The sequence below is a fragment of the Bradysia coprophila genome, chromosome X, assembly GCF_014529535.1.
Source record: "Bradysia coprophila strain Holo2 chromosome X, BU_Bcop_v1, whole genome shotgun sequence".
In the NCBI taxonomy this organism is placed as follows: Eukaryota; Metazoa; Arthropoda; class Insecta; order Diptera; family Sciaridae; genus Bradysia; species Bradysia coprophila.
Window position 1 is genome coordinate 3,511,836 of NC_050737.1, and position 124,633 is coordinate 3,636,468.

A 124,633-nucleotide genomic window follows, 5' to 3' on the forward strand; every position below is an offset into this window, starting at 1 on the left:
TCTGTTTTTCGCACTAGCAGAAAAATATATATATATATATACATTTATTCTCAAAAGAACAACACTGTCATTACATTAATGATTGCCAAATGACACAGTATACTCAACATGTATGAATAATTTAATTGTTTTGATTTCGTTTGATTTATGTCCGTCCCGGATCATAAGTGTGATTGTGTAATATTCGACAACTGCCTCTCACCACTTCCGTTACAATCTCTTGAATCACTGACTTATTAATTTTGAATTTTTGACAGAATTCCGCAAAAAATTTTGGTATTGTTCCTCTAGCACCCACCATGAGACCGATTACACTTAATTGTTTCAGTTTTAATTTGGTTTGAATATCGGCTATACATGGTTCGTATAATCGTTTCTTTTCTTCGTTCACTGACTCTGGTTGATTTTCGTCGCTTTCGAATCGAACTGTAGGATCCAATATATATCCATTTCGACTGTCTTCGTTGTATATGACTAAATCCACTCGTCTAATTGATCCGTCTGTACTGATACAGGTAAATTCTACCAACACTGTCCAATTTTTGCGTAATTCGTTTGCAAGCTGATTCACCACTTTGTTGTGTCTGTTATGCCGTAAAAGTTCACCCTGGGGACATGATCCTAGAACGTGTGAAAGTGTTTCGATCTCGTTGCACGAATCAATTCGACAACGGTTTGTTCCGGAGCTTCTACCAGGAATAACTCTTACTGCTGCAACATTTCCAACCATCTTTAAATACGTTATCCATTCCGATGTTGTTAGTCCGTGTTTTTCGTAGATTAATCGATTTAATTTTGGACTCTCTTGAAACAATACGACCCCTTTGCCTTTACTTTTTAACCTTTGCCAATCTTCATATTCTCTCGTTCTTAATTCAGATCTTACCAGTTCAGATGGCTTCCTTGTTCTCGTTTCTTCATTGTCTAAGAAGTCCGTTGGTATGCTTAATTTTCTCAGGCAAATCATCATTTCTTTTTCTAAATCACGCACCTCGTTCACAATTGGGTGATTTGACTTAATGAGAACCAAAATGGCATTAATGTTCTGTATGTAAGCTTCCCATTCTACTCGAATTAATGAGAGACCTTTCATGGAAGTGCAGGAGTACAACATGTTATTCGGAGTGTCATCGGGAATTTGCAGTATTTCTTTGATCGCATGACGAATGATTTTATCCACATTTTCCAAAAAGCTCTTTTTCAGTTTGTTCAATGGTGCTGTTTGGAACTGATAAGTTAAAGTTGGAAAGATGTACATGTTTATGATCTTCATTTTCTGATCGGGTCTCAAAGTCACTGTAGATACTATTTTGTCCAATTTACTATTTAAATTTTGAATCATTTTTTCCTCGTCAAAAGTTATTTCATCTGCAAATGTTACACCCAAATATCGAATGGTTTCATTCAACTTCAACGCCGGTATCGTGATTTCTTCATTAACGTATAGATTTTCTGTGTTTAACTTTCCATTCTGAATCACAATTGCTATCGATTTTTCATAATTGATTTCTAATCCTATTCGATTGAAGTTATTTACCGTTTCAGTTATTAAGAATGATGCAGATTCTCTCGAGTTTCCAAATATTCCAGTATCATCGGCAAAGGCCAAGTTAGTAATTGGCTCCAATTGATCAGCAATTTTGTAACCATATTTCTGTTTAATTTCAATTTCATTTAGCTCATCCAATACGATTTTTGTTGCATTAAAATTTGGCGGAAAAGTAATTTTCTTTGATCATCGCTCTATGCGCTTCTTCATTCGTCTAGATCCGCTTTACATGAGAAAAATAATAATGAATCACCATCATCTGATCGGATTGATTTATTAGTTCATTTAAAACTAGTAATAATAAGTGGAAAAGTCGAGTAGACGTGTAACACAAATGTGCAGTGACACGGGATATGAGTAATTGCAAGCTTCTGAGACCGAGATCTGCACCTAATTTCAAGCCTAAAAGCTTTGTGAATTCATCTTGAAGAATTGTACAGACGAAAATATCGTACGAAAATCTCTTAGAACTTACAACAAAGCAGAAAAAAGAAACATTACAAGTCATTGACTTTAATGTATTTAATTTATCGAATTATTCTGTCAACAGAAAACAATAAAAAAATGTACGCATCACCGGGTTCATTGATTTTAGTTTCCTTTTTCATCTAAAATTAATATGAAAAGTATTTATAAGAAATTACATATTTTATTCGTTCACTAATCCATGATACGATGATATTTTTTTTTTAAATATGGCATTGATGTGGATGAGATTTTGTTTGATGTATTGTTTTTGATGATGTATTGTTCCCACTCAATTTCGTTCTCTTCATTACTGGCAAATTTACGACAATCCGAATGTAATATGAGGATGACTAAAACCCATAAGGTGTATGCTGTCACGGCTTCTGTACTCTGTAGGTATGTTCAGGCCCGTGTTCAGGAGTTATTTACGATCTTAGCGAGATCAGTCAATGGAATGGGCATGTTTTTTGAAATGATTGAATATTTCTTAATTTTTGGCATTCTAACTGATCCTGAAAGGTATAATCTCGATATACTAATTGCGCCCTACTTAAATTTTCCTAATTATATCCCAAACTAAAATTTTACAAAATTCTGCCAAGCCCAAGTCAGATTCTCAAACTGTATAGTGTCATTAGTACCTCGGTTATGGGAATTTATACAAAGTGGTGGGCATTACATCTCTGGCAATTCGACGAATTAACTGTGGCACGTTGTCTTTCTAGATGAGCCCTACGAATTAAAATGCAAACTTACAATTATTAAAAGATTTGTATGTGCAGAATAAGCACCAGCTGGTTTATAAACAAAAACACTTTATATTGTAAACAATTCAAAGACAACCTACACACATTGCATCTCTACGTTAACGTCATCCATGCGCGCACATAACACGTATGATTGAAGTAAACACATTGTTAATAATGTGTTTTGATTGTTTATCATACAAGAGTGTGAGTTAGTAGATCAGCTGGTGCTGATTCTGCACATACAGATCTTTTAATAATTGTATCTATAAGTTCGATTCATTATTAGAAAACGAATCACAGAAGTGTGACTTCGAAACTGAATTATTACACATTTGCATCACTCCATCGTAACAATAAACCAAGGAGAAACGTTTCGATAAAATAGAATTTTCATGAACGTATGACCACAAGATGACCAAACCCGTTTCGGTGTTGAATAACATAAAGTTGAAAAAGTTTTTTTTTTCTCGTAAATTTTAATCCATATATTGCTTCATTTTCGTCACTGTCATTGTCATTTTGATTGTAGTTTCTTTTTTTTACCTTTTATGAGTCGATGTCACAGCTTGATATGACTCAACGTTTAACAAGAATTAATTACCATGAGACAGAAATTGATTATGGTTTTTAGACATTTAAATTTATTGCCTCGGATATTTTTGCTGATTCTGTCGACCGTTAAAATTTACAACACACATTTTAGACGAAAAGAAACTTCTTGATTCAAAATTAGTTTGGTTTTTATTCGGTGAAGGTGCACCTGAGTTTAACTCAACTAATTGGGGCGTGACTAGAAATTGTCAAATAGTCTTACCAGGATTCCACAGGGATTTTTACAAAATTTATTTATCGGTGTTGTCCAGGGCCTATTATTGGTGGTTTGATTTACTGAAAACAATTTTCCGTAAATTTCAGTAATTTTTGGGTAAACTTTCGACACTTTTCAGTAAGATCTGGAAATAAAACTACAAATAATAGGCCCTGGTTGTCCATTAATTTAAAGGGAAACAAGTTCGTAGGCTGGTGATAACAGGAGTTTTGAGTCACTACGACGAATAGTGATGTCATTGTTTTCAAACTGTAACGTTTAAAATGAGTATTCTGCAGCTATGGTAATTTTAGACGTGTGTGGATCGATTCAAAAATTTGGATTTTTATCCAGAAATCACGCAGAGTTCCATGTTTTGTAAACTTTTCAGCCCTTAAAGTATAAATTTGGTTTCCAACGAAAAGTGGTTTAACTTTGAGGTGAAAACTCGGAATTGTCAAGTTAACTGTTATTTTACTCACAATTTCATGAGGAATTTACAACAAAAGAGTTTTTGAAAATTGTGTGGAAAATATCAGGAACATTTGCATTTTATTGTTAATGCATATTCAAAAATCTTTTCATGTGTCGGGGCCGAAAATGTGGGAGTTTTGAGATTTTTCTCTGGTTTTCGACCCCTTATATGAATTTTTTTTTTAGTATCTGTTTTGGACGATTGATTTTAGGCACTTTCGCATGTACAACTCGCGAAATTGCCTAAAAACAATCGTCCAAAACAGATACACAAATAACTATTATGAACTTCGAAAAGTTATTTTTCGCGCTAAGTGAAAGTATTTGTTTCTGAAATTGTCCTGGAACTGGAAGAGGTTGAAGAAAGCTTTTAAACGATACTCACATGCAATTGCGGTGAGTGATACTAACAGGGTGTTTTGACTTTTTTAGTGATATCCAGCCTCATTCTACTCGCAATGAATAGATTGTGGAAATTGTTATCGTCACTACCGCAAAAATCAGCGATGGCACTGCCTTCGAGTGGGTCTTTTGAGACACGGAAATTTGAAAATCAAAATTATTTGTTTGGAAATTAAATTTTCGATCACATTGTCCATGAAAATATTGTTCGATGAAGTGATAGAAGTGACCGACATTCTGACAGCATCAATCATTGAGAGTCCTGTGAAAAAGTGCTCAAATCCACAATCTATATTCCAACGAAAATTTTGATGTTTTTGATGTTTGTTCCGGAGCAGACTTAGACATTAACGTATATATCAGTTTCCCAACTGGAGATGGGAGAAATAGAGTATGAGTAGTTTTATATGAGCGACTGAAGCTAATTTTTGCTGATTTGCACTTCTTCCCTCTTTAAACTTTGATAATCTTTAAAAATTGATTGTACCGCCGTCTATAGGATATTTTCTCTAGTTTTTCGAATAGGTTGAAAGATAATTGAAAATCTCATACACACACGGTATTTTGAAAACCGACACATTTTCTGTTTCTTTGTTTTACTTGAGTTTCTGATTTCTCCATATAAAAATACCTGCAAAATTCACAAAAAACCAGTAGATCACAAAACAGAAAATGTGTCTGTTTTCAAAATTCCGCGAGTGTATTAATCGAAGTCTTTAATTTAGTCACGGTTTTGGGAATATTTTTACAAAATTTCCTTACAGTGAACGACATCTCAAATGTCTCACTGTCAAATTTTTTTTGAGAATTTTATTGTGTCATTGCAAATTCACAATGACATTCTCTGAAAAAAATGACAGTGAGACATTTGAGATGTCGTTCACTGTAGTTTTCTCAAAAAATATTTTTGGGAAAATAAGGAAAAATGGGAAATATGGGAAAATACTTTTTTCTCAACTTTCGTTATAAAATTCAACTCACCTTTTACGACTAATTGATTGCTTAATCAATCCTTTTTCTTTGTTTCAGATGTATACTAAACGGAACAAAATCAACCTTCCGTAACTAAAAAGTTCGCAAACTTATAAACGTTATTCATCTCGGAATTTGTATAATTAAACTATCAAAACGATGACCTGGTACTGGTGGACCCATTGGTTTTGGATTACATCACTAAGTGGTAAGTGCATTTGATCGCGTAACGTTCTCACAGACCCGATTGTTCAAGGATATAACTGACTACTGACATATTCGTCACTATTTTTGAAGACAACAAAAGTTTTCGTAGAACTCAATGCTTAAATCAGGTCATAAGATTTGTGATTAACTCGGATAGTTTTCGGAACTAAAAAGTTTTCTTTTTTATTTACGTGATCAACAACACTTTTGTTTGTATTGCAATTTCTTATCACAAAATTGGTTTTCGTGAAGATAAAAAAATCTACTAAAACTACTAAAACGTTAGTGCTGCATCTACTGATCAACGTATACTTTTGTCTTATTTAACTTATATTTAGCTCAATCAAATGTATAAATTTCACATATCACACTGCAATCGACGTAAGTGAGGTAACCTTTTTCAGATTTAGTTTCTTTCTTCCGCATACTGACACCACACTCAGGTTACTCTTATTCTTGTTTATGAACTTGAGATTTTCACGCAATGTAATTCTATACATTGCACTTGCGGCATGTTATTTTGAACATTTTACGTTGATTTGCGTTTAATTACTGGATTTATTAATTCGATTCTACCTACAGACTATGCTCGAAAGTGCAAGCAATTATATGGCATAACATTTTAATGTCCATTACGATGCTTGTTTAGATAATCTGAATTACGCAACGTTCTACTCGGTGCTGAAATACGAGCTTCTAAGTTTGTGCATTCATTAGGCGATAATAAAAATGATCGATACAATACACACATAATGATCCGTTATGCAGCATCACCTGCAGTTCCATGAATCTTTTAATTGCACCAACGTGCACTCAAGCTTTTTGTAATAACTTCATCAAGCGGTTTCCCAACACCAACTTCTATGCACCAAGCCCATTAGCAGTGCATGCACAGCAAACACAACAACGAAAACATCATTAATAAAGAAAACGTGGCTGCTGTGTATGTTAAGTGAATACATCTCTTGTGCTCTACTGTTTTGTGACGGAAATACAAAAGATTAAAGAGATTAAAGAACGAGACTAACAGCAATGCTCTCACGTAAAACTTCTTTCATTCACTTTGAATGGCAAGCTGGAAAAAACTTCCTTATTTACAGGACAGATTTTCCTGAGGGGAAAGAACTGCAGAAAATTGTGTCCAATTAAAACATTGGAATCATATTTTCTCTGTGGGTTCATCTATAGATCGCGTCTCATACGATAGGATGAATTTTGACAGAGGGAGGCGGTGTTGGTAACTGTGGGTATGAGGAAAATGATTGAAAAGGGGGACGAGACAAATTTCATTTTCATCCACGTGACGTTATTTATCTCACTTTTTCATATTTTTTTTTTAAATATTTCAGCCACCATTAACTGCTATGCACTTGGTTCAGTTGACACGTCTCCTTCATCCAGCCCGTTCAATCATGGCAAAATCTATAACAAAGGTGAACCACTCAAATTTCCCATTGCCGTCCAAAGTGATTCCGATGATGTAATTGACGGAAAAGAATTGCTTGAAGCTAAATTTCACGAAGAGTGGATGACTTCTGAACGGAGGTCCGAGAATTTGGAGAAAAACGGCAAAGATCTCATGGAGTTTGATAAAAACGAAACTTTAATTGATATTCCGGAAGTATTTCCACTCGATCACATTGAAAATAGTTCTAGGATAATCGAACCGGTGAATCACACTTTTGGGTAAGTCAAACGACAGTGTTCAGGCGAGGTTGAGAGAGCAAATACATTAATTTCTTCTTTGCAGTTCCAAAAAATACAACTCTTCGTTCACAAAAAATGTCGACAGTCTTCAAAATTCCATTCAATCCAATATTCCAATTACAAAAGTGTCTCAAGTAAATGTGACCACAGCTGCACCGAAAGTGGAAAAAATTACAAAACTGAAAAGCATATCAATTAAATCTCAGTCTTCGAGACCTGACGTGTATGTAAATAAGCAAAATGAAAGTGAATTAACCACGGAACCGGAAGTGATACGAGAAGAGACGGAAAAGCAAGTGATAAGCGAAAGGGGGCGTCAATCAAAAATATTAGCAGAATATAGTCAAACGTTAAAAATTGTGAATCTCACATTGGGATCGAAAAATCTATTGGAACGGTCAGCAAATGAAGTGGACGGAGACGATGAACTTAATTCGGAAGCTTTAACAATCAAGGTAAGTGACATACTACACATACCTAGTAAACGTAAACGATAAGATTTCCTTCAAATCAAAATCAGGCAAACGAAACTTCCTAATCCTTAAATTTCCACTTTTATATTGATGTTGTGTGTTACACCACTCGAGGCACTAAGAATCTATATTTCCTGAAATACTGGGAAGTTTTGCGGTCGAAAAATAGGCAAAAGAGGGTAATCCTGGTAGTATCATTCCATTTTATGGGAGAAATTTCTGGACATCTGCATAAACAAATTGAAGAGAATAATGACCTAAAATGATTTGGATCCAGGAGGAGAACATGGTCCCATGTCAATTTAAATCAATTTCGTTGAATAAGTCGAAACGAAGTTGCAGCTTTTTCGAAATTGACTTAGCTTTTTTCCAAAGGCAACAGTCTCAAAGCTTCCTTAGTTAGAGCCAGCCTGATATATTCCGAATATTCTGCATAGAGTTTAGGATAAGCTGAATGGTGAAACTGGAAAGTGACAACAAAGGTTATCTTATCTTTTGCATGTTCACGTCTAGCGAATCATCCGCGGAATGGAGAAAGGTTTAAAAATTGCTTCATCATTAAAAAAAAGTGATGACACATGCGGGCTTACCATTCCTTTCTACCAGTTCACCTCTTCTGATCGTATGAGCTGTAATGCCAGAACTAATTTTGTTCCATTTACAATTTTAGCGTGCAACTATTCTCGACGCAGGTGCAATATCTGGAATATGCCTAGCTGTAGTCGGATTGTCTTTCATAGTCAGTGCAATGGGAGTTATGCTTTATCGACGACGGTACGTCAACAAACCGCAAACACTCAGCGAACCTGATTCCAGCGGCTACATTGATGACAGCACAATGAGGGTAAGAAGAGAGAAGACGAAGTGAGTGGTGGAAAATGTAATAAAGTTCTGGTTTCCTCTTTTTTAGGATAATTCAGACGAAATGTACAGCTTGGACAATGATTCGTTTTTAAATTCTTTGGAAGCAATGACCATTCAAAATTACTGGACTGATAATGTAAAACATACCAAGCTGTAGATGAAATATCAAACAAACAAAAAATCTGAATTGTTGTCGACATATACAAGCGTACAAGGAACATTTACGTCTACATTGGAAATGATTTATTTTTATACAAAGCAAACAGAATTGTAGCCAGACTTACATTAGACGGTAGGTTCCTTCCAGAAAATTTGGTCGGAAATTTGTGAAATTATTCTACGAAAATTTCATTCCATTTGTCCATTGAAACTTACAAAACGATATTTAGACGACGAGCAGTAGCTGTTCCAATAATCAAATTAGTTTAGTTTTCTATTTCCGTACCTATGATTCCAAACGTTAATTCAATTGCTAAAAGCAATGTTAATGCCTTCGAATGTGTACAATGAACGAAACGATTTTTTGAATTTGATGGAATTTCCTGGAACGTCTTTGGGCATTTGAGGAATGGGCAGTGAGGCAGTGACTATATGGGCTAAAAACGTTTGGCCCAGTGCCGCTTTTAGCTTTTGGGCGCCATCGGGCAATTGGAAAAATAGGCGCCAATTTAGTAAAGCTAAATTTTTTTTAAGGATCTCGGGCGCCATTTACTTCTGCTCCACTTCGGGCGCCACGGGCATTTGCCCATTTGGCCCATATGGAAAAGGCGGTACTGTTGGTCTAATGGGTTGAAAGAATTGAGCTGATGGATAAAGGTTGCCTGAAGGCGCAACTTCGTTTCGCAAGGAATCTTTTCAATGGAGTAATCCGTCGGAGGCATTAACATTGAGTCAACCTAGCTATTTAAACTTGGTAGATAAGTTTTTTATAAAAAGAAACTGGATGTGACGATTCGGCACTTAGGCTGGTTGCAGGACTGTTTGCATGCATTGATGTTAGGCCATTTTGGCACAGTCCCGAGTTTATATTTTCCTAAAATGTGATAGATGAAAACAGAAAGTTTTAAACAAAAAAGAAATCTCGCTATGTGTGATTGGTTAAATTTAAACAGAGTAGAACTTTAATTGACTAACCGTTAATCCAATCTCGACAAATTTTAATTTTTCGTTTCTAGTTTATGTTCTTGCTAAGTAAAATATACTTTGTTTAGGCATTAAAAGTTTTAGTTTTAGTTTAAAAAATTACAAAAAATTTCTAAAATTTTACTTAATTACAACCGGTAAATAAAATTATATTTTAACACAAAAATGAATCATTGTTTAAAAGTGCGCTCTGGTGACTATATCTAAAACTATTAGCTTTGGTGTCCCTAGCCGAAAAACATTTCGGCGCAACTTAGTCTTCACACCTGAAGTTAAACCCCTAATTTGTGAATACTATTCGAGTGTCCCTTCCGGACAGAGGGGTAAACGACTCGGTTTATTGACTACACACCTTCAAATTTCAATGGAATTGCCGGAGTATCCGGTAAATAATTGTAATTGATGGAAATACGAGAAATTGGTGGAATTACAAGTAATTGACCGGAATTGACGGGAGATTCGTGAAATTGTAAGGAATTGAAAATAAATGAGAGGAAATACGGGTAAGTATGATGATCGGAAAAAAGTATCAGCGAATGCAAAACGACATTATTTCCTTTTTGTATTAATTTAAAAATATCCCGCGCAAAAATTAACAGTTCCATTTTTGAACAAGTCCAACGGTCTTTTATATTCAAAAAATACACACTCAAGGTTGAATGTACTTTTGTGATATTATTGTCATTTCCCAAATAAAGAACTAATATCGAAGAATATGCGTAAAGATATTAGTAAAATGAGTCACAAATACCGGAAGCTGCAACATAGCTGGTCCAAATTTTAGTTTGGTATAATCTGACCATTCTTTTTCAAAACGCCTATAAAAAACCATTTCAAAATAATCTGTTTATTTCAAAACGCCTATGAAAAAACCGTTTTAAAATGATCTGTTCATCTCAAAACGTCTATAAAACACCGTTTCAAAACGCTTATGAAAAACCATTTCAGAATGATCTGTTCATTTCAAAACACCTATAAAAAACCGTTTCAAAATAATCTGTTTATTTCAAAACGCCTTTAACCTGTCGCATACGACTATTCATCTGTTTTCGATAACGATGACAAAATTAATGACAAGCTCTGGGAAATATGGTCCGTTATATAGTAAAATGAATGTTAAACAAATTGAAGTACAAGATTAAAACCGATTAAAAGTGCTTTCATCGTTGGAAGTAACAGACCCAATAATATTAGTAGACATTATGCTTGCCGTCCATAACAGGTTAAAAAACCGTAAATATGGCGTAACGGAATTGAATAATAACGGAAAATATCGTGGAATTATTTCGAAAATTCGTGGAGTTGTATAAATGATTGGAATTATGGAAATTGAAGGGCGAAAGTAAAGATGTTAATCCAGTAATATAAGGAATTGAAATAAATTAAAAGGGATTTGCCACCATTTTAGCCAGTCGGTTCCCCCTCGTTCCGGACATTATTTGTTTTAATGAAACGTCTTTGTATGGATCACATTCAATTGATTTTGTTTTTTGATTTCTAATTTCCCCCAGCGTTGGTCGTCGTCCAACTCCTCACTCTTTCCACAAAAAACACAATTTCGCCTGACTAGAATATACAAAACAAAGAATATCGTCGTGATATGTTTGTCTTTTCTAAAAGGTTAACCAAAGGCAGCATTCGTACCCTTCTAACATAAATTAATTCGCAAAGTACAAGCGGTTTTGGTGGTAGAATTATTATTTATTGAAATAAATCCAGCTTAATTGTGAGAACCGAATACAACCACATCGAATTGAATACAAATAGCTTCATCTCCAAAATCATTCCAAATCCGTGTGGTAATAACATTCGGAATCTGTAAAATATAACGCTGACAGTATTTAGAAATCCTAAACTCCTGAACCAAATAATGAATTCTCATACCCGAGGCAAGTAAAATGGCACTTCGAATAGTACACTGAAAGTAAATCTATTGCCAGCTAAAATAGGGCAGGATCCTTGCCGTAAATGGTTGCAAGCGTTTCCTTCAAGTACGGTAATCGGAACACCCAACAGCTGAGCAACCGTTACAAAATTCAAACTGTTTGTGTTGACACCTGTATTTTGATTTCAATTGTTAGCAGACGGAAAGTTCTCTTTTTTCTGAAACAATAAATTACGTGAAGATGCCTCAAATTCGATAAGATACGATTCGCCTTGAATGAAAAGACAAGGGGTTTGGGGGCAACCACCGACTCGAACAGCATGTATGTCAGCAAAAGGAGACCCTGATTGACATGTAAATATATAATTTGGTATAACCAATCTAGCTTTTGAATTTACCGCAGTTTCTCCATCCAGTGAGGTTTCCACTGATACATACTACAAGTAACGACACGACAATTATTTGCTTGAACATTTTACTGTTTAAAACTGAATGCTGACTGAAAATTCACTGCCTTATACTAATTTCTATTACAAAGAGATAATGCAGTGCTTCGTTTCTATTGATTAGATAAACAGAATTATCAATTTATCACTTGCTAATGATAGATACACAGTTGAGCACTTAAAGAAGATGCTGACGACCATAACCATTTAGCTTACAAGCAGAAGCACTCGCATCTCAGGTGTCACACATGTTTGAATGTTTGGAGGCTTTTTGGCTTAGAGTGTTCGTGCTATGAGCAGTGGTACGGTTCTGTGTTTTAACAAAATAGCACATAGAAAACTTTCTCCTCTTTCTAAGTAAGAAACGACGAGTATACACGATTTCATCAGACTCCAAATTGTATCTTTGGATTTCTTGTCTCCAGTTGATTTCTGCAACTTCGAACCAATATTGTCGATGAAATTTTTTGATTCTGCAAATGTTAGCAGAATATAATTATTAGAAGAAATCAAATTGGAATAATGTTTGTGTTTTTCAAGCGCCACAAAATTTGCGAGCTCATCGCCAGCTTTTTTAGACGTTTTCAACAAATACGAACCATCGAATGCGTCTACCCAGGCTGCGTCATAGACCAGAGGTTTTCCTTTAGACCATGGCGTCAAAGTTACTCCATCAGGTTTCTTTCCGTCATTTCTTGATAATAATTTTGGTTCCAGGTGGTTTGGAATATGAAGGGACGAAAGTGCTCGACTTATGATTAGGATTGGATTCTTTACATTGTAATGCTTTGAACCGTGCCGATATCAGCAATTTTATGCCTTAAGAGCACTCACCCTTTGGCAATATTCTAGCCTACATTTGTGCGCAAAAATATTCGTTTTTTGATGATTTCTCTGAACCAAAATCTTTTTTTTTGAAAAAGTAAAACTATTGAAGCATGCAAAAATGTGTTACTTTTAAGGGAAAAATTGGTTTGTGGTCGATAACATAACCCACTTGGAGAAACCTTTGCAAAACACATAAATTTACACATTTGCCAAGGGATGAGCGCTCTTAATGTACAAAAAATGTAATAGAATTATAGACAAACCTAATACATTTGAGCTTAGTTATAAGTGGCTTTTTTGTAAGTGGAAATCAAGCCTTAATTACAAAAATTTGGTTGAAGACCTAATAATCAAAAATTGATTTTCTAAAAGATTTTATGGAGGGTTTTCTTCGATTTTTTTGCTTCTTTAAGAATTTGTTGTCAATTTCCTATGATTTTCAAGCTCTTTCTTAAAAATGAGGAACCTACTAACGGATTTTCGTTTGAGTGCAAAAGGATTCTCTATGTTTTTCTGCCGTTAGGGTCTCGGGAAGGAGCTTTCCACAAGCGATTTCTAGCTTATATTCGGTACAGCAATCTGAAAACAGTATACCCCAACAGACGTATCAGTTCCGTTTAAATTACTGGCAACACAAAAATTAAGACTCCGATTCAAGCATTAACCGAAAATTTCAGTCTGGAAAAATATGAAGCGACAAAATGTCACACGTCTCTGAAATAAACCGAAACAATTTTCTTCGATCGAGTCTTTGATAGTTCTTGGCAACGATGCAAAGTGTATAAAAAAATCAATTTTTACACTCTCTTCACCACACTACCATGTCCCATTCATAAATACTTCCATGAGTGTGCTATTATCAGCATCCATAAAATCTCAAAGTGGAAACAAGCGCGCATGTTAATCTATTTCAATTTTTAGATTTTCTATTTCATAATTCGTGAATGTATGTTAAGTGTTTTGATCGAGAAACATCGTTCATTAATCAAAGAACAGTTTTCCATTTCTTTCAATATACTACGTTGGTTTTGTCGGTGATCTTAAAACGTGAGAAAAACGAGCCGGTTTCAGTTTTCTTTAAATTCAATCGAATATTGTATACACTGGTGTAAGAAAGAAAATGACAATAGATCCACAGTGTGAGACAATAAAGCATTGTCAGACATCAAAAGCGATTAAGTTGAAAAGCATTTTCGATTATGTTTATGTTTCACTTGCAATATTGTGCTTCGCATCTATTACCATTGTCGCAATCTTTGTGTGGAATGTGCATCAATTTAATGACTTGTCGGTTTTAAGAGAAAATTTAAGAAATGATTTAGTTGTGAGCGATATTAAACATATAATGCAGATAGTCTTGAAGGATATGGCAAAGGAACAAACACCGATGGACGATTTAAGGAAAAGGTGACTTAATGGGCGTTAGAAATCATGACGAATGAAATCAGAAACAATTTAGAACGACAGAAGTTATTCAATTCAATTTTCTCCCTTTTTACTACACGTTTCATATGCGAAAAATATTCTTTTCGCTCGTATTAAGCGGAATATTAACTCTCAGAAATACAGATTTTGAGATCTAAATTTTTTTTTATATCGAAAAAGTGGTTTAATTTTGTTTTTAGATCATTCTAAGCAAACCCACCAAATATCAGATTAAAAATCGAAAAAACAATTTTGGCTGAAAAAAATTGCCATGCAAAAGGGTTAAAATTTTCGTTGAAAATTCAACATGTGCGAAATTCGAAATATGGTTTGTATGGGGAAAAGTCTGGAATTTTGATAGTAAACAATAATATAAAGAAAAAAAAAACTTTCAGAACAAATTTTAAAAATCTTTTAACTTTAACCTTAAATTTAAAATTTCAATTTTTCGGAAAATTGGAAAAACTGTGAGAAAACCGGAAAATTTGTGAAATTTTTTTCCACTAAAAAAAACTTTGAACCTTCAGCTTTCATTTGAGCCCCATATGGCCTACGTGGCTTCAATAATCGCTCCACAGAAATTCATCAAAGTTACCTCCACATCGAAAACTTTGAAGGGGGGTCAGCGGGGCAGTTGGGGAGGAAATTTTGGGCACCCTATCCAAAAATGTTCAGAATTTCAATCTTTATCGATGGTGCAATTTTCACGCCTTTGTCATCAAATGCACAAAAAATTCAGTTTGGACCTCCACTATATACGTCTCGCAGTTCCACTCCGTTTAGTATTTCTTGATGGATTTGGATTGGTTGAAATTTGCCATGCGAATATTTTACCCAATAGAATTCTTAACAGAGTGGTACTGTTTATAAAAAGAAGCTTTTTGCGCCCTTCAAGCGTGAAGGTCGTTCATATGCGACCTCAAATCTATTTTGTTCCTGCAAAACATTAATTCTTTTCATTCCCAAAAAAGCAACTCCAAAGTACCCGTCAGTAGCCCGTTCGAATATGAATTAAGAATTGAAGAAGATGATTACCTGAGGCGTGAGAAACGTGCAGCAAGAAGCGCAGATAGCAAAACATATGGAAATGAAAGTAAGTTTTTATTTTGAAGACACATTTAACAGATGATCTTTAACAGATGACACTTTTCATATTTTTATTACAGACCATGGCAAATACGTAGAGTTTTTCAATCCAAAGATCAGGCGTGAATTAGAAAAAAAAGACGATGAATTCAAAAAAACTCATGGTTACAAAGGTGCTGCACCTGGAGGCGATGAATGGGTTTGGCTGACTAGTTACTGCAGAATTCCGGTATATATTAAAGACTTAAATTTTAAGTCTAGTTCTTTATGAATACAAATAATGCAAAACTATAGTCACATTGCTTTCAAAGCTTCCAAATCTCTTTAAACAAATATTATCAGAGATGTGCTTTAACGGCTGCAACTATCATACAACTAATAGCGTCTTTAAATTACAATTCTCGATTTTAAACAATTTGACTTTCATTTTTCAAAGTATGAATCTATAACTGGATTCTGCAGTGCCACCAAAGAATATTGTCCAGCTGGACCTGCCGGCATACCAGGACTGCCTGGACCAAAAGGCTATCGTGGAGACATTGGCATGCCTGGTCCGCCGGGAAGGGTTGCAAGAGGTCCCAAAGGAATGACAGGAAGTCCTGGATTAGGTACAATGTTTCAACGTTATCAGTGAGTAAAATGTGTCATTTAAGTTGTGTTTAGATGGTCGCGATGGCACACCCGGAGAGCCTGGCCTAGACGGAATTCCAGGACGAGCTGGAAAGGATGGAAAAGATGGCCTTCCTGGATTACCAGGCACAAATGGCATAAACGGTTTGGACGGAAAAGATGGTAGGTAGTAAAAGTGTGTAAATGGTGCAAGGTTTGATGGTGTTTAATCCAGTGACAAACAAGGCATTAGCCTATACACAGTACTACTTAAACTTAGAGATACAGCAATAGTATATTACGTCGTCGCTTGTAAGTTTGTTTTTGGAAGTGTGAGCTTCGCGGAACGAGCAGAAGGCGAGTGGAATAATCACACAAGCCAAAACAATAACTTACAACGTAAGATATTTTACATACTTGAGCAAAGTCAACGCCCTGTCTAGTAAAATTAAAAAAAAAACAATTGGGTTTTTGACCTTCTAATTGAGTGATGTCAAAGTCAGCTTCGGTGCTTGACAGTGCGTTGGCACAGTAAGTGCGTTTTCACTGACACAAAAAGTGACATAAAGTGACTTGTAATAGTACATTTCGTACCTAGGACTAATACTCTTTTTTAGCGTGTGAGAGGTTTCCAGACAGAGTCGAAGGCGAGGTCTGGAATCGAATTCGCTAAAAAAGACTTTTAGTCCTTGGTACGAATAGTATTTTTCATACTGATTTTTAGAAGAAGACAATAGATAATAAGTTAACTTCAGATATGGATTTTAGAATACAACCAAGAAAAATATAGTTTTATCTCGAATTTATCATCTAACATACATAAATGTCTTAGGTAGATCTACTTACTCTGATAAATAAATTCCCATCTAAATTTTTTTTTTATTAAATTTTGAATTAACAGGAAAGACTGGACCAGTCGGACCTCCAGGGCGACCAGGACCACCTGGAGAGATGGGTGAGTAAAGAAACTTATGAAGTTTTTTAGACATCGTTCTTTCCTTTGGTAACAGGCAGGGCTACAAACGTGTACATACGATGAAGTAGTTTACGGTTCATTTTATTTTGGCTATTTAAAAATAGGTATTGCGGGACCGCGCGGGCCATCCGGAGATCCTGGAACAAATGGTACTCCTGGACAGCCTGGTATTAAGGCGTACAGTGTTAGAGTGAATGGATCTTTATCAAATGAGCTATTAATTCCACCATCCATAATAGGTAAGACGTGCATGAATGCAAGAAAAACTATACTCTCCGTTTTAACACTAACACATTGTGATAACAAAACTCATCACTTGGTAGGTGCTCATAACGAGGAATTGAAACATCCAATTGTTGTGAATGAAGGAGATAATCTACGGCTACGATGTGCGGTGACAGGAACTCCTTTACCTAAGGTTGAATGGCGCATAAAATCCGAATCAATAAAAACAATCAATTCTGGGGCATGGCAAGGTTTTTGTTTTTTTTTTTTAAAATTTTAATGAGTACAATTAAGTGGAAACTTCGTACGTGCTAAATGTAAAAATTTCACAGCATCATCAATCGGTGGCCATACACTAAATATTACGAAAATAAATCGCGTTCATATGGGTAAATATCATTGTATAGCTGACAACGGAATACCTCCGTCTGCCAGTACTACATTCGAGGTTGAAGTACATTGTAAGATTTCATTTACTAATTGAAATGCATTGAAAAAATGGAAAATTTATTTTCTAGTCGCACCACTGGTGTTCGTTCGAAACCAATATCTCTATGTTGCTGAAGGTGGTTCAGTATCGCTAGAATGTGAGGTGAGTGGCTGTTGAAAAGGTTTCGAGGAGTATTAAAGCACATTTCTTACATTTCCTTTAATAATCAAAGGACAATTTACAAGATATGTTATTTGTGTCAACAACAGCAACTCCACAGATTCTTGTTGACTTTACCTTATATATAAATAGATTGCAACGAATTTTCACTTCTTTTCTTTTTCTAAATTTTCCCGTTTTCTTGACTGTTTCTGGGAGACACATTCCATAAAATCTAGAAATCACATGAGATATTCAGTAAATCTCCATCAAATGATCTTAAACGAGCCGTCAGAACAGTCGGAGCGTTTGCTGCGACTGAGCCCCGTACAAACCCGTACATCTATTGCGCACGTGACCCTACTTCGTCCGTCGCCCTACTCTTACCGTAAGCCTATTGCGCCCGTAAACGTCGTAAAATTCTTATGCAATGTGTACGTCTTAAAAATTGCGCATAGCGCAATTACGAAGCCCCGTACGACGTTCCTTTCAAAAGTAACACAAACTACACTTCCCACTGATCAGTGATTTTGGAATTATCATTTTCACCTATTTATATTGATTTTACAAAAATCCAAAATGGCGGCCGACGGCCATTTTGTTAGGAGGTGGAAAGTACAACGGCTGCTTTACATTCGTTAGTACCTTTCAAACAAAAAAAAAATCATGAAATTCGGTTAAATTTTACTCGAGATATTAACAAAAAACACCACCTTCACTGTACGGCCGAGTAGCCACATATAAGCTCACTCCAAGAGACCTAGCTCACGCTCCGGTAAACCGAATTTCATAAACTTTTTTTTCCCTGATTGGTACGGTCAATACCTATCTAATAAATCAAAATCCATCTAAATCCGTTCAAATTTGACTAACCTACAAGCAAAAACGGATTGCTGCCCTGTACCTAGTTCACACCAAGGGGTCTAACTCACGAGTCGGTCATCCAATTTCCATAAACTTTTTTTTTGTGGATAGGTATTGTAAATACCTTTCATTTGATGTATCACTTACAAGTGTAGCCTTTAAATGGCCAGAGAAATCTTTGGAAAACGTTAAAGCACTTATGGGGCCCCAGCTCTGGAGGGGTCGACCCAAAATCGCCCATCTTCGAACTTAGCCTCACTATTTCAACTACCTTTCAGGGAAAAAAAAAATTTTGAAATCGGATTTGATTTACTCAAGATATCGACGTGACAGACGGACAGACGGACAGACAAAATTTTTATTGCGGATTCGGTATCTATGAACATAGGCAAACACTTTGCCCTTACCGTCTGCTTCGAATTCCATCAATTACACACGGCATCGTAATCCTATAAGCCCCTTCGTACTTCGTACGGGGCTAAAAACTGATCAGCGTAATCTTGCTCAGTGCACGATCTGTATCAAAAACATTCCCATCGGTTGACCCCAGGGCCTATTTTAAGTAATTTTATCTACCAAAAATTACCAAAATTACTTAAAAATACTAAAAGTGTTTTGGTAATTTTATTTAGTAATTTTGGTAATTTTCGGTAAATAAAATTACTTAAAATAGGTCAACTTGACCCTATCATAATATCATTTTTCTTAATGTAGACTGAAGCATTTCCTGAACCAGTTCAATACTGGAAAAGAAAAGCAGAAAATGTTGTTTTGGACTATAGCAGCAAGTACAAAATGGCATCGTACCACAGTGGGTGAGTTACCCCTATTCATGGGATATAAGAACCGCAAATAAATATTAACGTAATGCGCCTTAGTCCCATCCACTTGCGCAATCAAATTTTGTTTTACCGATTGTCCTTTCTTCACATTAATTCTCTCTTACAGTTACAAATCCAGAATGCAACTGAACATCACCAATGTACAGAAGGACGATTACGGTGAATATTTATGCGTCAGCAAAAATGAAGTTAACACTACAACGGCAATAGTCTATGTAAATGGTATGTTTATGCAGCTTTATGTCGTCACGCTTTAAAAGATTCAACTTCGAAGCAATAAAAGCGGCATGTCCACTCATGAAACAATTCAGGTGACGGGTGACCTGACCCGAGCCTGAATATAATTTGTCGACTGTGCCTGTCAGGTTCCTGAAATTTTTCATCTAGAAGACTGAACTGATAAATTTCAGAATGAAATCAGGTGTCTTAAGCTCTGCTTCAGACCAAACCTAACCTGTTCAGATGCTTTGTATTATTCCTTACGATTTCAAAATTCTGTTTTACCAAAGAATTATATTCACAGACAAAATGAAGCCGCCTAACAGAGGAGTGGACACAAATGCAATTGCCATTTTCGGAACGCTACCACCAAATCGTGAATCGTATGAAGACATATGCGGGCCACCGGTGAAATGCACCGATTGTCAAATATCCACCGCAGCTAACTGCAAAGATACAATTGCTACGTTGTACGATCTGGTCGGAACGTTAGAAATAAAGCACGCGGAGAATCGTTCGTTTTCCTTATTTCACTCTCGTAAAATTGGAAAGTTTAATTTTTGGTTCATTTGTTTGAGATTTTGTCGTAATATTCGTTCTTTACAAAAAAAAAAACAGATTGTGCTCTCAGCGCCGTTGGAAAGCCTGTCTATCACCACGAAAATAACATAACATTCGGCTCGTGGTTAAGGGATCCACTGCCTAAGACCAGTGAAATTGGCGAAAAAATTTGGATGACAAATGATTCGGACATTTTGCATATCTACGAATATAAAAACAAACAGGCCCATCAAAATAACACCGTGTTAAAAATGCATACACTCGATCCGCCAGGATTTCGTGTAAGTATTTCGAGCAAGCGGAAGGAGCTTAAACGGAAATATTTTGCTTCCCTAAATATTACTGTAACGGCTAGCACCGCTGAGTGTAGAGAAATTGTTAGCGTAAAAGTGATAAAAATGTCATCAATTACGTATACTGTCACTGGCAGTGAAATGAATTTGCTCCAGCTGTTTCTTCAGCTGATCCACACAATCAAAAGTATTTAGACTTTATCTGCTAGTGCTGCTGCTAATACTTCGGCTCGGGCTATAAAGTTCCCACTGACCAAAATAAGAATTTGGAAGCACGTAGGTACTATTAATACAGTTTTACCACTACCACGCGCGGCTTCAACCTTAAAAACAGTTTTGATTTTATGTGTGGATCCGCTGAAAGACAGCTGAAGCAAATTCATGCTGAAATTTCACTGCCTCTGACTGTATGAAAATTACCAAGGCTTTTATAGTGAGCCATGCCGACTACTGGGTTCATATTTGCCAAAATAACACCTTTTGCACAAGTTAGGAGCAAATACTTTACCCAATTTGAGTCGAACATATTGCAGCACTAGTTAGTAAAACATTTTTTTTCTTTAGGGAAACGCTCACGTCATTTACAATGGATCGTTCTACTACCAAGAAAATAAAAGCGACAAAATCGTTCGATACGATTTGGAATTTTCTAAGCAAATTGGTATGTAGATCGAATTGTACAATATGTGGAATTGACGCTGATTCTCAATTATATTTACAGAAACTAGAAGTTTATATAAGGCTGCAGGTATGCCAGTAACGCTGACGATCCAGTTAATATAAAATAATTAATTCTGACATTTCGCTTACAAAATTTCAGCATCAGGACGGAATTTTCTCTATACAACCAAGTATAACTACATGGATTTCAATGTTGATGAAAACGGTTTATGGGTGATTTATGCGACAGCTGATTCCAATTACACACACGTAGCCAAGGTAACAAATTAAAAGCTCTTCTAAACAATTCGGTTCACTTAAGCTACTGTGCCCTAAAAGAATTTTCATCATAAGGGGTTATTCACAAAGTCGCAAGCGAAAATTTACCAATTTCCGGACCCTTACCCCCTAAAACGTATTTTGAAAATGAACTCAGCCTTCCCTCCAAAGAGCGACCGTAATTTGTGAATGGCCCCTAAGAGCTCTTTTCATCTATGATCAGTTTTTGATGGGATCGACAATCTTGCTATGTTTTCCATAGTTTAGCCTGTGGTCAATATCTGATTATAATGAAAAACGCAGCATAGTTTTCGATCCCATCAACGCATAATGCTCATGTGTTTTCACTCGATTATGTAGACCAAGAAGTCACGATCTAGAGGTGAAATTATCGCTGATGCCGTTTCCAAAGTACCTATATAAACAATGAAGGTAATGCAATAGCGCAGTTTCGCACGGATTCCTATTTTCAGGTGAAGTCGCAGCTTGTGGTGTGGTGAAAACAAGAAAATAGGACGACGGCAACATTACACAAATGAATTCAACTGAAAGTCGGACGCGTATTTTCTCTGATCCACAGAGGATTTGCATTACCTTCAGTGTTTACATACTTTGGCCGTTTCAATATCGTTTAAGCGCACGTGCATCGAAAACCGTACTTTTCATGTTTCAAGCACAACTTTCAACGGCCTCAGCATGTAATAGTATTTTACATGACTAGAGATAAAAAGATGAAAAGTAGGGTTTTCGTGTGAATTTTGTTGATTCGAGGCGAAGCCGAGGTCAATAAACATACGAAAACGAGACGTTTCAATTTTTATCCAGAGTTATGTAAAATACTATTTCATGTTTGTTCATAATTATAACTTGAAAAGCGACGTCTAGAGTATAACTCTTTGGTCGTATAAGTCCCTTTGACATTCCACCAAATTAACCGTATGCATTTCCATTCCCACAGTTGGATCCATTCACGTTGGAAGCCGAATACAATTGGAACATAAGCATAGATCATCATAAGGTTATCAATGAACGTTGAATTTATCATAAAACTGTGAAATTGATTTTTAAACTAACAAAAAAAAAGGTCGGTGAAATGTTCATAGTGTGCGGAGTTCTCTACGCAATCGATTCCGTTGTTGCAAGAAACACAAATATTCGTTTGGCACTGGATCTGTACGAAAACAAGATACTCACAGACGTAAAGAATTTAAAGTTTACAAATCCATTCCGAAACACAACCACTGTCGGATATAATCATCGGAGCAAGGTATTTTTACCTGTAAAATTGTATTGTCATTCGATGATAAATTATGCTGAATGAAATGAATCTCCCTCAAGGAATTGTACACATGGGATAGCGGAAATCAGCTAACGTATCCGATTCTTTCCAACGACATTGGCTACAATAATTTATCCAGCAAATGGAGAGGCGGAACCGACTCTCAAATAAAAACTGGTTATACACGTTACCCTGCCAAGGCCGTTGAAAAAAAATAATATTTCCTATCTTAGAATGTCGCATTTTAGTTACGTAAATGGATGCAATGGAAGAAAATACTTGATTAGATTATTCTAGTTTGTAATAATTCTTGTTACTCTGCTGTGGATGTGCAATGCAAAATATCACGCCGACGCCATTTGTAAAGGACAGCATTTTGAGAGGATTTTCTATACTGATGCCAACTTTAGGTTTTTGAAACTTTTACCTTTTCATCCCTATTGGTGAGGAAAACATTAGGAATTTTTTGTGTCTTGTCGATTCGAGAAGAGGGCACTGAGATTTTTTTTTAAAAACTGATTCCTAGACTCTATTTTGGGCCCCTTCGAATGAATATCATGGCCGGCTGGCTGCAATCAGAACGACTTGACAGTTGACTGTAGCTTTCGGTAGCTCTTTTACAAAAGTTAGTTTCGAAATAATGGGCTCAAGATGTTTTTAGGTCTTTTTTCTTCTAGAAAAAAATACCCTATTATGGCCGCTTTGTCTGTCTGTTACACAAATTTGGTAGTTTTGGTAGCTCTCAGTCGGTAGTTGGTATTTTTGGTAGTCGGTAGTTTCGGAAGTCAGTAGTTTTGGTAGCTGGATTGATGTTGCAATATGCAAAGCCACTATGAGCAAATCAACACCAGGCAAATAATAATTATCTGTTATCTGATAACCGATAGCTCACAGTTAACATTGCAATTCGAAAATTTGGTAGTTGGAAGCTGACTACCAAGATTATTATTGACTACCAAACGTAATATTCGACATCAGGGCCTATTTTAAGGAATTTAATTTCCAAAAATGTCACAAATTTCACAAAAATTCTTAAAATTTCCAAATTTTGTTTTCTGTTAGATCTCATTCCGAAGTAATCAGTTAAGCTCAAAGACATGAAAAACAACTAAAAATGCAGTAAAAACAACATTTAAGATGCAATCTGTTGTGTTTTAGATGAAATGACGAAAAGTGATGGAAAAATTTGTGAATTTTTGGAAATTTAATTTCCTTAAAATAGGCCTTGTTCGACATAGATGTTTACTGTAGAAGAGCTAAGCACCGACTGACAAAATGATTCTACTTGCTCGCCTATTTTTAGACAGAAAATTTGGTAGTTTTGGAAGTCAGTAGTTTTGGTAGCTGGATTGATGTTCCAAATTGCAAAGCCACTATGACCAAATCAACACCAGGCAAACAATAATTATCTGTTATCTGATAACCGATAACAGAGTTAACATTGCAATTCGAAAGTTTGGTAGTTGGTAGATAACCACCACGGCTATAATTGACTACCAAGCGTAATTTTTGGAGAAGAGATGTTTGCTATTCGAGAACTACATGACGACTGACAAAATTATTCTATTTAAAGCTTAATTTTTGGTAGTTGACTACCAAACTGGTAGTTGACGACAATGCTGATATAGATGTGGAAGAGATGTTTACTGTTTGAGAGCTGCACACCGACTGATGAAATTATTTAGGCTGCTTGCCTATTTATAATTCGATAATGTGGTAGTTGACTACTAAATTGGTGAAAGTTGGTGGTGATGTTTATTGTTCAACACCTGGATATCGACTAATGAAACTATTCTGCCTGCTTGCCTCCAGAAAAAATCGAGAAAAAGAAAAAAGACCTCACCAGGCTTTAGCCGGTCTATTCTTGTCTCTTACTATGGCTCTACTTTTACTCCGCAAAAAAGTAGTCGATCAACTTTTGTAACTAGAAACTATCGCAAGCTAAGCAAAGATATGAGCTAAAATAACGGTAGTGACAGCATTGAACTCACTAAAAACGTTGATATTTTTCTGCTGTTTACAAAACAAACCGTTATCGCTATACAAAATGAGTAAACGATATACCGAATGGACACTGTCTCACTATTAATGTGTCCAAGTCCATTCCGTTTGCATTTATGTGAATCACATTCTATCGCGCTATTTAATCATCTCTATAGCACAACGATTATAATAGTGTGGTACACAATGTGTGTCCTATACATACATTATGTTCCGCTTTAGTCAAAATATTCTTTTCCTGATGTGCTGGCTTCCGCCGTTGCTAGATTAGAATGTATTGTTCATGGATTAGAACGACATGACGTGCAAAAAAGCAACTTATACAAAGGTCGAATGTTTCTTTTGCGTCGACTCTTGTTTGTTGTTTCGTTGCACGTTGTAGTTTGTTATCTTTGGTGAATAATCGTGGTTATTACATTCGAGACGACCTTATATGAGGCTGAGACATTATTTTTATGTTATCTCGATGCATATACGCATATGGTATAATCAAATTCCAGTTAGTACGAGCCGATGCTCGATAATCGATCAGAAACAGGCAGGTGACATATATCTATCATTCATTGGGTACGAAATTAGCTTTAGACATTCGATTAGGCTAAATCAATTTTTCATTAGCGATGTGGTAGTCGTACAGGCATGACCTCTATCAATTGATCAGTCCTTATTATGTATCACTCACGGACACTCACTCTAACGCAAGATGATAAATATCCATAGCTGTATGAAACATTTATCGCATTACTCAGAGAGATGATAAGTTGTCCAAAATAACTTGAGACTTACATCGGCATCTAATGTTGTAGTAATAAGGAAAGAGCTGAGAGTATCTTCACCTCGCTCTTGCAGCGCAAAGATCTGTTTGATTTCTACAGAACTCAAAGCAACTTATAACACGAGTTATAATGTTCTCATTTTTGATATAAAAGGAAGATTATCGTGATGAATATACGCTTTGCACTTGCCCTATACCTAATCGGTTTTCCGTCATTGTTCAGTTAAATATTAAATTTTAATCAGTTAAGCTCCAACAAACTTATAAAAGCCTATTGCCGTACACTGCGTGCAGCGGTTAGTCGCTCGCGAATATTCAGTGAACATGAAGGCGATCGCGGGTATTTTATTCGTGTTTGTTACGGTTGGTGTTTCGTTTCCAACAACCACTGCTCAAGGAAATATCGAAGCCGTGCAAATCGTAGAGCCAACAAAAACCCATTCGTTGCAATATGTGAAAGACAATAAACTGGAGGAAATTTTAAACAGTGATGAAATTAAAGATCGTTACGTTGCTGTTGTGTCCATCGTTGGGCTCGTACAATCTGGCAAAAGTTTTATGCTGAACCTTTTCTTGAACTATCTACGTGAAACGGTAATGAACGTGAACGTTTAATTCACGAGTTGAAAGTAAACTTAGAAATTGTTAATTCATCACAAGGATCGCTCACAAGAAAATGAAAATATTGACAGCGTCTTGAAAATATAGTGATAGTGAAGTATAAGCGGTACAAATATGTTCTCAGCTTTAGCAACACATGTGATACATAGAATATCTAAATTTTCTACCATTGTAACGTGGGATAGCTAATTGAAAAGGTTTTGATGAATTCTAGGAATTCTAGAGCAGGTCCTATTTTCGATAATTTAAATTCTCGAAATTATCGAAAAATTCTCGAAATTATCGAAAAATTCTCCAAAAGTAAATTTAAGAATTTCGATAATTTTTGGAGAATTTAGAGAATTTTTCGATAATTTAAATTATCGAAAATAGGCCCTGTCATAGAGCGCAAAGCTATCGTTTCCCACATCTCCCGCTGGTAAATTTTGAAACGATTATTTCGGAGCTTTATGTTGAATATAGACAGGTAGATTTTTAAGAGGTCAAATGTATCAACAAATCCGGGAATTTATCAACGTTTTTACTGTGTTTAACACTGTAAACAGGTTGATTAGCATGAGTGCTTCTTATTTTAAGTGCAAACTCACAATAAATCAGAGTCGTAACTAAGAGGTGGAAGAGTGACATTGTCTCTCATTCTTCTAAATTGATATTTTTTGCGATTTGCCTATTCTGAAGTGGTTACGTCTCTGCAATAAATGTATCTAAATTTACTATGGAACTGCGGGAAACGATTGGTTTTGAAATAATTTCAGCCATGTTACTAAAGCCCATTAAAGGTCAATCTGCTTGACAAAGTGGTAGAAACTATGGACTGTACAAAAACTGTTTGCTACAACCACTCACGATATTTTGAATGTCTCAATCTAAAAATTTAGAAAATTTGTGGAAATGGGTCAGGAGAATTTTGTTCTTACTCAAACATTTTCTCAGTAAAGAATTCATTCAGGTTTATGGAATTTTTTGGTTTGTAGTAGCTGTCCATAGTAGAGCTGAATTAATGCAAGAAGTATTTAGAGCTTAAAGTATTTGCTATTCACACACACATCAAATAGATTTTTAATTGGTTCACTTTTGTACTTTTGAAAAACTTACGCTTTATTTGGGACAGTACCAAATCTTTAGTCGATTCACAAATGGAACATACGACACCGATTGGATGAACATGAACGTCACAAATGGATTCAAAACAGCACAGAATCGAAATGGCACAACTAAAGGTATCTGGGCCTGGCCAGAAATATTCATACACGACAATATAACCTATGGTTCAGAAAGTGGCAACAAAGTCGCCATTATCCTACTCGACACGGAGGGATTATTTCACATCGACACCAACCTGCGACACAATACCGTCATATTTGCTCTGAGCACGATGTTTTCATCGATGCAAGGTTACAATGTGTTCAAGGATGTTAATAGCGACACTATGCAATTTCTTGATATATTCAGTATGTACACGGTGTACGGATCAAGTTTAATGGCGACGCAATCGATTCAATCGACAGAAAATCCATTCCAAGATTTCTATTTCATTGTACGCGACTCTGACCACCTCGATGAAAGTGAAAGCGTTATTTTGAAACGCATTTTCCCTGACGATGGTAACGATCAGAATCGAGAGATGAAGGAGCGAATTAAATCAGTCTTCAAGAAAATTAGGGCATTTCAAATACCTCATCTGGGTGGAAATGTTAGTAGGGTCACATTCAACGGTGACGCTGCCCTAATCGATCAAAGGTTTAAAGACAAAGTTGCAACTGTGGTAACAGATGTTCTTGCACCGGAGAGTATTGTCATCAAGGAAATAAACGGTGAACGCGTCAAAGCGAAAGACTTGGCGCATTTTTTGAAATCATTCACAGACATTGTTGAAAACAATGTTACAATAGCGACGACCCTTGTGGAGGTAAGTGATATTTGTACTATACAAGACAGTTTTCATTTGTATCATTTCATTATACGAAAAAATTGTCCACGTATTGCTCCTAAAGTCGGTCGACAACAATTTTTTTTTGTTTTTTAAATTTTATTATCAATTGCATTTTTTAACCGAATAGGTATTGGCTAACGCAAGTAACTGGATGGTATATGCAAACTATGTAGAGCATTACGATGATTTAATGCGTTCGAATTTTAACACAGTCAGAAACACTTCAAGGCCATATTTTAAGCCTGATGAACTCCATCAAATCCACTTAGAAAATAAGAACGCATCAATGTGCCAGGTTTGATACGACGTTGATAATGACTATAATAATGATAAGTAAGGATATAGGCTATTTGCATTTGCGAATGCTATAAGATAATGCTAATGCTTATTCATTACATGAACTAACAATTTTGTGATAAAAGCAAACTCACAAGTTTGAGTAGGGTGCCGATTGTTTTCGTGTATGATTGAAAAGTTTTCCACAATATAGGTCAATTTTCCTGTTCCACTGACCTGCTCTAATTTCCCAGTCATAAATAATTTTCCTATTTCCAACTCATTTGCCGTTTTCAATTCATTTCCCGTTCAAAATTAATTTCCCGTTTCCAACTCATTTCCCGTTCTGAACCACTCATTTCCCGTTTCCAACTATTTATCTTCATCTAAAACTTGGGAAACATTAAAATATGAGTTTCGTCAAAGATTACGTGTACCAAACTACCCGTCATTTTATGGAAAATTTATCGGAACAGAAATATCGCTACAAATTGTAATTTTTTATTTAACACAGTTCAAGAATCGAATCAAACTTGGTGGTGAGAAATTCGCCTCTCCATTTGAAAAAATGCTCAATGACACCATTGACGAACATTTCATTAATTTCTGTGACACCAACGATAAGATGCGATTGGAATTTCTCAGAGAACGGAATGTCAGTCTGAGCAAATTGGATGGTAAACAGCTATGGATTTTGGTCGGTTTAGTTGTTGCTGTCGCATTTTTTGCTGGTGTTCAGACTTTACGTAAGAAACCAGAATGTTTATCACGTTGTCGGAATGCTCAGACACCGAATCAAATGAAAGCTGTGACAGAAATCACAACAAAAGCTTGAGAATGAAATGTCAATTTATGAAAAGTTTGTTTTTAAAGAAAAAGTTAATTGTTTTAAAATTCTTTATATGTCGCTGAAATTTCCCTTTAGCCATCGTCTCAACGTTCCCTGAAGCAAGACCAATAGTACTTAGTTACATATTTTAGGCCGAGACTATCTATTTTGATCATGAAGACATTATGAATCATTGTTATGTAATGATTAATAGTATGTCCGCATCCCGTCCTAAAAAAGTGTCATTATGGGTCTTTCCAAAGGCCCAACGGAGAATTTAGTGTACTTCCGAATCTTTACAAGTTTTAACTAAGCGAACTGAAGCTAGAGTGGGCTGAGATGGTAAATATTTCACAGAACCTAACAGATTGGGTTTTGTCTTAATAACTTGCAATTTTATTCCCATTCGAGGTCTTACGAACTATTAAAGTTAGTACGTCGTTTGAACCACTTCAAATTTCGAGGCAAAGAGCATCTGCCTAAATGCTTAGTCTAGTAGAGATACAGCAATTTTGATGACCGATCACAAAGTGGCTAAATCGCTAAATGGAATGCCATTCGCTCATATTAGCATGCCATTCGTTCGTATTAAAGTATAGTTTCCACTTAAAAAGAGCACTCCGTTTAGCCTCCGTCTACATGACAGTTGTAAAATAGAACAAAAGAACTGTCACGCAAACGGAGTGGAAATTGAATTTATTTCAATTTTTTATTGCCTCTCTAAACTAACGCAACACGCTTGAAGTCCAAAATGGCGATCAAATCATTGGAAATTCATTTAGAAACTTCGCTTAATAGTTTCATATTATTTGTTAATAACTTCTGTTCCTAAGACCTAACAATATACACAATATGTCCTAGCGAGAGAAACCTTACAACAAACAAGAAAAGTTCCTACGCAGATACCTAACAAGAAATGACCCTACACAGAGACGTAACTACAGAAATCAACAATAATGTGAACGTGATAAGTAGAATTTGTTGCCCCGACAATTGCTCATCACAGACTGATCGTTACATTAATTAGTACACAAACGTATTTGATTTGGTCACAGGCTGTGACAGTATAAAGCCTTATATATTTAAATACTGACACCAGTATATAAACGAGTCATTTTTTTCGCTCCAAAAAGTTTTTGATTTTCAACCGTGCTTGCACCATGTCTCTCTAGAGTGCTCTGTAGGTGCGATAGAACTGATTGGGATCGCAATCAATAGGGTATGGAATTCTAATAGCCATAGTATCAACAAATTGGTATCGTGGGGTTTAGATAGGCTGTAGCAACTCATTGAAGTTGAAAATTGACGATTTTTGGAAAGTTCTACAGGTATCCACGCCTGAGTGACAGAAGTGGTAATTAGATGTACTTTTTTATATATTTATTTTATTCACTCAAGTTTATCAATTTCCATAAATAATTCAGCTTATAATAAATTTAGGGCTTTTTCAAATTTATACATGGGATTTCAATATAATTTGCTTATGGGCTTGAAAGTTCGGAAAAGTGAGTTTAATTTTTTTAATAAATGGAATTTCAATTGGGTAAACCCTTTCAGATTGAAAAAAAGACGTGAAAACAATCAATATTCTAGTTTTTTTTTTATTAGTTGTACTAGTGTAGGGACATAACCTCTACCAATATCCAAAAAATTATTTTTTGAAAACTTTCTACATAGGAAGTTTACAGTGGTCCAAAGTTGTGAAACTCAGCGACGACAACTAGGTCACATTCATGATAATGTTTCTGCTTAATTGGTTTGCTGCTAGTCTCAGCTTTCCAACAATACCGCATTTGCTATATCTCGCGTCAACAGTGCCGTTCTATTGGGTGCCTGAATGAGGTTAGATAATGTTATGAAATTGATTTTGTCCAATGACGTCTTTCAGTTCTGTCCATCCAAAGCATATCCGGAAAATGCTTATCGTTTCTGATTGGAAGTTGACTTATTTCTAGATGTGATGGTAAGTTTAAATATAATTTAAAAAATCCATTGTGTAAGAAATAGTTGATGTGACTCTATTTATTTGTTAAACAAACACGAGAAAATTATACAAAAATGCTATACGCTAAAAATGTAAGGAAACTCGTTTCATGTTCATCGCACTCGGTTTTATATTTTTTTGCTATCTTTTCGATGACATTTTTTTTAATAGTGTACACGATAATACACTGTCAAATTTTGTTCTTTTATTTGTGTAACTGTCTGGCTTAGTTTATTGCTAGGAAATGTTTTCCTTTATATCGGTTCTTGTTGAAATTGATGTATATTATATCTGCATTAGATTCTTATGATGAATTTGGATTTATGTTCAGTGTTTTTCGTGTTGGAAATTTACGAACACTATTCTTCTCATTATTCAAAAAATACACTTCCCTCTGTCCCAAACTGGCTCGATGAACTAACCGAAAGCCAACGTGATTTTCTCCCATTTCGGATTCGATTTTGGGCATATTTATTCGTTTATGCCGGCCAGACAACAGACTCAATCCAATCAACATATGACGAAACTCTTGTATAAACAGCAGCTGTATTTACGGCTGCACAAGCCTTACCAAAAGAAGTGATACCAATAATATGGAAAACACATTGATTCTTCGGTGTAATGATTTGAACGGGTCCACCAGAATCGCCATGGCATGTATCCTTTCCTCCTTGAAGATGACCCGCGCACAATTGAGACTTAACGATTCCTCTTCTTAATTTTTTCGACGTTTCGTAGAGTTGGCGACAATCGGTATAGTCTATAATGTTTAGCGATACTTTTCGAAGGTCATCCGAACGATCGCCGGCGAATTCTACTTGTCCCCAACCAGTTGCAACTGCTTTCGTTGAATTAATGGAATAACTTTGCCAAATACATGCTGGCCGAACGAATCGAGTAAATGTCACCTGTCGGTTGAGTCGAAGCAATGCAATGTCATAATAATTTGATGAATGTCTGTAATTGGGATGTGCAATAACACTTTCAATTTGATATTCCTGTGGATCAGCACCATCATCTTGTCTCACTAAATTCTGATCACCAAGTCTTACAATGTCTGGTAAAATCCCATAGGCAGACGAACAATGGCCTGCTGTTAAAATGAAATGTTCGCTTATCAATGAACCGCCGCATTTCCAATCTATTTTACTATCGGTTGTCCAACCAACAGCAGCCATATGCGGAAATTCGCCCGGTTTTGAAACCTCTCCACCGACGATTAGTCCCGTTGAATATAAACATGTTGGAATGTTAACTCTTTGAGTTGATGCCAAAATCGATAGCGATGTGAATAAGCCAGGACGTGCAGCCAATCGAGAATATTCTTCACACTTTTGTTCACTACGACGTTGGGCTGGTTCTCGGTGATTTTTCAGATTTGATTTGATTTGACTATTCTGGTTATGTTGTACAGTTGTATGACTCTCTTGTTGATATGTTGGGTTGTTGCTATTGTTTGGTATTGGACAGCAGACAATCGCCTCAGATATTTGATATGAACATACAGTGGGATTTTTTCCATTTCGAATATCTTGTAAAACACCTGGACATTTACTTGTTAATGTGCAAACACCGACCAAACTGTTGGTGTAGCAAGAATCACCGATCGACTTCTGATCACCGGAATAAGAAAAGTGGACTGGTGTCGGTTGTGATGCAATAAAAATGCGATTGTTATAACGATCACCGACCAGTCTCCAGCTTGGAACAATACGAGGTGACGGATAAAAGAAGCTTCTGATTTCGTACTCAGCTAACACACCCTGATTCGCGACATTCAACACGACTATACAATACAAATGAATCAGGCCGCTCGTCCACATCCTCGTTCTATTATCTTGCAATCACTTTGAGATTGAGCACAGTATATCGTTGAACCAGTTCATTAATTGGATTTTAGAACCGCGATTTCTCGTCACTAATTAAGTCGCAGAAGCCATCTTTTATTAGGGTATTGAGTCACAATTTTGATTTATTGACAATTCGTCTAATTTATGGAGTAATTTATACACGATAGATTGATAGATTAGCCTGTATTTAAATTAAACTGTTACTGTAGATACGTGTAACTGGTTATTACTATTAAAAACACGACATAAACTCTAACTTGCAACTAATAAACAACCTATGAGACAGAAACGTCACATTGACAGTTTTACAATTTTTGACATTTACTGGTGTATCAACGCGTTACAAAAGATAAATTTTCACTAATGACATACACCTTGCGCACTCAGTCATTTAATCAAAAATTAGTCTTCTATCACTTCATAACAACTAATATTTTTATGGACTGAAAAGATCAATATTTAGTAAAATGGTTATTTGCTTTAAAATTGTATGCTCATAAGACCGACTCGCCTGCAGTGGCATCTCTGATATTTGCGATAAACACGAGAACAAGTGTTCACTGATAGCGATTTCTGACCAGTTAGTTTTAACTAAACTGGACTAACTCTCAATAATTCATACTCATTCGTGAATTTTTGATCAGTAAAATTTAACTGGTCTAGGGATCAGCTGTAAATAGTATACAAAAATAGAGTAAGGGTAGTGTACCAGTATTAGTCACAAATACACGTAGTGACTGATGCAAGTACACCGACTGATGCTAGTACAATCACTAGGTGCAGTTTAAATTTATATATAATTGCTCTCATTTTGTTGTATGACACCGAGATCAGTTACATTCAATAATAAGGACTCTCCTTTAAAGCTAAGTATACCCTCACTTTTCTCGCTAGCAGTGAAACAATGACAGATAGCCAATATATTTTCCGTCAAAACATTTCATGGCTGCCTGCATCCTTAGCTTAACACTCTATGAAAAATTAAAGTTTTAATTTTTGCGCATGCCGATGCCGATACTACAATTTGATTTACTAGAATAGAAGCCTTAAGAGTTCAGGGCCTATTTTTGGGAAATGGATTTCCTAAATTTGCTAAGATTTTCCGAAATTTCCCAAAATTTGCTCAAATTTACTAGAATATGCCATTAGCAAATTTGACAAATTAAGACAAATTGTGGAAAATCGGTTTCCCAAAAATGGGCCGCGTAAGAGTTGGTATCGAACCTTTTTTATTCGTAAAACTTATGTACATGCTACCCGAAAATGCGCGCTATACGACACCCTTTGACAATGCAAACGGACTATAAAATAAATATTATGTGAAATGACAATGATATTCACTGTTTACATCGATGTCAATATAGGAAAAATATGTCGATGACACAATGCTGTGTACCATTAGCAATTTATCACAGCAATAAAACGGAAAAACAATTTATGGGTTGCAATTTGTAATCCAATATCAAAGTAATTTTTTATAGAATCACGTAGAGTGTCAGAAGCGCACTTCACCACAAGCTAAGAATTTATACAAACTGATAATCTATTGTTTCCACGAACGCCACACACGAACGGTTAATAAATAGACTGTGTCCCGCCACAACATGGTAATTACAACCCCCTTAAACAAATGTGATTTTGATTTTTGTTTTTCATATACGTCGATATGTGTTTTAAACTTTTAATTTGCCACTTTGATGCGTATCTAATGTAAACAACAACTAAAACTCTTTGACTGCATGCAATTTGAGTGAAAGTTATTCATACCGAGACACTTACTGAGTAAAGTCAAAACGGTGTTCTAATCCACTGAAATTGTGCTTGAAAATATATTTTGTGTACGACAAGTTAAGTGTCAACTATTTTGCGATAATGGAGATACAAGAGTCGATCTTGAGTATATTTTACGTCAGCAGAGCGTTTGCGTTGGCTCCGTATAAAATTAAGAGGAATGCAAAAGGAATCATAAACGAATACAAATTCAGCATAATATTCTGTCTATACAGTGTAGCTGTTACAATCACACTCGGTAAGACGACGATTTACTTCTAGTTTCTAGTCTGGGTCACTACTTTCAATTATGGAGATGAATCTCCCTGGAAAATGACGTCGCTTTTGTATGAAAAATGACCAGAGAGGCTCATTTCCCAAGATTGAAAATTACAAAGTCAAAGCTAGGTGCTTTAATTGATTCTTACAACTTGAAACTAACAATGTTTTTGTAAGATGTGACTGTTAAAAAAATCCTCCTCTACAGCAGGAGTATCTATTGAAATGTAATGGAAAGTATAAAATGAGCTTAGTCATCTGTTATCAACAACAATGTCGAAAATAAACGATGAGCACGAGCTAATTGCCGTTATAGCAAAATGTTTGTTTAAACTGATGAAGTGCAAGATTTTATATCAATCAAAAGGAAATAGCAGATCAAAATATGAATTTGCGAAAACGTCGAACATTTAGCAATATCGGCCAAAAAATCGCGTCGTGGTAGGAATTGAATTCTTTTTTCTGGTTGGGATTGTTCTTTGGTGTAAATCATCTATTTTAATCGTTATTTATGTTTCCGAGTGATAAATTCTTTTTTAGGCACTGTCGTTCGAGGCCGTAGGCAACATTTGTTTCCCAACTCAGTGGGCATTTAAGCATTTATCACCTCGTTTATCACACGATTGCAGAAATGACTATTATTACTTTTGCGTGACCTGTTGTTAGTTTTGGTAGCTTTGACTTTATTCTACGCGTCTGATGTAGATCTTAGTGTTGTTATCTATCCAACGTAAATGGTCGACAAAATCTAAGTTAAATTTGTAATTTCTTCGTCTTTTAGAAGTCAGGAAGCCGATATAATAATGTATAGATATTTCACAATTTTCCAGTTGTAAGAACCATTTTTAACTCTGAGGAACAAAATATTCCACATGTTGAAATCTTTTGTCTTTTTTTTAAATCTTACAGTTCTTCTGACGATTAGAGGAATTGTGAATGACGCTAGGTCGAAGTATCCTGTTAGGTAAGTTCTTTTTATTTTAACCTTCGGTGATATATTCAGTGAATACACGGCAGAGTAAAATAAACTTTACTCTGTCGTGGTGAATATAATCCTTGTAAACCCATTGAAATTGGAATAGATTCTCAATTAAAAATAGATAATAAGTAAAGCTAGGTTTGAGTCCAAGAGAAGTTGTGGTGGAATTGTTTTTGTAGTTATTGTATTGAATAATGTTGTCTTTTTGATTTTGAGGTAGTGTGCTAGTAAGCGTGTAATTTAAAAGAAAAATTGGTGCTCAGCTGTGACACAAACCCAGGATTTTCCCTGACTAATTGAGGTAACAAGCACACTGAACGAAGTAAGTTTATTTTATCCGCGAGATTGTATTTTAGGCAATCCGTCCACAACAGATACGTAAATTACTATTACTTGCAGCATGAAATTTTCGCAAGTGGCACCTGCGATAATTTTCATTTGCGCAGGGCTTCGCAAGTAAAATACGTAATTTTTTTGGAGATTGTTATTTTGCCACGAGCTACAAATTTCCATCTCGGCAAAATAAAAATCATCAAACAAGGACATAATGTACTATTTTTTATGCCAACATCAGAAGTTAATACATTTTGAGTGGCGAAAGTTATAACTTTCACCCCTTATTTACAACTTTTGCCAAATCTGCTGAAAGTATCTACTTTCGATGTTGGTTCGGGTCAAAAGTAATACAAGAATAGACCGGTTGAAGCCTGATGAGGTCTTTTTTCTTTTTTCAATTTATGTTTACTACCAGCTTGGTATTCATTCAAGTACCACTTTGTTTGGTATTCAAATACTAAATTTTCGAATTATTAATAGGCAAGCGAACCGACTAATTTCAACAGTCGGTGTGCAGCTCTCAAACAGTAAACATCTCTACAACCTCTGTACAACTTTCGTACCTTGTCATTCAATGTACTATTTGTTCGACTTGCCATCCAGCGTTTTTTACAACAAGATTTTTACGGTTCCAGGAGACGGCAACTTAGTGAAAGTTGTCAAAAAGAAAGATTACAATACACCAAAACTTTTCTGCTCAGTCTATGTTGACTTTGCATTTTAGTAACAAATCATTTATTTCAATAGGATGACAACTGCCACATCCAAATTTGTAACATCACTCGACGTCTGTATTGTTGTTGGAGCATGCTTAAGTGGTATAAATATGTTAAATTCACAATGCTTTGAAACGAAAAAATGCTGTAACTTTGGCCGTTTTACGTATTTACACGCTTCATGATACGAAAACAGACGAAATCACGCGCCGAAAGTTATCGGAAACCATAGTTTTTTAGTTCTCTCTGAGCAGACCTTGTAAATAGGTCTAGGGATATAGATGATGTTTTACTCGCATGCGACCTGTTTTGAAGTGATGTATACGAAGGCGGAGCTAACTCTCTGACTTTCTTTTGCTCTTATTGTTTTTTCTGTTTTTCGTATAATAAAGCGTATAAAATTGTGGTCATCATATGGAGAGATATGGACAATATGTGTGTGAATTCATATCCCACGAGAATTATTTTTGTATACGTATGTATGTTGCATATGTATGTAACATAATTCTCTCGGCATACGAATGCACACGTATACTGTAATTTCGTGGTTTTTCTCCTTATGATGAAATAGTATGTTGTGTTACAAGTATTGTAATGTTGATTTTTTCAGCACTAGACCCAAGTTTTCCTTACGAGCGGAGCGAGTAAGGAAAATTGGGTCGTGTGCTGAAAAAATCTCATTACAATACGTGTAACACATCATGCTTTGTGCCAACCGAGAATCGAAATAGACAAATGCACAAAAATTCAGAATTTTCATTGTAAACAATCACTCTTCGAATTTGATCGATCACGTTGCTTTGCATTTTTTTAAAACGAATGCTGTAATAACTCATACGAATTTCATTTCAACACTGGTTTGAGTGTTGTAATAAGCCATGAAAACGGGTGTTGTAATTTTGGACATTTCAATCTAGTTATCGATATTGAAATCCGTCGTATTTCAATTCTCGGTGGCACAAATAACTATTTTCTCCGTCAATGTCGTAAAGAAAAATTTCAAAATTGGTTTGATTGGAGGTTTGACTCCAGATTTTTGTACAATGACAAAATTTGCTTGATATTCTGTCCAGTTTCAGTACTCTGAGGAACAAAATTTTTGCTCTTATTATATGTCAGGATTTGACCTATTCTATAGGCAGCGTCTTAATAAAAGAAAAAGCTGTGCGTCTTGTCCATACAAAAGAAAGTCTGTGCCAGAGATTATAGTCAAACATGTTCCTTTAGTACAACGTTTTCTTTTGATTGCTAAATTAATCAGGATTCAGGTCAAAGTCAGCATATTTTTCACTACAAAAATTAAAATAATGGAGGTCACAAATAATTTCCATGTAACTATCCGTGTTAGGTGTGGGTTGCGGTCTGTTTGGCCTGCGAAATACACAGGAAATGAACGCAAAGTTAAGAGAGGTAAATTTTGTTTACTTCTGACCGATCCATTTCATCCACTTCCTTGTATTTCCGTCTACTTTACCATTCACTATCATTTTCTTAAATTTCAGGTGGATGACGTTTTAGGAAATGACAAGGAAAAAGAGAAACGACGAGGACTAATTATGATGGTGTCTGTGTTCATTGTGATCTCGTTTATGTTAGGTTTGATTTAATTTTTATTCATTTTAATGCATGAGTGGTAACAAGTTTTGAATGTATGCGAAATGGATAGTATCCTGATCGTTCGAGCGTTGAGCAGGTTCCATTTCCCATTGCTTAAATAAACTAAAAATGTGGCTCAATGCCACGAAAATCATCTTATAAAGTGGTTCAATGGTTTTTGAAAAATTTATGTTTATTTCAGCCATGGATCTGGGTTCCCGATACACTATTACGAAAAAGAAGGTGTCCGCCGACGAAGAGCTCATTCGAGGTATTTTTAGGCTTTTCACTAAAATGTTTTTTCTGATCAAACAAATATGAATAAATTGGTCAAGGCAATATCACGTACGGATACATACCATTTTACGTTCTTTATTACATACTGATGGCACTACACATTCAATTTGCTAATACCGCTCTCAGGCTGGGTAGACGTTATCGTCGATTGAATAATGTTTTAGCGAAAGCGTTTCCTATTGGTAAGTAAACAAAAGACAAAGGACGTGCCGACTCTGCATGGTAGAGCACGCCTGGATTGTGCGGGGAAGACAAGTCCAATTCGCCCGGATTTTTTTAAACGAAATCTTCCTATGGAGCCATAGAGACATGCGTGTTGTATCTTCCTAGTAGAGTCAGTGCGAAGCTGCCGTTATCGTTTCTCAATATAGTGCATGTACAACAACGGAACAAAACCATATTAGGCATTCTAAGTGCATTCTAAGACTCATAATTGTCAAGGAAGATTGTATTTAGTTAATTAAACTGATGAAACGGTATGAAAGTTTACTTTCATTTTGTTTATGATTCAGTAGTTGTGTACACGTACATATGACTAACTTCCTAGGGTGGAGTAATTGCTTTATGAGACGCGGTTATTTATGAAGTGCATTGAAACTTGTGGTGGCTACAACGTTAAATATCTGCGTTTTGGAGCGTTGAGCGCCACCTTTTCTGATATCAATACTTTTGTAAGTAGATGGCTCCTGTTTCAAGATGTTCTTGTGTGATACAATCCACACGTCCACTATAGTAATATTTTATGTTTTGCCTTCGATTTTTGAATGGATTATAAGTTCATTGTACGTGTACAACAAAAGACGAAGCTGTATTTTTCTGTGAATAACATTATTAATTCAAACTTTGTTCCATAAAGAACCACTCAAAAAAGAATTAGTTCACATAATCCGGGTTCCATCAATCAAGCAAAGAGAGTCATCACATAAACAAAAGAATAATGTTGGAATAGTAACTCACCGTAAGTTGGCCTTTTTATAAATGTGAAAAAAAAAAATGAAATTTAGAAATTGTTTCTTAATCATTTGCATTATATTTTATAGAATCTGTGCTATCGCAGGACACATTTTTCGTTGATCGATTAGCAAGCGCTCATTCATATTTGGGAGAGGCAGTTGGAAATATATCCTCGTAAGTATTCAAATTAAAAAGTTGACACGTGACGAATTACATACAGAGCTTTTCGAGTTTTTTTTTCTGTCAAACATTTGTAATAAACATACCGAAAAAAGCAAAAAGGAAAAAAAAAACGTTGAACTCGCTCTTTATATGAAAGCTGATTTTTAAATACTTACAGAGCGTTTGGTGTTGCTTTACTTGTTATGTTGGTGTCATGTTTACTTCATTTGGTAGCCACACTGTATTTCCTATTTGTGGAAATTCTGGGTGGAAATGTAAGGCGAATTATTCTGTTGAAATAACAAAAATAAAATTAATCGTATGCACCACGCAACAGGATGCATTCTACACGGTGCTACAATTTTTATGGGTCTTTCTGCACGTGGGTCGATTGTTATTAATTGTAGAACCTTGTCATCTTACGTCGGTTGAGGTAATTAAGAAAACGTCAGGTCCCTTTTTGACGCCGATAAACTTATATCTCATTAGGCTGTTGATCACTACTGAGACTTTAGCTAGTTTCCTGAAAGTAATATTTTATCATTTTCAGGCTCGTCGCACAATAACTCTTGTCTGTGAAATCATTCGATCGTGCGATCCAGCTGTTACACAGAATGTAAATATTTAAAAAAAAAAATAATTTTTTGTAACGAGAGTCGAAACTAAACATGATTCACGTTCACAATTATTCATTCGATCAAATTGATATGCAAAAATTAGTGCCACAAAATGTCGTCCATAATTTTTTTGCACGTGCTGTACACGCACTGAATTTTGAAAGCCGACACATTTTCTGTTTCTGTGTTTTACTTGAGTTTCTGATTTCTCCATATAAAAATACATGATACATGCAAAATTCACAAAAAAACTAGTGAACCACAAAACAGAAAATGTGTCGGTTTTCAAAATTCCGTGAGTGTACTGCTGCTAGTTGTAAATATTTATAATAATCTGTTTTGTATTTCGTAGTTGAAAAAGTTCTGGAGACAATTACTTGCTGATCGAACGTATTTTTTCTCAGCCTGTGGAATGTGCTGTATTGATCGTCAAATTTTAACTTCAGTAAATAACTTCATTTTTACATTTTTAGTCTTAAAAACATTTTTGTGGAAGATTACAGTCAGAGGGAGTGAAGTTTCAGCATGAATTTACTGTTTTCTAGATGATCCACACAAACAATCAAAACGGCGTGTGTGTTATAAAATTATAAACCGTTTTGATTGTATGTGTAGATCAGCTGAAAAACAGCTGAAGCAAATTCATGCTGAGATTTCACCACCTCTGACTGTAACTGTACTTTTGAGAAAACATTTTAAAAAATTTGCAGAGAGAAAATGATAAAAATAAAATTTTCTTTCAGCTTAGCGGAGCAATTGCCACATATTTGGTGATTTTGATTCAGTTCCAAAATTCTGGTAGCAGCTAAATTCGACAAAATTCGTCCCACACACGAAACGCAATCATTTTAATTAATTGAATTTTATTGATTTGTCCAATAACTTTGTCAAATGTAGTGTTAAGAGTAAAATGAAGACTTAAACTGGAGAAATGGTTTTGCCTCTTTGTTATCGGTGACAGTGACATGATTCCTTGAGTTACTAGCAGAGTATCTTACTTCAGTACAATCCTCAACAGATACTGTGGAGCAAATGACTCAACCACCAACTGCTACATTTATCGAAATTTGTCTTCATAACAAGTTGTTGCATATATATGCCAATTACAAATACGGTCTTGTCTACCATGTGATAAGATTGTTATTTTGTTCGTTGGAAAGTCACGATTCACGATGACTGTGATATTTCATAAGCGAACCAAATGCGAAATTCTTAATTGGCTTAGTATCACGTTCTGCTCACGAGAGTAGATATTTGATTCAACATTATAAAATCACTATCACTGCCATTCACAGCAGAACCATTGTGATTATATTTAATTGCACACATAACCATAAGAAGGGAACGTGACTATTTTAAGTGTGATATCGCGAGTTCTTTTGGGTGTTTTCGAGAAATGTTTTAGACAATCTACGAAGCTGATTAGAAATTGGATTGCGAAACGGGGTGGTTCCATGGTAACATGAGAAACTCGAAAAAGAACTCATCACAGAACCCTTGGGCATCAATTTCAGAATTTTTCTCGTAATTTAGGCCCTCAGCATGAAAAGTTGTGTACGGTTTATTTAGGCACTTTTGCTTGTCGCCCTCGCTTCATTCGGACTACAAATCGTAAAATTGCCTAAAATATACAATTGTTAAAAATTTCCTATGTGCAGAATAAGCACCAGCTGATCTACTAACACATACTTACCGTATGATAAACAATCAAAACATCTTCTGAACAATTTGTTTACTTCAATCATACGTGTTATGCGCGTGAATAGATGACGTTAACGTAGGTTGTCTTTGAATTGTTTACAATACAAAGTGTTTTTGTTTGTACACCAGCTGATGATATTCTGCACATAGGAAACTTTTAACAATTGAACAACAGATACGTAATTCATTATTATCAATCATTATGCCTTCGGCTCGCCCTAGAACCACGTCAAAATAAACATTATGGACTAGGGTGTGTCGATTTTACCAGCTTTGAAATCCACACCCAGTGGCATGTGTAGCTTGAAGAAACTAAACTTGCGGCATCATTAGTTTTTCGTTTCCACTCACTTTTCAGTACCGCACGGATGACTAAAGTTTGTATGAAAAATCGATTTTCAATATAGAAAATCAGATTCTCGAATTCACGTGCGGTATACTCAAAAGTGTTCGAAAACGAAAAACTAATGATGCCGCAAGTTTAGTTTCTTCAAGCTACGCATGCCACTGGGTGTGGATTTCAAAGCTGGTAAAATCACATTATTATGGACAGTGGTGCATAATGTGCTATTATATAACTAGGGATAACTAGTGACCTTTACTATATAGGTTTGTTCCAAGTCCATATGAATTGTCAAATTTCATCCACAGAATTAAAACACAACATTCTCTAAAACAAATGAAAATTGAATTTAACTATTTCACTTCACTCTTTATCAGAACGTATTTCCATCACATAAACAAAAAACAAGCTGATCCACAGAACCATAACCTCAATAATATTTCTTTGTAAATCGCGCAGGCGACGTTACTCCATTTGTATGAAATATCCAAGGCTGTATACTTGGGGAGGTCACGCAGATACAGATACGCGGGTTACACACCACAGTTGATGATAAAATGGCCGATTTCATACAAAAATTCACCTACTTTGTTGATTCTCGTCGTCTTGATAATGTGGTGAATTTTTTGTATATGTAAAGTCATCAGAAGTGGTGTGTTCCCGCGTATCTAATAAAATGGCGGTCTGGAAGTATACAGCCCTGGAAATATCACGTAATCGACGTTGCTGTGGATGAAATTGTCGTTGTTCGGGTTGTCAAAGCTCGTGTTTACTTGGAACAAACGTATGTAGCCTCTTAGTTACATATATGTGCTAGGATTATTTCAAAAATGTTCCAAACTCACCAATCAGACCTACTAACGCACTGACAGTGCGTTGGACCTACGTAGGACCGCTTTAAAAAATTAAGGAAAAATAACCGATTGAACTGGATAAGACAATATAAAGTTTATTAGGTAGATCTAGGTGTAGTAATGATTATTGAGAGCAGTATATATCCACCTACTGACAACCACAGCGATGACAATCACATATATTATCGTCACAAATTGCATAACGCTTTTCTCGAGTTGTTCGTTGAAGGTAAGACAACCATTTCGCTGTCATTTTCTTTGTAGAGATTAACTGTTAAACATTTAACAGAAAAAATGACCCGAGAATATCCACAGTATAATAAACATTTATTGAGCATCTCATCCCTCAACCAAAATTAATTTACATTTTCCCAATTTATATTGACTCCGGCCGTATACAGTCGTCCCAACGTATTGAAAAGTGTCAGCCTATCGCTCTCTTTTCGTGTCAGTGACGAATAAAACTCAAAGTTAGTGCCCATTTCCGGAAAATTATTGGAAAGAATATCTTTCACCATCTGTATGTTGATTGGATGTGGCCCAATTTCCAAGAAGTGAGTCACATTCTTTTCCTTCAATACAGTTGTGATAGCATCGGCGAATAGAGCAGCCCCTTGTAAATGCTCTAAGTAATAATCTTTATCCAAGCTTTCCATTATTCTCCCATTCCTCACTGTGGAAATGAATGTTCCATTGGTGGCTTTCTTATATTCGACCTGATTGGTAACTTCTTTAAATTGCGGAATGACCGGCGCAGTCAATCTGGAATGGTATGGATGATACGGATCCATGACCATGCCTCTAGCTCCTCTTTCTTTACAGATATCTGAATAAGAAAGTGAAAATAAGCACCATCCAACGGGCATATATCATCAATCTTAGCTCAACTTACCCACAAATCTATGTACATATCTTCGAAGTCCCACAACACAAGTTTGCATTGGCGAGTTTACACAGGCTATATCCAACCAGGCATCATCCATGCCTTCCTCTTTTCTCAGCTCTCTCATAATATTATCAAACTCTCTGTAATCCATTTCGACAGTTCCGAACGCCTCCTCTTGAATATTTTCAGTTACCAACTGTGTCCTGGTCATAATTAATTTTACTGCATCCCTCAACGAAATTATACCACTGATAACGGCAGCGCCATATTCCCCGAAGCTCATTCCCAGAACGATATCCGGTTTAACGCCCCACGACTCCCATAGTTTGGCCAGAGCATACTGCAATGATAAAAGGTACGGCAGGGCTTCTAAAGGATTAGTGACCCAAGCATTGTCATCAGACTCCATTAACGATTTAACGCTTAGACCGAAATCTTCTTCGATTACAGCATTACAAGCATCGAAATGACGACGAAATACTGGGCTCCAACCGTAGACTTCTTTTCCCATGCCTGAATACTGTGTAGCTTGACATGTTATAAGAAAACAAAGTTTTGGAGCTGCTGTGCATGGTGAATTGAGTTTCGGTGCGCTCTTAGATAAAGCGTTTGTGAGATTGGAAACGGACGAATAAAGGAGTGCATGCCTGAACTTATTGCAGTGCTCATGCGTGCCAATTGTTTTCGGTGGCGTGAATGGATTTTTGGAATAATTCTCAATTTTTAATGAAAGCAATGATCGCGATGGTGCTGACAACCGTAGAAGTTTTACATCACTTTCATTTTTCACGTTTTCGTAGCCAACGGTATCGATGTCAATGAATTTGGTAGCTGGAAAAAATGCATCGATACTCTCGTATGCTGGTCCTGCAATAAAGAAATGAATTTTGAAAATTTTCGTCACTAACTTCTAAAACACACTTTTAGCTATAAATTAGACTTGATAGCTGTATCAGTCTTTTATGGTGAAGGCTGAAATCAATTTGATGGGCTTGCCATCAATCGCCTCAAACAAAAGAATTTGAGTTTGTTCAACAAGCACTGCAAGTTATTTTAAATCTTTGAGCCACAAGAGTCAATAGACAAAGCACCATGAAAATTTTATTCTGGCATGGCTAATATCCAGTCTAGCCTATCGCCGAGATGGCGTTACCGCCTCACTGTTGTAGTGTACAATGGGAACTGTAGCGACACACTATATTCTCTAAATTGATTTCAATTTAACAAACGTTTCGCATCCAATAACTTTTTAACAAAAAGTCACAACTATTTCACTCGTGATTTTTTATGTGATCTTACCTGCTGTTTCACCTGGCATGTTGGATGTGTGTTTAAAAAATATTTTATAAAATTACAACAACGATTGGTATACGCTCAGAAAGCCAGAACTCACTAACTCGCATTGGTAACTGACCGATATTTATACTAGGACCTGATATTACCGCGCTTTACCTTCTTTAGCAAAGATACCTGATAAATGACCAACAATTTCCAGTAACAAATTTTTGTTTTGTCATGATCATCATTTGTGCACGAGAGTTTTGAAATTCATGCGATAATCTAGAGGCTTGTCATCACATGTTATCAGGCACGTTGGTAGTGTACATTTATTATCTACTATGACGTATGGTACCAAATAGGCTCAATACCTCCATAATAAATGGACAGATTGAAAATTACATTTTAACCATTCAATAACAAAATTGTATTTTCTGAACTCATTGACGAAAAATAAAATATTCTTAAAATAAAAATGTAAAATGTTTCACAGTTTTTAGCCATCAAACATTGCGAGCAAATAAATTGGCAGTGTTACCTCAGGGTCAGTCAAATTGTTCGCCGCACCGTTGCAGAAAATATCTTTGCGTAGTCTCTACAGTCATTAGTTATTGATGTCTCGATGGTCTGGATTATCTGGTACATTATTACAATAGGAGATTTTCAACAATAGTATACTTTCTGCACGTATGACACAAGTAATGTAGACCTGAACAATCTAGTAGCCCTGTATTTTTTGCGAAATGTTCATTTTAGTTCATTTTCATCCAGTGTATTAGGTCCCTTATTTGACATTTCGAAAATGAACCGCTCCTGCCTGGTTTATTTTACTCTGTCGTGATAGTTATCAGTTATCTGTACATATACCAACTGACGATAAGACGTTTTTATTGTCAGACGAAGAATCGTAATGACTGGCATTTCATAATCGGATTACATTTAGAATACCTAATTTACCTCAGTTCCACGTTTTTCTCACGAGAGTAGAAATTGGATTAACACTCACTATCACTATCAATGTCATTCGTAACTTATAACTGGAAACATGGCACTTCTCCTAGCATGAACAATAGATTGATGTAAATAGAGGAACAGGATACAGAGCAAATGCAGGAAAAATGTAGCAGACATTGATCCTGACCTAAAAGACGTATTCTCTAAACCAAATTTGAATGTACCAAAATGTTCTTAAATTCTAAAAATAGTCGAACAAATATTCTTCTTTCATTCATAAACCTGTTTTATAAATGAGATAGCAATAGGTTCTAGTACTCTTGTAGGAATGAGCCGAGATCACTAGTTCGATTCGATATTGTACTGAAGATTTCCGAATCTGACCTCAGAAATGTTATTCCCCGTCGATTTCAACCAAATCAACCTTTTCCTCAGTATTGGCTGTATTTTTCCCTTTGGCATTGGTTTTTTGGCTAAGATAAGCACAAGATCAGAATTTTCAAGAAGGGACTCCTCGACGTCGTAGTCAAAATTTCTCATACATTTTGTTTGTAAGTATGGTTAGTATGGTTCCGTTAAAAAAATCTATTCTAGTGCTTGGTCCTTATTCCCTTGACTGAAAGTCAGGGTCATACACAGAAAATACCGAAAAATGTGGGTAAGAAAAAGGTTCACTGTGATTGAAAATGTATGAAATGCTATGAAAAACATTAAATGTGGGTAACATAAAATCGTTGAATGCACGATAACTTGAGTAATTTTTAGCCAATTTGGATAATTCTTTTTTTTAAATAGGTGGAATTAAAATCCCGAGGCTAAGTTCGAAGATGGGCTAAAATTGAAAGTTTATAAGAAAATTGAGAGCTCCAAAAATTGGTCAAAAATCATTCATTTCACCTTACGCTCGATGGTTTCCAAGAAATTTTTTTTTGTCAAATTTTACTGTCATTTGCGTGGAGTCATTAATATAGTAAATATATTATGTATTAAATGTGACAAGTTTTTATGAATACGTCAAAAATACATTTAGAAAAGTGACAGTCAAGGGAACTGATCAGCCCAAAAGGTGGGACCTAGTTCTTAATATCTCCATCTGACATCATTTTTGTTCATCATAATAGTCAGTGGTGCAATCAAATGAACTTTCTTGATATCCTTATTTCGTGTTAACGACAAATCTTTTATATTAACAATTTTCCTTAATGTAATTGCCATTTCAAGATCTTTACGCTGTACGCAATTTGTGTCATCACTTGTATTCAATTTTCTTTACTACTACGATCCAATGTTCTAGCCTCTAACCGATGAATTGGCTATCGTTGCACGTTCGTATTCTTTCGTATTATTTCGTATTGATATATGCACAAGGGTTGCAGAGTGAACATTTCTTTTTCAGTACTACTTCGTCGTTTCGCTTGGAGTCATATTTGAAGCTAAATTACTCCAAAAATTGAGTTTCAAAGTTTTAATATTTTTAGGCTCACTTTGAGTGTTAGATAGAGTGCCACATTCATTAGAAAAACAATGGACTGGCATTGGATTTATTTACTGTGCGTCATATTTTGTGTTTGCGCGGATCAATATCGAATATATTTCAATCCTTGTCCTCATCTGTTTCAATATCGCCGTGAGGGTTTTGAATGGATTGGTGTAGCGCAAGTTGATAGTGTACCATTAGGAATAGCAATGCAATTTGACGTTATTCTATCACTTCCAGCAAAATTACCACTAGTCCGTCATCCATCGAATCCGTCCATCCAGCTGGTAAGATTATCACGTCCTAAACAATTAGTATTTTCCAAAGCTGCAAATCAGCTGCGATATTGCACTGTAAAAGCTTAAACGCTATTAAACAGGATATTGTAGACTGTTACGAAGAGATCAACTTGAAGTGCGGGTGTCATTTAGTAGACTTAAGTTGAATATAATGTAGCAGCTACTCAACTACTCAACTTCTTCCAACTAAGACTACTATTCTCAGGAGTCTGTTAATTTTCTTTCAGCACTATTTGGGAGCTGTAGAACTTTACGCATCAAGAGAGGATACGATTCAACAAATTCGATTCAATCAAAGCGTCCGATATAAAATTCGTTTTCCATCGCAAATTCCATTACCAGGACTAGTGCGACTATCAGTCAATGGAGCTGTGCTTTGTGCAAGACCACCCGGTATTATTTGATTAACTCAAATTATAAATTTTCACCTATGAATAGATCAAGACATGATTTTACAGTTTTAGTAAGTGGACCATATGTAACGCTGATCAAACTTGAACACACCTTGTACACTGACGCGGCGGCCGGGAATGACTTAAGTGGCTTTGTGGATGACATAAACTCGCAGGGCTCTGTACTTACACACAGTAAAGATGACAATTACAGGACTGAATTTTACACATCACAGCCTAAACCATTGCAAGAGTCGAAAACACACACTCTTCCACATACATTATCGTATCAACATTCAACTGACCCTACACCATCACACGAGTCCCAAACTCATCTTCCACAAACATTAACGTTTCAACATTCAACAGTTACTGGGTAAGTTAGTAATTCAATTCAGTACAGTAATAACTGAGAATGATGATTGAGCGAGGTGTAAGGGTAACGTCAAACGTTTAGCAAACGAAATTTCATTTTCACCCGAACGAAAGAAATACCTTTTCAACTGCCTTCAGTTTACACCTTACTAGCAATCCAATCAAACAACGCCATTTGCCTGACAGGGGAGAGTTTGAACCAATCAGATGATAGTTTTTGTCTTAAAAATTGTTTACTGTGTGAGATTTGAAATAAGACAAGTGCATGGACAAAGCACCTAGCAGGGTAATAGAGATTTTTACACGTCAAATAGAGTAGTTTTTTGATACCAATAATACCATTAGCAGCCTTAATGGTAATTTTGCAATGACATTATGAAAAAAAAAGGTATGGAAATATTCGCATACTTCGATTAAAGTACTACTTTATTTTTTTCTATTACCCTGCTAGGTGCTTTGGCATGGAGCAAACGAGAATAAAGTATAGTTTCCACTTAAAAAGAGCACTCCGTTTAGCCTCCGTTTACATGACAGTTGTAAAATAGAACAAAAGAACTGTCACGCAAACGGAATGGAAATTGAATTTATTTCAATTTTTTACTCCGTTTACGTGACAGTTCCTTTGTTCTATTTTACAACTGCCATGTAAACGGAGGCTAAACGGAGTGCTCTTTTTAAGTGGAAACTATACTTAAAGAAGCCAATCAAACAATATGACAGATTACGTTCGAGGCCCTGTGAACGAAATTTATTGTTCTTTTTTGCATGTGCGTGCCCTGCAGGAGTCAGGTACAAGTTTGACAACGATCTACAGACGTTCGTAACTAATTTGAAAATTTCCAATTTTTCTTCAATGTCCATTATATACAGATATCAGGTGTTAGTCAAAGCTATTCATTAACTGGGAAATTTCCGACGATAGTTCTCAAACAGAACTGTACCATATATTCAAAAAGGTTTTCGTTTTGTTTAGCAAATTAAAATGTTTCGAAGTATATCCCGTCGTTAGGTCAGATGTAATTAAATTACTTGAAATAAGTACAAGTACCTGGTTCCACCCCGTCATTCTGTTTTCGATTCTTCATCGAATCATTGCAAGAATAGTATGAATAGCAAGAATAGACATGGAGGCATGACGAGGGGACTGTAAAAATTCCATAATTATTATTGGCAAGTTTATCTACCTGCTACGCAGAATATCCATCATGAATTTTACCAGAACACTTACATTTGGTCGGTTAATTTGTTCGTCTGCCCGTTCACTGTAGGAATCGCACATTTTTAAAAGAACTCACACTTACTTCAGGTTACAACATGAATGTGGAACAACGCACGCCAAAAGCAACTTTAGACACTTGGTCGTTGGTGGCGAGGCAGTGAAACGTGGTGCATGGCCGTGGCTGGTAGCTGTTTATTTAAATGGAGCGAGAGGCTCATCATTCAATTGTGGCGGTATTTTGATCTCAGCAGGAATTGTTGTAACAGCTGCTCATTGCCTGCGAATGTCCGAACGAACATACCAACCGCATGAGGTAGTGCTGTACTTGGGACGACACAGCATTGTCGATCCCATTGATGCAGCGGTCAAGACGGTACACGTGAAAAAAATAATTATTCATGCTGACTACATGACGAATGGAACATCTTATGATGCGGACATTGCTGTTGTTGTAATGCAAGAACGAATACATTTTACCGAATTGATAAGACCGATCTGTTTGTGGGATGGTGATGATAGTATAGGCAGCGTCGAAGGGCAATTGGGTACAGTAGTGGGATGGGGAAGAGATGAAGTTGGAAATATTTTGACTGCTGAGCCCAAAAAAATTACTATTCCGATAGTGTCTGAAGCAGAATGCTTACGATCTAGTGACACTTACAGATACATTACATCGCAGAGAACATTTTGTGCAGGTGATCGTGATGGAACAGGCCCGTGTAATGGTGATTCTGGCAGCGGATTGGCTTTCAAAATAAACGGCAAATGGATGTTGCGTGGTATTGTTTCGGCTGCCTTGGCTGATCCCATTTCAAGCACCTGTAACTTGGGCGAATACGTCGTTTTTACCGATGTTGCAAAATTTGTCGGGTGGATCAAGTCGTACATGTATTAGATTTTACGGAATGCCCCCTATCAAAATACTTCAAAATTGAGATTGTACGGACTCGAAATACAGATGAAGGAAATAAAATGACAAAAATAAAATAAACCAAAAATTCGTTTTAATATTTCTTGGAACATATTTCCATGAAGACGTACGCTGTAACCTATTACGGTTATCATGTGTTCTCGAAAACAATTTCAAGAATACACGTCAATCTCTCTGCCTTATATGATCTTATATAGCACAAAGCAAATGAAATCAATCTACTGACAATACTTAGATCAAATGAAGTAATAGATCCGATAGTAAAACTGCCGATACGCGTGCTGTCTGTGAATGGTTCAGATTCTCTGTCATCTTCCAACGATTGACCATACTTCTACTATTTCTCACTATATACAACGCAACAGTAGTAGCTCCTTCGAATTGATTAGATCAAATTGGAGTTACGCGGATTTTTTTCTACGAAATTTTCTTTTTCTGAAAATATTTAAATACAGTGAGACAATGCGTAGAATTTCAAATTGTCTGTTATTTCAGTGGTTCTCTTGTCTTTGTGGCCTTGTGCTGATGATCTTGGTAACAAGGAATTCCTTTTTTTTCGCAAGAATTAAGAGAAGCCATGACCTTATACGGTGCTTACTACACGGCTAAATCTACCTTCACTGACAAATGCTTATGAGTTGCCAGTATGCAAATCGTATGCTGGTACTTTATCGCACACTATGTCTTGTCAACATCGTCTTCGCCTCGGATATAAAATACGTTCATACGATTCTTCTAGTTACATAAATAACTATTCAAGAATTGACCTAAAAAGTGCTATAACATCAAACTAGTTTATTGTTTATTAAAGCATAATAAAACTCACGATTCCAAGTAGCTTTCGGTTAAAAAAAAGTTTTTAAACGTTGCATTATTCGAGCGAAATCATTGATGATTTTTCGATTGGATAAGTTACGGGGATGTTTTTATTGTTGATCAGTGAATTGTAATGAAACCGTGGTACAGTTAATGATATATAATTTTACCACTGTGTGTTGAATTATTTATCGATGAGTCAAAGTGCTTCCGACTCGTATGAGAACCGGTCAGTGTATAACGAACTATTTAAATATAGATTTAATTTAAGGTGAGACACTACTAGCGAAATCGGATATGGGTTATGACAAACGAGTCAGTTGAATTGAACTACACTACACATCAATGGTTACAAAATTTCCCAGCAAGACAGTACGGTACTTTGTTGTCTTGCGGCTAAAAAATACGAGAAACTGATTTTGAACGGGACGGCAATGAATCGTTTCTCCAACTGGACCGGATCATTCTGCTCCTATGATTGTTAATATTATCTTGTTTAAAAATTTGAATTTTGTATGAAAATTCAAATTTTTTTTCGTTGTTATGTTGGATTCCCATACAAGCCTGTCTGTCAAAATTATTTTTATAGAAAGATTCAGCTGTAAAATTGAATTTTTCGGGACTTCTCAAAGATATATTTGGCTCTATTTCATTTCATTTAATTTCATTTATTTCAGTTTCAAGGTGATTGCAAATACAAAAACATCTGCGTAGCTCTATACTCTGATATAATGTTATAAAAGCAAATGCTGCAATTTTACTAGCATATCGACAAAGCGTGATACTAACCTTTATTTCACACGGTGAACCGATACATAAGCAAGTACTTCGGGGTTTCATTTCGTCATTAACTTTAATAAATCAAAAACTTTTGAGACTAATGCACATGTAATAAGCACTTTGTCTTTGTCACAACACCTCATATACATAATCTTGTAAGGAATGATAATGGCGAACAGTATGTCTCGTATATTGACTGTTGTAGTAGATGAAATTCTCTCTAAGGAGTTGTGTGTGTCAGTCTAGAACGGTAAATAAAAAGTAATATTTAAACAGCGCTGTAATGTTTATTTAATGCAAGGCATATCATTAGTTACACGGTGAGTATAAATATATAATGCACTGGCGGAATCATCGGCTTGGTTCATGAGAATTATCTGAAAAAATGATTGAAACTTCAAAATTGTTCCATAAGTTTAAGAGTTTTGAAGGAGGCTAAATGTTCCGTATCACCACCAAAGTTCTAGGTCGGAAAGTTGGCGGACGTTGTTAGAAACATTTTTCTAGATCCAGCCGCTAAAGCAGAGTCTTTACGAGAATTCAAATTATTACGAGATTTTGTAATCTTCCCATTTATCGGGTAACATTTCCGCGGCATTTCTTGATATTGTTTGATTGATTTCATATCAATATCAGCATACTACCGTTAAGGTACATTGTAAAATGGAGGATTACAAAAAATCTTCATAAGCGCGATGAATATTACCACAGTAAATTAGGACGCCATCTGCATACACATTTTTGGACAGAGATGTCACGGAACGATTTTTTACTCAGAATGAAATTGTTTATCTTTTTGTCAAAATTATGCTAATGTAATTTCAAATAACAGGTCTAACAGGAAAGCGAAGCCATGATTCAACCAATAGCATCGCATCGTCTGCTCCAAAATGGAAAATATTTTACATTTTTAAAGTTGATCATTTTGCAACAAAACATCGCTTCCGTATGGATATTTGGCGATCAATTTTCCTGGAATCAACAAGGAAAGGAAATGAATGTAATTGTACAGCATTTGGTGGGGACGCTGCCCAGATACATTTATGATTTAAATACCACGAAAACAGTGTGCACGGACCATGACCACTTTAAAGTTCTGAACATAATTTTTGTGTCAAAATCGTTCACCTCGGAAGATCTCAGTTGCACCTGCCCGACGGACTATACAATCGTGCTGGTTCCAGACAGTACAACGAAAATCCTTTTGCCTCGGAAACGTTCGAACAATGTCTTGCAGAGAATCGTTTTTGGGACAATCCATAGCTCAGACATCGGCAACATCAAGAGTTTTCAAGGTCACGCATCGCTGCTTGTCATTACGAAAGCATTACACACCTTATTCTCTCCACCACCACTCAAGTTAAACACGTCTGCAGTATTTCGACTAGCTTTACAACTGCGACCACCGAGTACTATGATGTATTTCCTCAACAACACTTACGGATTATACGGTGCGGACGCACTGCTGGCTGAAGAAATATCGAAAATGCTGAACATTACGCTGATTGTTCAGAGCAATGTAGGGATTGAGTATCCGAAATTTGCGTCGTGGTTCGATAACAGTGATAAGAGGTTTTTATATTCTGCGAAATTACTGACAATTCGTAAGAGAATAATACCTTCGAAGCCTATCTACGACTTTTATCGAAAGTAAGTTTTATTTCTAGAATGAAGTGTGGATTTCACTACCACTTTAAGATAATATCATTGCTCACCCTCGGCACGAGGGTCTACACTTGCTCTACATTGCACGAACACTCATTTTTCCAACGACAAAAATTCTTCAAATTTAAGCTTTCTATATTCTGTTCATATGTTTACGAAACGTGTTGCTGGTGTTGCTTCAATTCGCACCCGTCAGTTCGACTGATATCACACAAAAAACGCATTCAATGTTAACTGTGAGAAGCCCCAATGCTCTGTGTAGCACTCATGACTTTGTCGTGAGTCTAACATCAGAATGCTGAAAAGTGACAGAACATTGGAAGCCCTTTTTAACGCAGCGTTGAATCGTCCAATTCTTATTATTTCCATATAATAGTATATTACTATACAAGGGAAGGAATTTGATATTTCGTATCCAGATGAGTAAAAGTGTCCAAGGGCTTTAGCCCGAGGTAGTTTTACTCATCGTGATACGAAATATCGAATTCCTTTCTGAGTATAGTATGACGTTTTCCTTTACGAAGGAGGTAAAGACTTTTCCCTAAGGACGGAAAGTCCATTTTCCCTACCTAGCAAAAGAAAATTTATTTTCATGTTTTGAGCATAAATTTCGGAATTTTTCTCGTAATTTAGGCCCTCAGTTGTATACGTATCTCTTATGGACGGTTTATTTTAAGCACTGTCGCTTTTGTCCCTCGCTTCGTTCGGGATACAAATCCCGCAGTTGCCTAAAATATATTGTCCATCGCTTTTTTTCAGCCACTCGTTCACTTCAATTTCTGAAGCGTAACTTTATTGTGAATCTCTTTACGAAAGTCAAAATTTGTTTTCTAGATGACTCACGTCGTATGATTTATGATTCTAGTTGCTCTCACGATGTTGACATGTGCATATCAGGCCAACCTTTGAGGACGACCGACGGCAACATGTCGACCTTTTTATATCCACACTATAAGGAATGTCTACGGATTGTGGTTCCTCATATAAAAAATGAAAAACAATTTGCGGAAAAATTAGGCAGGCACAGCATTGTTCAATGCATATGTCTGGCAATCGTTTTAATGTTTTTGTGGAAAATAATGCTAAATGGTCCTTGTCTAGTCCGTAATTGGTCACATACATTAAATGTGATATTAGCTGAACTATTCGGTCAGAAGCGACCGAAAGGATCGACAAAATTCTGGGAAAAAATATGGAATTTTCAACTTCTTCTGATTGTGATTTTTTGTACAGCCCTCCTATCTGCACTCACCTATGAGATTCTAGTTTCGGTGGAATATGTAAAACAGATTAATACGCTGGACGATTTGATCGAATCGGATTTGCAAATATTTGTGGAAAAGTTCAGGTCAAGAGACTTTGATACTTGGGGACGAAATTCCCAAGTAGCATTTCAGAAAAAATAACTTATTCGTTAAAATAACGTTGTAGCAACGTTGGCACAGCGGTTGTGCAACCGTTGTTGCCCGGTTATAGTTTAACCTAGGTCAATTAACCGTTGGATAACAGTTAAACAACGAAAAAGTTAAAAATTGAAGGTAGAGCAACTATAATTTTTAACTTTTTCGTTGTTTAACGGTTATCCAACGGTTAATTGACCTAGGTTAAACTATAACCGGGCAACAACGGTTGCACAACCGTTGTGGCAACGTTGCAACAACGTTAATTTAACGAATAAGTTATTTTTTCTGAAATGCTACTTGGGTTTAGAGTGAGATTTTTCAACCTTTCAAATACACTCAGTAAATATAATTCATGTGCAGAAAGAGCAACAGCTGGTGCTTATCCACATGAGTACTTTGTTTACGTACAAGCATATTTTTCTTCAAAATATTTCATTCTTTTATTTGCACCTTGGATGAACTTAATTGCTTAAACGAAATTCGTTCGTTTTGTAAATCGCCACAGATGAAAAATTTGTTTTGCGAAGACATTTCATTTGATGTGAGCGTTTTGTATGACAAAATTCAAATGTAAACAGGTAAGATGGGCTTCACTTAATGTTCAAATCTCTTTTAATTCTTTGCGTAAAGAAAAACTACTCAAATGGTTGATAACCAGCTGTTGTCAATTCTGCATTATGACTTACATTTACTGAGTGTAAATTGACAATCAAAAATTTAACAACAAAAAATATTTAAAGTCCAAGATTACGGTCAAAATTTGTTTATAAAAACGAATTGATAAATTTAATTCGGCAAACGAATGATGCGGCTTTCGTCTGGGATGAAGGAATGGCCCGGTTACACGTAATGGTGTCGAAGTTCTATAATTCAGTCAATGGTGTATCAGCTGAAATGCGCTTGGCAAAGGAACCACTCTGTAAAGCCTTTTCAATTTACCCAATTGAGTAAACATGAGTAAATGATCCACGAATTTCAGATTGTGGATTTTCGTCGTCCCGCGTATTAAGCGATTCTGCCTTTAAACATTCCATCAACACGCTTAATGAACGATTGTTTACTAGTGGAATTCGTATGGAACATATGGAATGGTCTCTTCAATATTTAAGAGTCTATAATCGTAAGAACGTCGACGGAAAGTCCGAAAGTAAACTTCAGCCATTGACTATTTATCGAATTTATGGCATTTTGGTGTTACTCATTGGCGGCTTAGGACTAAGTTGTATTATTTTTATGTTGGAAATCTTCTGGAAAAGGTTCACACCGTTACATAGGGGAGCGATGAGCCTATGCGACAGAATAAAACGTCATATAAAACAGGGAGAAGTTCGATGCTCGAATAAAAATATTTCCCAAAAAGGAAGCAGCGACAAATACTGCATTCCCTCTAAATAGCTCAACTTTCTGTTGCTTTACACATATTCTCTATGCAATGATTTCAATCTTCTTTATTGTGTGGATGAATAAAATAAGTTTGGATACACAATTTACCAATTACAATCAAAGTCAGGCAATGGCAACGTCTGACTGGAGGCAGCATCAATCAACTTATCGTCGTGGTCGGTAGCGATATCCACTTTTCTTCGCTAGGTGTACGACAATACAAGTTTTTCGTTCGCTGATATTGTGTGGTATGGTATATAGTCATCGAGGTCCTGCGCATGCCAAACATAACGCTTTATACTAGAAGAATGGTGGTCTGCGCAATCTGTAGTGATGCAGTACGTTGATTTGAATGACTCAGAACGGTATTGTTTGGATAAACAACTGAAGGCACATAAATTCGAGTATGTAGTAAACTCGCAACACAAATTAAATAATTGCTCTCATGCTTTCTTTCAATTGTGCTAACGATTCTCTAGCAATCCGCCCTATCGTATACTCCACTGTTGTCGAATCTTCCCATTCCAAAATTGGCGTACATTCTTCGAGTAAATCGACAGCTTCTTGAAGCTTTGATTTGAGAGCATCACCTTGTAAAACACCAGCTGCATACGCTGACCTGGCTATTAGTACTAGCGGTGCGTGTAGTTCATACATTAACATAGCACGGCATCTAGTTTTTCCGGGATGAATAACGTTCAATACGTTCAGCACCTGGCGGCATAGATCAATTTTATGCTCAAGCATAACATCGGGCAGATCTTGTAGCTCATAGCCCTCAACACGTCCGTACATTTCAATTAAATTTTGGCGTAGACCAGTCTGTATGTAGTGTTGTGGATGGAAAACGCTACGATATTTTCGAAATAATTGTTCACATTTTTCCAAACGTTCTGCACTGAAATCCATCGATTGTATAGCATCGACTTCTGTTTGGATGATCGATAGAGCTCGTTGAACCGCTGTTGCATTGGTATTGAAATCGCAACGACTGCATTTCCACATGCTCTCGATGTCTGTTGGTAGAATAGATATAAATTTATGAAATATGTTGTTGGTAACAATGTGGGTAATAATGTACAAAAGGATTTACATAAGAGATCACACAAAATGTCGACAAAATTTGTCGTGATTTTCATACATTTATTCGGTCCACATCTAACTTCGTAGCAAAGTGCAGTACCGAAATTTTTGTGTCTGATACAGTGAAAGAAAGTGATCTGAGTAACCTGCTGATAGAACACCTTGGGTCACTAACTTACCGTTGGGATCGGATATGCAGACTAAGCCCAAATCACATTTGCTGCATTTCAATGAACTGAAGTGGGTTTTAAGCTCAGTTGGGTCATTGCAACGTTCGCATCGACAAACAAAAAATTTGCTGCTTTTCAAATGGGTCTGCCTTGCCGATGTTCCATCCAGAAGGTTAGTATACGTTGTGTGCAGAATGTCGTCTTGGTTTATATTTATTGATGCTCGGACCACTATTCTAAGATTGAAAAAACCGCTCTGCTTAGACACACAGAACTTGGTGAGTAATGTAGACACTAACTTGAATTCGTTGCTCGGATGAATCGAGTGTGAAGTATTTGGTACACAACTATGCGCCATAATGGCTGTTTTCGGAAAAATACACCGGACATTGTAACCGGATGTTGTACGTGCTTCAAAAGCATTCACTTCCAATATTCCACAAACTTGTTGAATTAGTTCTTCGGAAAATCGGTCCTGCAGTTTGCATGGACCACACAAATATTGTACAACGTTTTGCTGATCAGCGTTCCATTGTTCCGTTAATCTCCGCCTCTCTACGTGGTGCTCCATTAGTGCAATTTCTGCATCCCACCGTTTCGGGTTCACTTCTTTTTGCAGTAAGAATCTACAGAAAATCCAAATATTTTACATGAAAGTGCAAATGAATTTATCACCTCGCTCTACCGAAGTGGAGTTATGCAGTCCAGTTGCATGCAAGGTTCCTCTAAGCTGGGAAAATCCTGAAAATATACTTTACATTCAACGAACACCCTACACTCGTCCCGATGAAGGTCGTTTCCGTTGCAATTTTCACACAATGGCCAACGACATGGTGGACATCGGGGACCGTCAGCACTTCCATCTAAGGGACAACAACAACCCAAACACACCGGCGGAGTATTCGGTTTGGGTCCGACAACAAATGGATATTCTTCGAATATTACTTCACCAGCGGAAATATTTTTCGTGGCACAAGAATATCGGCCGAATTCAGCGTTTTCGAGTACTTTAAAGTGATCCGACATTTTTCTTAAACCTCCGTGTACTGACTTTCGATTTGTATCGAAATTATTTTTGTAGACGGCCACATTCTATTTATAACTGTTGCTATAGTCAAGCGGCGCACATAACGGGTAACAACGTGAACGTCATTTGTTGATAATTCACAGCTAAAAATACTTATTCATTTGATGCATTTTATTCGCTATGACTTGTTTACATACATTCTTATCATTTAACGACAGATAAGGTTCAATATAATAAAGTCTTTGTTACGTGCTTATGTTTATATCAATTCATCATCGAAATACATCGAATGGGTCAAATATGTTTCAATTTCAATAACGTAGGGTATCACATTCTCGTCGTCAGTGGAAATTTTCACATGCGTAACGACAGATTCTAGACAGTAATGCACTTGACTGGGCATGGAATTTGTCTTCCTTAGAGTAATCCCTCGTGGCAAAATAACAATGTCCAAACAATTACGTAAGGTATTTTACGTTCCCCTTCGGGTCGGGCTGTAACACCCCACTTATCAAATACACAACTTGGAACCTCGGAAGTAATATACTATTACTTGCGAAGCCCTGTAAGAAGGAAAATTATCGCAAGTGACAGAGGTGTGGATATTTCATTTTCTCAGGGTGCTGCGAGTATGGTAGTAACCTAAAGTGTCGATCATGCTACATATGTACTAATCCCTACATATGTACAAAATGACTTGTGCCACTTTCACATATTTAGCACAATTTTAACAGATCATAGTAGGTCAGAAACGGTTGTTTGTCAAAATATATCGATCAACCCCCTCAGTGTGCATAAATTTTGTGTGCAAATGGAGGCTTCCACAGATTTATTCATAAATTTGATTCAAAGTAACCGAATCCTTTATGATAAATCATTAAAGGAATTTAAGAATATACGGAAGAAGGAAGAGGTATGGAAACGTTTGGCTGACGAAAGCAGAATGACCGGTAATTTTAACGAATCGAAACAACTCACATAAATTTATAAATCTTGAAATTGCTAGTGGATGGTGCAAAGAAAAAGTACGCTTCGTTACGCCAGAAATATTGCCGCGAGAAACGGAACATTGAAGTGAAAAGACGTATGAAATGTGGAACTCAAAGATACTGGGTATATTTCGAGCGGCTCCGTTTCCTTGATTCATTCATACAGCCGAGATCGTATGTAAACATTGTCGATTGAATTTATTGGATGATGAGCTCAACTTATTTTTAGGACGTTTACAAACGATACATCGTTTGACGAGGACAAAGGTACATCGAATAACAGTGACCTGGAAACTGATCTTGTCGACGAGAGCGAATCTAATATTGAGATCCAGTTGGAGGACGGAATCGAAATCGATGAATTAGAGTTGCAAGATGGGGGTTACGAGAAAAATGGCAATGATGAGCATTTGGATGAAAATATGGACAAAAGTGGTCAACACACGTCAGTTAAACGGGTTATATCGAAATATACCGGTGAAGTGTCAACCTTTACTTATGTGTCTACACCTAGTATTGACGTACGCGTTGACCAACAACACGATTCCGCCGTCGAAGCTGTAGACAACGAGATCCCACAAGAACAAATCGATGAACCCGTTGACGGTTATATGTCACCTTATTCGAATGCAACATCAACAAAGGTCAATGTACCATCGCGTCAGTCCATTCCAACAACAGCAAAGGGAACCTCGGCCCGTATTAACCCAATGCGAAGTGAAATAAATGAACTATCACCCACAATCGAAGATTCATTTGATATGGACGACTATGTTTCACCACATCCTGGCACAAGCGCCTCACAAAAAATAATACCACCGTCATGTCGAAAACTTACTCCAGCAGCCAATCAACTGGTTCCAAATGCTTCAAAACCAAAAAACATACTTTCCACGTTACCTCCGTCAAAAAAATACAAATCCAATGCAAATCGATCTGCTGTCAATCAATCCAACGAAACATCTTCTAACGCTAATACAGTACCAATTGTAGCTCCGACAAATCCAGCCACAACAGCCTCAAAAGATCAGCGCATCGAAGCAATTAGACAGCAAATGGAGTCCTGTTTGACCGCTATAACGAATAAAGTCACTGAAAAATCGGAGCGATCTCCATACGCTCCGTTCCTAGCGTACCTGGGAACGAAATTGTCATTGGTCTCCCAGGACATTCTTCCAAATTTGGAGCGGGAGATCTTGGAGTTAGTAAATCAGCATTCGATTTGAAAATTACATTAAGATTTTGTATCTGTGTTATTTTTTTAAACTAGCCGCGAGTGTTTGAGTGACGCGTCCTAACATTTTCTGACATTGATCAGTCGTATTTTTCTCCATGTATGATTTTGCATTTTAACTTACTATTTAACTGTTATCTTTTGAAATAAACCGATGACAAAGCCGATAAAAATGAGTTCTACTACTTCGTTTTGACTCTCATCATTATTCCATCCTTTTATTCGAGGTATGTTCAACTCAACCAGAGTCAAGTATTCTACAACAAAGAGGCTGAGAGCTTTAATGTTTTTTACTCTTCGCAACCCTAATGCGTACAACTTTATTGCGTCCGTAATTGTAGTGCGTGCCCGCGCGAAAGGTAAAATTTTTATAGAAATTGTTCAACTTGTAAGTTGCGCACACGAAGTACCTTTGAAATTAAAAAAAAAATAGCAAAAACGAGCTACTACCATTAAGTCTAAGTAATGATTATAAACTACCCAGGTATGGTCTTATGTCACCTCGGAGGACTTCACGATTTTAAAAACGGATTCCTCAAAAGACCATAAAACACGTAGGCGGCCCTAGCTCGGGGAGGACCGAAATAAAATATGTCCATCTTCGAAGTTAAATCCACAATTATGATAACATGGGAAAAAATTCAAAATTGTTCGAGATTTACTAAAATTTTGCTCTTCATGGACAGATGTACATTTTTTTTCGTCATCTATGGCCTTATCGTCTGCTCTGAATTCCACGTATTACGAACGACCTAACAGTATTAAAAGCCCCAGTACTTCGTACGATGCTAAAAATCATTTTAAATCTCTAAATTGATACCTAAAGTATGCACTCCACGTTATAAAACTGCAAATTATAACAAATGCGAACAATTGCATTTAGTGCAAACAAATCTGTATAGTCAAAACGAAAGACATTGTCTCATTATTTTAATAGAACAGGTTTATCCATTCAGATCTTGTCTCTGTGTTATTTTTCTAAACTGTAGATGCTACAGAAATAACATGTATAGAGTCGGTTCTTCTCTATATACCAAAATCAAAATGAGGAATTCTAGTACTTCAGTAACAGAAAATCAAGAAATTCTATAACTTTAAAATGACATTAAAATCAAGAAATTCAATAACTTTAAAATTACATTAAAACAGACAAATTCATACAATCAGTCTCTTTATTGTAAAACAAACAGTTCGATCCATTAAGACCTTGTATCTGTGTTAGTTTTTTAAGCTGTATTATGCATGATTTTGGATTTTAACTTACTATTTAACTATTATCGTTTGAAATAAAATATATAGATTCGGTTCACCTGTATTTATATCAAACACGATTTCACACTACATCTAGTACTTGATTTGACTCACAACAAACCATCAGTAAATTCTACAACGTCAAATGTAATTTGTACATTGCGTTTAGTTTTATGTATATTATATTATACTGCACAATCAAAACAAACAAACGGAACAGCTCCGATCGATTAAGATTTTGTGTCTGTGTTATTTTTTTAAACTTCATGCTCAGAGTCTCGCGCTTTTATATTTTTTTGTAAGAGGTTTATGCTGCGAACTTAAAAAAATTTCACAATACATTCATTAAGTAGCTCGCATACGTATCCCTGACAACACCAGCATATTCACTCTCATTAGCTGCATGTAATTTCAATCCTGCTTCGTAGAAGCTTCGCAATGATTCCGTAGCTGGATGTGTGAATCTATCCTCACGCATGTACCGAATCGCAGAAGGGTCGTCAAATGATTTGATGTAATTGTGTAAAACAACGGCAGCTTTTATTATTTTATCAACGTTTGTTGGGTGCATTTCAATCGGTCCACTAAATACCTGCCATCGTCTAACCAAAATACCAAATGTGTTTTCGATTATTTTTCGGACACTACTATGCTCATTGTTGAAATTGATTTCAGCGTCTGACAAGTTAAGTTGGTTCCCAGCGTACGGTGTCAATAAGTGTTCCTTCAAAGGGAATGCACTGTCTGCGATGATAAAAAATGGAAAAGGAACTGTAGTATGAGGTAGTGGTGTTGGTGGTGGAAAATCTAATTTGTGTAAATCCAATCGCTTGCCAAACGTTGAATTAAATAGTACACCTCCATCTGTCTGTTGTCCATAGCTACCTATATCGACATATATGAAATTTTTCAGTGCATCACAAACCGCCAGCAAATTTTCACTGAAAAATTTGTTGTAGTTGAAATATAGTGATCCTGAACGATTCGGTGCAAATATTTCAATCAGCTTTCCATCCATGGCGCCAGCACAGTTGGGAAGATTTAATTTTTCGCGAAACTGGGATTCAATTCTTATCCAATCGTTTTTTTCAGGAAACTTCAAATAGATAGGCTGTAAGACATCCCACAATGCATCACAAGTTTCACCTATTATGTAATATGCTGTAGATATCCCAACTCGAAAATTATAATGGAGACTTTTCAATGAATCGCCAGTTGCCAGAAAACTGAAAGTAACGAACTTATCGTTGAACAGAACACCAAATTAAAATTTAAATTTAAAATACCGTAGCGTTAGAAGAAGTCTACACTTAGCCGGAATAGCATTCGGAGCAAATTTTGTAATTCTTGATTCGATTAGTTCAAAAAGGTGTTGGAACCTTTCAGGTGTCATCCTGGTGTAGTTAAAAAACTTGTCGTGATCATGAGCCAACATTTCCTCAAAGAGATTATTGAAATGACCTTGCTCCTGTCTCATTTGATTTATCGGATGCACTCCCCATCTTCGTTCACCTTTGCGTCTCTTTTTTGGACAGTCGTCTTGCAGCATATAGTCCAGTTCGATCAAGTTAATGATGCATTGCAAAATTTCGTTATCGGCATCAGCATCTACTTCTCCATCATTGATCATGTCTTCGACGTTTTGGTCACACGAAACATATTCACTTAATTTGACCACACTTTCAGTGACTACTGATTCGCTTATTAATTTCATGAATTCAGAATATAAAGAAAATTCTTCCAGTTCATCGATCTCATCCACGTTATCCATATTTCACTAGTATGCAAGTACGTAGATACGTTTCAAACTTTAGAAACACAAACTTAAGTGAATGACGTTCGGAACAATAAAAGGTTGCTCTGTTTACTCGTTTTAGTTAAAATTTAGGGTACACAATACGGTGCATAATATGCACTGCATATGCAAGTACCTACATGTGTGAAAATTCCTGGTACAGTACATGTGTTGCATGATCAGACTTTAATACCTAATAATATGATATTAGTGTAGTATTTTGACATACCCAATATTATATCGCTATGATAGGTGCTTTGATTGATGTCTCTGTATATGTATAGTCACCCTGCATTTCCACATTAAAGAAATGATACGCTTCTCTCCCGTTATTTTGATACGAAAATGATGTCAAAAATAAAAGAAACGAATTCATGCCATGCGTCGAATTTCGAAAGGAAGTGGTAGTGAGCAGTACTTTTTTTGCATTTTATAATAAATAGTAGATTACTGTACCAGGGAAGTAATTTGATATCTCGATCCAGATGAGTAAAAGGATCCTAGCGCTGGAGCTCGTGATACAAAATATCAAGTTATTTCCCGTGTGCAGTATGCTATTTTACTTTACGAGCGAGGTGAAGGGTTTTCCCTAATGAGGAAAGGGCCACATTACCTCCCTTCCTAGTAAAGGAATAAGAAGAATATTTGAATAAAAAATATAGGACAGTAGTTTTTAGGTTTATCAACAGTTATAATGGTACGTTAGAGAGCAACAAAAAAATCTGGATAAACAACACGATATTGCAAATACGTCTCAATAAACAGCACGATATTACAAGTGGTATAGCGACTACATATTATAATACATTATACGAACTCAATAAATCTGTTTATTTAAAACGATGTACTCTCAATATAAGAGATTCAACAAGTTTAGTTGTCGTTGTCGAATTCGTGTACACATTATATCGAGTGATGACACACTCACACAAATTGTATATCAACCAACATCAAACTCGCATCTCGATTATAAATTCAATTTACCCAGATCCGAACTAGCCATATTATGAATTAATTGGACAGATTTCGATGAGTTTTTACTTTGCATTTGTTATATTAACGCCGTAAGTGAACGAGTCGATGAACAAGTGAACTGAAAAATACGGTTCAACACGCTTCTTTTGTATGAAAATGAAGCTGCGTTAGAAAGAATTTCGGTTCTTTCCATTTTGAGTTTCGACCGCACTTATGGCGTGAATTGGCACCTCTGTGCATAGCTAGAGAATTTTACATAAAGTTCATAAATTTTAAGAGACTTGTAAGAGAGTAAAATGTCAGAAGGCATCGTTAGCCAGTTCAGGCCTGTATTCACTACATATTATCCATATTACTCATATGAATATACACCACGGTGGGGCTGAACAACTTTAATTTGCGAGTTTCGTGAACATGGGATTTCTCAACGGAACATCGCATCGTTCTCAAGGCAAAAACAAAACTTTTTCGTTCAGACAGAAAATCTTTTTCATCGATCCGTTCGAGAAAAGTGATAAGAACGACGTCTTTCCATAGTGTGCCTGAAAGTTACGAAAAAAAGTGTTTTATTGTTAAGTCCCATCATTCTAAGCTAAAAACTGTTCTACGGCGTCACGACAGAGTAAAGTTTATTTTGATGCATGTTTGATACTTCAAATTAGCGATAAAAAAAACTAAGACACTTAGAGGTATACCGTAGAACAATTTTTTGCTTTGTTCAGCCCATCCGTGACACGACGTGATACGATAAAAATTTTTAAATGAAAAACAGTTTACGATTTTATTTATTCAGACAATGTCGTCAGGGAAAGGTGGTCTTGATATTCGTTTCGAACAACTAACTTACAAAGTGAAAACTGGAATATTTAAACGAAGTAAAAAAAAATGTTTTATTATTGATAATGAAAGTGCATTGTATTAATTAAGGGCCACTGTTTCGTAGCTAATAAAACGATACTCGATGGCATTTCTGGGACATTCCGTGCGGGCGAATTATCGGTTATTATCGGACCGAGTGGTTCCGGAAAAACAACAATGTTGAAAATATTGAGTGGAATGTTCGAAGACAACTTTAGTGGAACGTTAACAGTCGACACACCGAACTACAAACTTATCCGAAATCAATCCTCGTACATCATGCATGATCGAATGCTTCATCCGCTGCTGACCGTAAGAGAAGCAATATATTTTGCATTTAAATTTAAAACGAGTCCAACAACCAGTATAGTGCAGCAAAAGCGTAAATGCGATGCTATTTTAAATCAATTGGATCTTATCAATGCTGGTGATACGTTGACGAAACATCTGAGTGGCGGAGAAAGAAAGCGTTTGTCGATTGCCGTTGAGCTTGTCAGCGATCCGTCGATATTATTCCTTGATGAGCCTACAACTGGTTTGGATTCTTCTGCGGCATATAAAATTGTTACGTTCCTCAGTGAGCTAGCAAAGTCTGGTAAATCGGTGATATGCTCCATTCACGCTCCTTCAGCTCTGATGTTACGAAGATTTGATCATATCTATGCCATAGCCGAAGGCAGGTGTATTTATCAAGGGGCAAACGGAAATGTAGTTCCGTTTCTGGCTGAACTAGATATGAATTGTCCAGAATCTTTTAATCCTGCCGATTATTTAATAGAAATAGCAACGAACCAGTATGGTGAACTGAATCACACCTTAACCGGAAAGATCGGCAATGGTCTAAGCGAAGATTACAGAAATGAATTGGACTTGGAGACTCGTGACGATTGCATAATGAAAACAAAAACAAGAAAATACAATTCCACATTCTCCCACCAATTACTCCTATTAATTCAACGAAATTTCCTTTTAATGAAACGAGACACGAATTACCTGTTCATAAGGGTCATAGTTGCAATAGTAATGGGACTTGTGACCGGTGCTTCATTTTATGATGTCGGACCATTTGCGAATCACATCATGGATACATACAAATTTGTATTGGGCTCCACACAATATTTGCTCTTCGCTTCATTCTACTCACTGGCACTCCGGTGTAAGACCTCTTATTGAAATTACGATCATTTGAACTAATTTTCGTTCTTGCAGTTCCAATGGATCTTCCAATTCTAGGGAGTGAACACTTCAATCGATGGTATTCATCGATGAGCTATTATTTAGCGTTAATTATCGTCGATCTGCCAATGCTAGTTGGAATAACCCTTGTCTTCGTTTTGATATCGTGTTACTTATCGGGTTAGATATAAATAATTTATCACAAAGCAACAACCTTAACAAAATAGTTCAATGGTTAACAGGTCAGCCCATGGAAGTGCATCGTCTACTACTGATATTTCTCATCGGGATTTTGTTATCGCTCGACGCACAAGCGTTCGGTTTGTTAGCCGGTTCGATATTTTCTAATCTAACGGTAAATATTAAGTGCAAATTTCTCTAGTTGTTCAATCGAATAATGCTCATCTGCTGCTTCACAGATTTCATTGGTAATTGGTTCATCAATAGTGGCCTTCCATACGGTATTTTCTGGAGTTTTGCTATTAAAGAAGGACGTTCAGCCATGGCTGAAATGGATTTTCGACATTGTTTTTCTAAATCACGCTAACCATGGGATAACCGTTGCTCTATTCGGCTATGATCGGGAAAAGCTGCCCTGTGACTACATTTACTGTCAATATAGAGATCCAAAAGATTTCTTAAAGTTTCTCGATGCTCCAGCTACCATTTCATTTCATCCGTTTTTTATCATTTTTTTAATTGTTCACATTTGCACCTACATTAACATGAAGTTGAAATTGAAGAGATTACATTGATGAAATGTTACAGTTAAAACGCCTATATAGGCTGATTGTTAATAATTGCAGCTGACAACAATGTGAAGTTTATAAAGCCGTATAATAAGTAGCACACAATGCACTCGGGTCACGTATTAAGATTGATTAATCATTGGAACTGATTAGGCTATCTACTCTCAGTATAATTCATATGACCGCATTTGCAAGACATCCTTAAATATTAATAGTGTTGCATTACTCTGAACGTATTTTTACGTTTGAATTACCTACGCTGAATTTCGAAATTTCAATTTGGTTTAAATTGTCTGGATGAAGAGCCCGATACATGCGAGAATGCTTTAGCTACGAAGTCTAGATATTTCAACACGATGTCTTCTCAATTTTTCCACACGCACAATAGTTTTTTCCTAACGCATGCTGAAAAAATACAGATGATTGTTGCCTGACTGGAGAATAATCGTTACCAATATCACACCAATTGTTTACAAAATTAGGAGGCCAAAAATCGAACAGTGTCTGCTTGTAAATTTTATTACGCTGTATTCATACACTTCTAAAATGCCTTGTCGTTACGTAAAAAATAATTGATTTTGATATAGACACTGTTAGAACAGAATGACTCTTTATTCGTAAACGAATTCCTATGAATTTACGCAATGCAACAACAATTGATGGCTACAACCTCGGCTCTGTTTTTAATAAATCAATTTCTTGTTTGTTCTGTATTTGCTACACGTGTGGAATACAAAGTCGTCTAATCAAACGTCTTAGTGAAAGCTCAGACAAGAACAATAACAATGTAAAATTGACTCACAGCAACGCACTGTTAGCGATAGTGATCGTAGTGACAGCTGCCAAATACAGTACTATAAAAATGACAGAACTTGTTTGATCACTGTCTATTTTCAGTACTCTATTTTGAAAGACGAAACGATACCGAGCATCATGAACGTTAGCGGAACATCAATGCTGCAGGCTACTATATTTTTAGTCAGAATTCTCGTGGATATACTCCCGTCAGTCAGTGAGTATACTTTACCTATAGGTCTTTCCAATTACAATTAACATTACAATAATTTAAAATTTCTTGAGTTATTATCGGCACCCTCTGACATGCCTGTACTTAATTTTTTTTTCGAAAAAATAAAAGTTTATTCCCTAGAATTGAAAGACGAATCTAACGAGCTATCACTCATTAACATAGGAGAACCATTGTTCTTAAAGTTAATAAAATCACCACCTGAACCGCTAGTTTCTGAACCTAGCAGGAATTCTACGTTCCATTAACTAAATGAGGATTCAAGTCAAGTGCAAGAGAATTGTTGTAACTTTATTAATTGAAAAATGTAAAAATATGGTAATATAAAATCTACCATACGCGTCTAGGCGCCCTTTAAAACTATTGTACTTTCGACATAGCTTAATAAATTATTCTACTTAATAGGTATAATGCAATGGAGCTGGGGCATGGATCTTGTTGACGTTTTCACCATCACTTGTCAGTACATTTTCTATAGCTGAATATGGCACGGTTGAGGCTGTCAGGATAAAACTTCAAGAAACGATATTCAGCTATGAAAACAGGGATGTCTCTTTTGTCGTTTTCAACGTCGTCCCATGCCCTATTGCTAAATTACTTTTTCCATTCGTATCGTTTATTACATACTTGATCAAATTGCAGTTGACGTTTGGAAGGAATATAGCGAACCGTCCATTGTGTTGATTCCAATTTTTTATGAAGTTGGACCACGTCTTCTAAAATGTTCAGTCGCGTGTTATCTCGTAGAATAAATTTGACCAACTGTTGGCAACCATGAACGAATAGCACAATGTCTGTGTGATTGAGATCACTCCAAAAACCGAAAATCTCTATCTGAGTCAACTTTGGCAGATGCTTCTTAAGTTGTGCCAAATATTTGGAAACAAACAGATTGTCTGTATAGATGTAGATAGTTAATTTGGTTAGTTCTTTGTGCTGGCAGATAAAGTCAATCGAATTCTTATCACATAGACTTAGTGCCAATTCCATTTCTACTAATCTTTCGGTGGATATTGACAAACGTTGTAAATTCGCTGTGGTCCCGTGATTCTGAATCATTAAACACTTCAGGGCTTTCAAAAAACGTGGTTGATATTCACTGTCATCCGTTTGACCATGTATCCACAAACCAAGTACTTCCAGTTGTGGTACTTGTTGGTCGATCACTTCGATCATATCTGCAGCATCGAGTATGTTGTTGTAGTGAAATGAAGACAAATTTTTGATCTGAGGATTGTAACTGACGAATTGAAAAATGTTTTGATTTTCGAATGGAGAGCCATTCAGGTTTAACTCCTCCAATGCTGGAAAGTGTTGCTCAATGCATTCCGGTTGAGTGATGTGTTCTATGTTATCCCCAAATCGCATCATCTTCAAGTTAACGAATTTTTCATTGCAGCGTCGGATATTTTCCTTGTTTAAAATTTTCTCCAAATTCACGTTTAAGCATGAACAGGAGAAATTGAGTTTCGTTAATTGCGAACCGCACTTGTCAACGAACATTTTGAAGAATTTATCGTTTCCGTGCTTGTCAAAGGCAATCTCAACTTTCTCCAACCGATTGCCAAAATTCCGTAAAACTGCCGTCGCTTCCAATTTCATGTCCTGGCTGATGTTGCTGACTCGAATCAATTGGTTTTTCCATTCATATTTGAAAGCTTCGGCTGCCAAATCTTGGAATCGATGGGACACGGATGAGGCTCTCGTTAAATCTGGTAGGTCTAGCTTACAGAAAATGGTGAGGAGGCAATGTACATTCAAATCCAGCAGCGACGTTGGAGGAACCGTGTTTTGGTGAACAGTGGGGGCGTTTTCCTGTGGGTGCATTTTGCTGTAAACAAACAATAAGAATGGAACGTTAAGAGGACACGAATAACATTGATATTTCTTTCCATTGTGCACTCCTTGTAGAGTACGACTATGGATATGGAGACGAAAATCATCACATCCGGAGTTTGAATTAGTATGGGTCCTAGGTGGAATTTTTTCCCCTCTACTGTTTATTGATGTCGATTCGTCACTAAAGCAAACTAAAAGCACTAGACAGCAAACCGTCAGTTAAACAGCGTCAGCAGCTGTATAAAGAAAAAGGGTTCCCTTTCCCACTTTGCCTAAGCTTCTGTCCATACTTCGTTGTTAAAAACACTCCCTAGTTCTAAAACAAACAAAAACTTCGGCGGTGTTCAGTTGGGTGTGTATAATTAATACTTCGGAGACATCGGAATATATTCTACATATTGATGTTCTAAAAAATTGAGTTCACAGTTCACATGAAAGTATATGATGTAAGTTCTCTTTGATCACTTTTTACGAACATTTTTCGATTTTTCCATCTCAAAAGTGTGTAGAATTGATTTGAAATTTTTCTTTTGTTTGATAATATTCGAACCAGTACCACAAAAGAAACTAACTGACACACAAATATTGTTAACACTAAATCGTCTTATCTTTTACAATTTTACTCTACCAGCAATCCACAAATAAATTCACGACGTAGGTAGAAACACTAAAGTAAAAAGAGGTATGCCATGGAAACGTTAATTCAACTGTACCTTGAGTTTGAATATCTGTCTACCTCGTTGTCTACACATCTGGTTCACATTGAGTGTGTATCGTTAGTGCATTCATATTGTTTAGTTTCCTTATATTGCAATATGTTTAGACATATGGATGATAAAATTTTCGCATTAAGGCAGAGGCGGCGAGTTTTGTCGAAGGTCTGATAGCCAGACACGATCTTCTTAATAAAACGGACGAGCAGTTAATACACAGCTATTTTATTAAAATGTTCATAAAATATCATATTTCTATCAGCGATGTCAGTGTTCAATTTGTTGACGGCGCCTCTGAATCGACGCAGTTTTCCAACGACTACATTTACCTTTTTTCATTAACACGCTTGATAAATAAACTTTGTCTGGGTAAGTAACTGGAACAGTAGAATCAACGCACTTCAAGTATGAGTGATACTCTAAATATGGTACTGAAACTTGACGGTGTATCACACAACTGTGAAACACTGTAAAAAAAACAATTTCATACAAAATTGTACTCTATTTGGCAGCTGTCGACTATGATCACTTTTGCTTGAAGTGCGTTGGTAGAATGATTATTCGTTTGGAATACCGAAATATCAGTCTGCTCAGTTTGGTACGTTTTTTTTATATAATAAGATTTTTCATACCTAGGATCCTTCCAATATGAAAAATACTATTCGCCTTCGGCTCTGTCTGGAAACCTCTCACAAGCCAAACAAGACTTTTAGTCCTAGGTACGAAATGTACTATTCCATTGCTACGAGTCAGTTAAAAATGATATTTGGCTTAAAGTAGCCCGTAGGATATAAGGTTTTAATTATAGAGAGCAAAGGTACCAGAAAATTTTTTCGCCATCAGGTTAATATTAGACGCACATTTGATCAAAAAATTTTGGTTACTGCCAATAACAAGGTAATTGCGGCCAAAAAGTTTATCGGCCGCTGAAAAATTCCCCTTTTCAACACTTAGTACAAAATATACTAGTTGGATGCGTCCAATGTACGTTCCTGAGTCATAGTAACAATGACAAAGAAATATTTCTTTCGTTTCTTCACAACACAAAGTGAATAAAATGTTTTAATAAACTGAATCGATCACAAACACTACAATAAAAAAAAACAGAATCTGAGTCTGGAGTTAGAGGTCAACCTTTTCAACTTAAAAAAAAGTTTTTTTTTTATAACAGAGTTGCTCAGGGTCAGGAATATTTAAAAAATAGAAGTAAAAAAAGAACACCCTTGGCTGGGAACAGAGCAAAAAATAAATAAATAAATAATTGAAAAATTGAAATTGAACATACCATCTTTCCTTCAACATTGAACTTATTTCGATATCATTCATTTCAAATTTATAGTTAATTTAACGTTTTACTTTCCTACTTTACTTCACTCGTTGAGATCAACTATTAGACTGTGTCTCAGTTTCCTTTGATCCATCAAATTCAATCAGGTAATTGTTGTGAGACAAGAACTCGAACAAAAAAGAGACGTACATAAATGCTAATTACAGGTCCTAATGACCTTACTTGTAGAATATTTTATGTTTATATTTACACAAAACAAAAAAAATTTTGAAGCTGAATGTTGTTAAGCCGGAAAAAGGTAATAAAAATTTGGGTTATTCGGGTGTTTCGTTTTCGATTCTAATGATTCGGGTAAATTAACACCATTTTCAAAAATATATTCCTCTCATCGGTGTCTCCAGGTACTTCAGGGATAATGCGACATGAACAGACTTTGTTAGGTATATTATCGTATTTAGAGAGCAATTTTTAATTCCGCGAATGACGATATTTTAGCGTTCTTTAAGCAATGGACTTAGAATTGATTGAAATTACAACTCGCTAATGTCATATATAGGGGGCATTTGTCCGAAAATATCCGTTAGCTTGCAGGATAATATCCCAACAAAAATCTCTTCGAGAAAGTGTGACGCAGTCTTTGAAGTACAATTTCTAAAATGAATGATATCGCTAGAGTTGACGCTTTCAGCTTCGTTACGCAAAAATTAAATTTTACACCCAATTTTAGTTCAAACAAGCTGGCTTAGTTTTTCTCATCATCTGACAAATAATTTTTACCAAAAAAAAATTTGACTGGAAACAACCAAAATTTTACCAAAAAAATCTGCGTCGCATGTGGCAGATAAATTTTCTTGCTGGTCTGTTCCTGAACATTTGCCACTTTGCGACGCAGATTTTTTTGGTAAAATTTTGGTTGTTTCCAGTCAAATTTTTTTTTGGTAAAAATTATTTGTCAGATGATGAGAAAAACTAAGCCAGCTTGTTTGAACTAAAATTGGGTGTAAAATTTAATTTTTGCGTAACGAAGCTGAAAGCGTCAACTCTAACGATATCATTCATTTTAGAAATTGTACTTCAAAGACTGCGTCACACTTTCTCGAATAGAATTTTGTTGGGATATCAGTCGTTTTAGAAGTTTTAGAACACTGCTTTTTATAACAGTTTATAATAGAAATTCGGAAATTTGGCAAAATTTGAAAATTTGGCAAAAATCGAAAATTTGACGAAAATCGAAAATTTGACGAAATTCGAAAATTTGACAAAATTTAACGAAATTCGAAAATGTGACGAAATTCGAAAATTTGACAAAATTCGAAAATTTGACGAAATTCGAAAATTTGACAAAATTTGACGAAATTTGAAAATTTGACGAAAATCGAAAATTTGACGAAATTTGAAAATTTGACGAAAATCGAAAATTTGACGAAATTCGAAAATTTGACGAAATTCGAAAATTTGATGAAATTCGAAAATTTGACGAAATTCGAAAATCTGACGAAATTTGACGAAATTCGAAAATTTGACGAAATTTGACGAAATTCGAAAATTTGACGAAATTTGACGAATTTTCAAAATCTGACGAAATTCAGAAAATTTGAAGAAAATCGAAAATTTGACGAAAGTAATTCTCTATCTGCCACCATTCAAGAAATATCTCCAAAACCCCAATTAACCCACCCATTTCCAACTTTCGACATTTTTCACATATGCCCCTCTGTTCTACTCGTAAAACTCTGAGACTTTGCCGAAGAAAGTAATTCTCTATCTCTCATAAACCAAAAAAATATTAGTCCTTTCATCCTACGCTCGAGTAGCTCAAAATTTGGTCACTCTAATCACTCTAGCTCAAACGAATCTGCCCCGATTTTTTAAATTATTTTTTTGTTCGAATCGTGTTACGAATACCTTTCATTTGATGGGTCGCACGCCTCTGTAGGTTTCAATACAGCTAAGCTACAGCCGAAAACGCGTTCCCGACCCTCGAAAACCACACTCAGAAACCACTTCGAGGCCAATAAAACAAAATTCTGGTTTTTCCTGGGGTAATGGCGTATCACATTTTCATTTTTATGCCCACCCTGAGGTTACTGCAAAATTTCATGGAGATTGGCTGACTAGTTTCCGAGATCGACCGTCGATAGATAGACAGATAGATAGAAACATACAGAGTAAGTTGAAAGATTTTGATTGTTTGGAAAACGTTAATTTGGTGCATTTTCTATCAAAATGACCAACTTCAAAAGGATGTATCTCCGGCAATTTTAAAGTTACATAGTCGAGTGATAGCTCGTTTTGCTCGTATTTGAAGCGCGAATAAGATAGAATAGGATTTGTGGTGATACAGGCCAAAGGAAAGAAACTTAAATTTTCGCCTATATATAGTTGCCGCGTCTCAAAAAAATTTCTTCGTTCTTTTTTTGGAAGTTAGACTGCGTCAAGTCCTCCGCTATCGCTCCGGACATGATTTTGGCCAAACTATTGATGTGGATAGTTTAGTCATCGAATAAGATGAAGAAAAAAAGCAAACTCTCCAGTTGCCCTGGCACATCCGCCAGTTGTCATTAGTGTTTTTTTCACCTTCAATGAAACCTTAACCATAACCTTGTAAGACACCACAGTTCTGCTCCTAGCATGAACATAAGAACATCAAAATAGACCTTACATTTCTTTCGTAAAGACAGGAGTCATGATGATATCTTAGTATCTCTAAGAAATCATGACCCCGTCTTTATCGTTTATCGTTTATCTGTAAGGCCACTTGTTTTAGTTGAAAAATGTATCACTTCTGTGCTTGTCAAATAAAATCTGCACATTTTGCAACTGATTCCCAAAGTTCCGTAAAATGGCCGTTGACTCCAATTTGCTGTTACTATCTTTGTTACTCAGGCGGATCGTTTTGGTTTTCCATTCATATTTGAAGGCTTCGGCGGCTATATCTCGAAAATTTCGACAAACTACTGTCACACTTAAAAGATCTGGTAGGCTCAGCATACGGAAAATATTCAACAGGCAATCCACGTATAAATCGTCCAGATGCAACGTTGTAGCAACCATAGTTTAATGAGTAATTGGAACGATTTCCTGAGTATCAATTTTCACAGAAATAAAGGAAAGATAAAAAGTCGACACAAAATTAGTTTGTTGATAAAAATCCGCAAAATCCATCAATTTCAAATTCGTTAATTTGGGATACTGCAACCACATTTATGTCTTAGAAGAAATCATTTAATGAAAAACTTTTCGTCCTTGATATGACAAAAATTTTTTAATTTTATTAAAAATGAAATTTTTTGATTTCAATAATTTTTATCAATTTTGATAATTTTGATTTATTCCAGATAAACTAGACCTTGAACACTTTCACTCACCAAATAAACTTCCTTTAAAATTCACTTAATTTCACTGTTCAATGCATACAATTTCGAGTGATGCTATAAATAATTTTCTGTCTTACTTTCACCAACGCATAGCGCAACAGTTTTTCACGTTTCTACTAAAGCCTCCAAATCACGAAACATTGTAAAATTCATGTACTTCATGTATTTTCAATATAGTGAAACATTATAGAGAATTACCGGGGATCTGACAGTCCACATCCATCATACATACCCCTCCATGCATCGCAAAACATCGCGAAAGTAGACCTCCAGCACTAATCTACTCTAATATATGTGAAACGTCTAAGACTCGTTTCGTAAAAGGAAAATCTACTCCGATCTGCGTGAAACACCTAGTTTTAAAATTTAGTTTGTAAAGGGAAATTTTCTCTAATTTGTCCGAAACGCCTTGGTTTATTATTTAATTTATAAAATTTATAAAAATTGACAACTTAGCTATATTATAAAATTATTGTATCTGGATGTAAAACAAGCAAATACCATCGAGTTGTATTACACACAACGAGCTTTAGCGACATTTTTTCAATGTATCGCATTCATTTTTGCGAACAAAAAAGAAGAAAAACCAATTTATTCTTTTCGACAGTGGAAATTATCAATCTAGACTTACCTATGTGTTAACTATCGTGCCTGTTATTTGCATGAAAAAGTTAGACGATACGGGTATTTAGGGCTGCTAGGAATCTCGCGCCACGTCATTCACAATAATGGACAAAATGACACATTTCGTATAAGGAAAATGTCACTTTGTGGGTTATTGTGAATGACGTGGCGCGAAATTCCTCAACACCGTATTTAGATGATATTTTACGAAATATATTTCCCAAAAATATAGCTTGAAACAAACAAGGCATCAGAACAGTCGGAGCGTTTGCTGCGACCTAGCCCCGTACAACCCGTAATCCTATTTCGTCCGCAACCATAATACGTCCGTAGCCCCAATAAGACCGGAACCCTAATACGTCTACAACCCTCTAATGTGTCTGTTACCAAAATGCAAGTCAAGTTGGGCATTGTCAAATTTACTGAAACTGTTCATTTTTAAAATTGCGCATAGCGCAATTACGAAAGCCCGTACGAAGTACCTTTCAAATAAAACCAACAATTTACGACATTATTTTAGAAACCCAAAATTTTTTGCCAACTTTCCATTGGGTATTCAATTACCTCTCAAATGAAACAAAAACTAGCAAAATCGGTTGAGATTTACTCGATTTATGTGCAAAAAGCACTTAGGGCCGAGTAGCGGCCTTAGTGCAAGGGCCCAAATTTGAAACTTTTTTCGTCACGTTCTTTTCGGTATTCAATTACCTTCCATAAAAAACTAAATCTAGCAAAATCGGATGAGATTTACTCGATTTATGTGCAAAAAACACTTAGGGCCGAGTAACGACCTTTGAGCCCTCCCAACAAGCCCACGTTGCATCTTACCCAAAAACAATGTTCAGCAACTTTGTTCTACTCGTCAATACCTTTCATTTGATATATCACAAGCAGCTATTGCGTGCGTATTTCGGTAGATATCGTCGAAAGACTGAAAAACACCTATAGGGCCCTAGCTCTGGAGGGGCCGACTCTACCATGCCCATTTTCGAACTTGACCTTACTTTTGTCGATACCAATCGGGAAAAAAAAGAATTTTGAAAAAAGGTTGTGATTTACTCAAGCTAGAGGGGTCACGGACGGACGGACGGACGGACGGACGGACATTTTTTTTATTGCGGATTCGTCATCTATGAACATAACCGAATGCTTTGCCCTTACTGTCTGCTTCCAATTCGACGTGTTACAAACGGCATATTAATCTTATAAGCCCCCAGTACTTCGTACGTGGCTAAAAATTTTCAAATGATTTCACGATAGAAGCGGTCAAATAGTCTACAAAGGAAGAACTGGCTATTCGACCGCGCGGTCAAATAGTCTACTAAAGAAGAACTTGCTATTTAGCCGCGCGGTCGAATAGTCACTCCGTACAATTTCAGGCTGTGAAAATTTGATATTTTTCGCTCGAGGTGAGAAATTCGAATGTGATAAAATTGCCTACCACTTAGCATAACTCTCCAAAATTAACCAACTTTTTGTGGTAATGGTGGGAATTGGATTCATACAGTACGTATTGTACGAAAGAAAGACCTAGATGGCACTATTTTTAATAAACCCAAACTCCCTCTCCGAGCTGATGCATAATGTTAGTCTTACCAAAAAGAGACATATAAAAATAATTGTTTTCTGCATCTTTCGAGATTATTATCTGATAGTCTCAGGTACCCATATTCATTCGTATTGCACTTGTTATGCTTTATACGCTTTATATGAGACTCCGAACCCATATTTTGTATAAAAAAGTTGGTATTGTTAGTGGAAAAGAAACAATTTGTTATTCAATGTTTTGGTGAATTTGCGAACCTCTAAAAATATCCAAAATTCATACAAAAATTCTAAGAAAGAATTCAATACATGCCAATATAAAAGTTTTAGAGATATTTGTAAAACAAAAAAATTGCCAAAGAAAAAATTATATCAAAGTTGCCATCGTCGTATTGAAAACTAACGACCACCTGCAGAAAGTACCAAGGTAATTAGGATAGGAAAATTCCATAAATCGTCACAACATCAAAAATAGTGCCATTTCGGTCTTTCTTTCGAACAATACGTCCTGTATTGTCCCACTACGACAAAAAGTTCGGTTAAGTGGTAGGCAATTTTATCACATTCAAATTTCTCACCTCGAGTAGTGAAGTCAAGCGAAAAATATCAAATTTTCACAGCCTGAAATTGTATAAATTGAACAGTGAAGTTAAGTGAATTTTAAAGCAAGTTTATTTGGTGAGTTAAAGTGTTAGAAATCGGTGGAAGTTACGGATTTTTATCAACAAATTAATTTTGTGTCGATTTTTTTTCTGACTATTTCCTTTATTTCCAGGAAAATGGATACTCAGGAAATCGTTCCAATTACTCAACAAACTATGGTCGCTACTATGTTGCATCTGGACAATTTAAACGTGGATTGCCTGTTGAATATTTTCCGTATGCTGAGCCTACCAGATCTTGCAAGTGTAACAGTAGTCTGTCGAAATTTTCGAGATATAGCCGCCGAAGCCTTCAAATATGAATGGAAAAACAAAACAATCCGCCTGAGTAACAAAGATAGTAACAACAAATTGGAGTCAACAGCCATTTTACGGAACTTTGGAAATCAGTTGCAAAATGTGCAGATTGTATTTGACAAGCACAGAAATGATACATTTTTCAAATTGATCATCGACAAGTGTAGCTCACAATTAAAACAAGTGGACTTATCCAGCACGTGTTTCAACGTCCATTTGGAGAGAGTTCTAAGCAAAGAGAATATCCAACGCTTTAACGATAAATTCGTAAACTTGAAGGCACTGAGATTCGAGAATAACATCGACGACATCATTGAACCGGAATGCATTGAGCAGCAGTTTCCAGCATTGGAGGAGTTGAGCTTATCTGGCTATCCATTCGTAAATCAGAACGTTCTCCAATTCATCATAGTTAATCCTCAGATCAAAAGTTTGTCATCATTTCACTGCAACACATTACACGATGGTGTAGATATGATTAGAATGATCGATCAACACCTGCCAGGATTGGAACGGCTCGGTTTGTGGGTACATGGTCGAGCGGACATGATTGAATACCAGCCACGTTTTCTGAAGGCTTTGAAACATCTGAAAATTCACAGCTATGGAAGTACAGCGAATTTCCACCATTTGTCGATTTCCAACGAACGCGTGGAAGAAATGGAATTGGAGTTAGGTTCGTGTGACGAGAATGTAATTGATTTCATCTGCCAGTACAAAGAACTCACTAAATTGGCTATCCGCCTGTACAGTGATAGTCCATTCGACTGTAAATTTTTGTCAGAACTGAAAAAGCATCTGCCCAAATTGACTGAGATTGAGATTTGTGGTTTCTGGAGAGATCTCAACCACACAGACATCGTGCATTTCGTGCATGAATCGAAACGCTTGATCAACTTCATTCTTCGTGATGGTAAACGGAAAGACATTTTGGATGACATGAATCAAATACGAACGAAATTGGATTCCACACATTGGTCCGTTAATTATAATGCATCAGCGCCCCGTCAACTACACTTTGTTCGTGCGAAACGACCCGGAAATTAGTGAAAAATTGCTAAGAAGAAACGTTTTGAGCGATCGATCCAAGAGCAGTATCGTTAGCTTAAATTGCACAAATTATTAGATTTTGTACCAAAAATAATTGAAAATCTTAGATTGTAGGCGAATTAAAGTTACATTGAAAATTGTAAGTGTAAAGAATGTAATTTTAACAAATAAATTTGATTTTGGACAAAAAAAAATTATTTAATTGTGAAAGATATATAATCGCGTTCTGCACTAATTCCAAGTGGAACGCGTTGAGCTGTAACATGATAAAAAGCCGTAAAAAGCCTTTTTCCATTACTGGTTACTCTAAAACACTTTCGTTCTAGAGTTTGAAACGATAATTTGTAAATTGACCTCATTGTTTACCCCAGACAAATTGAACTGTTTCCCTGTAATAGGGCTTGCGTATATTCTAATAAAAGCTCATGAAACTTAGAGTGATGTATAATATAAACAGGATCATAATAATTACTTTACTCATCGAATGGTTGAAAAGAGTGCAATTTTCGTCGATTTCTTTCGAAACATTCCCATTGAATATATTTTAGCTCAGCTTAACCTGTTACACGACTCCCTCGTAACAAAAAACTTGCAAGGAAGAAGGTTCGTAATCGACTCACTTTGTATTACATGTACGACGCACATTGTACGTACATTGTCCGGGACTACCATTTTGATCTGGACTAAATATTTGTGAATTAATTTCTGTAATTGTGAGTTCTAATTTTTAATACACAAATGTGATATGGTGCATGTAGCTGATCAGCCATAGAACAATGATTTATGAAAGTTTCTCAGAATCACAGTTTTTAAGCCTGTTTTATTAATATTTGTAAGCTCTATACCCGAACTAATTTTTTCACTCGATGTTTTGAGTTTGTCATACAGGAGTTATAATGGAAGTAAACAATTCAACTCAAATGCATTTAAGCGTGGTCAATAATTAATACCGCCAACAGATGTCTAATAATTAATAGGATATTATTGCACATGTCGTCTAACACACTCATTAAACAAATATTTCCGAGACGAAGCCCTGGGTCAATAAACGAGAACGAAAACATAACTTTCAACTTTTATTAGTTATGGATTTTGAATGATAGCAACGAAAGAAGTGAAAGAAGTATTTCTAGAGATGACGGTAAAATTTCTAAGATAAGACCAAAATTCCGTGGAGCCACGGAAAATCTCTTTTAACGGATCTGACAGTGTCAAAAGAGCATGTCACGCAGTAGTAGTTTTTGTCAAAATGTAATAGATCACGCTCTGCTTTCCATCGTACCGTTCAGTAAAAAAAGCGAATTTTGAATGGAGAATAATGGTATTTTGCTTATAAAAAATTCCAAACCACATATTACGCGTATCATGTGTCAATTTTTATTAGAACATTCAATTTCATTCTAAAATAAATTATTCGGGAGTAAACGGGTTCCATCATGAGTTTTAATTTTTTGTGGGTTTCGTTTGTTTATTTCGTTTTATTTATTTCACACGTATTCCACCACACAGAAATAGCGCTTGTTTAGAACAACATTCCAAGTAAAAACTTATTATGAGACCTGTTTATATGGAATATGGTTTATATGGCAAAAAAACCACTTTTCTCCGAATAAAAGTTGTATTTTTTACTGTTATCACCCTCAAATTTGAAGTTTAGTGTTCTAATAAACACAACCTTATGCAGAAAAAGCGGAAAGATATAAATATAATCGTTATAGACGTCTGAAAGAAAATTATTTCTTCACACCTGTTGTTTTTGAATCGTTAGGCTGTATGGGTCCTGAAACAAAGATGAATGGATAAGGTACGTTCGTTTTGTTTTTTGTCTTTATTTTAGTTTTCCATCCAATAATTTTATAATCATTGAAACTAGCGGGCCGAAACGGTGGTCTTTAGGCAAGTTTCGAATAGGGATAGGTGGTTGGGAACGATGGTGAGGTTCAAAAAATACATGTGGTGAACTGCGTTGTGGACTTTTTATTGGTTGTGTTGAGCTCTTGCAAACATTCTAACTGGTGCAATCATGACTCACTTACTTCACGTAGGTTATAATATACCATTGTTTATGATTGACGCATGATACCATTACAATTTTGAAGTTTCTATTCGACAATTCCAATCCAAAGGTAGTATTGAACTTTAACTTACACAGGTAATAAACAAACAAAAAAAATCTAAGAAATCGGTAATTAATTCAGAAAATAAAAAAAAACGTGCCACTCGGACGATCAATCCGTTGATTTTAGTAACTGAATGCTCCGTCATTACAATCATCGTCGGAGTGAATGACTTGTAAATATTAATTTATTGTGTGGTGTCTATTTGTGCAAATAAATAATTATATGTTATGACGTGAGGTGTATTTGAACGCGTCACTGTATGGCGTTAGTAAATTGTAAAAAAAATTGTTTGTCGTCATTATGTCGCTATAAACCAGAATTGCTTAAATTCGTTTGTCAGTGGTAGGAGTGTGTAGATTTTAATTTTAATTGGCACATTTGCGAACATCTCGACAATTTAATGATGTGAGACCAGCGACCAGTTCAAATTTTAGTGATACCCGAATTATATGGTAGGCTCAACCAATTTTATAATTTTTAACTTGAGCCAGTGATATGCGTAAGAGTTTTTTTTTCTTCAGTGTCGTCATTTCGTTTAAAGGCGAAGCTGAAGTGGAAATGGCACTGATATATAAGAAAATTGTTTAATCAATTTCTCAACATTTAATTCCGTCAGTTTAACGAGTCCAGTCTTTTGCTTCGTTTATTCAACTCTATAATTCGAAAATGTTTACCGTTCTTGTTTTCGCGTTTGGCTTTGTTATAAACATCATAGTTGCACGGTCTACCAGCGGTCTTCCCAACGGAACATCAAATGCTGCAAACGAGAAAAGTGTCATACCACATACCGATAACAAAATCGTTCCCGGTTCGAGTTTGTATATGACGTCGTCGGATAATACTCCACTTCTTGAGCCTGCTGCGACCTTCCTATCGGAAACATCAATCGCAAATGCAAAACTGAGGGCAAATAGTGAAAATCACGTCCGAGATAAACGTTTTCTCAATAATGTTATCGGCTCTGCACTGGGATCTCTGCGAGGTGGCACTGGTAATTGGCAAGAGTGTGGACGAACGCATCGCGGTGCCACGATTTACACGAATGGTATTGGAATCGCATGCTTCGGTTCGTGCCCCGAACATGTTCGTTGTGGATATGGACGTGACAATGGATATTTTGGAGCTGATAGAATCGGGTATCAAGGTCGTGTTGACTTCGGTAGAATAAGTCTGGGTTAGCTGAATGTTAATTACATTTTTTATCTGTTCAAAGTCAACAATTCAATGAAATATATGTAATTATTAAAATAAGCTTTGCGTTGTTATGTCAAGAGTTATGTCTATGTCGGTTCGATGCTTCTTCTTTCGTCCTCGTGAAACAAAATTGGTAAATGACAAGAATTTCTTAAAAATTGACGCAACAATATTGCTAACAATGTCTAAAACATAATGCTCCAGAGATCCAACTCCACTTCTATATCGAATTTTTAACCCAATCCCCCTACGACTCTCTTAGGCTTTGCAAGCTTGCTTTCTGGGTTTAAGAGGCATCGATGCTTTGCTGAAAATACTGGATTTCAGTTTACTTTTAATGAAATATTTCCACTAGAATCCTTTTTCAAAAATAGCTTTCAAAAGAAACTAGATCTGATTTTAGAATTCTGACCAGCTCTGAGAAAACTGAGCAGTTTATGTCAAACGACTACAACCAAACCTAATTTTTATTTAAAGCGTACGTGGTCCTTTGCCGTCATAATATGAAATACGAGGCACGCAATTTTAGCCAAACATCGATTCCTCTTAAGTGGGTGTGTAACTCACTTAATAAGTAGTCTAGTGTTTGAAAAAAAAAATACATTTGATTTTGCAACAATTCTCGTCATTGGTGAACTAGTCTTAATCGTTTTGTTTTTTCCAATCTTGAAGAATCTCTTTGGGACGAATTCCATACAAAAATATTAAATTTATTCTTTGCTAATTGTTTCACTACAACAAACTTATAACGTTGTAAGAAAATATGCAAAAATCTATTATGTCAGTGTTTTTTCCAAGAAGGAGTGGTAGTAGGGAACAGGATTATATTTTTTTAATTAAACATTTTGAAATATCATAAAATCAAATTTATTTGTTAAAATTACATTCTTTACACTTACAATTTTCGATGTCACTTTAATTCGCCTACAATCTAAGATTTTGAATTATTTTTGGTACAAAATCTACTAATTTAAGCTCACGATATTGTTCTTGGATCGATCGTTCAAAACTCTTCGTCTCAGCAATTTTTCATTAATTTCCGGGTCGCTTCGCACGAACAAAGTGTAGTTGACGGGGCGCTGATGCATTATAATTAACGGACCAATGTGTAGAATCCAATTTCGTTCGTATTTGATTCATGTCATCCAAAATGTCTTTCCGTTTACCATCACGAAGAATGAAGTTGATCAAGCGTTTCGATTCATGCACGAAATGCATGATGTCTGTGTGGTTGAGATCTCTCCAGAAACCACAAATCTCAATCTCAGTCAATTTGGGCAGATGCTTTTTCAGTTCTGACAAAAATTTACAGTCGAATGGACTATCACTGTACAGGCGGATAGCCAATTTAGTGAGTTCTTTGTACTGGCAGATGAAATCAATTACATTCTCGTCACACGAACCTAACTCCAATTCCATTTCTTCCACGCGTTCATTGGAAATCGACAAATGGTGCAAATTCGCTGTACTTCCATAGCTGTGAATTTTCAGATGTTTCAAAGCCTTTAGAAAACGTGGCTGGTATTCAATCATGTCCGCTCGACCATGTACCCACAAACCGAGCCGTTCCAATCCTGGCAGGTGTTGATCGATCATTCTAATCATATCTGCACCATCCTGTAATGTGTTGCAGTGAAATGATGACAAACTTTTGATCTGAGGATTAACTATGATGAATTGGAGAACGTTCTGATTTACGAATGGATAGCCAGATAAGCTCAACTCCTCCAGTGCTGGAAACTGCTGCTCAATGCATTCCGGTTCAATGATGTCGTCGATGTTATTCTCGAATCTCAGTGCCTTCAAGTTTACGAATTTATCGTTAAAGCGTTGGATATTCTCTTTGCTTAGAACTCTCTCCAAATGGACGTTGAAACACGTGCTGGATAAGTCCACTTGTTTTAATTGTGAGCTACACTTGTCGATGATCAATTTGAAAAATGTATCATTTCTGTGCTTGTCGAAAACAATCTGCACATTTTGCAACTGATTTCCAAAGTTCCGTAAAATAGCTGTTGACTCCAATTTGCTGTTACTATCTTTGTTACTCAGGCGGATCGTTTTGTTTTTCCATTCATATTTGAAGGCTTCGGCGGCTATATCTCGAAAATCTCGACAAACTCCTGTTACACTTGCAAGATCTGGTAGGCTCAGCATACGGAAAATATTCAACAGGCAATCCACGTTTAAATTGTCCAGATGCAACATAGTAGCGACCATAGTTTGTTGAGTAATTGGAACGATTTCCTGAGTATCCATTTTCCTGGAAATAAAGGAAATAGTCAGAAAAAAAATCGACACAAAATTAATTTGTTGATAAAAATCCGTAACGTCCACCGATTTCTATTCTACGGCTTAGATGAAATCATTTAATTTAACTTTCCATCCCTAATATGGAGAAAAATCTTTAATTTCATCATGAAATTTTTTTAATTCCAAGAGTTTTCATATCAATTGTTTCAGTTATCATTCGGTAAAACGTCCTGATAAATGTTGGCGAAATTTTAAGATAACAGAAATAACCTTTACTCACCAAATTTAAAATTTAAAATTCACTTAATTTCACTGTTCAATTTATACAATTTCAGGCTGTGAAAATTTGATATTTTTCGCTTGACTTCACTACTCGAGGTGAGAAATTTGAATGTGATAAAATTGCCTACCACTTAACATAACTCACCAAAATTAACCAATTTTTTGTCGTAGTGGGGGTTCATACAGGACGTATTGTTCGAAAGAAAGACCGAGATGGCACTATTTTTGATGTTGTGACGATTTATGGAATTTTCCTATCCTAATTACCTTGGTACTTTCTGCAGGTGGTCGTTAGTTTTCATACGACGATAGCAACTTTGAGATTATTTTTTCTTTGGCAATTTTTTTGTTTTACAAATATCTCTGAAACTTTTATAGTGGCATGTATTGAATTCTTTCTTAGAATTTTTGTATGAATTTTGGATATTTTTAGAGGTTCGCAAATTCACCAAAACATTGAATAACAAATTGTTTCTTTTTCAAAAGATGCAGCCGGAGTCTCATGTAAAGCATTCTATATTGAACTGTGGAATAGATCCTGCAAGTATTAACTGCTTGTTGTACCAAATGCTATTAAGAAACTTCGAACATTAACATTAATGAATATGGGTACGTCAGACTCTTTTTCGAAGGATGCAGAAGATATTGATTTTAAAAAGCACCTTTCAAATATCATACAAACGACAAGATCTAGCCGACCACTATCTGTCTATTCATTTCTTAAAGATATGCCGACTGCTTACTTTCGTGGTTTGAAGAAATTATTTGTACGGTCGGAGAAATATAGATTTTGGGTTTTTTTTAGAGATATCATCATTTCTCTAATTCTCTCAAACATGCGAAATGAGAGAATAGAGCAAAACGATGAAAACGATGATGTCTCTTGAAATCCCGAAATCTATTTTTCTCCGAATGTATCTGCTCATATATGTCGGAGTCTGAAAAATATATTTTAATATTTTGTAAAGTCTTCTATACAAGACTTTACATAACTTTAAATCAACCCATGCCAGCAAGTGTATCTTAATAAATCTTAATATTTATTATACATTACCCTAACTTTTAGATGGCATATTGGAGATGCGCTATTCTTCCATATAAATCAATTTTTAAAAATATTAAAGTTTTAAAGATATTTGCAAAACAAACAAAAAAAAAACAGAAAAAATTCTCAAAACTACCACCTGCCGAAAGTAAAAAGGCAATAAGGATGGGAAATTCCATAAATCATCAAAAATCATAAAGTATCAAAAATATAGTGTCAACTCGGTCTTTCTTTCGTACAATACGTCCTGTTTGAATCTAATTCCCACCACTACCACAAAAAGTTAGTTAATTTTGGTGAGTTATGCTAAGTGGTAGGCGATTTTATCCCATTCGAATTTTTCACATCGAGTTGTGAAGTCAAGCGAAAAATATCAAATTTTCACAGTCTGAAATTACATGCATTGAACAGTGAAATTAAGTGATTTTTAAAGCAAGTTTATTTGGTGAGTGAAAGTTTTCAAGTTCTGCTTTATCTAAAAATTTCGTCAACATATATCAGGAACAAACCGAATCAATTTTGATCAAAATTATTGGAATAAGAAAATTGCATTTTTGATAAAATTAAAGATTTTTCTCCATATCAAAAAAAGAACGGAAAATTTTTCATCAAATGATTTCATCTAAGCCATAAATGTGGTTGCAGTATCCCAAATTAACGAATTTGAAATTGATGGATTTTGCGAAACAAACTAATTTTGTGTCGACTTTTTTTCTGATTATTTCGTTTATTTCTAGGAAAATGGATACTCAGGTTCCAATTACTCTACAAACTATGGTCGCTACAACGTTGCGTCTGGACAATTTAAACTTCGATTGCCTGTTGAATATTTTCAGTATGCTCGACACACCAGATCTTGCAAGAGTAACAGGAGTGTGTCGAAAATTTAGAGAAATAGCTGCTGAAGCCTTCAAATATGAATGGAAAAACGAAACGATTCGACTGAGCAACAACAACAGTAAGAGCAGACTGGAAACAACGGCCATTTTACGGAACTTTGGGAACCAGTTGCAAAATGTGCAGATTATATTCGACAAGCACAGAAATGATACATTTTTCAGATTAATCATCGACAATTGTGGCTCACAATTAAAACAAGTGAACTTCTCCAGCACACGTGTTAACCTCCATGTAGAGAGAGTTCTAAGCAAAGAAAATATGCGACGCTTCAACCAAAAATTCGCAAACTTGAAGACATTAAGGTTCGAGAATAACATCATCGACATCACTGAACCGGATTGCATTGAGCAGCAGTTTCCAGCACTGGAGGAGTTGAGCCTATCTAGCTATCCATTTGCAAATCAAAACGTTCTCCAATTCATGAAAGTTAATCCTCAGATCAAAAGTTTGTCTTCATTTCACTACAACAACGTACACTATGCTGTAGATATGATTGGAATGATCGATCAACACCTGCCACGATTGGAACGGCTCGGTTTGTGGGTACATGGTCGAGCGGACATGATTGAATATCAGCCACGTTTTCTGAAGGCCTTGAAGCATCTGAAGATTCACAGCTATGGAAATACAGCGAATTTGCACCATTTGTCGATTTCCAACGAACGGGTAGAAGAAATGGAATTAGAGCTGGGTTCTTTCGACGAAAATGTAATTGAGTACATCTGCCAGTATAAAGAACTCACTAAATTGGCTGTCCGCCTGTACTGTGATAGTTCGTTCGATTGTAAATTTTTGCCAAAACTGAAAGAGCGTCTGCCCAAATTGACTGAGGTTATGATAAGTGGTTTCTAGAGCGTATCTCAACCGCGCAGAAAATGTACGTTTCGTTCATGAATCGAAACGGTTAATCAACTTCATTGTTTGTGATGGTAAACGGAAAGACATTTTCGATGACATGAATAAAATTCAAAAGAACTTGGATTCGGCTCTATGGTTTCTTAACTATAATGTATCACCGCCTCGTCAACTGCACTTTGTTCGTGCAAACCGGCCAGGAAATAAGTGAAAAATTGCTAAGAATATGAATTTTGTTCAATCAATCAAAGAACTATAGGTTTAAGACACTGCACAAATTAGTAGACTTTGCACCTTTTTTAAAATCTAAGATTGTAAGCGATTTGGAGTGATATCAAAAAATTGTAATTGTAATCATTTTAACAAATAGACGTAATTTTGTATGAAAACATATTATCTCTCTCTCTCTCTTTCTACAATAAAATCCACTTTACGGTAGAGCAAGCGAACTGTCAGACGCTAAAGTATTTATATAGCTGAAAATGTGAAGAGATATTTTCGTTCGCCGTCGTGAACTATTTACGCCGAGATTTACGCCACCTCGAACTTATATAATACCACTTCACAGTTCTAGCTTTATAAAATTGTGGACGATACATAATCGCATTCTACATTGGTTCCAAAGCGTTCAACTGTGACGTGTAACGAAACGATCAAGGCGACGAAAAAGGTGTAGTTTTTTTTATTACAGACGACGAAAAAGGTGTAGTTAATATAACATTATGTACCTCTTGTCAAAATTGTTATCGAGACGTGTGGGCATTGCTGGTCGAGCCGAAGACGATTCAGTATGAATTTTATCTGGACTTACCTTATCTATTTGCGATTTAATGAAGTCAATGAAAGAATGTTATTCCGTGCACGAGTAATTTTTTTATTCCACACAAACTTACATTGATATTTAATTTTTCGACAGCTGTACTCTACATACAATTGGAATGCTTAATTAAATTTTGGCTTGGTTTTCGTTTGCATCAATAGTAAAGAAAGAATTCCAAAATAAAGTCGGAGCATTATAATTTGATCGATTCTACTCATTTAATTCATTTTTAAATAATTGTAGTTTTCGAAGAAATCATTTCGAAAACATTACAGTATAAAAGCTTAGACACGTGCATTTGAACGGATTACCCGCAGGTATACCGCGAGTAAACAGCTCTAATGCGCATGTGTAAGCTTTTATACTGTAATGTTTTCGAAATCATTTCTTGAAAAACTACAATTATTTAAAAATTAATAGAATCGATCAAATTATAATGCTTCGACTTTATTTGGAGCTTTTTTTTTATTTTTGTTATACATTGTTTTAGGTAATTTTTTGTAGCACTCTTACTCATATAGATGATGAGGGCCCAGATCCATTGTTGCACTACTCTCATTTTTCTCATCATAACTTTGCAAGGTACGGTTAAGACTTTAAATCTTTTACATGCAAATGCACACTTGAAGTCTTAAAATGCGATACACGCATAGAATTTTTAAACCCGACACATTTTCTGCTTTGTTGTGAATTTTGCATGTGCATGTAAAACACAGAAACAGAAAAAGTGTCGGTAATCTTAAATGAAAGTGGTTATTATGGCTATATTTTCTTCATATTTCATCAAATAAATGGCAATATCTTTCGAAAATCTGTACAATGAAATTTTAAGAAGCTATTTATGCTTTTCAACTCGAAATTAAAATTATATCTAGGCAAAAAATAATATTTCTTTTTTCTACACTAAACCCCTAACGCATCTATTTACGAAAGATAAAAAGTCGGTCATTTAAACAAATTTTAACCAATCCAAACTGTAGTGAAATCATCACTACCTACATCAAAATAATCGATCAACGAAATACGCTCCCATCCTAATCTAAAATTAGGAGTCCATTCTCAAATACGGTCGCACACGCAGCATTAAAATCATGCCACCGCAGATTTCCATTTTCATAATTATTTGTGTCCCCAAAACTTTCAAATAAAAAGGCGGCAAACGCTTTGTAACAAACTATTTATGTTCCAAATTTCTAAAAATCATAATGGGACAAGCGATCGTTAAATTCAATATTTATGGTCCCAAACTCTTTTAAAATGCTCGCCGCTAATGCTCGCAAAAAGCAATTAAAAAATTGTCGCAGAACAATAACAGCTAAATATTTTTCTAATTTTACCAAAATATGACCTCCACTTTCACATACACATATTAGACCCCATAAGAATAATTGAACTCTCACAATTATGTAACCTCCAAATCTTTTCGCGTCGTCGTGAAAACTTGAAACTCGTTGTGTGTTCACAAATTGTGTTTTTAACTAATTTTTATTAATTAAATAAGAGAAAACTGTTAGAAAAAAAACAAAAAAAATTGTCTTAAAAATTATTTCAAAGTGAAATTATTTGGCGAATAAAGTTCTTTTTCATTCAAAAGAAAGAGTTGTTTTTTCCCTTCGGCAAACAGAAGTGTAATTGATTCTTCTAAGTTATCATTGACTGTACGCCTATAAGCCAAAATTCCATCCGCTCGGGAAATCCTGGCAAATAGGTTACGTGTATCGGTGTGTAATATTAACCAAAGTCGATAAGTGAAAGAAAAGAGAGTTGTGTAACTCTACGTCTACACACGGAACGATCAATATTAACATTAGTGAAGTCGTACAAGAATGGTATTGGAATCGCATGCTTCGGTTCGCGTCCCGAACACGTTCGTTGTGGATATGGACGTGACAATGGATATTTTGGAGCTGATAGAATCGGGTGTCAAGGTCGTGTTGACTTCGGTAGAATAAGTCTGGGTTAGCTGAATGTTAATTACATTTTTTATCTGTTCAAAGTCAACAATTCAATGAAATATATGTAATTATTAAAATAAGCTTTGCGTAGTTATGTCAAGAGTTATGTCTATGTCGGTTCGATGCTTCTTCTTTCGTCCTCGTGAAACAAAATTGGTAAATGAAAAGAATTTCTCAAAAATTGACGCAACAATATTGCTAACAATGTCTAAAACAAAATGCTCCAGAGATCCAACTCCACTTCTATATCGAATTTTTAACCCAATCCCCCTACGACATTCTTAGGCTTTGCATATCCGTCAAGCTTGCTTTCTGACTTTCTGTTGGTCCACTCGGATGGACAGGGTTTAAGAGGCATCGATGCTTTGCTGAAAATACTGGATTTCAGTTTACTTTTAATGAAATCTTTCCACTAGAATCCTTTTTCAAAAATAGCTTTCAAAAGAAACTAGATCTGATTTTAGAATTTTGACCAGCTCTGAGAAAACTGAGCAGTTTATGTCAAACGACTACAACCAAACCTAATTTTTATTTAAAGCGTACGTGGTCCTTTGCGGTCGTAATATGAAATACGAGGCACGCAAAAGTGTATACTACAATTTTAGCCAAACATCGATTCCTCTTAAGTGGGTGTGTAACTCACTTAATAGTAGTCTAGTGTTTGATAAAAAAAAAAATTGATTTTGCAACAATTTGCGTCACGGGTGAACTAGTCTTAATCGTTTTGTTTTTTCCAATCTTGAAGAATCTCTTCGGGACGAATTCCATACAAAAATATTAAATTTATTCTTTGCTAATTGTTTCACTACAACAAACTTATAACGTTGTAAGAAAATATGCAAAAATCTATTATGTCAGTGTTTTTTCCTAGAAGGAGTGGTAGTAGGGAACAGGATTATATTTTTTTAATTAAACATTTTGAAATATCATAAAATCAAATTTATTTGTTCAAATTACATTCTTTACACTTTACACTTTTCGATGTCACTTTAATTCGCCTACAATCTAAGATTTTGAATTATTTTTGGTACAAAATCTACTATTTTAAGCTCACGATATTGTTCTTGGATCGATCGTTCAAAACTCTTCGTCTCAGCAATTTTTCACTAATTTCCGGGTCGTTTCGCACGAACAAAGTGTAGTTGACGGGGCGCTGATGCATTATAATTAACGGACCAATGTGTAGAATCCAATTTCGTTCGTATTTGATTCATGTCATCCAAAATGTCTTTCCGTTTACCATCACGAAGAATGAAGTTGATCAAGCGTTTCGATTCATGCACGAAATGCACGATGTCTGTGTGGTTGAGATCTCTCCAGAAACCACAAATCTCAATCTCAGTCAATTTGGGCAGATGCTTTTTCAGTTCTGACAAAAATTTACAGTCGAATGGACTATCACTGTACAGACGGATAGCCAATTTAGTGAGTTCTTTGTACTGGCAGATGAAATCAATTACATTCTCGTCACACGAACCTAACTCCAATTCCATTTCTTCCACGCGTTCATTGGAAATCGACAAATGGTGCAAATTCGCTGTACTTCCATAGCTGTGAATTTTCAGATGTTTCAAAGCCTTCAGAAAACGTGGCTGGTATTCAATCATGTCCGCTCGACCATGTACCCACAAACCGAGCCGTTCCAATCGTGGCAGGTGTTGATCGATCATTCTAATCATATCTACACCATCCTGTAATGTGTTGCAGTGAAATGATGACAAACTTTTGATCTGAGGATTAACTATGATGAATTGGAGAACGTTCTGATTTACGAATGGATAGCCAGATAAGCTCAACTCCTCCAGTGCTGGAAACTGCTGCTCAATGCATTCCGGTTCAATGATGTCGTCGATGTTATTCTCGAATCTCAGTGCCTTCAAGTTTACGAATTTATCGTTAAAGCGTTGGATATTCTCTTTGCTTAGAACTCTCTCCAAATGGACGTTGAAACACGTGCTGGATAAGTCTACTTGTTTTAATTGTGAGCTACACTTGTCGATGATCAATTTGAAGAATGTATCATTTCTTTGCTTGTCGAATACAATCTGCACATTTTGCAACTGATTTCCAAAGTTCCGTAAAATGGCTGTTGACTCCAATTTGCTGTTACTATCTTTGTTACTCAGGCGGATCGTTTTGTTTTTCCATTCATATTTGAAGGCTTCGGCGGCTATATCTCGAAAATTTCGACAAACTCCTGTTACACTTGCAAGATCTGGAAGGCTCAGCATACGGAAAATATTCAACAGGCAATCCACGTTTAAATTGTCCAGATGCAACATTGTAGCGACCATAGTTTGTTGAGTAATTGGAACGATTTCCTGAGTATCCATTTTCCTGGAAATAAAGGAAATAGTCAGAAAAAAAAATCGACACAAAATTAATTTGTTGATAAAAATCCGTAACGTCCACCGATTTCTAACACTTTAACTCACCAAATAAACTTGCTTTAAAATTCACTTAACTTCACTGTTCAATTTATACAATTTGAGGCTGTGAAAATTTGATATTTTTCGCTTGACTTCACTACTCGAGGTGAGAAATTCGAATGTGATAGAATTGCCTACCACTTAACATAACTCACCAAAATTAACCAATTTTTCGTCGTAGTGGGGGTTCATACAGGACGTATTGTTCGAAAGAAAGACCGAGATGGCACTATTTTTGATGTTGTGACGATTTATGGAATTTTCCTACCCTAATTACCTTGGTACTTTCTGCAGGTGGTCGTTAGTTTTCATACGACGATGGCAACTTTGAGATTATTTTTTCTTTGGCAATTTTTTTGTTTTACAAATATCTCTGAAACTTTTATATTGGCATGTATTGAATTCTTTCTTAGAATTTTTGTATGAATTTTGGATATTTTTAGAGGTTCGCAAATTCACCAAAACATTGAATAACAAATTGTTTCTTTTTCAAAAGATGCAGCGGAGTCTCATGTAAAGCATTCTATATTGAACTGTGGAATAGATCCTGCAAGTATTAACTGCTTGTTGTACCAAACGCTATTAAGAAACTTCGAACATTAACATTAATGAATATGGGTACGTCAGACTCTTTTTCGAAGGATAATGATTTTTATCTCCTGCAAGCTGATATTTCATACATTACGCGTTTCTGCATATAAACACAAACACATACATAACCACAGCCTATACGATTGGATAATTCACACATAACCCACCTAGGGTAAATTTACTTTCCATCTACTTATTTGAAAAAAAATAATCGCCGAACGGCGGAAGCGAACACGGGACCAGCAGCATATCAACCAAACATGCTGACCACTACGCCAACAAATCACATAATGCGATGCAATTGGTGTCGGTAGTGGTTCGTTAGTCACTTCTACATCGATCAAACAATCAGAGTAGTCGGAATGATGTGATTTGAACGAAATGTTGAGGGGGATAGTATATGTGTGTGAGTAAGTAAATAAAGGATTAACTAGAGTTACGCAGGTCATGTAAACAGAATTTTTTTTTAAGATGAAATAAATGAAATGAAAAGGATTCTCTGTATGATGTTTTTTTTTGTTGTGAATGCGTTTTAAAACAACATGCTTAATTAATTAATTTTAAATCGAAATTTTTGTGGTTATTTCGCTAATGTATGAAATATCAACTTGCAGGAGATAAAACATTGTTCTACCTTGGTGTATATTTCTCGAATCACTTCTTATGTACAATTGTATATACACTCGCTGGCGCTCGTTATATACAATTGTACATACGAAGTTATTCTCGAAATATACACCAAGGTATAAAATGTACTATAAAAAGGACCTTTCAAATATCATACAAACGACAATATCTAGCCGGCCACTATCTGTCTATTCATTTCTTAAAGATATGCCGACTGCTTACTTTCGTGGTTGGAAGAAATTATTTGTACGGTCGGAGAAATATAGATTTCGGGTTTTTTTTTAGAGATATCATCATTTCTCTAATTCTCTCAATTGCCATTTGAAAACGATGATTGATGGCATATTGGAGATGCGCCACCACTACCACAAAAAGTTAGTTAATTTTGGTGAGTTATGGTAAGTGGTAGGCGATTTTATCCCATTCGAATTTTTCACATCGAGTAGTGAAGTCAAGCGAAAAATATCAAATTTTTACAGTCTGAAATTGCATGCATTGAACAGTGAAATTAAGTGATTTTTAAAGCAAGTTTATTTGGTGAGTGAAAGTTTTCAAAGTTTTCAACATATATCAGGAACAAACCGAATCAATTTTGATCAAAATTATTGGAATAAAAAATTGCATTTTTGATAAAATTAAAGGTTTTTCTCCATATCAAAAAAAGAACGGAAAATTTTTCATTAAATGATTGCATCTAAGCCATAAATGTGGTTGCAGTATCCCAAATTAACGAATTTGAAATAGATGGATTTTGCGAAACAAACTAATTTTGTGTCGACTTTTTTTCTGATTATTTCGTTTATTTCTAGGAAAATGGATACTCAGGTTCCAATTACTCTACAAACTATGGTCGCTACAACGTTGCGTCTGGACAATTTAAACTTCGATTGCCTGTTGAATATTTTCAGTATGCTCAACATACCAGATCTTGCAAGAGTAACAGGAGTGTGTCGAAAATTTAGAGAAATAGCTGCTGAAGCCTTCAAATATGAATGGAAAAACGAAACGATTCGACTGAGCAACAACAACAGTAAGAGCAGACTGGAAACAACAGCCATTTTACGGAACTTTGGGAACCAGTTGCAAAATGTGCAGATTATATTCGACAAGCACAGAAATGATACATTTTTCAGATTAATCATCGACAATTGTGGCTCACAATTAAAACAAGTGAACTTCTCCAGCACACGTGTTAACCTCCATGTAGAGAGAGTTCTAAGCAAAGAAAATATGCGACGCTTCAACCAAAAATTCGCAAACTTGAAGACATTAAGGTTCGAGAATAACATTATCGACATCACTGAACCGGATTGCATTGAGCAGCAGTTTCCAGCACTGGAGGAGTTGAGCCTATCTAGCTATCCATTCGCAAATCAAAACGTTCTCCAATTCATGAAAGTTAATCCTCAGATCAAAAGTTTGTCTTCATTTCACTACAACAACGTACACTATGCTGTAGATATGATTGGAATGATCGATCAACACCTGCCACGATTGGAACGGCTCGGTTTGTGGGTACATGGTCGAGCGGACATGATTGAATACCAGCCACGTTTTCTGAAGGCCTTGAAGCATCTGAAGATTCACAGCTATGGAAATACAGCGAATTTGCACCATTTGTCGATTTCCAACGAACGGGTAGAAGAAATGGAATTAGAGCTGGGTTCTTTCGACGAAAATGTAATTGAGTACATCTGCCAGTATAAAGAACTCACTAAATTGGCTGTCCGCCTGTACTGTGATAGTTCGTTCGATTGTAAATTTTTGCCAAAACTGAAAGAGCGTCTGCCCAAATTGACTGAGGTTATGATAAGTGGTTTCTAGAGCGTATCTCAACCGCGCATCAGAAAGTGTACGTTTCGTTCATGAATCGAAACGGTTGATCAACTTCATTGTTTGTGATGGTAAACGGAAAGACATTTTCGATGACATGATATAAAATTCAAAAGAACTTGGATTCGGCTCTATGGTCCCTTAACTATAATGTATCAACGCCTCGTCAACTGCACTTTGTTCGTGCAAACCGACCAGGAAATAAGTGAAAAATTGCTAAGAATATGAATTTTGTTCAATCAATCAAAGAACTATAGGTTTAAGACACTGCACAAATTAGTAGACTTTGCACCTTTTTTAAAATCTAAGATTGTAAGCGATTTGGAGTGATATCAAAAAATTGTAATTGTAATCATTTTAACAAATAGACGTAATTTTGTATGAAAACATATTATCTCTCTCTCTTTCTACAATAAAATCCACTTTACGGTAGAGCAAGCGAACTGTCAGACGCTAAAGTATTTATATAGCTGAAAATGTGAAGAGATATTTTCGTTCGCCGTCGTGAACTATTTACGCCGAGATTTACGCCACCTCGAACTTATATAATACCACTTCACAGTTCTAGCTTTATAAAATTATGGACGATACATAATCGCATTCTACATTGGTTCCAAAGCGTTCAACTGTGACGTGTAACGAAACGATCAAGGCGACGAAAAAGGTGTAGTTTTTTTTATAACAGACGACGAAAAAGGTGTAGTTAATATAACATTATGTACCTCTTGTCAAAATTGTTATCGAGACGTGTGGGCATTGCTGGTCGAGCCGAAGACGATTCAGTATGAATTTTATCTGGACTTACCTTATCTATTTCCGATTTAATGAAGTCAATGAAAGAATGTTATTCCGTGCACGAGTAATTTTTTTATTCCACACAAACTTACATTGATATTTAATTTTTCGACAGCTGTACTCTACATACAATTGGAATGCTTAATTAAATTTTGGCTTGGTTTTCGTTTGCATCAATAGTAAAGAAAGAATTCCAAAATAAAGTCGGAGCATTATAATTTGATCGATTCTACTCATTTAATTCATTTTTAAATAATTGTAGTTTTCGAAGAAATCATTTCGAAAACATTACAGTATAAAAGCTTAGACACGTGCATTTGAACGGATTACCCGCAGGTATACCGCGAGTAAACAGCTCTAATGCGCATGTGTAAGCTTTTATACTGTAATGTTTTCGAAATCATTTCTTGAAAAACTACAATTATTTAAAAATTAATAGAATCGATCAAATTATAATGCTTCGACTTTATTTGGAGCTTTTTTTTTGTTTTTGTTATACATTGTTTTAGGTAATTTTTTGTAGCACTCTTACTCATATAGATGATGAGGGCCCAGATCCATTGTTGCACTACTCTCATTTTTCTCATCATAACTTTTCAAGGTCCGGTTAAGACTTTAAATCTTTTACATGCAAATGCACACTTGAAGTCTTAAAATGCGATACACGCATAGAATTTTTAAACCCGACACATTTTCTGCTTTGTTGTGAATTTTGCATGTGCATGTAAAACACAGAAACAGAAAAAGTGTCGGTAATCTTAAATGAAAGTGGTTATTATGGCTATATTTTCTTCATATTTCATCAAATAAATGGCAATATCTTTCGAAAATCTGTACAATGAAATTTTAAGAAGCTATTTATGCTTTTCAACTCTAAATTAAAATTATATCTAGGCAAAAAATAATATTTCTTTTTTCTACACTAAACCCCTAACGCATCTATTTACGAAAGATAAAAAGTCGGTCATTTAAACAAATTTTAACCAATCCAAACTGTAGTGAAATCATCACTACCTACATCAAAATAATCGATCAACGAAATACGCTCCCATCCTAATCTAAAATTAGGAGTCCATTCTCAAATACGGTCGCACACGCAGCATTAAAATCATGCCACCGCAGATTTCCATTTTCATAATTATTTGTGTCCCCAAAACTTTCAAATAAAAAGGCGGCAAACGCTTTGTAACAAACTATTTATGTTCCAAATTTCTAAAAATCATAATGGGACAAGCGATCGTTAAATTCAATATTTATGGTCCCAAACTCTTTTAAAATGCTCGCCGCTAATGCTCGCAAAAAGCAATTAAAAAATTGTCGCAGAACAATAACAGCTAAATATTTTTCTAATTTTACCAAAATATGACCTCCACTTTCACATACACATATTAGACCCCATAAGAATAATTGAACTCTCACAATTATGTAACCTCCAAATCTTTTCGCGTCGTCGTGAAAACTTGAAACTCGTTGTGTGTTCACAAATTGTGTTTTTAACTAATTTTTATTAATTAAATAAGAGAAAACTGTTAGAAAAAAAACAAAAAAAATTGTCTTAAAAATTATTTCAAAGTGAAATTATTTGGCGAATAAAGTTCTTTTTCATTCAAAAGAAAGAGTTGTTTTTTCCCTTCGGCAAACAGAAGTGTAATTGATTCTTCTAAGTTATCATTGACTGTACGCCTATAAGCCAAAATTCCATCCGCTCGGGAAATCCTGGCAAATAGGTTACGTGTATCGGTGTGTAATATTAACCAAAGTCGATAAGTGAAAGAAAAGAGAGTTGTGTAACTCTACGTCTACACACGGAACGATCAATATTAACATTAGTGAAGTCGTACAAGAATGGTATTGGAATCGCATGCTTCGGTTCGCGTCCCGAACACGTTCGTTGTGGATATGGACGTGACAATGGATATTTTGGAGCTGATAGAATCGGGTGTCAAGGTCGTGTTGACTTCGGTAGAATAAGTCTGGGTTATCTGAATGTTAATTACATTTTTTATCTGTTCAAAGTCAACAATTCAATGAAATATATGTAATTATTAAAATAAGCTTTGCGTAGTTATGTCAAGAGTTATGTCTATGTCGGTTCGATGCTTCTTCTTTCGTCCTCGTGAAACAAAATTGGTAAATGAAAAGAATTTCTCAAAAATTGACGCAACAATATTGCTAACAATGTCTAAAACAAAATGCTCCAGAGATCCAACTCCACTTCTATATCGAATTTTTAACCCAATCCCCCTACGACATTCTTAGGCTTTGCATATCCGTCAAGCTTGCTTTCTGACTTTCTGTTGGTCCACTCGGATGGACAGGGTTTAAGAGGCATCGATGCTTTGCTGAAAATACTGGATTTCAGTTTACTTTTAATGAAATCTTTCCACTAGAATCCTTTTTCAAAAATAGCTTTCAAAAGAAACTAGATCTGATTTTAGAATTTTGACCAGCTCTGAGAAAACTGAGCAGTTTATGTCAAACGACTACAACCAAACCTAATTTTTATTTAAAGCGTACGTGGTCCTTTGCGGTCGTAATATGAAATACGAGGCACGCAAAAGTGTATACTACAATTTTAGCCAAACATCGATTCCTCTTAAGTGGGTGTGTAACTCACTTAATAGTAGTCTAGTGTTTGATAAAAAAAAAAATTGATTTTGCAACAATTTGCGTCACGGGTGAACTAGTCTTAATCGTTTTGTTTTTTCCAATCTTGAAGAATCTCTTCGGGACGAATTCCATACAAAAATATTAAATTTATTCTTTGCTAATTGTTTCACTACAACAAACTTATAACGTTGTAAGAAAATATGCAAAAATCTATTATGTCAGTGTTTTTTCCTAGAAGGAGTGGTAGTAGGGAACAGGATTATATTTTTTTAATTAAACATTTTGAAATATCATAAAATCAAATTTATTTGTTCAAATTACATTCTTTACACTTTACACTTTTCGATGTCACTTTAATTCGCCTACAATCTAAGATTTTGAATTATTTTTGGTACAAAATCTACTATTTTAAGCTCACGATATTGTTCTTGGATCGATCGTTCAAAACTCTTCGTCTCAGCAATTTTTCACTAATTTCCGGGTCGTTTCGCACGAACAAAGTGTAGTTGACGGGGCGCTGATGCATTATAATTAACGGACCAATGTGTAGAATCCAATTTCGTTCGTATTTGATTCATGTCATCCAAAATGTCTTTCCGTTTACCATCACGAAGAATGAAGTTGATCAAGCGTTTCGATTCATGCACGAAATGCACGATGTCTGTGTGGTTGAGATCTCTCCAGAAACCACAAATCTCAATCTCAGTCAATTTGGGCAGATGCTTTTTCAGTTCTGACAAAAATTTACAGTCGAATGGACTATCACTGTACAGGCGGATAGCCAATTTAGTGAGTTCTTTGTACTGGCAGATGAAATCAATTACATTCTCGTCACACGAACCTAACTCCAATTCCATTTCTTCCACGCGTTCATTGGAAATCGACAAATGGTGCAAATTCGCTGTACTTCCATAGCTGTGAATTTTCAGATGTTTCAAAGCCTTCAGAAAACGTGGCTGGTATTCAATCATGTCCGCTCGACCATGTACCCACAAACCGAGCCGTTCCAATCGTGGCAGGTGTTGATCGATCATTCTAATCATATCTACACCATCCTGTAATGTGTTGCAGTGAAATGATGACAAACTTTTGATCTGAGGATTAACTATGATGAATTGGAGAACGTTCTGATTTACGAATGGATAGCCAGATAAGCTCAACTCCTCCAGTGCTGGAAACTGCTGCTCAATGCATTCCGGTTCAATGATGTCGTCGATGTTATTCTCGAATCTCAGTGCCTTCAAGTTTACGAATTTATCGTTAAAGCGTTGGATATTCTCTTTGCTTAGAACTCTCTCCAAATGGACGTTGAAACACGTGCTGGATAAGTCTACTTGTTTTAATTGTGAGCTACACTTGTCGATGATCAATTTGAAGAATGTATCATTTCTTTGCTTGTCGAATACAATCTGCACATTTTGCAACTGATTTCCAAAGTTCCGTAAAATGGCTGTTGACTCCAATTTGCTGTTACTATCTTTGTTACTCAGGCGGATCGTTTTGTTTTTCCATTCATATTTGAAGGCTTCGGCGGCTATATCTCGAAAATTTCGACAAACTCCTGTTACACTTGCAAGATCTGGAAGGCTCAGCATACGGAAAATATTCAACAGGCAATCCACGTTTAAATTGTCCAGATGCAACATTGTAGCGACCATAGTTTGTTGAGTAATTGGAACGATTTCCTGAGTATCCATTTTCCTGGAAATAAAGGAAATAGTCAGAAAAAAAAATCGACACAAAATTAATTTGTTGATAAAAATCCGTAACGTCCACCGATTTCTAACACTTTAACTCACCAAATAAACTTGCTTTAAAATTCACTTAACTTCACTGTTCAATTTATACAATTTGAGGCTGTGAAAATTTGATATTTTTCGCTTGACTTCACTACTCGAGGTGAGAAATTCGAATGTGATAGAATTGCCTACCACTTAACATAACTCACCAAAATTAACCAATTTTTCGTCGTAGTGGGGGTTCATACAGGACGTATTGTTCGAAAGAAAGACCGAGATGGCACTATTTTTGATGTTGTGACGATTTATGGAATTTTCCTACCCTAATTACCTTGGTACTTTCTGCAGGTGGTCGTTAGTTTTCATACGACGATGGCAACTTTGAGATTATTTTTTCTTTGGCAATTTTTTTGTTTTACAAATATCTCTGAAACTTTTATATTGGCATGTATTGAATTCTTTCTTAGAATTTTTGTATGAATTTTGGATATTTTTAGAGGTTCGCAAATTCACCAAAACATTGAATAACAAATTGTTTCTTTTTCAAAAGATGCAGCCGGAGTCTCATGTAAAGCATTCTATATTGAACTGTGGAATAGATCCTGCAAGTATTAACTGCTTGTTGTACCAAACGCTATTAAGAAACTTCGAACATTAACATTAATGAATATGGGTACGTCAGACTCTTTTTCGAAGGATAATGATTTTTATCTCCTGCAAGCTGATATTTCATACATTACGCGTTTCTGCATATAAACACAAACACATACATAACCACAGCCTATACGATTGGATAATTCACACATAACCCACCTAGGGTAAATTTACTTTCCATCTACTTATTTGAAAAAAAATAATCGCCGAACGGCGGAAGCGAACACGGGACCAGCAGCATATCAACCAAACATGCTGACCACTACGCCAACAAATCACATAATGCGATGCAATTGGTGTCGGTAGTGGTTCGTTAGTCACTTCTACATCGATCAAACAATCAGAGTAGTCGGAATGATGTGATTTGAACGAAATGTTGAGGGGATAGTATATGTGTGTGAGTAAGTAAATAAAGGATTAACTAGAGTTACGCAGGTCATGTAAACAGAATTTTTTTTTAAGATGAAATAAATGAAATGAAAAGGATTCTCTGTATGATGTTTTTTTTTTGTTGTGAATGCGTTTTAAAACAACATGCTTAATTAATTAATTTTAAATCCAAATTTTTGTGGTTATTTCGCTAATGTATGAAATATCAACTTGCAGGAGATAAAACATTGTTCTACCTTGGTGTATATTTCTCGAATCACTTCTTATGTACAATTGTATATACACTCGCTGGCGCTCATTATATACAATTGTACATACGAAGTTATTCTCGAAATATACACCAAGGTATAAAATGTACTATAAAAAGGACCTTTCAAATATCATACAAACGACAATATCTAGCCGGCCACTATCTGTCTATTCATTTCTTAAAGATATGCCGACTGCTTACTTTCGTGGTTGGAAGAAATTATTTGTACGGTCGGAGAAATATAGATTTCGGGTTTTTTTTTAGAGATATCATCATTTCTCTAATTCTCTCAATTGCCATTTGAAAACGATGATTGATGGCATATTGGAGATGCGCCACCACTACCACAAAAAGTTAGTTAATTTTGGTGAGTTATGCTAAGTGGTAGGCGATTTTATCCCATTCGAATTTTTCACATCGAGTAGTGAAGTCAAGCGAAAAATATCAAATTTTTACAGTCTGAAATTGCATGCATTGAACAGTGAAATTAAGTGATTTTTAAAGCAAGTTTATTTGGTGAGTGAAAGTTTTCAAAGTTTTCAACATATATCAGGAACAAACCGAATCAATTTTGATCAAAATTATTGGAATAAAAAAATTGCATTTTTGATAAAATTAAAGGTTTTTCTTCATATCAAAAAAAGAACGGAAAATTTTTCATTAAATGATTTCATCTAAGCCATAAATGTGGTTGCAGTATCCCGAATTAACGAATTTGAAATTGATGGATTTTGCGAAACAAACTAATTTTGTGTCGACTTTTTTTCTGATTATTTCGTTTATTTCTAGGAAAATGGATACTCAGGTTCCAATTACTCTACAAACTATGGTCGCTACAACGTTGCGTCTGGACAATTTAAACTTCGATTGCCTGTTGAATATTTTCAGTATGCTCAACATACCAGATCTTGCAAGAGTAACAGGAGTGTGTCGAAAATTTAGAGATATAGCTGCTGAAGCCTTCAAATATGAATGGAAAAACGAAACGATTCGACTGAGCAACAACAACAGTAAGAGCAGACTGGAAACAACAGCCATTTTACGGAACTTTGGGAACCAGTTGCAAAATGTGCAGATTATATTCGACAAGCACAGAAATGATACATTTTTCAGATTAATCATCGACAATTGTGGCTCACAATTAAAACAAGTGAACTTCTCCAGCACACGTGTTAACCTCCATGTAGAGAGAGTTCTAAGCAAAGAAAATATGCGACGCTTCAACCAAAAATTCGCAAACTTGAAGACATTAAGGTTCGAGAATAACATCATCGACATCACTGAACCGGATTGCATTGAGCAGCAGTTTCCAGCACTGGAGGAGTTGAGCCTATCTAGCTATCCATTCGCAAATCAAAACGTTCTCCAATTCATGAAAGTTAATCCTCAGATCAAAAGTTTGTCTTCATTTCACTACAACAACGTACACTATGCTGTAGATATGATTGGAATGATCGATCAACACCTGCCACGATTGGAACGGCTCGGTTTGTGGGTACATGGTCGAGCGGACATGATTGAATACCAGCCACGTTTTCTGAAGGCCTTGAAGCATCTGAAGATTCACAGCTATGGAAATACAGCGAATTTGCACCATTTGTCGATTTCCAACGAACGGGTAGAAGAAATGGAATTAGAGCTGGGTTCTTTCGACGAAAATGTAATTGAGTACATCTGCCAGTATAAAGAACTCACTAAATTGGCTGTCCGCCTGTACTGTGATAGTTCGTTCGATTGTAAATTTTTGCCAAAACTGAAAGAGCGTCTGCCCAAATTGACTGAGGTTATGATAAGTGGTTTCTAGAGCGTATCTCAACCGCGCAGAAAATGTACGTTTCGTTCATGAATCGAAACGGTTAATCAACTTCATTGTTTGTGATGGTAAACGGAAAGACATTTTCGATGACATGAATAAAATTCAAAAGAACTTGGATTCGGCTCTATGGTCCCTTAACTATAATGTATCAACGCCTCGTCAACTGCACTTTGTTCGTGCAAACCGACCAGGAAATAAGTGAAAAATTGCTAAGAATATGAATTTTGTTCAATCAATCAAAGAACTATAGGTTTAAGACACTGCACAAATTAGTAGACTTTGCACCTTTTTTAAAATCTAAGATTGTAAGCGATTTGGAGTGATATCAAAAAATTGTAATTATAATCATTTTAACAAATAGACGTAATTTTGTATGAAAACATATTATCTCTCTCTCTCTTTCTACAATAAAATCCACTTTACGGTAGAGCAAGCGAACTGTCAGACGCTAAAGTATTTATATAGCTGAAAATGTGAAGAGATATTTTCGTTCGCCGTCGTGAACTATTTACGCCGAGATTTACGCCACCTCGAACTTATATAATACCACTTCACAGTTCTAGCTTTATAAAATTGTGGACGACACATAATCGCATTCTACATTGGTTCCAAAGCGTTCAACTGTGACGTGTAACGAAACGATCAAGGCGACGAAAAAGGTGTAGTTTTTTTTATAACAGACGACGAAAAAGGTGTAGTTAATATAACATTATGTACCTCTTGTCAAAATTGTTATCGAGACGTGTGGGCATTGCTGGTCGAGCCGAAGACGATTCAGTATGAATTTTATCTGGACTTACCTTATCTATTTCCGATTTAATGAAGTCAATGAAAGAATGTTATTCCGTGCACGAGTAATTTTTTTATTCCACACAAACTTACATTGATATTTAATTTTTCGACAGCTGTACTCTACATACAATTGGAATGCTTAATTAAATTTTGGCTTGGTTTTCGTTTGCATCAATAGTAAAGAAAGAATTCCAAAATAAAGTCGGAGCATTATAATTTGATCGATTCTACTCATTTAATTCATTTTTAAATAATTGTAGTTTTCGAAGAAATCATTTCGAAAACATTACAGTATAAAAGCTTAGACACGTGCATTTGAACGGATTACCCGCAGGTATACCGCGAGTAAACAGCTCTAATGCGCATGTGTAAGCTTTTATACTGTAATGTTTTCGAAATCATTTTTTGAAAAACTACAATTATTTAAAAATTAATAGAATCGATCAAATTATAATGCTTCGACTTTATTTGGAGCTTTTTTTTTGTTTTTGTTATACATTGTTTTAGGTAATTTTTTGTAGCACTCTTACTCATATAGATGATGAGGGCCCAGATCCATTGTTGCACTACTCTCATTTTTTCTCATCATAACTTTTCAAGGTCCGGTTAAGACTTTAAATCTTTTACATGCAAATGCACACTTGAAGTCTTAAAATGCGATACACGCATAGAATTTTAAACCCGACACATTTTCTGCTTTGTTGTGAATTTTGCATGTGCATGTAAAACACAGAAACAGAAAAAGTGTCGGTAATCTTAAATGAAAGTGGTTATTATGGCTATATTTTCTTCATATTTCATCAAATAAATGGCAATATCTTTCGAAAATCTGTACAATGAAATTTTAAGAAGCTATTTATGCTTTTCAACTCTAAATTAAAATTATATCTAGGCAAAAAATAATATTTCTTTTTTCTACACTAAACCCCTAACGCATCTATTTACGAAAGATAAAAAGTCGGTCATTTAAACAAATTTTAACCAATCCAAACTGTAGTGAAATCATCACTACCTACATCAAAATAATCGATCAACGAAATACGCTCCCATCCTAATCTAAAATTAGGAGTCCATTCTCAAATACGGTCGCACACGCAGCATTAAAATCATGCCACCGCAGATTTCCATTTTCATAATTATTTGTGTCCCCAAAACTTTCAAATAAAAAGGCGGCAAACGCTTTGTAACAAACTATTTATGTTCCAAATTTCTAAAAATCATAATGGGACAAGCGATCGTTAAATTCAATATTTATGGTCCCAAACTCTTTTAAAATGCTCGCCGCTAATGCTCGCAAAAAGCAATTAAAAAATTGTCGCAGAACAATAACAGCTAAATATTTTTCTAATTTTACCAAAATATGACCTCCACTTTCACATACACATATTAGACCCCATAAGAATAATTGAACTCTCACAATTATGTAACCTCCAAATCTTTTCGCGTCGTCGTGAAAACTTGAAACTCGTTGTGTGTTCACAAATTGTGTTTTTAACTAATTTTTATTAATTAAATAAGAGAAAACTGTTAGAAAAAAAAACAAAAAAAATTGTCTTAAAAATTATTTCAAAGTGAAATTATTTGGCGAATAAAGTTCTTTTTCATTCAAAAGAAAGAGTTGTTTTTTCCCTTCGGCAAACAGAAGTGTAATTGATTCTTCTAAGTTATCATTGACTGTACGCCTATAAGCCAAAATTCCATCCGCTCGGGAAATCCTGGCAAATAGGTTACGTGTATCGGTGTGTAATATTAACCAAAGTCGATAAGTGAAAGAAAAGAGAGTTGTGTAACTCTACGTCTACACACGGAACGATCAATATTAACATTAGTGAAGTCGTACAAGAATGGTATTGAAATCGCATGCTTCGGTTCGCGTCCCGAACACGTTCGTTGTGGATATGGACGTGACAATGGATATTTTGGAGCTAATAGAATCGGGTATCAAGGTCGTGTTGACTGAATAGCTGAATGTTAATTACATTATCCTTCGAAAAAGAGTCTGACGTACCCATATTCATTAATGTTAATGTTCGAAGTTTCTTAATAGCGTTTGGTACAACAAGCAGTTAATACTTGCAGGATCTATTCCACAGTTCAATATAGAATGCTTTACATGAGACTCCGGCTGCATCTTTTGAAAAAGAAACAATTTGTTATTCAATGTTTTGGTGAATTTGCGAACCTCTAAAAATATCCAAAATTCATACAAAAATTCTAAGAAAGAATTCAATACATGCCAATATAAAAGTTTCAGAGATATTTGTAAAACAAAAAAATTGCCAAAGAAAAAATAATCTCAAAGTTGCCATCGTCGTATGAAAACTAACGACCACCTGCAGAAAGTACCAAGGTAATTAGGGTAGGAAAATTCCATAAATCGTCACAACATCAAAAATAGTGCCATCTCGGTCTTTCTTTCGAACAATACGTCCTGTATGAACCCCCACTACGACGAAAAATTGGTTAATTTTGGTGAGTTATGTTAAGTGGTAGGCAATTCTATCACATTCGAATTTCTCACCTCGAGTAGTGAAGTCAAGCGAAAAATATCAAATTTTCACAGCCTCAAATTGTATAAATTGAACAGTGAAGTTAAGTGAATTTTAAAGCAAGTTTATTTGGTGAGTTAAAGTGTTAGAAATCGGTGGACGTTACGGATTTTTATCAACAAATTAATTTTGTGTCGATCTTTTTTCTGACTATTTCCTTTATTTCCAGGAAAATGGATACTCAGGAAATCGTTCCAATTACTCAACAAACTATGGTCGCTACAATGTTGCATCTGGACAATTTAAACGTGGATTGCCTGTTGAATATTTTCCGTATGCTGAGCCTTCCAGATCTTGCAAGTGTAACAGGAGTTTGTCGAGATTTTCGAGATATAGCCGCCGAAGCCTTCAAATATGAATGGAAAAACAAAACGATCCGCCTGAGTAACAAAGATAGTAACAGCAAATTGGAGTCAACAGCCATTTTACGGAACTTTGGAAATCAGTTGCAAAATGTGCAGATTGTATTCGACAAGCAAAGAAATGATACATTCTTCAAATTGATCATCGACAAGTGTAGCTCACAATTAAAACAAGTAGACTTATCCAGCACGTGTTTCAACGTCCATTTGGAGAGAGTTCTAAGCAAAGAGAATATCCAACGCTTTAACGATAAATTCGTAAACTTGAAGGCACTGAGATTCGAGAATAACATCGACGACATCATTGAACCGGAATGCATTGAGCAGCAGTTTCCAGCACTGGAGGAGTTGAGCTTATCTGGCTATCCATTCGTAAATCAGAACGTTCTCCAATTCATCATAGTTAATCCTCAGATCAAAAGTTTGTCATCATTTCACTGCAACACATTACAGGATGGTGTAGATATGATTAGAATGATCGATCAACACCTGCCACGATTGGAACGGCTCGGTTTGTGGGTACATGGTCGAGCGGACATGATTGAATACCAGCCACGTTTTCTGAAGGCTTTGAAACATCTGAAAATTCACAGCTATGGAAGTACAGCGAATTTGCACCATTTGTCGATTTCCAATGAACGCGTGGAAGAAATGGAATTGGAGTTAGGTTCGTGTGACGAGAATGTAATTGATTTCATCTGCCAGTACAAAGAACTCACTAAATTGGCTATCCGCCTGTACAGTGATAGTCCATTCGACTGTAAATTTTTGTCAGAACTGAAAAAGCATCTGCCCAAATTGACTGAGATTGAGATTTGTGGTTTCTGGAGAGATCTCAACCACACAGACATCGTGCATTTCGTGCATGAATCGAAACGCTTGATCAACTTCATTCTTCGTGATGGTAAACGGAAAGACATTTTGGATGACATGAATCAAATACGAACGAAATTGGATTCTACACATTGGTCCGTTAATTATAATGCATCAGCGCCCCGTCAACTACACTTTGTTCGTGCGAAACGACCCGGAAATTAGTGAAAAATTGCTGAGACGAAGAGTTTTGAACGATCGATCCAAGAACAATATCGTGAGCTTAAAATAGTAGATTTTGTACCAAAAATAATTCAAAATCTTAGATTGTAGGCGAATTAAAGTGACATCGAAAATTGTAAGTGTAAAGAATGTAATTTGAACAAATAAATTTGATTTTATGATATTTCAAAATGTTTAATTAAAAAAATATAATCCTGTTCCCTACTACCACTCCTTCTAGGAAAAAACACTGACATAATAGATTTTTGCATATTTTCTTACAACGTTATAAGTTTGTTGTAGTGAAACAATTAGCAAAGAATAAATTTAATATTTTTGTATGGAATTCGTCCCGAAGAGATTCTTCAAGATTGGAAAAAACAAAACGATTAAGACTAGTTCACCCGTGACGCAAATTGTTGCAAAATCAATTTTTTTTTTTATCAAACACTAGACTACTATTAAGTGAGTTACACACCCACTTAAGAGGAATCGATGTTTGGCTAAAATTGTAGTATACACTTTTGCGTGCCTCGTATTTCATATTACGACCGCAAAGGACCATGTACGCTTTAAATAAAAATTTGGTTTGGTTGTAGTCGTTTGACATAAACTACTCAGTTTTCTCAGAGCTGGTCAAAATTCTAAAACCAGATCTAGTTTCTTTTGAGAGCTATTTTTGAAAAAGGATTCTAGTTTAAAGATTTCATTAAAAGTAAACTGAAATCCAGTATTTTCAGCAAAGCATCGATGCCTCTTAAGCCCTGTCCATCCGAGTGGACCAACAGAAAGTCAGAAAGCAAGCTTGACGGATATGCAAAGCCTAGGAGTGTCGTAGGGGGATTGGGTTAAAAATTCGATATAGAAGTGGAGTTGGATCTCTGGAGCATTATGTTTTAGACATTCTTTTCATTTACCAATTTTGTTTCACGAGGACGAAAGAAGAAGCATCGAACCGACCGACATAGACATAACTACGCAAAGCTTATTTTGATAATTACATATATTTCATTGAATTGTTGACTTTGAACAGATAAAAATAGTACATTTTCTACCTTGGTGTATATTTCGAGAATAATTTCGTATGTTCAATTGTATATAACGAGCGCCAGCGAGTGTATATACAATTGTACATAAGAAGTGATTCGAGAAATATACACCAAGGTAGAACAATGTTTTACCTCCTGCAAGCTGATATTTCATACATTAGCGAAATAACCACAAAAATTTGGATTTAAAATTAATTAATTAAGCATGTTGTTTTAAAACGCATTCACAACAATAAAAAAACATCATACAGAGAATCCTTTTCATTTCATTTATTTCATCTTAAAAAAAATTCTGTTTACATGACCTGCGTAACTCTAGTTAATCCTTTATTTACTTACTCACACACATATACTATCCACCTCAACATTTCGTTCAAATCACATCATTCCGACTACTCTGATTGTTTGATCTATGTAGAAGTGACTAACGAACCACTACCGACACCAATTGCATGGCGTTATGTGATTTGTTGGCGTAGTGGTCAGCATGTTTGGTTGTATGCTGCTGGTCCCGCGTTCGCTTCCGCCATTCGGCGATTTTTTTCTTCTTCAAATATGTGGATGGAAAGTAAATTTACCCTAGGTGGGTTATGTGTGAAATATCCAATCGTATAGGCTGTGGTTATGTATGTGTTTGTGTTTATATGCAGAAACGCGTAATGTATGAAATATCAGCTTGCAGGAGATAAAACATTGTTCTACCTTGGTGTATATTTCTCGAATCACTTCTTATGTACAATTGTATATACACTCGCTGGCGCTCGTTATATACAATTGTACATACGAAGTTATTCTCGAAATATACACCAAGGTAGAAAATGTACTATAAAAAGGACCTTTCAAATATCATACAAACGACAATATCTAGCCGGCCACTATCTGTCTATTCATTTCTTAAAGATATGCCGACTGCTTACTTTCGTGGTTGGAAGAAATTATTTGTACGGTCGGAGAAATATAGATTTCGGGTTTTTTTTAGAGATATCATCATTTCTCTAATTCTCTCAATTGCCATTTGAAAACGATGATTGATGGCATATTGGAGATGCGCTATTCTTCCATATAAATCAACTTTTAAAAATATTAAAGTTTTAAAGATATTTGCAAAACAAAAAAAAAAAATCTCAAAACTACCACCTACCGAAAGTAAAAAGGCAATTAGGATGGGAAATTCCATAAACCATGAAAAATCATAAAGTATCAAAAATATAGTGTCAACTCGGTCTTTCTTTCGTATAGTACGTCCTGTTTGAATCCAATTCACACCACTACCACAAAAAGTTAGTTAATTTTGGTGAGTTATGCTAAGTGGTAGGCGATTTTATCCCATTCGAATTTTTCACATCGAGTAGTGAAGTCAAGCGAAAAATATCAAATTTTTACAGTCTGAAATTGCATGCATTGAACAGTGAAATTAAGTGATTTTTAAAGCAAGTTTATTTGGTGAGTGAAAGTTTTCAAAGTTTTCAACATATATCAGGAACAAACCGAATCAATTTTGATCAAAATTATTGGAATAAAAAAATTGCATTTTTGATAAAATTAAAGGTTTTTCTCCATATCAAAAAAAGAACGGAAAATTTTTCATTAAATGATTGCATCTAAGCCATAAATGTGGTTGCAGTATCCCAAATTAACGAATTTGAAATAGATGGATTTTGCGAAACAAACTAATTTTGTGTCGACTTTTTTTCTGATTATTTCGTTTATTTCTAGGAAAATGGATACTCAGGTTCCAATTACTCTACAAACTATGGTCGCTACAACGTTGCGTCTGGACAATTTAAACTTCGATTGCCTGTTGAATATTTTCAGTATGCTCAACATACCAGATCTTGCAAGAGTAACAGGAGTGTGTCGAAAATTTAGAGAAATAGCTGCTGAAGCCTTCAAATATGAATGGAAAAACGAAACGATTCGACTGAGCAACAACAACAGTAAGAGCAGACTGGAAACAACAGCCATTTTACGGAACTTTGGGAACCAGTTGCAAAATGTGCAGATTATATTCGACAAACACAGAAATGATACATTTTTCAGATTAATCATCGACAATTGTGGCTCACAATTAAAACAAGTGAACTTCTCCAGCACACGTGTTAACCTCCATGTAGAGAGAGTTCTAAGCAAAGAAAATATGCGACGCTTCAACCAAAAATTCGCAAACTTGAAGACATTAAGGTTCGAGAATAACATCATCGACATCACTGAACCGGATTGCATTGAGCAGCAGTTTCCAGCACTGGAGGAGTTGAGCCTATCTAGCTATCCATTCGCAAATCAAAACGTTCTCCAATTCATGAAAGTTAATCCTCAGATCAAAAGTTTGTCTTCATTTCACTACAACAACGTACACTATGCTGTAGATATGATTGGAATGATCGATCAACACCTGCCACGATTGGAACGGCTCGGTTTGTGGGTACATGGTCGAGCGGACATGATTGAATACCAGCCACGTTTTCTGAAGGCCTTGAAGCATCTGAAGATTCACAGCTATGGAAATACAGCGAATTTGCACCATTTGTCGATTTCCAACGAACGGGTAGAAGAAATGGAATTAGAGCTGGGTTCTTTCGACGAAAATGTAATTGAGTACATCTGCCAGTATAAAGAACTCACTAAATTGGCTGTCCGCCTGTACTGTGATAGTTCGTTCGATTGTAAATTTTTGCCAAAACTGAAAGAGCGTCTGCCCAAATTGACTGAGGTTATGATAAGTGGTTTCTAGAGCGTATCTCAACCGCGCAGAAAATGTACGTTTCGTTCATGAATCGAAACGGTTAATCAACTTCATTGTTTGTGATGGTAAACGGAAAGACATTTTCGATGACATGAATAAAATTCAAAAGAACTTGGATTCAGCTCTATGGTCCCTTAACTATAATGTATCAACGCCTCGTCAACTGCACTTTGTTCGTGCAAACCGACCAGGAAATAAGTGAAAAATTGCTAAGAATATGAATTTTGTTCAATCAATCAAAGAACTATAGGTTTAAGACACTGCACAAATTAGTAGACTTTGCACCTTTTTTAAAATCTAAGATTGTAAGCGATTTGGAGTGATATCAAAAAATTGTAATTGTAATCATTTTAACAAATAGACGTAATTTTGTATGAAAACATATTATCTCTCTCTCTCTCTTTCTACAATAAAATCCACTTTACGGTAGAGCAAGCGAACTGTCAGACGCTAAAGTATTTATATAGCTGAAAATGTGAAGAGATATTTTCGTTCGCCGTCGTGAACTATTTACGCCGAGATTTACGCCACCTCGAACTTATATAATACCACTTCACAGTTCTAGCTTTATAAAATTGTGGACGATACATAATCGCATTCTACATTGGTTCCAAAGCGTTCAACTGTGACGTGTAACGAAACGATCAAGGCGACGAAAAAGGTGTAGTTTTTTTTATAACAGACGACGAAAAAGGTGTAGTTAATATAACATTATGTACCTCTTGTCAAAATTGTTATCGAGACGTGTGGGCATTGCTGGTCGAGCCGAAGACGATTCAGTATGAATTTTATCTGGACTTACCTTATCTATTTCCGATTTAATGAAGTCAATGAAAGAATGTTATTCCGTGCACGAGTAATTTTTTTTATTCCACACAAACTTACATTGATATTTAATTTTTCGACAGCTGTACTCTACATACAATTGGAATGCTTAATTAAATTTTGGCTTGGTTTTCGTTTGCATCAATAGTAAAGAAAGAATTCCAAAATAAAGTCGGAGCATTATAATTTGATCGATTCTACTCATTTAATTCATTTTTAAATAATTGTAGTTTTCGAAGAAATCATTTCGAAAACATTACAGTATAAAAGCTTAGACACGTGCATTTGAACGGATTACCCGCAGGTATACCGCGAGTAAACAGCTCTAATGCGCATGTGTAAGCTTTTATACTGTAATGTTTTCGAAATGATTTCTTGAAAAACTACAATTATTTAAAAATTAATAGAATCGATCAAATTATAATGCTTCGACTTTATTTGGAGCTTTTTTTTTATTTTTGTTATACATTGTTTTAGGTAATTTTTTGTAGCACTCTTACTCATATAGATGATGAGGGCCCAGATCCATTGTTGCACTACTCTCATTTTTCTCATCATAACTTTTCAAGGTCCGGTTAAGACTTTAAATCTTTTACATGCAAATGCACACTTGAAGTCTTAAAATGCGATACACGCATAGAATTTTTTAACCCGACACATTTTCTGCTTTATTGTGAATTTTGCATGTGCATGTAAAACACAGAAACAGAAAAAGTGTCGGTAATCTTAAATGAAAGTGGTTATTATGGCTATATTTTCTTCATATTTCATCAAATAAATGGCAATATCTTTCGAAAATCTGTACAATGAAATTTTAAGAAGCTATTTATGCTTTTCAACTCGAAATTAAAATTATATCTAGGCAAAAAATATTATTTCTTTTTTCTACACTAAACCCCTAACGCATCTATTTACGAAAGATAAAAATTCGGTCATTTAAACAAATTTTAACCAATCCAAACTGTAGTGAAATCATCACTACCTACATCAAAATAATCGATCAACGAAATAAGATCCCATCCTAATCTAAAATTGGGAGTCCATTCTCAAATACGGTCGCACACGCAGCATTAAAATCATGCCACCGCAGATTTCCATTTTCATAATTATTTATGTCCCCAAAACTTTCAAATAAAAGGCGGCAAACGCTTTGTAACAAACTATTTATGTTCCAAATTTCTAAAAATCATAATGGGACAAGCGATCGTTAAATTCAATATTTATGGTCCCAAACTCTTTTAAAATGCTCGCCGCTAATGCTCGCAAAAAGCAATTAAAAAATTGTCGCAGAACAATAACAGCTAAATATTTTTCTAATTTTACCAAAATATGACCTCCACTTTCACATACACATATTAGACCCCATAAGAATAATTGAACTCTCACAATTATGTAACCTCCAAATCTTTTCGCGTCGTCGTGAAAACTTGAAACTCGTTGTGTGTTCACAAATTGTGTTTTTAACTAATTTTTATTAATTAAATAAGAGAAAACTGTTAGAAAAAAAAAACAACAAAAATTGTCTTAAAAATTATTTCAAAGTGAAATTATTTGGCGAATAAAGTTCTTTTTCATTCAAAAGAAAGAGTTGTTTTATCCCTTCGGCAAACAGAAGTGTAATTGATTCTTCTAAGTTATCATTGTACGCCTATAAGCCAAAATTCCATCCGCTCGGGAAATCCTGGCAAATAGGTTACGTGTATCCATGTGTAATATTAACCAAAGTCGATAAGTGAAAGAAATGTGGAACTCTACACACGGAACGATCAATAAACGTAAGTGAAGTCGTACAAGACATATTTCACATACCAGAAATTCATATCAACATGATGTAGTAATACACATAATTTATATTGATAACCTCAGTTACAGCATCTAAACTACGAGAATTTAGCTCAAGTGTTAAAGAAATAGTTGAACCAGAATCAAATTTACAAAACCAGTTCACTCCTTTAGATATTAAACGTAAAACTACAATTTTAGCACCATTAATTACCATATTTGGTATTATAGTCACCATATTAATTATACTTCATTCCTTTCGAACAACTCGTAAAATAATACGTCGGCAAAATGACCAAAAACAAACTGCAAACGTACCCAAGACACCTAATGATTCGGGCGTACATACAACTATCGAAACCACAAACGATGTTGAAGTATAAAAATAAATAAAACAAAAAAATAAGAACACATATAACCATTCTAGAATTTAAGTATAAGGAATTTCAGCCATCATGGGAAAAAAATTCTACAGTCACGAAAAACGACGGGAACTGATTTTTCGCAACCCCGTACAGTCTACAACTTTATCAAAAACATTTGGCCGCATTTGGTTTGCGGTATGTAAAAACATGTCATGCTGTAGTGAAATCATCACTACCTACATCAAAATAATCGATCAATCGAAACTGATCAACGAAATCCAATCCCATCCTATTCTAAAAATAGGAATCCAATCCCAAATACGGTCACACACGCAGCATTAAAATCATGCCACCGCAGATTTCCATTTTCATAATTATTTATGTCCCCAAACTTTCAAATAAAAAGGCGACAAACAAGTTATTTATGTTCCAAATTTCTAAAAATCATAATGGGACAAGCGATCGTTAAAATCCAACTATTTATGTCGCCAAAACTTTCAAATAAAAAGGCGGCAAACGCTTTGTAACAAACTATTTATGTTCCCAATTTCTAAAAATCATAATGGGACAAGCGATCGTTAAAATTCAATTATTTATGGTCCCAAACTCTTTTTTTTAAACAAATACTCGCTCCTAATGCTCGAAAAAAAGCAATTAAAAATTGTCGCAGGCAATAACAGTTACATATTTTACCAAAATATGACCTCCACTTGCACATACATAAATTAGACCACATAAGCATAATTGAACTCTCACAATTATGTAACCTCCAAATCAAATCGTTCGTTTCCCCTTAAAACCACGAACCCGAAATAGAATCCCATTTTCGAACGTAATATTTCGCATGCATAATTAAAGTATGCATAGTACGATCTCGCACCATTCCCCATGAAAGATCGAAGTACCACGATCTAAAATTAATTCCTGTAACCCTTTCCTCAATCATATGGAAAAGATTCGATGTTTAAAAGATTATAAATAAAACTGCTGGAAGAATCCAGAGGTTGTCTTGTCTTATCCTTTCGCGTCGTCGTGAAAATTTGAAATTCGTCGTGTGTTCATTAAGTTGTGCTTAAAATAATTTTTGCTTAATTAAATGAGAAGAAAAGTGTTAGAAATATAATAAAGACTTTGCTTTTAAAGTTAACTCAAAGTGAAATTATTTGATTAATAAAGTTCTTTTCTTTTTCATTTAAAAGGAGTTGTTTCTTCCCCTTCGGGAAACAGAAGTGACTTAGACCTTTTTCCAAGTTATCATTTACTATACGCCTATAGTCAAAATTCCATCCGCTCGGGAAATCCGGGCAAATAGGTTGCGTATATCTGTAAGTATTATTAACAAAGAAATCGATAAGTGAAAGAGAATAGTTAGTAGAACTCTACAACCCCATAAGCATAATTGAATTCTCATAATTATGTAACCTCCAAATCTTTTGGCGTCGTCGTTAAAACTTGAAACTCATTGTGTGTTCACAAATTGTATTTTTAACTAATTTTTATTAATTAAATAAATTGGTTGGAATTAAAACAAAATAATTTGACTTAAGAATTATTTCAAAGTGAAATTATTTGGCGAATAAAGTTCTTTTTCATTCAAAAAAAGAGTTGTTTCTTTCCCTTCGGGAAACAGAAGTGTAATTGATTCTTCTAAGTTATCATTGACTGCAAAGTTTCATTTATTAAAATCGTCTCGACTAAATAATCAATCGCTGCGTGGTACGCCTATTCGCCTAATTTCAAACCGCTCGGGAATGTAGTGAAATCATCACTACTTACATCAAAATAATCAATCAATCGAAACTGATCAACGAAACCCAATCCCATCCTAAACTAAAATAGGAATCCATTCCCAAATACGGTCGAACGCGTAGCATTAAAATCATACCACCGCATATTCCCATTTTCATAATTATTTATGTCCCTAAATTTTCAAATAAAAAACGGCAAACGCTTTTTAACAAACTATTTATGTCCCAAATTTCCAAAATCATAATGGGACAAGCGATCGTTAAAATTCAATTATTTATGGTCCCAAACTCTTTTAAAATGCTCGCTAAAGCAATTAAGAATTGTCGTAAAGCAATTAAATAATTCTCTAATTTTAGCAAAGTACGACCTCCACATATACGTACATATATTAGACCCCATAAGCATATTTGAACTCTCACAATTATGCAACCTCCAAATTGAATCATCCGTTTCCCCTTAAAACCACGAACCCAAAATAGAATCCCATATTCGTACGTAATACTCCGCACGCATAATCAAAATATGCATAGTACGGCATAATCAAAATTATGCATAGTACGATCTCGTGCCATTCCCCATGAAAGATCGTGTACCACGATCTAAAATTAACCTGTAACCCTTCCCTTAGGCATATTCGATGATTATAAGATTATAAATAATACCGCTGGAACAATCCAGAGGTTGTCTTGTCTTATCTTATCCTTTCGCGTCGTCGTGAATTCTTAAGCTTCGTTGTGTGTTACGTTTGAATCAATTATTTCATTAATTAAATTAGTTAAAAGTATTAGAAAAATAATTAGAAATAAAATTTGTAAAAGTGAAAACTATTTAGTGAATAAAGTTTCATTTTTCATCTTTTAAAAGAAAAGAGTTGTTTGTTTATTCTCGAAAATAAAGTTAATTGAGTTTACTAAATTTCATCATCGGTACGCCTAAAGCCAATTCCAACCGCTCGGGAAATCCTGGCAATTAGGCTTCGTTAATCTTTATACAATTAAATTAAATACGAATCAATAAGTGCTGAAGTGTTTTAACGAATAGAGTAGACGAGCGCTACACTAAAGGTACGAATTGAGTTTTATAAAATTAGGATTAATAAATCAACTCTACTAAATTAATCGCCGTGTGGTACGCCTAACCGCCTTAACTTCAACCGCTTGGAAATCCAGGCAGGGCTCTACATTAAAGATCCGCGTTATAAATAAATAACCAAATTAATACAAAGTGAAGGGTCGAGTCTTACATGCTACTACATCCGCGTATAAATAATTAAATCGGTCTAAAAGAATGTGAGTCCAGCTCTACATTATAACATAAGTATACTTTAAGATTTATGTAGTGAAATCATCACTACCAAAGGAAATTACGGTTAAAATGAAACCCTGAAACAAAGAATTCGCCTCAAAACAACGATCTCATAAAATCTGCCATTTCATTGTGGCAAGAAACCCTATTGAAATTTATTAAACTTATGCATATATACTAAATTTCCCAATCCATGAACAAAGAAAAACCGAACATATAAGATCTGATGTAGTAATACACATAATTTATATTGTAATACGCATAATTTACACTTATATTTCGGTCATCATAAGCCAACTCATCCGAAAGAAAAATATTAAAACAATAAAAATCGTAAGGCAACTCATCCAAAGAGAAAAATTAAAGTCAATAAAAATCATATAAAAATCACCGAAATAACTTCACATGAGAAATATACGTAACCCATTAAAAACTCGTAAAAAGAAGGATTAACAAAAAAATATGATGAAAATTAATAAGCACATTATGCGTGCACTATATATACGCGCGCTGATTTTTCTGGTGTACTGTATATACGCCCGCCGATTTTCGTGCACTTTATATATATAGTACAACGAGAAAGGTTACGGTCGCACCGAAACTTAAATTTATAAACATATGGAAAAAGAAATAAAAGCAATTAATTCTAAATTTCGGAACAATAAAATTAGTGGAAATAAAAATGTCAAATTTATTGTTTTAAGAAAATAAAAGGAAAAGTCCAAGAGGAAAAGCAGTTCAGTTGATCGTTGACCGCGGAATAAGTAAATCGAAATCTCATAGAAAATTAAGGTTTAAATTCGAAAATTAAAATTTGTAAGAAATTGGTGTAACCGAAGAACTAGAGAAAAATTTTTGGAAATACAATTTCGTTAAACTGTGGAAACGGGAAGGCTAAGGAAAAATTTAATGTAACAATATTGAAATCAAAGTGCAATAAAAAGTCAAGGAATTTGGTAAAAAGAAAATTGAAAGGAAGTTTATAATCAATTCGAAAGTTTTTACAAGGACCAGCTGAATAGTGCAATTAGCGAGGAAGTCATCACCCGCCAGCCCGTCCTTACAAAATTGATGTCAGAAGTATTAGGCTATGAAACTATACTGGTAAGTCCTCATAATAAATTCCAAAAAAAAAACTTCAAAAACAATTTTTTTTAAACCCAATTTTTGGCATCAATTAACACTTTAATAATTAACACAGAAACCTATCTTTAGATAAAAGTATTTTTCTTAAAAATTTAAATAAAAATTCAATCACAAAATGTTCAACACTCCGCCTCCTAAATTACCAACAATGAACGATATCCTTGTGTTCACAGATCGAAGACAATCCACCCCTATAAAAACTAATGAAAAAGATTCGGACATTACCGGCATAACAATACGCAGTATCAAAGACAGTGATGATGAATCTAGTAATGACGATGAATCAATAGAAAGTAATGATGAGGACGACATTAGCAAACATAACGAACCTCTCCAAAGAAAAATTCATATGATACAAACTAATGAAGAGGAAAACGATGAAGAAACTTGCGGTACAAACAAATTCGAAGTATCCACTTTCAACAGAATAATCCCAGAATACGACGGCAATGCCGAAAATTTAGAAGTATTTTTAAGCCGTTGCGAGAGTTACAACAGTACTCTCACAAGAAAAGGTCAAAAAATGTTTCTACAACATCTAATTTTCAAATTATCAAAAAGGGCTTTCATAACTTATGAAGCTAAGCCACTCTCAACGTGGACCTCATTAAAAAAGGACCTATTGACAGCTATAGCTGACAAAAAATCTATAGCAACTATTCAAAACGAATTATTAGCTCTTAAACAAAAACAAGTACAAACGGTGACCGAATTCTCCGAACAAATTAGAATATTACTAACAAATTTATCAGATAAAATTTCCATGATTCGGACCATGACCCAGATGCTCAAGTGCACGAAAGTTTCGGCATTGAACACGAAAAAATGGCTATACGAACCTTTAAAGAAGTACTTTTACCTCCCCTTAAATACAGAGCAGTAACTTTTAACGAAACTAGTTTCGAAAAACTCAGACAATTCGTTCTTGAAGAAGAACCATTTACAAAACGGCAAAATGATATCGAAAAACCATCAACTAGCCAATACTCTAATCAACAAAATCAAGTTTTTCCCAACAAAAATCGAAACTGGCAACACAACCAAAGACTTCAAAATTTCTATAATAACAATAATTATTATCGAAACACCGCACACCTAATTTCCTAATTTCCCAAATAATCACAAACCAAATTTTATACCTCCAAGTAATAATTATAATCCAGAAAATAATTGGCGTGGTACAATAACAACAACCGTCCAAATGCAAATAATATAACTTGCAATAGATGTGGTAAAGCGGGTCATTTGCAAAGTTCTTGTTACGTTAAATTGCAATTCGAAAAAAGAATATTTCTAATAAAAATGATAGAATGCAACAGAATGTGGCCTCTTCAACAGTTCAACTTACCACTAATTCATTAAATACAAAAAACTATCGAATGGACACACCCGTCCAAACTGGTCATTTAAAACACAAATAGGTGTACTAAACACATCCCAAATACCTAAATCTGTTGACGACTTACGCGTTATTAAAACCTACTGCTCCATAGGAGTTATTAGTCATTTAACATCATTCTTAATTGACACAGGTGCGGACATTTCAATTATAAAATTAAGTGCTACTAGAAATACAATTAATGTATATCCATCAAAAAAGATAAACATTAACGGTATAGGAAAAAACATGAAATCTATTAAATCTGAAGGGATTTGTGAAACAGATATTATACTCGATGGTATTATGATAAATCACAGATTTCATATAGTCCGAGATTCTGATCCATATCTTAATACAGACGGAATAAATACTACAAAAATGAGGGGCAGAAATAAATTTCCAAACCAAAACTGGTGTACTCTATTTCTGGTACTCTATATTAGCGCGCCGATTTATTTCGTGCATTATATATATAGTACAACGAAAAAGGTTACGGTCGCACCGAAACTTAAGTGTATAAACGTATGGAGAAAAAAATAAAAGAAATTAATTCTAATGTTAGAACAATAAAATTAGTGAAAATAAAAATGTCAAATTTATTGTTTTAAGAAAATAAAAGGAAAAGTCCAAGAGGAAAAAGAGTTCAGTTGATCGTTGACCGCGGAACAAGTTAATCAAAAGAAAAAATATTTATCTAAAAGAGAAAAAGTTTGGGAAGTTAAAATTTTGTCAGAAAATTGTGTAACGAAAAATTAAGGAAGAATTTTGGAATTAAACTTTGTCAAGAAAATTGGGAAAAAGAAAAGTTAAGAAAAAATTTATGTAACAATCTTAAATCAAAGTGAAATAAAATAATTCAAAGAAAAATTGGTAAAAAAAGGAAGTTGTAAATTAACACGAAAAGAAAATTTTACAATGGTACCGGAAACAGTTCTACAGCGAGGAAGCCATCACCTTCCAGGCCCGTCCTTACAACCAAACAAAACGATGTCTATCACATTTGGAAAAATAAGTATATACGATGCTAAATCGTCGCAACGAACAATTACG

At 35.5% G+C, this 124,633-nt stretch overlaps 15 protein-coding genes across 16 annotated transcripts in view; 8 read left to right on the top strand and 7 right to left on the bottom strand.

Annotated features, from left to right (window-relative positions):
* LOC119083656 overlaps positions 1-9,736 on the top strand; it is a 16,056-nt gene extending 6,320 nt beyond the window's left edge. The window contains exons 2-6 of the mRNA XM_037193436.1: positions 5,480-5,630; positions 6,979-7,315; positions 7,380-7,791; positions 8,480-8,653; positions 8,720-9,736. Coding sequence (XP_037049331.1) covers positions 5,582-5,630; positions 6,979-7,315; positions 7,380-7,791; positions 8,480-8,653; positions 8,720-8,830 — 1,083 coding nt within the window. The 5' untranslated portion in view covers positions 5,480-5,581 and the 3' untranslated portion in view covers positions 8,831-9,736. The remainder of the gene's footprint in view (positions 1-5,479; positions 5,631-6,978; positions 7,316-7,379; positions 7,792-8,479; positions 8,654-8,719) is intronic.
* A 1,768-nt stretch (positions 9,737-11,504) lies between these two features.
* On the bottom strand, positions 11,505-12,188 carry LOC119083663 (NPC intracellular cholesterol transporter 2-like). The gene is made up of 4 exons (XM_037193449.1): positions 12,100-12,188; positions 11,937-12,044; positions 11,701-11,873; positions 11,505-11,632 (listed from the first exon to the last, which is right to left on the bottom strand). The coding sequence occupies exons 1-4, from the start codon at positions 12,173-12,175 to the stop codon at positions 11,537-11,539; spliced, it is 453 nt and encodes a 150-aa protein (XP_037049344.1). The 5' UTR covers positions 12,176-12,188; the 3' UTR covers positions 11,505-11,536.
* A 1,726-nt stretch (positions 12,189-13,914) lies between these two features.
* LOC119083673 lies at positions 13,915-23,149 on the top strand. The gene is made up of 20 exons (XM_037193460.1): positions 13,915-14,382; positions 15,372-15,493; positions 15,567-15,715; positions 15,923-16,094; positions 16,150-16,278; positions 16,997-17,050; positions 17,176-17,310; positions 17,395-17,547; positions 17,629-17,757; positions 17,815-17,888; positions 19,464-19,564; positions 19,698-19,813; positions 20,115-20,357; positions 20,429-20,652; positions 21,229-21,325; positions 21,386-21,412; positions 21,485-21,603; positions 22,562-22,621; positions 22,688-22,870; positions 22,942-23,149. Exons 1-20 carry the CDS (start codon positions 14,096-14,098, stop codon positions 23,098-23,100), a joined length of 2,733 nt encoding a protein of 910 aa, XP_037049355.1. The 5' UTR covers positions 13,915-14,095; the 3' UTR covers positions 23,101-23,149.
* A 2,587-nt stretch (positions 23,150-25,736) lies between these two features.
* On the top strand, positions 25,737-29,384 carry LOC119083684 (atlastin-like). The gene is made up of 4 exons (XM_037193472.1): positions 25,737-26,252; positions 27,391-28,188; positions 28,340-28,507; positions 29,003-29,384. Exons 1-4 carry the CDS (start codon positions 25,983-25,985, stop codon positions 29,321-29,323), a joined length of 1,557 nt encoding a protein of 518 aa, XP_037049367.1. The 5' UTR covers positions 25,737-25,982; the 3' UTR covers positions 29,324-29,384.
* Positions 29,385-31,687: 2,303 nt separating this feature from the next.
* On the bottom strand, positions 31,688-33,390 carry LOC119083693 (serine protease snake-like). The gene has a single exon (XM_037193482.1). It carries the CDS (start codon positions 33,122-33,124, stop codon positions 31,781-31,783), a length of 1,344 nt encoding a protein of 447 aa, XP_037049377.1. The 5' UTR covers positions 33,125-33,390; the 3' UTR covers positions 31,688-31,780.
* A 1,333-nt stretch (positions 33,391-34,723) lies between these two features.
* LOC119083702 (gustatory receptor for sugar taste 43a-like) lies at positions 34,724-41,779 on the top strand. Its single transcript, XM_037193494.1, has 14 exons — positions 34,724-35,180; positions 36,110-36,164; positions 37,263-37,333; positions 38,580-38,641; positions 38,734-38,827; positions 39,030-39,098; positions 39,163-39,306; positions 39,981-40,082; positions 40,165-40,252; positions 40,419-40,515; positions 40,578-40,673; positions 40,791-40,856; positions 41,210-41,302; positions 41,601-41,779. Exons 1-14 carry the CDS (start codon positions 35,024-35,026, stop codon positions 41,664-41,666), a joined length of 1,260 nt encoding a protein of 419 aa, XP_037049389.1. The 5' UTR covers positions 34,724-35,023; the 3' UTR covers positions 41,667-41,779.
* A 2,286-nt stretch (positions 41,780-44,065) lies between these two features.
* Positions 44,066-46,135, bottom strand: LOC119083713 (malonyl CoA-acyl carrier protein transacylase-like). Its single transcript, XM_037193505.1, has 3 exons — positions 45,941-46,135; positions 44,648-45,508; positions 44,066-44,581 (listed from the first exon to the last, which is right to left on the bottom strand). The coding sequence occupies exons 1-3, from the start codon at positions 45,957-45,959 to the stop codon at positions 44,112-44,114; spliced, it is 1,350 nt and encodes a 449-aa protein (XP_037049400.1). The 5' UTR covers positions 45,960-46,135; the 3' UTR covers positions 44,066-44,111.
* A 2,132-nt stretch (positions 46,136-48,267) lies between these two features.
* LOC119083719 (serine protease gd-like) lies at positions 48,268-51,535 on the top strand. The gene is made up of 4 exons (XM_037193519.1): positions 48,268-48,637; positions 48,877-49,042; positions 49,108-49,417; positions 50,723-51,535. Exons 1-4 carry the CDS (start codon positions 48,398-48,400, stop codon positions 51,528-51,530), a joined length of 1,524 nt encoding a protein of 507 aa, XP_037049414.1. The 5' UTR covers positions 48,268-48,397; the 3' UTR covers positions 51,531-51,535.
* A 6,107-nt stretch (positions 51,536-57,642) lies between these two features.
* LOC119083728 (SET domain-containing protein SmydA-8-like) lies at positions 57,643-60,002 on the bottom strand. Its single transcript, XM_037193530.1, has 4 exons — positions 59,552-60,002; positions 59,166-59,492; positions 58,876-59,102; positions 57,643-58,629 (listed from the first exon to the last, which is right to left on the bottom strand). Exons 1-4 carry the CDS (start codon positions 59,890-59,892, stop codon positions 58,043-58,045), a joined length of 1,482 nt encoding a protein of 493 aa, XP_037049425.1. The 5' UTR covers positions 59,893-60,002; the 3' UTR covers positions 57,643-58,042.
* Positions 60,003-60,675: 673 nt separating this feature from the next.
* On the top strand, positions 60,676-62,372 carry LOC119083739. Its single transcript, XM_037193536.1, has 2 exons — positions 60,676-61,056; positions 61,112-62,372. The coding sequence occupies exons 1-2, from the start codon at positions 60,980-60,982 to the stop codon at positions 62,106-62,108; spliced, it is 1,074 nt and encodes a 357-aa protein (XP_037049431.1). The 5' UTR covers positions 60,676-60,979; the 3' UTR covers positions 62,109-62,372.
* A 1,326-nt stretch (positions 62,373-63,698) lies between these two features.
* On the bottom strand, positions 63,699-65,180 carry LOC119085665 (protein ALP1-like). The gene is made up of 2 exons (XM_037196113.1): positions 64,654-65,180; positions 63,699-64,593 (listed from the first exon to the last, which is right to left on the bottom strand). The coding sequence occupies exons 1-2, from the start codon at positions 65,136-65,138 to the stop codon at positions 63,699-63,701; spliced, it is 1,380 nt and encodes a 459-aa protein (XP_037052008.1). The 5' UTR covers positions 65,139-65,180.
* Positions 65,181-66,785: 1,605 nt separating this feature from the next.
* LOC119083778 (ATP-binding cassette sub-family G member 1-like) lies at positions 66,786-69,972 on the top strand. Its single transcript, XM_037193579.1, has 5 exons — positions 66,786-67,012; positions 67,081-68,151; positions 68,205-68,351; positions 68,414-68,526; positions 68,591-69,972. The coding sequence occupies exons 1-5, from the start codon at positions 66,934-66,936 to the stop codon at positions 68,924-68,926; spliced, it is 1,746 nt and encodes a 581-aa protein (XP_037049474.1). The 5' UTR covers positions 66,786-66,933; the 3' UTR covers positions 68,927-69,972.
* Positions 69,973-70,217: 245 nt separating this feature from the next.
* Positions 70,218-72,555, bottom strand: LOC119083800. Of its 2 annotated transcripts, none has more exons than XM_037193611.1 (2): positions 72,500-72,555; positions 70,218-71,778 (listed from the first exon to the last, which is right to left on the bottom strand). In XM_037193611.1, the coding sequence occupies exon 2, from the start codon at positions 71,772-71,774 to the stop codon at positions 70,542-70,544; it is 1,233 nt and encodes a 410-aa protein (XP_037049506.1). In that variant the 5' UTR covers positions 71,775-71,778; positions 72,500-72,555; the 3' UTR covers positions 70,218-70,541. The 2 variants fall into 2 exon arrangements, with proteins under 2 accessions (XP_037049506.1, XP_037049507.1); XM_037193612.1 differs by lacking the exon at positions 72,500-72,555 and adding an exon at positions 72,263-72,403.
* A 29,386-nt stretch (positions 72,556-101,941) lies between these two features.
* Positions 101,942-103,592, bottom strand: LOC119083821. The gene is made up of 2 exons (XM_037193618.1): positions 103,451-103,592; positions 101,942-103,352 (listed from the first exon to the last, which is right to left on the bottom strand). Exon 2 carries the CDS (start codon positions 103,346-103,348, stop codon positions 102,122-102,124), a length of 1,227 nt encoding a protein of 408 aa, XP_037049513.1. The 5' UTR covers positions 103,349-103,352; positions 103,451-103,592; the 3' UTR covers positions 101,942-102,121.
* Positions 103,593-105,163: 1,571 nt separating this feature from the next.
* LOC119085666 lies at positions 105,164-106,488 on the top strand. Its single transcript, XM_037196115.1, has 2 exons — positions 105,164-105,200; positions 105,474-106,488. Exon 2 carries the CDS (start codon positions 105,478-105,480, stop codon positions 106,486-106,488), a length of 1,011 nt encoding a protein of 336 aa, XP_037052010.1. The 5' UTR covers positions 105,164-105,200; positions 105,474-105,477.
* Positions 106,489-124,633: the final 18,145 nt, after the last annotated feature.

Excerpts from the sequence above, each read along its gene's own strand:
- LOC119083693 (XM_037193482.1), bottom strand. The coding sequence starts at position 33,124 with ATGTGGACGAGCGGCCTGATTCATTTGTATTGTATAGTCGTGTTGAAT.
- LOC119083684 (XM_037193472.1), top strand. The coding sequence starts at position 25,983 with ATGAAGGCGATCGCGGGTATTTTATTCGTGTTTGTTACGGTTGGTGTT. Across the intron at positions 26,253-27,390 it reads TGAACTATCTACGTGAAACG|TACCAAATCTTTAGTCGATT; the intron begins GTAATGAACGTG and ends TATTTGGGACAG. Across the intron at positions 28,189-28,339 it reads TAGCGACGACCCTTGTGGAG|GTATTGGCTAACGCAAGTAA; the intron begins GTAAGTGATATT and ends TTAACCGAATAG.
- LOC119083821 (XM_037193618.1), bottom strand. The coding sequence starts at position 103,348 with ATGGATACTCAGGAAATCGTTCCAATTACTCAACAAACTATGGTCGCT.
- LOC119083719 (XM_037193519.1), top strand. The coding sequence starts at position 48,398 with ATGGACTGGCATTGGATTTATTTACTGTGCGTCATATTTTGTGTTTGC. Across the intron at positions 48,638-48,876 it reads CGAATCCGTCCATCCAGCTG|CACTATTTGGGAGCTGTAGA; the intron begins GTAAGATTATCA and ends ATTTTCTTTCAG. Across the intron at positions 49,418-50,722 it reads CAACATTCAACAGTTACTGG|GTTACAACATGAATGTGGAA; the intron begins GTAAGTTAGTAA and ends CACTTACTTCAG.
- LOC119083713 (XM_037193505.1), bottom strand. Across the intron at positions 44,582-44,647 it reads ATATGTACATAGATTTGTGG|ATATCTGTAAAGAAAGAGGA; the intron begins GTAAGTTGAGCT and ends TTTCTTATTCAG.
- LOC119083673 (XM_037193460.1), top strand. The coding sequence starts at position 14,096 with ATGACAATAGATCCACAGTGTGAGACAATAAAGCATTGTCAGACATCA. Across the intron at positions 17,311-17,394 it reads AATTCCACCATCCATAATAG|GTGCTCATAACGAGGAATTG; the intron begins GTAAGACGTGCA and ends ATCACTTGGTAG. Across the intron at positions 17,548-17,628 it reads CAATTCTGGGGCATGGCAAG|CATCATCAATCGGTGGCCAT; the intron begins GTTTTTGTTTTT and ends AAAATTTCACAG.
- LOC119083702 (XM_037193494.1), top strand. The coding sequence starts at position 35,024 with ATGGAGATACAAGAGTCGATCTTGAGTATATTTTACGTCAGCAGAGCG. Across the intron at positions 40,083-40,164 it reads TGTTGGAATAGTAACTCACC|AATCTGTGCTATCGCAGGAC; the intron begins GTAAGTTGGCCT and ends TATATTTTATAG. Across the intron at positions 41,303-41,600 it reads ATCGTCAAATTTTAACTTCA|CTTAGCGGAGCAATTGCCAC; the intron begins GTAAATAACTTC and ends ATTTTCTTTCAG.
- LOC119085666 (XM_037196115.1), top strand. The coding sequence starts at position 105,478 with ATGGATACTCAGGTTCCAATTACTCTACAAACTATGGTCGCTACAACG.
- LOC119083778 (XM_037193579.1), top strand. The coding sequence starts at position 66,934 with ATGTCGTCAGGGAAAGGTGGTCTTGATATTCGTTTCGAACAACTAACT. Across the intron at positions 68,152-68,204 it reads CTACTCACTGGCACTCCGGT|TTCCAATGGATCTTCCAATT; the intron begins GTAAGACCTCTT and ends TCGTTCTTGCAG. Across the intron at positions 68,527-68,590 it reads CGATATTTTCTAATCTAACG|ATTTCATTGGTAATTGGTTC; the intron begins GTAAATATTAAG and ends GCTGCTTCACAG.
- LOC119083800 (XM_037193611.1), bottom strand. The coding sequence starts at position 71,774 with ATGCACCCACAGGAAAACGCCCCCACTGTTCACCAAAACACGGTTCCT.
- LOC119083663 (XM_037193449.1), bottom strand. The coding sequence starts at position 12,175 with ATGTTCAAGCAAATAATTGTCGTGTCGTTACTTGTAGTATGTATCAGT. Across the intron at positions 12,045-12,099 it reads CACTGGATGGAGAAACTGCG|GGTCTCCTTTTGCTGACATA; the intron begins GTAAATTCAAAA and ends CATGTCAATCAG. Across the intron at positions 11,633-11,700 it reads TGCCATTTTACTTGCCTCGG|ATTCCGAATGTTATTACCAC; the intron begins GTATGAGAATTC and ends TATATTTTACAG.
- LOC119083739 (XM_037193536.1), top strand. The coding sequence starts at position 60,980 with ATGAAATGTGGAACTCAAAGATACTGGGTATATTTCGAGCGGCTCCGT. Across the intron at positions 61,057-61,111 it reads TCATTCATACAGCCGAGATC|GACGTTTACAAACGATACAT; the intron begins GTATGTAAACAT and ends ACTTATTTTTAG.
- LOC119083728 (XM_037193530.1), bottom strand. The coding sequence starts at position 59,892 with ATGTCGGATCACTTTAAAGTACTCGAAAACGCTGAATTCGGCCGATAT. Across the intron at positions 59,493-59,551 it reads GACTGCATAACTCCACTTCG|ATTCTTACTGCAAAAAGAAG; the intron begins GTAGAGCGAGGT and ends GATTTTCTGTAG. Across the intron at positions 59,103-59,165 it reads CATCCGAGCAACGAATTCAA|AATAGTGGTCCGAGCATCAA; the intron begins GTTAGTGTCTAC and ends TTTCAATCTTAG.
- LOC119085665 (XM_037196113.1), bottom strand. The coding sequence starts at position 65,138 with ATGGATAACGTGGATGAGATCGATGAACTGGAAGAATTTTCTTTATAT. Across the intron at positions 64,594-64,653 it reads AGACTTCTTCTAACGCTACG|TTTTCTGGCAACTGGCGATT; the intron begins GTATTTTAAATT and ends CGTTACTTTCAG.